Genomic DNA, 144,179 nt, shown 5'->3' with positions numbered 1-144,179 from the left:
CCATATAGTATAATGCACCCTCCATGGTCCTCCGTACAATAAAATGCACCCCCCATGTTCTCCATACAGTATAATGCACTCCCCATAGTCCTCTATACAGTATAATGCACTCCCCATGATCCTCTATACAGTATAGTGCTCCCCCATGGTTTTCTATACAGTATAATGCACCTCCATGGTCCTCCATACAATATAATGCACCCCAAGGTCCTCCATACAGTATAATGCACCCCCCATGGTCCTCCATACAATATAATGCACCCCCATGGTCTTCCATACAGTGTACTGCACCCCCAATGGTCTTCCATACGATATTATGCACCCCCATGGTCTTCCATGCAAGATGATGCACCCCCATGGTCTTCCATACAATATAATGCATCCCCCATGATCCTCCATACAATGTAATGCACTCCCCATGGTCCTCCATACAATATAATGCAACCCTTGTGGTCCTCCATACAATATAATGCACCCCCCTTGGTCCTCCATACTCTTTGGTCACTGATTTAAAAAAATAAATGCAGTACTCAACTCGCTTCGTTCCACACGATGCTCTGATCTGCTGAGCCTTTGGTGTGAAGCGTCGCACATCTCAGAGCAGCAGGCCCCATAATGATATCATCGATGCCGCTGCTCTGACACGTCAGATGCCGAGGAAGAATGATGGGAGTGGAAGCATCTGCTGACACTCACTTCTCCATCATCATTGCTCGCGTTGACGGCTGGAGCCCCCCTCTGGTCGTCAGCACAACCAATGATAATGAAGGAGTAGGCATCAGCAGACGCTTCCACCCCATCATTCTGTGCTGGCAGTGCGGGCGCGGATGGTATCGCGGTGTCAGTGCCAGTTCACGGGCCCATAGTAGTAGCGTGGCCTGCCACTATTGGCAGTACGACGCTGTATGTGAGTGATCACATGATCTGAAAGATCTTCAGTTAATTAGAACCTGCGGCATTTGTGCAGCTTTAGTGATGAGCCGGTCCCAGTATCTTTCTCTCCTGCAGTGCACTAATCAACTAGATCAGTGTAGGGCAGGAGGAGAGAGATCAATTTTCTCAGTGATTAGGAAGGATTCTCTGTCAGTGTTCTTCTCCATTACTGAAAGCTACCATCTGGACTAAAAGACACACACTTTATAGCAAGATTTTTTATTAGTAAAAATGTGTCTTATAGTCCAAAAAATATGGTACTCCTCACACAGCACATAAATGCAATGCTGGAAGTTATTGCACAACTGAGATCAGTGGGTGAGGATTAGTGTTGAGCGAGCAAGCTCGACACTGCTCGGTACTCGCCCGAGCATCTCACTACTCGAGATGTTCGGCGAGCACCGAGCATTTCCGGGTTACTCGGGCAGGAGCTCGGGTCTCCGCCCTGCACGTTTGGCGCGCTTTACAGAGCCAAAGAATATGCAGGGATTGCCAGCCAGTCACTGTAATGTAGCAGCCATGTTGTTTGCGGGCATTACAGTGATTGGCTGGCCGCACAGCGTCACCTCAAGTATTTAAAACAAGGCGCCGCCATCTTGGACGCAGTCGCTCTGGATCAGACAGTGTAGGGTCAGTGCTGCTGAGCTAGGGAGAGATTTATACTGCAAAATAGTTAGTGTAGGGTCTCTAAAGCCTGCCAAATCAAACAAACAGTCCTTCTCCGGACTAATATCCATCCCAGATATCAGGCAGGTAGGCTGTATAGGAGACGCAGTGGTTATACCAGCAAATACTGCATTACAGTCCTGTGTGCTCCTGCTAAATCCTGTTTGTTTGTTTTTTCCTCAGTCAGACTGTACAAATCCCATCTTATTAACCTTTTGGTATTCCACCCCCCCCCCCAAAAAAAAAAATTAAGTGTGTCTGTGAGTGTTCAGACACAAATATATCTGTTTAAAAGATTCTGGTGTAGGCCAGAGTACTAGAACTGTGGTTTTCCTCTTCCACGGTTCAAATCTTGGTGTTATCAACCTGCTTGCGTTTTTTCTATAAGAAAAAACAGTTTGAGTGTGTCGCTGACTGTTCAGACACCAATATATCTCTTTTAAAAAGTCTGGTGTAGGCCAGAGAAATAGAGCTGTGGTTTTCCTCTTTCACGGTTCAAATCTGGGTGTTATCAACCTGCTTGCCTTTTTTCCATAAAAAAAAACAGTTTGAGTGTGTCACTGACTGTCCAGACACCAATATATCTATTTTAACAAGTCTGGTATACACCAAGAAATTATAACTGTGGTTTTGCAGTTCCACGGTTCAAATCTCTGTATTATCCACTTTTTTGTGTTTTTTGCATAAAAAAAAACATTTTCAGTGTCTCGCTGACTGTTCAGACACCAATATATCTGTTTAAAAGAGTCTGGTGTAGGCCAGAGAACTAGAACTGTGGTTTTCCTCTTCCACGGTTCAAATCTCCTTTATATTAACCTTTTGCCATTGATAGTGCAAGTGTAAGCTATTTTACTTCATTTACAATTGGCAAGGCGCGTGGCAAGGGACGTGGAACTGGACGTTCTGGTGATGGTGTGTGCAGAGGATGGGGCCGTGGCCAAGGTGAAAATGTGCCACAACCAACAGCCACATATTCTCGCTCCCAGTTCTTGACCGAATTACTAGGGAAGCACACAACAGCACCACTATTGCGAACTGATCAGTGTGAACAGGTTATTAATTGGATAGCAGATAATACTTCCAGTCACCTGGGCACCACCTCCTCCGGTCTGTCTTCCACACGGTCAAGTGTTAGTAGCTGTGAGTCTCGACTGCATACTCCTCCTCACCCTGATGCTCATTCCTCCCACCATGCCGAGTATCGTCAGACAGCAACTGATCCCACAGTTGGACATTCTGAAGAGCTGTTCACTGGTCCATTTCCATATTTGTGCCCCTCGCCTGCTCCGCTTGAAGTGGTGGAAGAGGAGATCCCATGTAGCGATGGCCAAATATTTGAACAGCCACGGCCACAGGAAGGCGACGCTGGCAATTTGTCACAAGAGGTGGACGATGACAAGACACAATTGCCACGAAGTGAGGAAGAGGACCGTGGTGCGGAAGTGGAAGAGGAGGAGGTGGTGGATGATCTAGTAACTGACCGAACGTGGCAGGAGGACACGCAGAGCGAGGCCAGTAGCACACAGGGGGAGGGAGGCAGAGTACCCCAACAGACAGGAAGAAGCAGTGTAGTGGCCGCAGACAGAAGGCGGGCAACTGTTCCCCATAACACCAACACGAGGGACGTTGCCAGTACAACCGGTAGGTCTTCCAGAGTCTGGAAATTTTTTAAAGACTCTGCTGATAACCCCAAAAAGGCCATTTGTACCACCTGCCAGGCCAGCATCAGTAGGGGTGACAAAACTACCAGCCTGACCACCACCAGCATGATCAGGCACATGTCAGCTAAGCACCCGACTTTGTGGGGCGAACCCCAGGGTCCACGACCAGTGTCAGCGGGTGTCACCACTGCTTCTTCTGCTGTTGTGCGTGTAAGAGAACCCCCTGTTGTGCGTGCAAGGCAATCCCCTGTCCATGCTGCATGCTAAGATGCCCCCTCCTCTCAGTCTTCACTTGTTATGGCAGTTTCTCAAGAAACAGCATCAACGTCCACGTCCACGTCCCACCGCAGTGTTCAATTGTCCATATCCCTGACCTTTGAACGAAAGAACAAATTTGCATCCAACGCCCCACAAGCCACAGTCCTAAATTTGCAAATTTCACGACTGCTTGAGTTGGAAATGCTGCCTTTTAAGCTCGTGGAGACTAAATCCTTCCCCAACCTTATGGTGGTGGCCAACGCTCGGTACTCAGTCCCCAGCCGACACTATTTTTCCCGGTGTGCCATCCCCGCACTAACAAGCACGTGTCCCAAAACATCTGCCGTGTCCTCAACAACGCAGTTACTGGGAGAGTCCACCGACAATGGACACGTGGACAAGTGCTTGTGGCCAGGGACGGTACATCTCCCTGACGGCACACTGGGTAAACATAGTGGAAGCCGGGACCCAGTCGGACCTTGGGACAGAACACATCCTCCCCACACCGAGGATTGCGGACCCTATGTCAGTCAGAGTTGCCCCCACAGTGTGCAGCTCCTGCGCATCATCCTCCTCCTGCTCCTCATGTTCAGCCGCCATCTCAGATATCACCACATCAGTTACAAGCTGGAAGCACTGCAGTACTGCCTCAGCCAAGCGGCAACAGGCTGTGCTGAAACTCTTAAGCTTAGGTGATAAACCTCACACTGCTTGTGAGTTGTGGATAGATGTGAAAGAGCAGGTAGATGTGTGGCTGAGACCGCTAAATCTACATGCAGGCATGGTCGTGTGTCACAATGGCCGTAACCTGGTGGCGGCTCTGAGGCGAGACGAGATCACACACGTACCATGCCTGGCTCATGTGCTTAACCTCGTGGTTCAGCGGTTTCTTAAATCGTACCCCGAGTTGCCAGATCTGCTCGTCAAAGTACGCCGCCTGGCAGCTCATTTTCGGAAGTCGGCTACAGCTTCCGCCGTCCTTGCTGTGTTTCAGCAGCGTTTGCAGCTTCCGGCACACCGACTGGTGTGTGATGTCCCCACACGTTGGAACTCTACCCTCCACATGTTGTAAAGGATTTGTGAGCAGAAGAGAGCAGTTGTGGCGTACCAGCTTCAACAAGGCCGTCGATATTCAGGTCAGACTCCACACATAAGACCTCAGGAGTGGACCTGGATGTCTGACATATGTACAATGCTGACAAACTTTGAGGAGTCCACCAAGATGGTGAGTGGCGATGACGCCATAATTAGCGTCAGCATCCCACTTGTCTGTCTTTTGCAATGTTCTCTGCAGAGAATTAAAGAGGAGGCATTGCAGCCAGAGTATGATGAGATGGATCAAGACCCGTAGCGGGCGATTACACACAGCCCAGCCTCATCTCATCCCAACGTGCATTGGGGGACAATGAGGGAGAGGAGGAGGAGGAAGAACAGGAGCTGGTATCATGCGCTGTAGACGGTAGTACCTGTACAACTGTCATACCGTCGGTTCAGCGTGGGTGGCCTGAGGACAGGGAGGAGGAGGAGGAGAGCATGGTCAGTCGTCATCTTGGTGAGGGCACGGAAGTCTTGCCTGTTACCAGTCTGGCACGCATGGCTGACTTTATGTTACGCTGCCTTAACCGTGCCCCTTGCGTTGTCAAAATGTTGGTGACAGTCATTACTGGTTGGTGACACTTTTAGACCCCCGCTACAAGGAGAACTTTCACTCTCTTATTCCTGAGGTGGAGAGATCTACAAAAATGGGGCAGTACCAAAAGGCCCTTTCTGCAGAACTGTTAAAAAAATTCCCATCTGAACACGCTAGCGGCAGAGGTCACAGTTCGTTGCCCAACCAAGGCGTACAGGTGAGAGAGGCGCAACTCCAATCCAGCAGAGGCAGGGGAACACTGTCAACGTTCTGGGGCAGTTTTCTGAGACCCGCCCAGCTTACAGGCCCTGAGGCGCGGGGTACTCTCACAAGGAGCGGAAAGTTTCAAAAGATGGTGAGGGAGTACCTTACTGACCGTACCAGCATCCTCCGTGATTCCTCTGTGCCTTTTAATTATTGGGTATCCAAGCTGGACACTTGGAATAAACTCGCTCTGTACGCCTTGGAGGTCCTGGCCTGCACTGCTGCTAGCGTGTTTTCGGAGCGTGTTTTTAGTGCCGCTGGGGGAATTATAACTGATAAGGGCACTCGCCTGTCAACTGACAATGCTGACAAGCTGACCCTTATCAAAATGAACAAGGGCTGGATTGGGCCAAACTTCTCATCACCACCAAATGACAGCAGAGTAACATAAAGTCAAATCCACTGTGTTATTTTGGGAGGTGTATTCCCATGCACCGCTTCACACCCACACATGGGTATACGCTTCCTCATTTCGGCTGTTTTTTGCTCATCCTCAGCCTCCACCACCACTATACCACCAGGGTGACCGTGGTCCGTGTTGCCAGCATTGCAAGTTCCCTCGTCCTAATTTTTGGCAGCTTTTTCTTGGAAGGCATAGGCAAAGACTATGGGAGACCCACTCCCCAATAATGGAAATGTGTATTTAATATGCTGTACTGCATGGCTCTTGTAAGGGGCATTAAAATCGTCTTGTTAAGCTACTGCGACCTCCACCACTCTTCCAAGGGGCATTAAAACCGTCTTGTTAAGCTACTGCGACCTCCACCACTCTTCCATGGGGCATTGATATTGTCTTTTTATTCCACTGTGACCACCACATCTCTTCCAAGGGTCATTAAAACCATCTTGTTAAGCTACTGTGACCTCCACGTCTCTTCCAAGGGGCATTAAAACCATCTTGGTAAGCTACTGCGACCTCTACCACTCTTCCAAGGGGCATTGATATTGTCTTTTTATTCCACTGCAACCTCCACCACTCTTCCAAGGGGCATTAAAACCGTTTTGTTAAGCTAATGCGACCTCCACCACTCTTCCAAGGGGCATTAATACCGTCTTGCTAAGCTACTGTGACCTCCACATCTCTTCGAAGGGGCATTAAAACTGTCTTGTTAAGCTACTGTGACCTCCACGTCTCTTCCAAGGGGCATTAAAACCGTCTTGTTAAGCTACTGCGACCTCCACCACTCTTCCAAGGGGAATTAAAAACGTCTTGTTAAAATACTGCGACCTCCACCATTCTTCCAAGGGGCATTGATATTGTCTTTTTATTCCACTGCGACCTCCACGTCTCTTCCAAGGGGCATTAAAACCGTCTTGTTAAGTTACTGTGACCTCCACCACTCTTCCATGGGGCATTAAAACCGTCTTGTTAAGCTACTGCGACCTCCACCACTCTTCCAAGGGCATTGATATTGTCTTTTTATTCCACTGTGACCTCCACGTCTCTTCCAAGGGGGCGTTAAAACCGTCTTGTTAAGCTACTGCGACTTCCACCACTCTTCCAAGGGCATTGATATTGTCTTTTTATTCCACTGTGACCTCCACGTCTCTTCCAAGGGGCATTAAAACCGTCTTGTTAAGCTACTGAGACCTCCACCACAGTTCCAAGGGCATTGATATTGTCTTTTTATTCCACTGTGACCTCCACGTCTCTTCCAAGGGGCATTAAAACCGTTTTGTTAAGCTACTGCGACCTCCACGTCTCTTCCAAGGTGCATTAAAACCATCTTGTTAAGCTACTGCGACCTCCAACACTCTTCCAAGGGGCATTAAAACTGTCTTGTTAAGCTACTGTGACCTCCACGTCTCTTCCACGGGGCATTGATATTGTCTTTTTATTTCACTGCAACCTCCACCACTCTTCCAAGGGGCATTAAAACCGTCTTGTTAAGCTACTGTGACCTCCACGTCTCTTCATAGGGGCATTAAAACCGTCTTGTTAAGCTACTGTGACCTCCACGTCTCTTCCAAGGGGCATTAAAACCATCTTGTTAAACCACTCTGAACTCCACAGCTCTTCCAAGGGGCATTGAAATGTTGTTTTTAATTAACTCTAACCTCCACGACTCTTCCAACGGTCATAGCATTTCCTCCTAATTTTAGTCAGCTTTTGCTTTTCAATGCATAGGTGAACACTAAGGGAGACCCACTCCCCAATAATGGGTAGAAGGCATTTAGTACACTGTAATCGTCGTCTGTTTCAAGGGGCAATGCAGTTCCTCATAATTTTTGGAAAGCCTTCCATTCACTGCTTAGGCCAACAGTGTACAGGAGACCCAGTTGCTATAAATGGAAAAAACGGTTTAGTTAAGGCCCTCTGACCTCCATGTCACTTCCAAGGGGCATTGGAGTGCCTCGAAATTTTTGGTAGGCATTGCACTTACTGTATGCCCTATAACTGTGTAGCTGAACCGCTCCTTTTGGTACAGAAACATATCCTACAAGACATGTGTGGTTGACTGGCCTGATATTGATGTGAATGGTCCCTGTTCCTCTTGCTCTTTCTCCTTTTCCACCACCTCATCCATCATTCATCACCTGAAGCTTTGTTTTAACGGGAGTCATAGAGCTGGGATAGTAGCAGGAATACATCCAGCAATCCTCGGAGGAGGTAGGATATGCGCCAAAACGCTGACCACCTCAGGCCTAGCCGCTACTACATACATGCGCTTGCATTCCAAGGAACAGAAAGCTAAGGAGATGGATGGCCTCATGATCATGAATAATTTACTCATTGTGTAGGAGGTCACTGCTGCTGTCTACCATCTGAACTTTGTGTTGAAGCCTGATTGACCCAGGACCTGCAATCCTCTATGTCTGGAGCACGTGTTGCATCCCAGTGTCCAACTGTGTCCCGGCTTCCACAATATTAACCCAGTGTGAAGGCGTCAGTGAGATGGACCATTCCTGGCCACATTAACTTGTCCACGTGTTTGTGGTTAGGCTGTCCTTCAAATAGGGGCGGCTGGGGACCGTTTATGGACACCCGGCCGCCCCCAGGCGGCTGGGGACCATGTGTGGGCACCCGGCCGCGGGGCGGCTGGGGACCGAGTATGGACACCCGGCCGCCCCCTGGCGGCTGGGGACCAAGCGTGGACACCCGGACGCTGGGCGGCTGGGGACTGAGTATGGATATCAGGCCGCCGACGCAGCCATGATGTGGTAGCCAGATTCCGCCTCCACATGCCTAAAAGGCTCAATTTCAAGTGCAAGCAAGCAGTATGGTATTGCATCCTGGGGGTGGGTGACAGGCTGCATACTTGCGCTTGCATTGCAAGGAATGGGGGAGGTACAATTGAACACTGCCGTGGGACAAGGGCTTGCACGGGGATAGTTGCAAGTATGCATCTTCTGATGCGGCAAGGATCACTTCTGATGGGCACACTTTTAGTCAGTGACCTGGGTGTCAGAGATGCTTCCAAGGGTCTTCCCCATGCTGTTTCCATGTCTTTTCAGCACTGTATGCATGTGTCACACAGCACGTGGCCAGATAAGGTTGTAAAATGTTAAAATGACATTTCCCGGTGAATGCATTTGTGACGGTTGAAAGCAATATAAAAGTGCAAAAACGCATAAAAAATGCTACTTGTGAACATAGCCCAAGGTGTGGAGGAGTATTTTTGCTTTTGGTTATTTATTTTACCTTATACACAAGTCTTTACCCTGGAAAGGATGTTCCTTAACATATTTCACAGGAAACCAGTTTCAGTTTCGTTTTTGAACGTTTTCTTGTGAGCCCGTAAAAGTGGCTTTATACCTCTGACCACGTTGTTGACAGAAGTGACCTGGGGGTCAGAAATGCTTCCTGGGGCGATCCCCATGTCATTTGAGTACTGTCACTATTGTTTTGGGCACTTTTTAGGCTTTCTACAGACTGCTGGGGGTGCCGCCGAAAAAATGCTCGTGTCTCCCATAGACTAACATTGGGCTCGTTGCTTGGGTAGAGCACCCAAGTATCACGGTGAGCTCGGCCCGAGCTTCGAGCACCCGAGCATTTTAGTGCTCGCTCAACACTAGTGAGGATATAAAAGACAGATGTATTTCAGCCATAATGTTATGCTGTTTACATGGAGCATATACTGTTGATTGATGCCCTAGAGACAAGGCCAGAGACAGACCTGATGCTAGAATTTGTAAAGACCAAGCTACTAGTGAAGGGCACTCGAACTTGAATTTTTCTGTAATTCAGCAGCCTGCATACTAATAGGTCACCAAGTATATAGCACTCTATACATGCAAGAGCCATGAGATAAGGATTATTGGCCATGTTTCCTCTTTCTATCTAGCTTTTGCATTCTTGCTAAGTTAGAAAAATTGGTCCCGAAGGGCATGTTGACATCAAGTATTTTTAGGAAAAATTGCTCACAAAACGCTTAAAAGACTCTTCCTATCCAGTCTTTTAAGCATATTTTTAAATTTCAGGATTAAAAAAAAAAAAAATGCGGGCAAAAAATGAAAAAGTGTATATCACTTCTTTCGAAACTAGACACCATCCAATGAAAAGGTTGCAAAAAATCGCTCCAGGAAAAAATCTCTTCCAAAAATGAAAAATAAATCTTCCAAAAACTTCCAACACAAGGATGATTTCCTGCTGCGGTTTCCAGTAGAAATATCATCACTTCCCCGCACGTTTACCACCAGGAGCTTGGCACAGCTACAACCGAGCTCCTGTGGTAACAGTCAGGGACAATGGCCGCACTGCCCCAGGCTGATTAACTGTCTTGTGTTGCTGCCAAAAATTTCACATTTTGACTCATCGGTTAAGAGCACCTGCTGCCATTTTTCTGCACCCTGTCACTATGTTTTCATGCATAGTTAAGTCTTTTGACTTTGTTTCCGTGTCTAATGTATTCGTTTTTGCCTGCAATTCGTCCATGAGAATCAGTTCTGACCAGACTTATCCGAACAGTCCATGGGGGTAGCTGAGTCCCACTGGTTGCTGCCAGTTCTGAGCTGATGGCACTGCTGAACATCTTCTGATTTCAAGTGGAAGTAAGCATGATGTGTCTTTCTTATGCTGCACTAAGTTTCCATGGCAGACCACTGCGTCTATGATCTCCAACGTTGCCCATTTCTTGGAGTCCTCAATGATGAGGAATATAGGTAAATACTTATCCATGAGGAAGAATAATAAGTCCTGGAAGTGATGATATGGACCCACAGAACCCCCATCTTACATCAAACAGTCTGTCTGGGATTACATGAAGAGACAGAAGCATTTGCACAAGCGACATCCACAGAAGATCTGTGGTTACTTCTCCAAGATGTTTGGAACAACCTCCTGCCGAGTTCTGTAAAAAACTATATACAATTGTAGTTAGAAGAATTGATACTTTGAAGCTCTTATTGAAGGCAAGAGTTAGTCAAACCAAATGTTGATGTGATTTAGATTTCTCTTTTGCTTATTAACTTTGCATTTGTTTGCTAAAAATAAATGATTTCCTCTTCTATTTTTTAAAACATTCTTACTTTGTAGCATTTTTTCAACACCTGTCAAAAATTATACAGTAATATATATATAAAGAAATCTCTGTGTGTCTCAATATCTCACTCATGTTCCCCATTCTTCTACTTACTTTTCTGTGTGTTGATGTAAGACAAGTGTCTGCAGCAGGAGCCTCCCCCCTCTGCCCTGTTTGTAGTAGGACAATACATCATACCATCTCCTTGTCCAAGGGTCAGGGCTTCAGCAGCCAAAGATGGAACTGATTGACAAGAGATTGATCCTTGCGTTCTCTGCAGGATTTCTACAAGACAGTTTCATGATCAGGCCGGAAATACTGCAGACTGACAAGCAGAGAGGACAACAATTTTATAATTTTATTTGAGCATTTATTTTTAGGATTAGTGTTAATTTAAAGCAAAGCTATCAGCAGAAAATGACTGATTGTATGTTTCAGAGTTTTGTGTTGCATTATTTTTTTTAAATTGTTGGCAATGTTTTTTTCCATATGATGATCTTTATTAAAAAAGAAAAAAATTCACAATGGCCACTTGTGTTTTTTTTAGACTCATACTTTCTGTCTTTTCAGGAAGAGTTTTCAACAGGCTCCTTATCATCAGAGGCAGGATTACAATGAGAGCTAACATCTCTAAACACAGCTGATAACACAGGATCCAGCAATCACAATAGGCAATGTTATAGCTCTCCCTGCTCCCTCTTCCTTCACAATGACCTTTGCACCGCTCATTAGATGCTTTAATGTAAAAGATAGGATCTTTTCATTGTGGTTAATGGAAACGTGTTTTTTTTCCTGAAACAACAGGAAGTTAGAGTAAAAAAAAGCCCAAGTGGTCAGTTTGAAAATTGCAAGATTTGTGTTTTTTATTTATAGTACACATTGTGAAATGGAAAAAAATGTCCCCAAACAATAGGTTTAACACAAAAACCCTATTTAAACAATAATCCATTTTCTGATAGCTTCACTTTAAGTAAAAGAAGTTGAGTTTCAATACCAGACAATTTCAATACTCAGCCTATATGGGAGAGAAATTATTGCAAATAGTCTGACATACAAGCAGCCTCGGACTAGCCCACCGGGGAATCGGTGAATCCTCCGGTAGGCCCTGATGCAGGGCCAGCTCTGACTGCATTAGAAGGCTCCTCCCCCACATACCCTAGCAAAGGGATGCACTGCCCGACTAATGGCATCCATAGCAGCATGCTCCCTCCTAACATCTGTGCAGGAGAGGTGTCACTGACAGTAACACCTCTCAGGCATAGGTGTCATTCTGACTGGACCCATAGCAGGAGCACAGCAGGGGAAGGAGGGAGCATGCTGCTATGGGAGCAGATTAGCCAAGCAGTAAATAGCTAATTAGTGTGGTAAGTGACAGCTTTCCTGCAGAGGTGCAATCTAACAAGCTTCCATAGCCTCGCCCCCTCCCCCAAGGCACGGATATGGCTGGGGAGATGACTACCACAGCAGCCTGAACGCCTTCACCCCTCTCTTGCAGGAGGAGTTTGATGAAGCTAGGCTGTCATTGGTGCTGTGTCATAGCCCAGCAGGGCGGCAATCAGGGCATTACTGCCCTTACTGCTGTATGGGGCCCTGTGAACAGCAGTACAGAGGGGGGCCAGGGCCCAGTCGGGGCCCCCCTCTTGTGCTTCTGCTCACGGAGCCTCATGCTGCAGTAAGGAGTAGAGCGCCAGGGTGCCGCCGAAGGCAGCGCACACCCACCGCTAAGTGCCTTACTGGAGCTATGCTGGCAGCTCCCTCATATTTCTTCTGACTTCTGGTCAGGTGACATCGCGTACGCGCCATCACATGACCAGAAGTCAGGGGAACCCAGCGCAAGTACCGCTAAAGGCGCAGGGACCTCAAGGAGCGCTCGCAGCCTTCAACACTGAATGTCTGTGCAGCATCTCCAAGGGGGTCCCTCCTCCCCTGTGACGCCCTGGTGAAGGCGCATATGCGATGACTCATCGTATACCCGCCTGTAGAGAGCGGGAGCCATGCCAGGATGCCAGCACAGCTGCAAGGATCGTATGACAGGTAAGTATGAAAACTTTATTTTTTTAAATTAATGGTCTTGGGGATGAGCACTGGAGGGTGGGAAGAGCATATGGGGAATTTGGAGTGAAGGGGGGGGGAGCACGTGGGAAATTGGGAGTGGAGGGAGGGTGGGAAGAGCACATGGGGAATTTGGAGTGGAGGAAGAGTGGGAAGAGCACATGGGGAATTTGGAGTGGACGGAGGGTGGGAAGAGAACATGGGGAATTTGCAGTGGAGGGACAGTGGGAAGAGCACATGGGGAATTTGGAGTGGAGGAAGAGTGGGAAGAGCACATGGGGAATTTGGAGTGGAGGGAGGGTGGGAAGAGCACATGGGGAATTTGCAGTGGAGGGACAGTGGAAAGAGCACATGGGGAATTTAGAGTGGAGGGAGAGAGGGAAGAGCACATGGTGAATTGGGAGTGGAGGGTGGGGAGAGCGCATGGGGAATTGGGAGTGGAGGAGAGTAAATGATGGTGAATAGAGGTTGGAGGTGGGGAGAGCATGGACATGACATAATGAATTGGGGCAGAGGTGCATATAAATATAATGAATAGAAGGAGCAGGAGGTACAGAATGAGGATGACGGAGTGTGACTGGTAGTAAATTGGGGGAAAGAGTACAGTTCTAATTAATTTATATATTTATTAGGTGGGGAAGTGGCTATTTACAGTTAGTGGGGGAGCAGAGATGGATTACAATTTATATTTGGACTGGTGGGTTGCATAATAACTAATTATATATTAATGGTGGGTGCACGTCCGTATTCAGTTGGGGAATGTGCTCTAGATAGCTGTGTGTTATTTTATGCAGAGACAAGTCCTGGCTTGAAGAAGTGATGTTGATCTGTGCTGGATGAAGGAGAAAAGCGAAGATGAAGGACTACACCTAGAGATATCACTGGTGAGTCAGTGTATTACATGAACACTGACACTATACACTGTATACTATATATAGCGCTCCCGTGTATAATGTCACTGCTGATTACTGTATTACCTGTACACTGACACTATATACAGAGCTCCTGTGTATAATGTCACTGGTAATCACTGTATTACCTGTACATTGACACTATATACAGAGCTCCAGTGTATAATGTCACCGGTGGTCACTATATTACCTGTACACTTACATTATACACTGTATACCATGTACTGAGATCCTGTTTATAATGGCATTTATGGTAATATTAGTATTGTGTTTTTTTATTAATAATCAGTATTGTAGTATTCGATCACTATGTGGTGGTAATATTTGGTCTGGTCATGGTGTGGTGGTATTTGTCCCTTGTATATGGTATTATTCAGTGACAAACGTGATGGTAATATGTGGTCTGCTCATGGTGTGGCGGTTTTTGTCCCTTGTATGTGGTATTATTCGGTCACTATGTGGTGGTAATATGTGGTCTGGTCATCGTGTGACGTTTTTTGTCCCTTGTATGTGGTATTATTCGGTCACTATGTGGTGGTAATATGTGGTCTGGTCATGGTGTGGTGGTATTTGATCCTTGTATGTGGTATTATTGGTCATTTTAAAAAATGTATATGATGCATTTCCTTAAAGAAAAATAAATAAAAATATACCTAAAATGAGTATTGGATGTTTTATGAAATTTTTAATAAGTTAGTGACTCGCCCCCAGGGCCGTGGGGTACTCGGTAGCCGGGCCTTATGGCTGCTTTTGGGGGATATCACGGTGGCTGGCCCGGTCCGTGATCCAGGGCAGTCAGTGCAAAAAGGGGATATTTATAGGGGATTTGTCATGACGCCACCTGTGGTGCCTGGTGAGGATCACCAGCACTGCGGCAGTCCTCTGAGGCAGGTGTTAGGGCAGCACATGCTAAGCTCTGACCTGCCTGAAGCTAGGCATGGCTTGACTACTGTCTCTTCCTCTTGTACCTGCTGACCTGGTGGTAGGGCTTTCTCCTTGGAGATCACTCTCCCTGGACGCTGGGGCCTCCGTGACTCCTAGCCCTGGTAATGCAGTCAGCGTTTGGTAACCTGGGACCTGTAGTCCTCCAGGGATTTCGGTGATTCCTACTGGGTATAATGAATCCCTGTAGGCGCGGACCCGGTGTCCGGTTTACAGTTTGGGCTGAGCCTGGTATGCTCCTCTGCCCCCTTCGTTACTCCTTCCTTTCTCTCGCCTTCGGCCACACTCGGGGCCCTCACTAGGATTCAGTGCTGCTGGAGGCCTAGCTTGCCTCACACAGCAGCCTGCGGCTGCTCTCTCTCTGAGCACGCTGCAACACTGACTGAAACTAAAAGACCGAGCTGCCTGGCTCCACCTTCCCTATATATATCCCTATCAGGGCTCCCTCTGCTGGTATGAGGTGGAAGGTGGAGGTGTGTGAATGTAGTGAGGGCCTCTTGTGGAGAAATCCATCCATGCACCTTTCTGGGTTCTGTAGCACCAATGCGCAGCAGGGCACCACATTCCCCCTTAGTAAAACTCAGTACTCCTGGACTGAAGCATTTTTGCAAAAACAGGTTACAACAATAATAACAATTGCAATAATAACAATAACAATATGGTTACAGCAAGTCCCGTAACCTGGTGTCCTTTCCACCGAAAGTAGATGAGTAGCATGAGGGACCCATCCGAAAACCCTCAGCGTAGGCCCTGGGCGTGGCTGCAGGGCTTAAGTGATCCAGGTGATGGACCACGTCTTCGGCCACGCCAAATGGGTTTTTGTTCCGTGGTCTCTTACAAGGCACTCCAGGGAGAGCAACTATTTACAGCACAGTTTTTGGGCTGCTCACAGTCCTCAGCCTCCAAGTCTTTATATATATATATACCCTTATGGGTAACTAAGTGAACACATATTAATTCAGTTTATACAATAAACAATAACAATAAGCAATGCACAACTGGGCAACTATTTATGCTTTCAGTGTTCCTCATTTACTCTCTATACCTGACAGGGGTCTGACCTTGCGTGCTACGTGTTGACCTACGTAGTACTGGGATGCGTGAGGTACTGGTGTTAGTACTACCCCCCAATCTGTCAGTTCTAGGTGTGGAGGGGCTGCAAGACTGCCTTAACCTCTCTACGGGACTGGCAAGTGTACCATTGGCTGGGCCTTCTTGCTCTGCTCCAACCGGGGATCCTTCTTCCGGGGATTCTTCCTGAACAGGCTCTTCTGGGGCACCTACAGGTCCTACTTGCTGTGGAGGGTCTTCTGGCTGTTGGTAGAAGTGGATCACAGGTATTATCACTGCTCCTCCTAGCTGGGGCCAATCTGCCGGGAAATCTCCTAATTCAGTATGTATTACTGCTTCTTTAGGCTCCTCCGGTACGATGAGAGGCACTTATTCCTGGGGCTTTAGCAGACCTGGACACAACTTCAGATGGTCTCTAGATACCGTTGCAGTTGTTCTTCCTCCGTCTTTGCTAATTAAACAGGTCTTCCTGTTATCAAATCTTGAATTTAACACAGTGTAGGGTTCCCTGTCCCACTGGTCATCAAGTTTGTGGTTTTTCTTTTTCTTTTTAGCACTTCTCCAGGTGTAAAGGGTTCTGCTGGTGCACTCTTGTTGTACTGTGCTTCCTGCTTGTCTCTTACCCTATTCAGACTGTCTTCGACACAGGCTTGTACTCTCCTGTACTGCTCTTGTCGGGTCGTATCCCAGTCTTCAGTGGACATATCTGCTTCTGGCTCTACTACACCAAGCTCCAGGTCCATGGGCAACTTTCCGGGTCTTGCTTTCATGAGATATGCTGGAGTACAATTGGTGGAACTCACAGGTATGTGGTTGTACAGATTTACCAGGTCAGGTAGCTTGTCTGGCCACTGGTTTCTTTCTTCTAGCGGTAAGGTCTTCAACAGGTCGATGACGATGTTATTCATCTTTTCACATAACCCATTGGTTTGGGGGTGGTACGGTGTAGTCCGGATCTTCGTACACCCGTACAGATGACAGAACTCCTTGAACAATTCGGCTTCGAAGGCAGTGCCTTGATCTGTCAGCACCTGCTCCAGGTATCCATGGGGCCTGCAGAAGTACGCCTGAAACGTCTTCGCCGTCGTTTCTGCCGTCAGATCCTTGACGGGGGCGCCAACAGAAACCGGGAGTAGTGATCCACCATGGTCAGGGCATAGGAATATCCTGACCTGCTGGCTGACAGCTTGACATGACCCAGGGCCACGATCTCCAAGGGTCGAGTTGTCTTGATGGGTTGCAGGGGTGCCTTCTGGCTGCTGTAGCCTTTTCTTCTGAGGCTACAGGGTCCACAATCCCGGCACCATCTCTCTATGGAACTACGCATTCCAACCCAATAAAACCGACCTTTCAGCAGGGTTTATAGCTTCTTTCAGCCAAAGTGCCCCGCTTGATCGTGGTAGGCCTCCAACACCATCTGGATGTCCGTCCTGGGCACTACGATCTGCCACACCATCTCATGGGTCCTCGGGTAGACGTACCTTCGGCACAGCTTCTCCCTATAGATGAACAGCCGGCTCCTCTCATTCCACAGCTGCTTGGCTTGTGGAGACGCATCCTTCTCCAGGGAGGAACCTTCCTGGGTTATCAGTTCTTTAATATGGCTGACAACCGGGTCGCTGTCCTGGGTCTCCTTCCAGCTGTGGTGAGGCAAAGGGTTTAACGTCTTACCGCGATGCCTCCTGGATGCTCATTGCTCGTGGACCATTCCATTATGGTGAAAGGCAGGTAGCTCAATCTCCTCCAGGTCATCCACTTCTTCTTCAGTGTCCGACTGGTGAGGCATCCTGGACAGGGCATCGGCGTTGGCATTCTTGCGGCCTGCCCGGTACTTAACGGTGAACTGGTAGTTTGACAGCCGAGCCATCCATCATTGTTCCATGGCTCCTAACTTGACTGTTTCCAGATGAGTCAAGGGGTTATTATCAGTGTAGGCAGTGAACTTACTGGAGGCTAGGTAGTGCTTGAACCACTCGGTAATGGCCCAGACCAGGGCCAGGAACTCCAACTTGAAGCTGCTATAGTTCTCTGGGTTCCTCTCGGTCGGGCGGAGCTTCCTGCTTGCATAGGCGATCACCTTCTCCTGGCCATTCTGCTTCTGACTTAACACATCTCCTAATCCCTCGTTGCTGGCAGTGTACAGCAGGAACGGTTGGCTGTAGTCAGGGTAGGCTAGGATCTCTTCGCCGGTCAGGATCTCCTTCATCACCTCAAAGGATTCAGCTTGCTCCTTACCCCACTGGAACGGGGGGTTTCTGCCTCTCCCGGACTGTCCTACCAGGAGATCTTGCGAAGGCGCCGCTTTCTTGGTATAGTCCTTCACAAACCTCCGGTAATTCCCGACTAGCCCCAAGAACTGACGTACCTCCTTGAGGCTCTTCGGCTCCGGCCATTTCTGGATAGCAGTGACCTTCTCCGTGTCCGGTGCTACTCCTTCTGGACTGACGATGTGCCCCAGGTGCTGTACCTTTCGCTTGAGCAGGTGGCACTTGGAGGGCTTCAGCTTCATACCATACCGGGACAGCGACTCAAATACCTCTGCCAGGTGCTTCAGATGGTCCTCGTACGTTTTTGGAGTACACTATCACGTCATCCAAGAATAGCAGTACAGTATCGAAGATGCGGTGTCCCAGGCAGCACTCCATCAATCTCTAGAACGTTCCGGGGGCGTTGCAGAGTCCGAACGGCATACTGTTGAACTCACAGAGTCCCATCGGGGTAGTAAAGGCCGTCTTCTACCGATCCTCCTCAGCAACAGCTTCTTGCCAGTACCCACTAGTGAGGTCAAGGGTGAAGAAGTAATTTGCAGACTTTAATGCAGCCAGGGATTCCTCTATACGGGGCAAAGCGTATGCATCTTTGTGTGTTATGCGATTTACCTGTCTGTAATCTACACACATTCTCATGCTTTCGTCCTTTTTCCTGACTAGGACCAGGGGAGCTGCCCAGAGACTACAGCTATCCCTTACTACCCCTGCCTTCTTCATGTCGTGCAACATTTCCTTCGCCTTCTGGTAGTGTGCTGGTGGTATGGGCCTGTAACGTTCTTGATGGGTGGATGGTCACCTGTGGGTATATGATGTTGTACCCCTTTAATCCTCCCAAAGTCAAGTGGGTGTTTACTAAATACCTGCTCGTATTCCTGAACCACCCGGTGTACACCCTGTTTCTGATGGGCAGGAGTTGTGTCTGTCCCTACATGGAGCTGTTGACACCAATCCTCCACCTGGGTTTCCGGGTCATTATCCTTCACAGTTTGGCAACAATGGCGTAGCGTGGTAATCTAATCTTGTCCTCCCCATAGTTTAGGAGGCGTACGGGCACCCTCCCATTGCGTACATCCACTACCCGTCTGGCAGTCAAGAGTGTAGGTCTATGCTCCGAGCTAAGGGGCTCTACTACCGCCTGGTAGCTCCGTCCTTTGAGACCTATTGCTGCTCTACACCAAATCAGCATCTCACTCATCGGGGGGATCACAATGGGTATCGGGTCTGTCACGCTTACATTACCAATTTCACCACCTGTTAGCTTTACCTGTTGCTGGTACATAAGTGCTTGGATCTCTTTCTGGAGCACCCTCCTCTGCCCTGGTTTGGCGGTGTCAGCCGTCTGTTGGAGCAAGAACAGCACTTCTCCCAAACAGTTGCCAACAATATTTGTGCCAAGTACCATATACAAGTCTGTATCATCAGGATTAGTCTCTACTACAATTAGTCCTTGGTCCTTCAGTTCCACTCTGCCCACCTTTACTGCCACATCCTTAACTCCGACTAGGTTAAGGGGAAGGCCATTAGAGGCATACACGGAAAGATTTGGAGCTGGCGGGTGAAGTTCGTCTATGGACCAGAACCTTTTGTAGAGGACATCAGGCATGATGGTTACCTGAGCCTGAAATCCAGTGTCCAGCAGGGCAGGTGTCGCGATGCCATCCAGCACAATGGACAGGAAAGGTCTTCCTGCCACGAACCGGCGGTACCAGTTTGATGGGCCTGGGGGGTCTACTCCTGGGTGTCGGCCCTCGGCCCCAGGGTTTCCTCGTTTAAAGGACAGGTCCGCGTGGTGTGACCTGCTTTATGGCTGCGGTAACAGATGAAGTCTTCTGGAGGGTGATGTTGGTCATTGGTCCTCCCACGGGGTGGCGTTGTCCTCCTCCGGGGTGGCGTTGTCCTCCTATGGGGCGGCGTTGTCTTCCTTCTTCTTCTCATCCAGGGCACATCCTCAGGGCTGTCGGCTAGCAGGATCCTTCCTTCCGGCTCAGGCTCTGTCTGTAGCTGCAGGGTGCTCATAACAGTGGCCAGGGCTTTACTTAACTGGCGCACTTCAGAGCGTAGGCTGTCCAGCTCACTAGGGGGCACTGTTTGCATCCTTGTTTCAGCCGTCAATAAAGGAGCAGTGGGTGCTGCGGGCACTGGGCTGGCCCCACCCTGGTAACGCTGGATAGCAGTATCTGATGCTTCCAGGGGTTGCAGACCCTTTATAGCCATGTCCTTAACGGTGTCAAAGGTGGTATCTGGATGATCTAAGGCCCACCACCGTACCGTTCTGCTCTCCTCCTGGGACCTCAACCCCCGGATGAACTGTTCGATCAGCATTTTATTTCCATTTTGTATGCTGGCCGGACTAACCGTTTTCAGGGCCCGCAGGGCTTCCTGTAAGCGCTAGGCATAGTCCTGGATACTGTCCTCAGGTTTCTGGACACAGTGGTAGAACCTCATCCGAAGATCTGTCTCAGTGCGGTTTTCAAACGCTGTTTGCAGTCTTTTAAAGATGATGGACACTGATTCTTGGTCTGCGGCTGGCCAGGTTTCAACTTCTCGCTCAGCGGCACCAGTCAATTGTCCTAACACAACAGCGGCTCTCTGCTTGCCAGTCATAGAATACATGTCCAGTATGCCGCATATTTTTCTCTTAAATCCGGCCAGTGTATCCCGTTTGCCATCATACTGGGGGAACCACTTCGCTCCAGGGATATACGGCAGGGCCATAGGTATCAACGGGGTACGACCCCTGCTGGTGGAGCGGCCGCTCCGGCCTGTGCAGCGCCGCGCCCAGGTTGGGCATCACGAGCGCTAACCGGTGCTCTGTCGGCTTGCTGGTCGTCGTCCACGGTTGCGCCCCCCTAGTGAACCGGAGCCTACCTTCTTCACTTTCTTTTTCAGGTAGGCCGCAGCTCCGCGGGCGACGGTCTTCTTTCAGGACCTTGCGTCGCTCGCGTTTGACGTCAGAGCGTCCTCTGGACTCCTTCAAGGGCCTGATGCTTCATGGTTCGTCGTCAGGGTCGGGGCGTGTCCTAGGCTTCGAGCGCTTCCAGCGGTTACGCCCCTCTTCTTCGCGAACAATGGCAGGAAACCTCAGGAATGGCGGGAAAACTTCACCACAGTAAGGATTACAGTCTCTCAAGGCGCACAGTACCCGGTGGCAATGGGCACAGGATCCTGTTCGTGATGCCAAGTTTCTGACTCGCCCCCAGGGCCGTGGGGTACTCGGCAGCCGGGCCTTATGGCTGCTTTTGGGTGATATCACGGTGGCTGGCCCGGTCCGTGACCCAGGGCGGTCAGTGCAAAAAGGGGATATTTATAGGGGATTTGTCGTGACGCCACCTGTGGTGCCTGGTGAGGATCACCAGCGCTGCGGCAGTCCTCTGAGGCAGGTGTTAGGGCAGCTGGAGATGGAACAGCTCCCCACAGGTGGAGCAAGCCTCAGGGCAGTGTAGGGGTAGATGGATGGTGGTGCAGGGGAGAGACGGCAGGACGGTTCCGGAGGAAAGGACAGACACTCACACGGGGGTGCGCTTCAGTACCTTTACTGGTGATGATGCAGGCACGGTCCAGGGTACTCCAGACGAAGGGTGCACTTTTGGACTTCTCCCCAGTGAGCGGGTATAGGGCCTCCTGATCGTCTGCCTCCACTTGCTAAGCTCTGACCTGCCTGAAGCTGGGCCTGGCTTGACTACTGTCTCTTCCTCTTGTACCTGCTGACCTGGTGGTAGGGCTTTCTCCTTGGAGATCACTCTCCCTGGACGCTGGGGCCTCCGTGACTCCTAGCCCTGGTAATGCAGTCAGCGTTTGGTAACCTGGGACCTGTAGTCCTCCAGGGATTCCGGTGATTCGTACTGGGTATAATGAGTCCCTGTAGGCACGGACTCGGTGTCCGGTTTACAGTTTGTGGTGAGCCTGGTATGCTCCTCTGCCCCCTTCATTACTCCTTCCTTTCTCTCGCCTTCGGCCACATTCGGGGCCCTCACTAGGCTTCAGTGCTGCTGGAGGCCTAGCTTGCCTCACACAGCAGCCTGCGTGCTGCTCTCTCTCTGAGCACGCTGCAACACTGACTGAAACTAAAAGACCGAGCTGCCTGGCTCCACCTTCCCTATATATAGCCCTATCAGGGCTCCCTCTGCTGGTATGAGGTGGAAGGTGGAGGTGTGTGAATGTAGTGAAGGCCTCTTGTGGAGAAATCCATCCATGCACCCGTCTTGGTTCTGTGGCACCAATGCGCAGCAGGGCGCCACATTAGAGTAGGGTCCGGCCAGAAGAGTCTCCATATCGTGGTGTCAGCTGTAAAAATCTTTGGCCAAAACAAAAGCTGCTGGCTATGTATGTAATCTTGTCTTCACTGGGTACTGGTAATGTGTGATTGGTGAGAACGTGGTGTAGAAGTGGAGTTTTTCCAAGAGTGGGTGGTGGGACTGTAGAAGGTTCAAGGGATGGAGGCGGAGCTGGGGTGGAGCCTGGCGGAGTCTCAAGGGGGCCCGAAAATTTTGCCAGTATGGGGCCCTGAAATTCCTGGTGGCAGCCCTGTTGCCCAGCATGCAGCAGCTGCCCGGACTTCCTCCATCTTCTGCAGCTAATGCCATCAGACTCTTTACTGGATCTCAGAAGACTGTGAGTGGCAGCAGTTTCATTTTTAAATATTATTTCATATGAAATTGATATGTGTGCAATAGAACAGTGTATATAGAGGTGCATCTCACAAAATTAGAATATCATCAAAAAGTAAATTTATTTCAGTTCTTCAATAAAAAAAGTGAAACTCATATATTATATAGAGTCATTACAAACAGAGTGATCTATTTCACGCGTTTAGTTCTGTTAATGTTGATGATTATGGCTTACAGCTAATGAAAACACAAAAGTCATTATCTCGGTAAATTAGAATACTTTATAACAACAGCTTGAACAATGATTTTAAAATCTGAAATGTTGTCCTACTGAAATGTATGTTCAGTAAATGTACTCATTACTTGGTCGGGCTCCTTTTGTATCAATTACGGCATCAATGCGGCGTGGCATAGAGGCGATCAGCCTGTGGCACTGCTGAGGTGTTATGGAAGCCCAGTTGCTTTGATAGCAGCCTTCAGCTCGTCTGCATTGTTTGGTCTGGTGTCTCTCATCCTCCTCTTGACAATACCCCATAGATTCTCTATAATAGATTCTCTAAGGGGTTAAGGTCAGGCGAGTTTGTTGGCCAATCAAGCACAGCGATACTGTTGTGTGTAAACCAGGTATTGGTACTTTTGGCAGTGTGGACAGGTACCTAGTCCTGCTGGAGAATGAAATTTCCATCTCCAAAAAGCTTGTCGGTAGAGGGAAGCATGAAGTGCTCTAAAATCTCCTGGTAGATGGCTGCGCTGACTTTGGTCTTGATAAAACACAGTAGACCTACACCAGCCGATGACATGGCTCCCCAAACCATCACTGATTGTGGAAACTTCACACTAGACCTCAAGCAGCTTGGATTGTGGCCTCTCCACTCTTCCTCCTGACTCTGGAACCTTGATTTCCAAATGAAAATTGGAACTCTGGGACCTTGTGGGGTGTGTCAATGACTGCCTTCTGAACATCTGTCAAGTCAGCAGTCTTCCCCATGATTGTGGAGCCTACTGAAACAGACCAAGGGACCTTTTTAAATGCTTAGGAAGCCTTTGCAGGTGTTTTTTGTTAATTATTATCTTTTACTGAGATAATGACTTTTGTGTTTTTATTGGCTGTAAGCCATAATCATTAACATTAACAGAAATAAACACTTGAAATAGATCACTCTGTTTGTAATGACTCTATATAATATGAGTTTCACTTTTTGTATTGAAGAACTGAAATAATTTAAGTTTTTGATGATATTTAAATTTTGTGAGATGCACCTCTGTGTAGCGTCGGCGTCTCTGCCTCCTGCCGGGCAGAGACGCCAATCCCCTCACCGCCGCAGTCCTGGTCCGGTGTCCTCTGGCTCGCGCAGTTCTCGTGAGATCCGGTGTCTTCAAGCACCTCGCGCAGTTCTCTGGGCACTGTACTTAGGGCACACCCGTGCGCTCCCTCCCTCTTAAAAGGGCCGCGTGCACCGTCCAAAAGAGTCCCCGGCCAATGGCCGGAGGACCACTCTTATATAAGGCATCTCCTCTAAAATGGAGGTGCCTGTGCAAGATTGCTGTTTGTGTGCTAACACTCTCCTCAGTCCTCAGGTTCCAGTACCCGCCTGCCTGTCTATCAGCTGTGCCCGCCTGCCTGTCTATCCGCCGTGCCCGCCTGCCTGTCTATCGGCCGTGCCCGCCTGCCTATCGACTGTGCCTGTCTACCCGCATCACCTGCCTGTCTACAAGCCGTGCTCATCTGCTGTGCCTGTCGGCCTCGGCCATCAGTCCCATGGGAGTCGCCTGCTCTCAAACAAGGTCGGTCCCAGAGTGGCACCTGGTTCACCTTTCCGGTCCCTCCTTGGTTCATGGAGTCGACTAAGCCGCCATGTGGCATGGGTCGGTCCGGATAGGCACTTAGTTACGCCCCTCTGGTCCCTCCTTGTATCACAGCACAGAGGTTCCACCCCCCAGATCCGTAACACGTTGTAGGCTGATCTCTCACCTTCCTCATGATCAAGGATACCCCACGAGGTGAGATTTTGCATGGTGCCCCAGATTGAAGTCGATTTGGCAGTCATTTTGTATTTCTTCCATTTTCTTACTATTGCGCCAACAGTTGTCTCCTTCTCACCCAGCGTCTTACTTATGGTTTTGTATCCCATTCCAGCTTTGTGCAGGTCTATGATCTTGTCCCTGACATCCTTAGAAAGCTCTTTGGTCTTACCCATGTGTAGCACCCTGAGGATTCGGCTGCTACAGGGGTATTGCACCTCAACCCAGAGGTGTGATATTCCACTCCCGGGTAAGGATGGAGTGTGGATCTGAGCTCGGTAGGCTGCATGCACTACACACATCCCATTTCCGAGGAGCAGACCGACGGTACTCCCACTTGGAAATGTGCAGGTACGACCGAGTCTGTTCCTGGCTGGAGTGGGAGGGGGGTGGTACATCCCAAGTAGTGTAGGGGCAGATAGGGGGAGCAGCCTGGGTAAAGTTAGGAGCTCATTGGGTGCTGGTCACCTGAGCTCACACATAGAGGGTGTATATAAGGTGGGCACCAACTAAGAACAGGGTCAGATGCAGAGAACAAGTCAGGAGCAGAGGAGAAGGAAAGACCCAGAGTGAGAGAGGAGAAGAGAGAGACCCAGAGGCACAGAAGAACAGGACTCTAAGATCCCAAATTAAAACCCCGGGTGAAGAGTCGGCATCAGGGTACCGGAACCCAAGCTGGTGGGGGTAAAAACATTCCCCAGCCAGAGACCGGAGACCGTGGGCAGCGTTTGCCACGGTCACCCACCACATCCACCCCGAAGGCACACCACATGAAGGGTCAGGGAACCCAGGGCCAAGGGTGTCCCAACAGAAGGCCCGAGGGAGCTGGACCTAGGTGGATCACTGGTGGGGACGGCCAGTGAACGGGACAGAAGGAGAGCTCAGGGCCACGCTCCGGACTTGTTTGGGGGTTGGCTGGATCCAGGACCTGGTGGACGCAGCACGGCTCGGGTGGTCACTCGGAGCTGGAGTGACCAGTACAACATCTGCAGTAAGTAAACACCCTTAACTGCACAACCCGACTCTGTCTTCACTGCCGTCTGCACTACACCACCACAACCCCCATCCTCTGCACCTGTTCCCCCTGAGGCTATACCCCACCCGTTGGGGGTTATCCCATCTCAAGCTGCACCTGCACCATCAGCCTCAGCGGACCCTGCTGCAGCGGCGGCCACAGTGACCGCATCACAACGGGTGGCGTAGTCGACACAAAAGGACTCTTAATAACATCTGTAGGACTGCCACATAACACTGAGCTTGACGCCCTGGGCACGGGCCGGGTCACAGCCGCTCGGAGACTACAACCCCCCATCTGATCCGGTGCCGGGTATTCCCCTCAAAAAGGAATATGTCCCAGGGGGCGCGTCACATGTTGTAGAGGTTAGAGTCTGACTGATTAATTGAGTCTGTGGACAGGAGTCTTTTATACAGGTGACTATGTAAGACAGCTGTCTTTAATTCAGGTAACGAGTTCATTAGGAGCGTCTAACTGGTCTGTAGGAGCCAGAACTCATAATGGTTTGTAGGGGATCAAATACTTATTTCTCACTGCAAAATGCAAATAAATTTATCTAATTTATACAATGTGATTTTCTTGATTTTTTTGGGGGGTATATTCTATCTCTCAATGTTAAAATTAATCTACCCTTAAAATTATAGACTGTTCATGTCTTTGTCAGTGGGCAAACTTACAAAAACAGCAAGGGATCAAATACTTATTTCCCCCACTGTATGTTCATTAAAAAATAAAAGTTATGGCTCTTGGAATTGCGGAATGAAGGCTATATATGGTGGGTTAATAATAAACCATGAATCTATATTTCTCGGGAGTTTTATCTCTTGTCACCGACTGCATCATCACCAAATGCATCAGCCAGAGGAAAATGGCATGACCTTGGGCACATCCAGGCGAGCTTCCCAATAATACCTTGCAGCTATTACATAACATGGTATAGAACAACCAATCAGGAGGGACTATCCTAGTCTGTATAAAAGCAGAAGCAGGAAATGCAGCTATTTTGTGGTGACTCTCAATAGTGATGTTACACATCTGCCCCAGCTCGGCAGGGCTTCATCACCTTCTATGGCCTCTGCTCTCTGCTTTGCAAGTGGTTGGCTCCCATGTGATTATCTGCCTAGGCCAATATAAGGCCCACCAAGACACACACCTGCTTTACGGTGCCCTGTCTGCCTGCGACCTCCAGTGCTTCTAGTCCTTCTTTGATCTACCTGCTGCATCAACACCTGGGATTCATGTACCCAACCAGGCCTGGGCTTAGAGGATCCACCTTACCTGGTGAGACTATAACAAGAGAGAAAAATCTCACAGCTCCCAAGCTTAGGCATAGAGTTAGGGAGATAAACCCATAAAGCACTAAAGAAGCATTGAAGAAGATGTGAGAGGGAAAGAGAAGAAAAAAAGATTTAACTGATTGAAGACATAGGAGAGCAGGCAGTTGCTGCTGCTGCTTGCTTGATCACTGTGGTTATAGTGCTTCTGCAATTAAATTACACTTTTCTATGCATTCATGCAGAAGCAAGCCACCAATATTCCTGAAAGAAAAAAACATTTAAAAAGATGATTCTCAAAATTGCATTATTTTTCAAAAGCACAATAAACTGCTACTTATTGGTAATACAAGCTCAGCCCACTTGAGTTTCTTTATTGTTCCTTTGTGTCTTTTTTCATCTGTCTGTCCCTCAGGGCATCCAGCTTCACATAACTGTATGGGTGGTCCTAATCTTGCACTGCTAAAACAACAATGGTGAAGACCCGTCCCCCCTCTCCTGACTATTCCCACCTCTCTGAATTATCATCAACCTAATCTAAGTATAGCATTCACCTTATGCCCCTGTGCACTCTCTGTTCCTGTACAGTACTATGCCTGCCTGGTTTTATCTTTCGCCATCTCATCTACATCAGTATACCTGCCAATGTACTAACATCATTGTTTGATGGTTTCTAGCAGAGTTCAACTTTCCTGCAGTCCTCCACTACAGGGCTTGTAATTAATAGGCAGTGCAGAGCTGAGCTGTTTTTGTTGCCTGCTACTATGAGATCAGTGATGTAAAATCCACCCAACCACAGATGTTCTGTATGATGTAAAAATTTCACATTTATCAAAACTGCGTAACAGTAAAACTGTCTTTGTTGCGGATATCAACCAACAAGAAAACAGTAAATCACGCTGTGATTTGCTCTTTTAGGGCAGATACATCTGCTCCACAAGTGAGTGAATAACCGAAAACGTACTGTACATATTCACAACTAAAAGGTGTGGTAGGTCGACTCACTCGGCTGCTTCTGGAAGTAGACTCAGGAACCGGGTTTTCTCTGCAGGCTTTATTATATGGCATAAAGCCCTGCAACTCCAGAAAAAATAAACACGGCCTTACTGGCAAAACAACAAAACAAAAGATAAATGATAGCACAGTCCATATGTGTGTGTGTGCGGTTCACCCACACAGGTTATGTCCAGCCTCTAGCTCCTTCCTTAACTATGGCTGTCCAGTCTGGAGACCTTGCATTTCCAAACACAACACAGTAAAAAAAAACAGGACTGAACATTTAAAGCCACACCCTGAGGTGGAGGTATGGGAAATGACTTCCCTCCCATTTCTATGTCATTCCCATAAAACCACACCCTTTAAAAGAGTTCACCCCCAGCATGTAACATGCTGGTAGAAATTCAGTAGGTCTCAGTTCACAGGATACTATTCTGAGTGACACATACCACCCGTCGCATATAATACAAGTGACTCTGTCACAAAGGATACATACAGACAATATGGTGGATATATCTATGCGCACAAATTTTAAGCTTGAAGTTCTAAGACTATAGAATACAAGAGCTTATTCAGATTTTATAACTCCTGTGGTGGCAAATTGCTTCCCCAAGGGTTCATAATTTGGGACTGTTGGAAGTTTGACCAAAAAGGGTATTTAATTGATGCTGGAGTCTCTAAGCTGATCAGAAATAAAACGTGACCAATTTAATAAGCGGATTTTCTTTGTTGTAAAAATATTACAGCCCGCCTTTAAATAAATAAATAAAGGCAAAGTGGAAAAAATGTAAAATAAATTAGCAAATTTTTATGCAAAACACCCGTTTCTAAATTTCGACTGTTTTCTTCAACAAATCTGGCACAATTCACTTACTTCTTCCATTTTCTGTGCTCTATACAATATCTGACAGACCATGTGTGATGACGAGCCCAGGAGATGGGGACGACTCGGCGCCCGGGCCGTGTAGTTTGGTCTTGGGGGGATGTCGCAGTGTTCGGCTCCCGGGCCCCTCTTTTAAAAGGGTGGATAATTATGGGAAAGTTTGTGATGCCACCTGTGGTGTCTGGTGAGGATCACCAGCGCTGCGGCAGCCCTCTAAGGCCGGTGTTAAGGCAGCTCGGGTGGTATAGCTCCCCACAGGTGGAGCTAGGCCTCAGGGCAGCGTAAGAGGGGGGATGCAGGACAGGAAGGCCCAGCCGGGCCTGAAGAAGGATAGGCGAAGACACTGTTCACTTCCGTACCTTTTACTGATGGAGGTTCAGGCACATCCCGGAGCACTGTAGGGTGAAGGGTGCATATCAGGATACTCCCCAGTGAGCGGGTATAGGGCCTCCTGTTTCTTGCCTTTGCGTAGTAAGTTTCTGACCTGCCTGGAGCTAGGCCTAACTTTGTCTCTGTCCTGCACCGGCTGACTTTGTGGTAGGGCCTTCTATTGGAGTACACGCTCCCAGCTTGTGGGGCCTCTCTGTCTCCTGGCTCTGATACGTATCAGCTCTTGGGTGATCCTGGGACCTGAAGTCTTCCAGAAGTCTCCGGTTATCTCCACAGGGGGGGATATATGGCTCTGTAGACGCGGACCAAGTGTCCGGTATACGTCTTCTGGGGTGAGTTTGTACAGCTCCTCTGCCCCCCAATGCTACTCACTCCACTAGCCTTCGGCCTCGCTCGAGGCCCTCACTAGGCTATACACACTAGCGGCAGCTTGCCGCGCTTCACCGCTCTTATGGCGTCGGCACACCTTGGGCTCTAACTGAACTCCCTGAGTCTAGTTTGCAGGAGCCTCGTGCTCCACTGCTGAACTATTAGTTATGCTGTCTATACTGAGCTCGACTCTGGAGTCAGAACTGTTCTTGCAGTACTCTCCAGAGGAACCTCTCCTGCCTAGCTCCACCTTCCCTATTTATATTCCTAGCGGGCTACCTCTGGTGGTCTGAGGTGGAAGGTGGAGATGTGTGAATGCTCTGAGGGCCTCTTGTGGAGGAATCCGTCCATTCACCCTTCCAGGATCTGTGGTACCAAGCGCCGCTGGGTGCCACATGTGAGATATAAAAATATCGGTCGCTCTACAGGAAAAGCGTAGCCCCGGCAAAGCCATGGGTGCAGTGACCCATGACTCAGCTATGTAGGGTATAGCAGGGGTTACAATTAGTAGGTGGTTGGGAGTTAACTGTGGCGAAAGTTCAAGAATGAGAAAAAGGGGGTGTGTTTGGGGAAAAGAGCGGTTCTATAAAGTGTTGGGATGGGGTGGTGGCCTCCTAAATTACATGTAGGCACTACTCTGAAAGGTCCCAATCACCCTGTTATTAATTTTGTTGAAGGGTAAGTCAATGGACTTAGTATAATTAGTGTTGATTGTTTTGTGTAATTTCGACAGGCAGTGGGGATGGAGTTCTTGGAGTGGGTGAAAAAAATAGTAAAGGGGGTTGTATATCATGGAGATGGTAACCTCCTATTAATTTTGGAATTATGGTAATTGCCTGGCGGATTTTGGAGCTTTTAAGGGTGGGGTCCCTGGGAGTCAGTAGTATGGAAATGTTTTTTTGACTGTTGAGGTGCCCCTGAGCCTGTGGTCGTGGCTGGGGGTAAGGATAGATGGTTAAATACATTTTGTTTCCGCCCGGTTTGGAGCTCCAAGAACCTCCTTACTCCAAGATATTAATTATCTGTAATTAATTATTATTGTAATAAAGGCCGATTTGGACAATTTACTCCAAAATGGTGTTGTGACTGTTATTTGGGATAAGCCGGAAATAAGGGGTTTGACCAGGTAAAAGGAGAACGGGTGAGTTAAAGGGGAGCCTCTACAATATTATAGTCATGACCCCACTGTAAACATTTATGCTTGAGTTGGCCATGCTTGTTTTTCAATAATGATCCCAGGATATGACGCGCCCCTGGGCCTGTCTCGCGCTGCGTTGCGCATGCGGGAGCCTACCCGGAGCCGGATCAGTGGAGGGTTGTAGTCTCGTGGCGGTGACCCGGTCCGTGCCCAGGGAGTCAAACTAGACGGCAGTCTATTAGTAGTAAATAGTTGATGACTACGCCACCCGTTGAGTGCAGCCAGGGAGCTGCTGCTGCAGGGCAGACCGCTGAGGCCGGTGGTAGGATTGTGCAGCGTGATAGTATAACCCCCAACGGGAGGGGTATGGCCTCAGGGCAGCCGACGTGGATGATGGGGGTAGCAGGAACCACTCAGAGACGGTACGGTGTAGTTCAGGGTCTTTACTGGTAACAACGATAGACCCTCCCGGAGTACTTGCTAGCAAACGGGGCCTGGTCAGTCTTTGAGCAGATGGGATCTCCACTGGCCAGGCGTAGTTGTAGGCCTCACAAACTGACTGTACTCTTCTGGCTACCTTGCTAGAAGCTGATGTAAGTAGCCCACGTCCCTGAGTGTACCGTGTGGTGCTCACCCGTATGGCCGGTGACTCGGGGCCTTCTAATGGCTTCCGCTCCACGATGGCGGTGCTGGTCCCACGCGTGTGACCGTGCCTTCGGGCTTCTGGGCCAGAGGACCTGAAATCCCCTGCCTGATGGATTCTGCTGCTGGGTAGAAGTTAGTCCCCACAGCCTCGGACTCAGGGTCCGGTAAAGAATCTTCTTAGTCAGGGCGAGCGCTGCAGCTGCCAGCCCCTGACTCCTTGGAACTCTCCTGTTTCCTATGCTGCTTCTTGTCTCCACTCTCCTTGTCTGACTCACCCTGCCTCAGCCCCGGGTTTATACAGGGGAAGTTCTTCCCCTCCCAAGACTGGGCAGGAGGTGTGGCATGCACAGGATCCCTGACCAAAGGACCTCCCACCTGCTCTCAGACATAACATTACATTACTGTGGAAAACCAGACCCCTGGGGTGCCACATTCCCCCCTAGTGAAATTTAGTACTCCGGGACTAAACACATTTAGAAAAACATAACAAGGCAAAAACATTAATAATACAATAAGAAAACATATAAAGATGGTTACGGCGTGTCCGCAACCGGGTGCAGTCTCTGAAGAGAGCAAGGCGTCCATTTCACCAACACAGGGAGACGTAACCAGGTAGGGGTCTGTCCTACCCCGAGTCCTTAACAGTCTCTAGTCCATCCTGGGTTACGCTCCAACTATGTACAAGGATTCCCGGTAAATCCACCAAGGATTCCTAAAAATAACTAGAAACACCACATTATACACAAGCAACAAGACACAGAAAAACATAAATAAAACAATTTATACACTTTAAATTCTCCAGCGTGCGGGTAACTGGCCTCTAGTGGCCCGAGTGGACCTACGGAGCTGACTGTCTGGCCCTGAACTACAGGGTGTAGGAGCTGTCAAGGGTAAACTGGGCAGCTGTCTACCGGCTCTTTGTCTCACTAGGGGTACGGCAGGCTCACTATAAGCAGAGGGTTGATTCTCCTGTTCTGCTTGTGTGGAGTCTTCTGCCTCCTGGACCGGCTGTTCTTCCAGCTCTACCCGTTGCTCCGTAGGTTCTTGGAATGATGGTTGGAGGAAGGTGAGTACGGGTACCACAACTGCACCATTGACTTGAGTCCAAGACCGAGGGAAGTCCCCGAGCACGGTACTAACCATATCTTCCCTTTCTCCCACGGGTCGATGGTCTTCTTGTTCCTCTTCAGGGTTCCTCAGTTGTTCGGGACACTTCTTCAGGTGGTCCCGGGATACAATGGCTGTGGTTTCCCCTCCGTCTTTACTGATGGTACAGACCTTCGGGTTCTCGTGGCTTGAGGGCAGTACGGTGTACGGGTCCTCCTCCCACTGGTCATCCAACTTGTGGAGCCGTCTTTTCCTCTTCAAGACCTGCTCTCCGGGTACCAGGGGAACAGCGGGAGCATACTGGTTGTAAGTCTTCTCTTGTCTTTCCCTAGCCTGACAGAGACTTCGCTCCACGCTCTCTTGTACTCTCCGGTACTGCTGCTGCCTCTCTGTGTCCCAGTCTGTTTCTGGTGAAGTGTCCTCGGGGGTCAGGACTCCCATTTCCAGGTCAACAGGTAACTTACCAGGTCTTGCCCTCATTAGGTAAGCCGGGGTACAGTTGGTGGAACCTACCGGGATGTGGTTGTATAGGTCCACCAGATCGGGCAACTTTTCAGGCCACAGACTGCGTTCTTCCAGGGGCAACGTTTTTAGAAGATCCATTACCACCTGGTTCATTTTTTCACAAAGTCCATTAGTCTGCGGATGGTAGGGTGTCGTCCTTATCTTCCGGCAGCCATACAGATTGCAGAATTCCTGAAAGACCTCCGCTTCAAAGGCAGGTCCCTGGTCCGTCAGCACTTGGTCCGGGTACCCGTGTGGACGGCAGAAGTGCTGCTGGAAGGCTCTAGCTGCTGTTTGAGCCGTTAAGTCCTTGATGGGGACGACAACCAAGAACCGGGAGTAATGATCCACGATGGTTAACGCGTAGACGTAGCCACTTCTGCTTGGGGTCAGTTTTACATGATCCAAGGCTACCAGTTCCAACGGTTGCCGGGTGACGATGGACTGCAGGGGAGTCTTCTGGCTGGCCCGGTCCTTCCTTCTCAGATTGCACGGGCCACAGTCTCTGCACCACTTCTCGATGGTTCCCCTCATGCCTACCCAGTGGAACCGCTCGCGCAGCAGGAACTCCAGCTTTTTCCACCCGAAGTGTCCAGCTCCGTCGTGGTATGCCTCCATCACCATGGCTGCGTCTCTTCGTGGCACCACTACTTGCCAGAGTAGTTCATGCGTCCGGGAGTTGACCATTCTGCGGCACAACTTCCCCTTGTAAAGGAATAGTCGACTCTTCTCCGCCCATAGTTGTTTGGCTTCCTCCGGAGCGTCTGGTTCAAGGCGAGCCTCCGGCCGAGTCAGCATCTCCTTCACCAGTCGGACGGCAGGGTCGCTGTCTTGCGTTTCCGCCCAGTTGTAGTGGGGTAAGGGGTTCAACGTAGCAGCCTGCTTACCCCTTACCCGGTGGGAATACTGGATAGTCCCATGACGGTGGAACGCAGGGAGTTCAACTTCTTCCAGTCCCTCCGGATCTTCTCCTTCGTCCGGCAGGTTGGGCATCCTGGACAGGGCATCCGCGTTAGTATTGGAGCGTCCTGCCCGGTATTTGATTGTGAACTCGTAGTTGGACAGACGGGCCATCCACCTCTGCTCCAGGGCACCGAGTCTTGCCGTGTCCAGGTGTGTCAGCGGGTTGTTATCCGTGTACACGGTGAACCGGGAAGAAGCGAGGTAATGCTTAAAGCGCTCAGTGATTGCCCATACTACGGCCAGGAACTCTAACTTAAATGAGCTGTAATTCTCGGGGTTCCTTTCGGTGGGTCGCAGTTTTCGGCTGGCGTAGGCGATTACTCGTTCCTTCCCCTGCTGGATCTGGGACAGTACGGCTCCTAGCCCGATGTTACTGGCGTCGGTGTAGAGGATAAAGGGCTGGCTATAATCCGGGTACGCCAGGATTTCGTCCCCCGTGAGGGCCATCTTCAGCTGGCGGAAGGACTCTTCTTCCAGCTCTTCCCATTTGAAGGGCGGCTTCTGGTTCTTGGCCTTCCGGGACTGGCCTATCAGGAGGTCCTGCATAGGTGCTGCCTTTTTGGTGAAACCGGGAATAAACCTTCGGTAGTAGCCTACCAACCCGAGGAACTGCCGCACTTCTTTTACGCTGGAGGGGCTTGGCCATTCCTTAATTGCGGTGATTTTATCAGGGTCGGGAGCCACTCCGTCAGCGCTCACTACGTGTCCCAGGTACTGCACCTTTGGTTTCAGGAGGTGACACTTGGAGGGTTTCACCTTTAGGCCGTAACTCGCCAGAGCCTCGAACACTTCCGCCAGGTGTTTCAGGTGGTCCTCATACGTATTGGAATATACGATGACATCGTCCAGGTACAACAGGACCGTCTCGAAGTTTCTGTGGCCCAGACAACACTCCATTAGGCGTTGGAAGGTTCCTGGTGCGTTGCAGAGTCCGAACGGCATGCAGGTGAACTCGCTAAGTCCCATCGGGGTGGTGAATGCGGTCTTCTCCCGGTCTGCCTCTGCTACAGGAACCTGCCAGTACCCGCTAGTGAGATCCAAGGTAGAGAAGAAGTTAGCAGATCTTAAAGCAGCCAATGACTCCTCTATCCTTGGTAAGGGGTACGCATCCTTGTGTGTGATACGGTTGATTTTCCGGTAATCTACACACATCCTCATGGTGTTGTCTTTCTTTTTGACTAAAACTAATGGGGCTGCCCAGGGGCTACAACTATCCCGGATTACCCCAGCCTCCTTCATGTCTCTAAGCATCCCCTTGGCGTGTTGGTAATGTGCAGGGGGTACGGGTCGATACCTCTCTTTTATGGGAGGATGATCTCCCGTGGGGATGCGATGTTCTACCCCCTTGACTCGCCCGAAGTCTAACGGGTGTTTACTAAACACTCTCTCATACTCTTGAACCACCCGATAGACTCCTTGTTTCTGATGTGAGGGAGTGGAATCAGTACCCAAATGTAGTTGCTGACACCAGTCCTCCATGTCTTTCTTAGAGCCGTTACCTTCCTCCGGGTGAGATGGAGGCAAGGGTTCCACAGATTGTATAGAATTTTGATTAGTGGTATATAATTTGGCTAGCGTGGCATACCGGGGCAGGTACACTTCCCTCTCCCCGATATTTATTATGCGAATGGGCACCCTCCCATGGCGTACATTGACCACCCCCCGTGCTGTCAAAATGGTGGGCCTACTGTCTGAGTAAACTGGTTCTACCATTGCCTGGTAATCTCTTCCTCTCAGACCAATAGCTGCCCGGCACCAAATCATCATTTCACTTTTTGGGGGCATGGCAATAGGAAAAGGGTCACACATTCTTACGCTACCAATCTCACCGCCGGAGAGTTCCACTTGTTGCCGTTGCATCAGTGCCCGGATCTCTTTCTGGAGCACCCGCTGCTCGCCGGAGCTGGCGTTCTTGGCAACCTGCTGTAAAAGGAAAATCACCTCTGCAAGACAATTTTCAATTACGTTAGTTCCTAGAGTTATTTTTGGGTGACTCTCATGTTTATCAATATCTACAATGATCAGTCCCTGTGCGGCCAGTTCGACTCTACCGATTTTGAGGGCCACCTCCTTAAATCCGATCTGTGGCACGGGCTGGCCATTGCTGGCGATGATACTCAAGTCGTCGTCAGGGTAGTGGGTAATATCCGAGTCATTCCAGTACTGCTTGAAGAGCACGTACGGGATGGTGGTGACCTGTGACCCAGTATCCAGTAGGGCACTCATGGGAATGCCATCCAGTACCACAGGCAAGACTGGACGTCCTCCCACATATCTGTCGCGCCAGTTCGATGGGCCTGGTGATCTTTTTCCTGGGGGTTGGCCCTCTACCCCAGGTTGTGCCCGTTTAAAGAACAGTACCTTTCCATATGTCCGGGTTGATTGCAGCGGCGGCAGATGGGTCGTCCGTCCTCGCTGTATCGGTCACTGGGTCTTCCTCTGGCCGGTGGGGTCCTCCTTGGTCGACGCCACGGGATGTCCTCCGGTCCGGATGCCAGCTGGATCTTCCCTGGGGTGGAAACCTGTAAAGACTGCACAGTTCGGGTTAGCGCAGCAACGCTCTTAGCTAGCTCTTGGACCTGATGGTGTAGGTCTGGAGCCGGGTCATTGTCCAAAGCCTGCGCATCAGCTCCCACAGGCCCTGCTGACAAGGGCGCCGCCTCCTGGTAGTAAGTGGTAGTGGGGCGTCTGTGGGTCACAACGCCACCTGGTGCCGGTTCTCGGAGCACCCGGATGGCTCTGTCCTTGAACTGTGCAAAGTCCAGATGGGGATCCTGTAAGGCCATTGCCCGCAACTGGGTTCGGTGGGCATTGCAATATAAACCCTCTATAAATTGTTCAGTCAACAGCCTGTCCTCGTTTCCCACCCCATCAGGGTCGGTCTGCTTTATGGCCCTCAGGGCCTCTTGTAGGTTTAGTGCATAGTCCCTTATACTCTCATGCGCTCGCTGCTTGCACCCGTAGAATCTAAGCTTAATCTCGGCTGAGGTGCGGGTATTAAAGGTGTCCTTCAGCCGGGTTAGTATCCCTGCGACAGTCTTCCTCCCAGGTGGCCAGGATTTTACTTCCCTTTTGGCTGCCCCGGTTAGTTGGGCCACCAGGATGCTCACTTTTTGCTCTTCTGTGAGGGGGTACACCTGGAAGAGGCTATCCAGCTTTTCTCTAAAGTCATGCAGGGTATGTGACTCCCCTGAGTACTGGGGTAGCCAAGCTGCTCCCGGGATATAGGGCATGGTGAAGGGCATAACTGCAGCAGCGGTAGCGCTGGCGGGGGTTGGGGCAGTGAAGCTCTCCTCCGTATCCGACATCTTCCTCCCCCCTAGTGGACCGTGGCCTACCTTGCGATGATCCTCTTCCGTAGGCCGCGGCTCCGCAGTGGATCGTCAGGGTTGAGGACCTTCCGTCGCGCTCCTGTGACGTCGGCGTCTGCTGGGCTCCTTCCAGGACCTTACGCAACGTCCGGACGTGAGGCGGGGCTTCAGTTCTCGCGCGCTTTCGGAGTCCACGCCCCTCTTCTTCCCGCGCGGCGTCCCCAAGATGGCGTCCAACGGCGGGAAAACTCCACGGATGGCGGGAAGAAGGCCGAAGATGGCGCCGGATGGCGGGAAACTTCACCGATGGCGGGAAGAAGGTAGAAGATGGCGCCGGATGGCGGGAAACCTCCACGGATAGCGGGAATCTTCACCACTGGTAAGTTTGAACAGTCTTTGCTTTTCAGGCACGCAGTACCCGGTGGTTGCGGGCACGAAATCCTGCCGACTACGCCAAATTTGACGCGCCCCTGGGCCTGTCTCGCGCTGCGTTGCGCATGCGGGAGCCTACCCGGAGCCGGATCAGTGGAGGGTTGTAGTCTCGTGGCGGTGACCCGGTCCGTGCCCAGGGAGTCAAACTAGACGGCAGTCTATTAGTAGTAAATAGTTGATGACTACGCCACCCGTTGAGTGCAGCCAGGGAGCTGCTGCTGCAGGGCACACCGCTGAGGCCGGTGGTAGGATTGTGCAGCGTGATAGTATAACCCCCAACGGGAGGGGTATGGCCTCAGGGCAGCCGACGTGGATGATGGGGGTAGCAGGAACCACTCAGAGACGGTACGGTGTAGTTCAGGGTCTTTACTGGTAACAACGATAGACCCTCCCGGAGTACTTGCTAGCAAACGGGGCCTGGTCAGTCTTTGAGCAGATGGGATCTCCCCTGGCCAGGCGTAGTTGTAGGCCTCACAAACTGACTGTACTCTTCTGGCTACCTTGCTAGAAGCTGATGTAAGTAGCCCACGTCCCTGAGTGTACCGTGTGGTGCTCACCCGTATGGCCGGTGACTCGGGGCCTTCTAATGGCTTCCGCTCCACGATGGCGGTGCTGGTCCCACGCGTGTGACCGTGCCTTCGGGCTTCTGGGCCAGAGGACCTGAAATCCCCTGCCTGATGGATTCTGCTGCTGGGTAGAAGTTAATCCCCACAGCCTCGGACTCCGGGTCCGGTAAAGAATCTTCTTAGTCAGGGCGAGCGCTGCAGCTGCCAGCCCCTGACTCCTTGGAACTCTCCTGTTTCCTATGCTGCTTCTTGTCTCCACTCTCCTTGTCTGACTCACCCTGCCTCAGCCCCGGGTTTATACAGGGGAAGTTCTTCCCCTCCCAAGACTGGGCAGGAGGTGTGGCATGCACAGGATCCCTGACCAAAGGACCTCCCACCTGCTCTCAGACATAACATTACATTACTGTGGAAAACCAGACCCCTGGGGTGCCACAGATATATAGTATGTCACTGTCAATTACCTCTATTACTACTTTGGAAAACTAAGGATCAGGCATATTTAAATCCAGATTTTGAGAGATGGTTGGAATGACCGCCTAGATCATTACATTGTCAGCAGAGGTGTAACTTGATGCTCCAATGTAAAGTCTTGGGCCACCATCTACTATATTCCATTAATATTAGTGAAGTGTTCCAATGTAATGAAGGGGTTTTGGGCCCCTTTAGGCGCCAAGACTTTGGTCCAACTACTAAATGTGCATTTACAGTGGGGAAAAAAAGTATTTAGTCAGCCACCAATTTTGCAAGTTCTCCCACTTAAAAAGAAGCGAGAGACCTGTAATTGACATCATAGGTAGACCTCAACTATGAGAGACAAAATGAGAAAACAAATCCTGAAAATCACATTGTCTGATTTGGAAAGAATTATTTTTAAAATTTTGGTGGAAAATAAGTATTTGGTCAATTACAAAAGTTCATCTCAATACTTTATTATATATCCTTTGTTGGCAATGGCAGAGGTCAAACGTTTTCTGTAAGTCTTTACAAGGTTGGCACACACTGTTGCTGGGATGTTGGCCCATTCCTCCATGCAGATCTCCTCTAGAGCAGTGATGTTTTGGGGCTGTCACTGGGCAGCACAGACTTTCATCTCCCTCCAAAGGTTTTCTATAGGGTTTAGATCTGGAGACTGGTTAGGCCACTCCAGGACATTGAAATGCTTCTTACGAAGCCACTACTTCATTGCCCTGGTGGTGTGCTTGGGATCATTGTCATGCTGAAAGACCCAGCCACGTTTCATCTTCAATGCCTTTGCTGATGTAAGGAGGTTTGCACTCAAAATCTCACGATACATAGCCCCATTCATTCTTTCATGTACACGGATCAGTCATCCTGGTCCCTTGGCAGAGAAACAGCCCCAAAGCATGATGTTGCCACCCCCATGCAGGGGGACACGTCTGGCACTGCAGGATCTGAGTCCCTGGCGGTGTAGTGTGTTACTGATGGTAGCCTGTGTAACTTTGGTCCCAGCTCTCTGCAGGTCATTCACTAGGTCCCCCCGTGTGGTTCTGGGATTTTTACTCACCGTTCTTGAGATCATTTTGACCCCACGGGGTGAGATCTTGTGTGGAGTCCCAGATCAAGGGAGATTATCATTGGTCTTGTATGTCTTCGATTTTCTAATTATTGCTCCCACAGTTGATTTCTTCACACCAAGCTGCTTGCCTATTGCAGATTCAGTCTTCCCAGCCTGGTGCAGGGCTACAATTTTGTTTCTGGTGTCCTTCGACAGCTCTTTGGTCTTCATCTTCACCATAGTGGAGTTTGGAGTGTGACTGTTTGAGGTTGAGGACAGGTGTCTTTTATACTGATAATAAGTTCAAACAGGTGCCAGTACTACAGGTAATGAGTGGAGGACAGAGGAGCCTCTTAAAGAAAAAGTTACAGGTCTGTGAGAGCCAGAAATCTTGCTTGTTTTGTAATTGACCAAATACTTATTTTCCACCAAAGTGTAAAAAAAATTTCTTTCCAAATCAGACAATGTGATTTTCTGGATTTGTTTTCTCATTTTGTCTCTCATAGTTGAGGTCTACATATGATGTCAATTACAGGCCTCTCTCATTTTTTAAGTGGGAGCACTTGCACAATTGGTGGCTGACTAAATACTTTTTTCCTCACTGACACTGTACTTTAACTACCGATCCTGATTGTCTATGAACACTTGCGTAGTGTTGCCTACATGGGCACCTTGGACTTGCAAACGTGGCTGTCGTATGAGGGCTTCCTGTGATGACTGCTCTCCATAAAGATCCTGTGTTTGGCTCAATATTGTATTACCTTCCAGCTACACAGCATCATGTAAATTATGTGCGGCATGTGGGTGAGCGTGGCCAGTCTATGTATCACTTTGGTTTTAATAACACATAAAACGTGTATAATTTATATCAGTTAATAATAGGACACAAGTCCTGAGCTGGCAGGTTCTGCAACTTTTTAAAACACTATGTCCCTGATTCATCATTTGTGGTTTCTCCAGTTTCTGAAGTAATTTTCTTTTTGTTAATGGCTTTAGGATTCGTGCCATATTCTTTATACATTTTGTGCTACTTTTTAAATTGTCTTTATTTTTTCCATGTTTTTTTACTTCTCCTTTGCTTGTCCAGATACTTTAGACTAATTCACAAAATGCAACTTTTACCAAATGTCACACTTTTTTGGCACATCTTATATCAGTCCTCCGCTGGAATATGGTTTCTGGGTGATTTTTTTCGTTTTGGCACATTTTTGAAACTTTTTAAAGTATTTGCCACTTTTGGTGCTCAAAAGTCACAAAACTGATTTAAAATGGGGGAAAAAAGAGCATTTTCAAAAGTTTTTGCACCAAATTCATGAATTGCGTGTGTCATATTGAAGAATTTGGCACAAAAAAAAAGAAATCGCAAATGACAAATCGGAGCCTTTGTGTTTGACCTACCATTATGAAGATATGCTGTAGGTCAAACAACAAAAAGGAATCCTCCAGCGATGTAAAAGTAAGTATAAAACATCACATTTATTATGTATCTTTAAAAAACTATGACAAAAAAATAAATAATTGTTGTTTATTAGCCCATCGTGGCAGTGGCAACTTTTCGATTCTGAAGTATGAACCTTTCTCAAGCAGTGATTGGATACAAATGCCACATATTTAAAGGCAAAGTGATTAGGAAGGTGATTATACAATGGTATAAAAATACATAATAAAGGTGAATATACAGATATACAGATATATGACCATGTGCATATACATTAAATAGTATGAAAGGGATGTGAAATGACATCACAGAGTGTAAAGGAAGCCAGAGGCATTGCTACACAGTAGATGGTGTTGAAAATGCCATTTTGCTGAAGGGCAAATATACTGGCAATAAATCCTTTTAAAATGAGCATTAGCTGAAGATCACCCATTATACTGTCCAAGAAATGTAATTTTTGAATAATATAGTTCACTTTTCCAGCATATTTACTGCATACTGAGCTGGAAGCTAAATCCACATACTTTTTATTTGAAAGCTATTGAACTCTACACATGTAGTTTCATTGTCTGACATTTTTTGGTGGGAAAATCGTAGTGTATCCGGTAACAGACCACTTATTTCTTCCAGCTCCTCAGTAACTCATTCCTGATTTTGACACAGAGTTGGTTTCCCTATAGACTTTTAAGCTCTTGTATTATAAGCAGCAGAGTCTTAAAGGAGCACTCTGGTGATTTTTTTTTATTTTCCACTTCTTCCTTTGTTAGCAACAATTCCCTAAGAGAACGACGCCAAAATTATTTAAAGGGATACACCCAAATAAACTGCGGTAAATAACTGATAAGTGATGGAAGCAAAACACCCAAAATAATGTGTGTGTGTGTGTATGTATATATATATATATATATATATATATATATATATATATATATATATATATATATAAATAAATCTTTACTAGTAAAATAGCAACTTATCTAAAAACTAAGTACAATTTGGAGTGTGGAACAAAGAAACCCCGCTTCTTCAGGGAAGAAAATCACATCTGATAAGCAAAAAAATATATTAAAAAGACATACCTTTGCTTTTTGACACAAGTTAACTGTATTACTGTGGAACAAAGTCCTACAAAAAATGGCATACAATAGATACATGCACAAATGTCTCAAGGCAGCAAATGAACAGCTAAAGAAAGAAAATGCAGATACAGAAAAGCTCAGTATGATAAAAATAAAATATACTGTATATACCCATGAAGCATTGGTTCAACCTTGGGGAAGTGGAGTACAGACCCCTAGGGTTTATTTGTAATGAGACAAAGTTCAGCTCTGCTGTACTGTGTTAGTTATAATAACATACAGCTCCGCAGTGAGATCACAAGAGCAGACTGTCAGTCATTACATGTCTCACACTAGTAACGCTCCATTACATCTAAAATAAACTCTGGAGGCTGATTCTCAGGGAGATCTATGTCCGGCCCATAGATTTTTATTAGCTAATTTGCATATTACAAAAAGTGGATTCACTGGAATACCGCGACAGAGTGGGGTTGGACAATCACAGCGGACGGTGATGCAAACACCTGCGGTAGTTAGAACGGCTTCACCAATCTATTAGCAGTTCTTGCTTTCATTGCTCTGTTGCTGCAAGGGTTAAACTGCTTAGTTGGACTCTCTCTGTCTTTATTGTATTAGCTGTTCAGAGTTTGTTACTCCCTGCAGGTTTTAAAACCCACCTCCTGACTTCCTTCCTTGCCAGTGATAGTTTTACCACTTCCTGGTTTGGAATTGAAGGAGAAGTTCAGTGTTAGTAGCAAGTTTTTGGAGTGATTAACAGGAGATTTATCCATAGAGTTGGTTTGCATGTTTTCCCTCTTATTCTCTCCCATTTGGTTTGTCCCTGCTTTACCTTCCCTTTTTAACACTCAGTAGTTTTGTGAGTGTATTTGTATGATTGTAGTTTTCTTTTATCCCTGTCTGTTTACCCCTGTCTGGTTTGTATTATCCTATTAACTTCTCCCGCTTAAGGGGCAGAATAGATCAGTGTTAATATAGGAGTGTGACACCCCAGGGGTCTGGTTGCCACAGTGATAGAGATGTTATGTCTGAGAGCAGGTGGGAGGTCCTTTGGTCAGGGATCCTGTGCATGCCACACCTCCTGCCCAGTCTTGGGAGGGGAAGAACTTCCCCTATATAAACCCGGGGCTGAGGCAGGGTTAGGAGTCAAGGAGAGTAGAGACAAGAGACAGTCATAGGAAGAAACAGCTGGAGCTCAGTGGGAGCAATACTACTACGAGTCAGGGGCTGGCAGCTGCAGAGCTCGCCCTGACTGAGAAGCTTTCTTACCGGACCCGGCGTCCGAGGCTGTGGGGACTAACTCTTACCCAGCAGCAGAAGCCGACCGGCAGGGGATTTCAGGTCCTCAGGCCCAGAAACCCGAAGGCACGGTCACACGTGTGGGACCAGCACCGCCATCGTGGAGCGGAAGCCAATAGAAGGCCCCGAGTCACCGGCCATACGGGTGAGCACCACACGGTACACTCAGGGACGTGGGCTACTTATATCCGCTTCTAGCAAGGTAGCCAGAAGAGTACAGTCAGTTTGGGAGGCCTACAACTCCGCCTGGCCAGGGGAGATCCCATCTGCTCAAGGACTGACCAGGCCCCATTCGCTAGCAAGTACTCCGGGAGGGTCTATCGTTGTTACCAGTAAAGACCCTGAATTACACCGCACCGTCTCTGAGTGGTTCCTGCTACCCCCATCTTCCACGTCGGCTGCCCTGAGGCCATACCCCTCCCGTTGGGGGTTATACTGTCACGCTGCACAATTCTACACCGGCCTCAGCGGTCTGCCCTGCAGCGGCAGCTCCATAGCTGCAAATCAACGGGTGGCGTAGTCGACACTCAAATAACATCTATCAAGACTGCCACACACTGAGTCTGACCCCCTGGGCACGGACCGGGTCCCCGCCACTCGGAGACTACAACCCTCATCTGATCCGGTTCCGGGTAAGCCCCCGTGCGCGAGACGCTGCGCGACACAGCAGGCCCAGGGGCGCGTCAACTTTGGCGTAGTCGGCGGGATTTCGTGCCCGCAACCACCGGGTACTGCGTGCCTGAAAAAGAGACTTTTAAAACTTACCATCCGTGAAGTTTTCCCGCCATCGGTGAAGATTCCCGCCATCCGGCGCCATTTTCAGCCTCCTTCCCGCCATCTGTGAAGATTACCGCCATCCGGCGCCATCTTCAGCCTTCTTCCCGCCATCCGTGGAGTTTTCCCGCCGTTGGACGCCATCTTGAAGACGCCGCGCGGGAAGAAGAGGGGCGTGGACTCCGAAAAGCCCGCGAGAACTGAAGCCCCGCCTCACGTCCGGACGTTGCGTAAGGTCCTGGAAGGAGCCCAGCAGACGCCGACGTCACCGGAGCGCGACGGAAGGTCCTCAACCCTGACGATCCACTGCGGAGCCGCGGCCTACGGAAGAGGATCATCGCAAGGTAGGCCACGGTCCACTAGGGGGGAGAAGGATGTCGGATACGGAGGAGAGCTTCACTGCCTCAACCCCCGCCAGCGCTACCGCTGCTGCAGTTATGCCCTTCACCATGCCCTATATCCCGGGAGCAGCTTGGCTACCCCAGTACTCAGGGGAGTCACATGCCCTGCATGACTTTAGAGAAAAGCTGGATAGCCTCTTCCAGGTGTACCCCCTCACAGAAGAGCAAAAAGTGAGCGTCCTGGTGGCCCAACTAACCGGGGCAGCCAAAAGGGAAGTAAAATCCTGGCCACCTGGGAGGAAGACTGTCGCAGGGATACTAACCCGGCTGAAGGATACCTTTGATACCCGCACCTCAGCCGAGATTAAGCTTAGATTCTACGGGTGCAAGCAGCGAGCGCAGGAGAGTATAAGGGACTATGCACTAAACCTACAAGAGGCCCTGAGGGCCATTAAGCAGACCGACCCTGATGGAGTGGGAAACGAGGACAGGCTGTTGACTGAACAATTTATAGAGGGACTGTATTGTAATGCCCACCGAACCCAGTTGCGGGCGATGGCCTTACAGGATCCCCATCTGGGCTTTGCACAGTTCAAGGACAGAGCCATCCGGGTGCTCCGAGAACCGGCACCGGGTGGCGTTATGACCCACAGGCGCCCAGCTATTACTTACCACCAAGAGGCGGCGCCCTTGTCGGCAGGGCCTGTGGGAGCTGATGCGCAGGCTTTGGACAATGACCCGGCTCCAGACCTACACCATCAGGTCCAAGAGCTAGCTAAGAGCGTTGCTGCGCTAACCCGAACTGTGCAGTCTTTACAGGTTTCCACCCCAGGGAAGATCCAGCTGGCATCCGGACCGGAGGACATCCCGTGGCGTCGACCAAGGAGGACCCCACCGGCCAGAGGAAGACCCAGTGACCGATACAGCGAGGACGGACGACCCATCTGCCGCCGCTGCAATCAACCCGGACATATGGCAAGGTACTGTTCTTTAAACGGGCACAACCTGGGGTAGAGGGCCAACCCCCAGGAAAAAGATCACCAGGCCCATCGAACTGGCGCGACAGATATGTGGGAGGACGTCCAGTCTTGCCGGTGGTACTGGATGGCATTCCCATGAGTGCCCTACTGGACACCGGGTCACAGGTCACCACCATCCCGTACGTGCTCTTTAAGCAGTACTGGAATGACTCGGATATTACCCGCTACCCTGACGACGACTTGAGTATCATCGCCAGCAATGGCCAGCCCGTGCCACAGATCGGATTTAAAGAGGTGACCATCAAAATCGGTAGAGTCGAACTGGCAGCACAGGGACTGATCATTGTAGATATTGACAAACATGAGAGTCACCCAAAAATAACTCTAGGAACTAATGCAATTGAAAATTGTCTTGCAGAGGTGATTTTCCTTTTACAGCAGGTTGCCAAGAACGCCAGCTCCGGCGAGCAGCGGGTGCTCCAGAAAGAGATCCGGGCACTGATGCGACGGCAACAGGTGGAACTCTCCGGCGGTGAGATTGGTAGCGTAAGAATGTGTGACCCTTTTCCTATTGCCATGCCCCCAAAAAGTGAAATGATGATTTGGTGCCGGGCAGCTATTGGTCTGAGAGGTAGGGATTACCAGGCAATGGTAGAACCAGTTTACTCAGACAGTAGGCCCACCATTTTGACAGCACGGGGGGTGGTTGATGTACGCCATGGGAGGGTGCCCGTTCGCATAATAAATATCGGGGAGAGGGAAGTGTACCTGCCCCGGTATGCCACGTTAGCCAAATTATATACCATTAACCAAAATTCTATACAATCTGTGGAACCCTTGCCTCCATCTCACCCGGAGGAAGGTAACGGCTCTAAGAAAAACATGGAGGACTGGTGTCAGCAACTACATCTGGGTACTGACTCCACTCCCTCACACCAGAAACAAGGAGTCTATCGGGTGGTTCAGGAGTACGAGAGAGTGTTCAGTAAACACCCGTTAGACTTCGGGCGAGTCAAGGGGGTAGAACACCACATCCCCACGGGAGACCATCCTCCTATAAAAGAGAGGTATCGACCCGTACCCCCTGCCCACTACCAACACGCCAAGGGGATGCTTAGAGACATGAAGGAGGCTGGGGTGATCAGGGATAGCTGTAGCCCCTGGGCAGCTCCACTAGTCTTAGTCAGAAAAAAAGACAACACCATGAGGATGTGTGTAGATTACCGGAAAATCAACCGTATCACACACAAGGATGCGTACCCCTTACCAAGGATAGAGGAGTCATTGGCTGCTTTAAGATCTGCTAACTTCTTCTCTACCTTGGATCTCACTAGCGGGTACTGGCAGGTTCCTGTAGCAGAGGCGGACCGGGAGAAGACCGCATTCACCACCCCGATGGGACTTAGCGAGTTCACCTGCATGCCGTTCGGACTCTGCAATGCACCAGGAACCTTCCAACGACTAATGGAGTGTTGTCTTGGCCACAGAAACTTCGAGACGGTCTTGTTGTACCTGGACGATGTCATCGTATATTCCAAGACGTATGAGGACCACCTGAAACACCTGGCGGAAGTGTTCGAAGCTCTGGCGAGTTACGGCCTAAAGGTGAAACCCTCCAAGTGTCACCTCTTGAAACCAAAGGTGCAGTACCTGGGACACGTGGTGAGCGCTGACGGAGTGGCTCCCGACCCTGATAAGATCACCGCAATTAAGGAATGGCCAAGCCCCTCCAGCGTAAAAGAAGTGCGGCAGTTCCTCGGGTTGGTAGGCTACTACCGAAGGTTTATTCCCGGTTTCACCAAAAAGGCAGCACCTATGCAGGACCTCCTGATAGGCCAGTCCCGGAAGGCCAAGAACCAGAAGCCGCCCTTCAAATGGGAGGAGTTGGAAGAAGAGTCCTTCCGCCAGCTGAAGATGGCCCTCACGGGGGACGAAATCCTGGCGTACCCGGATTATAGCCAGCCCTTTATCCTCTACACCGACGCCAGTAACATCGGGCTAGGAGCCGTACTGTCCCAGATCCAGCAGGGGAAGGAACGAGTAATCGCCTACGCCAGCCGAAAACTGCGACCCACCGAAAGGAACCCCGAGAATTACAGCTCATTTAAGCTAGAGTTCCTGGCCGTAGTATGGGCAGTCACCGAGCGCTTTAAGCATTACCTCGCTTCTTCCCGGTTCACCGTGTACACGGATAACAACCCGTTGACACACCTGGACACGGCAAGACTCGGTGCCCTGGAGCAGAGGTGGATGGCCCGTCTGTCCAACTACGAGTTCACAATCAAATACCGGGCCGGACGCTCCAATACCAACGCGGATGCCCTGTCCAGGATGCCCAACCTGCCGGACGAAGGAGAAGATCCGGAGGGACTGGAAGAAGTTGAACTCCCTGCGTTCCACCGTCATGGGACTATCCAGTATTCCCACCGGGTAAGGAGTAAGCAGGCTGCTACGTTGAACCCCTTACCTCACTACAACTGGGCGGAAACGCAAGACAGCGACCCTGCCATCCGACTGGTGAAGGAGATGCTGACTCGCCCGGAGGCTTGCCTTGAACCAGACGCTCCGGAGGAAGCCAAACAACTATGGGCAGAGAAGAGTCGACTGTTCCTTTACAAGGGGAAGTTGTGCCGCAGAATGGTTAACTCCCGGACGCATGAACTACTCTGGCAAGTAGTGGTGCCACGAAGAGACGCAGCCATGGTGATGGAGGCATACCACGACGGAGCTGGACACTTCGGGTGGAAGAAGCTGGAGTTCCTGCTGCGCGAGCGATTCCACTGGGTAGGCATGAGGGGAACCATTGAGAAGTGGTGCAGAGACTGTGGCCCGTGCAACCTGAGAAGGAAGGACCGTGCCAGCCAGAAGACTCCCCTGCAGTCCATCGTCACCCGGCAACCGTTGGAACTGGTAGCCTTGGATCATGTAAAACTGACCCCAAGCAGAAGTGGCTACGTCTACGCGTTAACCATCGTGGATCATTACTCCCGGTTTCTGGTTGTCGTCCCCGTCAAGGACTTAACGGCTCAAACAGCAGCTAGAGCCTTCCAGCAGCACTTTTGCCATCCACACGGGTACCCGGACCAAGTGCTGACGGACCAGGGACCTGCCTTTGAAGCGGAGGTCTTCCAGGAATTCTGCAATCTGTATGGCTGCCGGAAGATAAGGACGACACCCTACCATCCGCAAACTAATGGACTTTGTGAGAAAATGAACCAGGTGGTAATGGATCTTCTAAAAACGTTGCCCCTGGAAGAACGCAGTCTGTGGCCTGAGAAGTTGCCCGATCTGGTGGACCTATACAACCACATCCCGGTAGGTTCCACCAACTGTACCCCGGCTTACCTAATGAGGGCAAGACCTGGTAAGTTACCTGTTGACCTGGAAATGGGAGTCCTGACACCCGAGGACACTTCACCAGAAACAGACTGGGACACAGAGAGGCAGCAGCAGTACCGGAGAGTACAGGAGAGCGTGGAGCGAAGTCTCTGTCAGGCTAGGGAAAGACAAGAGAAAACTTACAACCAGTATGCTCCCGCTGTTCCCCTGGTACCCGGAGAGCAGGTCTTGAAGAGGAAGAGACGGCTCCACAAGTTGGATGACCAGTGGGAGAAGGACCCGTACACCGTACTGCCCTCAAGCCACGAGAACCCGAAGGTTTGTACCATCAGTAAAGACGGAGGGGAAACCACAGCCATTGTATCCCGGGACCACCTGAAGAAGTGTCCCGAACAACTGAGGAACCCTGAAGAGGAACAAGAAGACCATCGACCCGTAGAGGAAAGGGAAGATATGGTTAGTACTGTGCTCGGGGACTTCCCTCGGTCTTGGACTCAAGTCAATGGTGCAGTTGTGGTACCCGTACTCACCTTCCTCCAACCAGCATCCCAAGCACCTACGGAGCAACAGGTAGAGCTGGAAGAACAGCCGGTCCAGGAGGCAGAAGACTCCACACAAGCAGAACAGGAGGATCAACCCTCTGCTTATAGTGAGCCTGCCATATCCCTAGTGAGCCAAAGAGCCGGTAGACAGCTGCCCAGTTTACCCTTGACAGCTCCTACACCCTGTAGTTCAGGGCTAGACAGTCAGCTCCGTAGGTCCACTAGGGCCACTAGAGGCCAGTTACCCGCACGCTGGTGGATTTGAAGTGTATAAATTGTTTTATTTATGTTTATCTGTGTATTGTTGCTTGTGTATAATTTTGTGTTTCCAGTTATTTTTAGGAATCCTTGGTGGATTTACCGGGAATCCTTGTACATAGTTGGAGCGTAACCCAGGATGGACTAGAGACTGTTAAGGACTCGGGGTAGGACAGACCCCTACCTGGTTACGTCTCCCTGTTTTGGTGAAATGGACACCTTGCTTTCTTCAAAGACTGCACCCGGTTACGGACATGCCGTAACCATCTTTATATGTTTTTCTTATTGTATTATTATTGTTTTTATCTTGTTATGTTTTTCTAAAATATGTTTAGTCCCGGAGTACTAAATTTCACTAGGGGGGAATGTGACACCCCAGGGGTCTGGTTGCCACAGTGATAGAGATGTTATGTCTGAGAGCAGGTGGGAGGTCCTTTGGTCAGGGATCCTGTGCATGCCACACCTCCTGCCCAGTCTTGGGAGGGGAAGAACTTCCCCTATATAAACCCGGGGCTGAGGCAGGGTTAGGAGTCAAGGAGAGTAGAGACAAGAGACAGTCATAGGAAGAAACAGCTGGAGCTCAGTGGGAGCAATACTACTACGAGTCAGGGGCTGGCAGCTGCAGAGCTCGCCCTGACTGAGAAGCTTTCTTACCGGACCCGGCGTCCGAGGCTGTGGGGACTAACTCTTACCCAGCAGCAGAAGCCGACCGGCAGGGGATTTCAGGTCCTCAGGCCCAGAAACCCGAAGGCACGGTCACACGTGTGGGACCAGCACCGCCATCGTGGAGCGGAAGCCAATAGAAGGCTCCGAGTCACCGGCCATACGGGTGAGCACCACACGGTACACTCAGGGACGTGGGCTACTTATATCCGCTTCTAGCAAGGTAGCCAGAAGAGTACAGTCAGTTTGGGAGGCCTACAACTCCGCCTGGCCAGGGGAGATCCCATCTGCTCAAGGACTGACCAGGCCCCGTTCGCTAGCAAGTACTCCGGGAGGGTCTATCGTTGTTACCAGTAAAGACCCTGAATTACACCGCACCGTCTCTGAGTGGTTCCTGCTACCCCCATCTTCCACGTCGGCTGCCCTGAGGCCATACCCCTCCCGTTGGGGGTTATACTGTCACGCTGCACAATTCTACACCGGCCTCAGCGGTCTGCCCTGCAGCGGCAGCTCCATAGCTGCAAATCAACGGGTGGCGTAGTCGACACTCAAATAACATCTATCAAGACTGCCACACACTGAGTCTGACCCCTGGGCACGGACCGGGTCCCCGCCACTCGGAGACTACAACCCTCATCTGATCCGGTTCCGGGTAAGCCCCCGTGCGCGAGACGCTGCGCGACACAGCAGGCCCAGGGGCGCGTCAGGAGCACAGCAAGGTACGAGACCCTGGCGTCTCTGCCATCAGGAGTAATCCGGGGGACAAGGGATAGACTAGGGTTCCCCTAGCTCGAGGGACAGAGTGGGTGCCCACTGTCCCTGGCAATAACGTGGCAATGGATTTCTCTGGAATAAGACCTCGGATTTGCAGATATTTCGGTATCATTTTATTCAACCTTCTATATTGAATGAGCCATAGAGAATTCTTCAGTGACAACATGAAAGCAACAACCATAGTAGGTAATATCTTTTAATCCCCAGAAGACAAAAAACTTAGAACTTAATTGACAAGTTTGAAAATTCTGTTAGATTACTTTGCACTTTGTATCACAATCATCCAACGTAGAGAGACAGGTTTGTAGATGAGATCAGGTCACGATAGAAGATTCAGGAACGTTAGAAGATAAATAAAGAAAGTAACACTACTCAACATGAAAGTGAAAATCACTATGCAAATAAAATTCTGCTATTCCTTCTGTCACCAATAGTCTAAAGCTTAGATGGCTGCTAGCTGATTATCCGACAACTACCTCTCTGTATCTACTCTAAATCCAATGGGGAGAGAGTGTAAGCCTATGGTGGTGGCTTATCTACCAGGAGAATAAAATGGTTGTAACTTTAAATTTACTGTACATGCACATCAGATGTTTAGCCAGTTCCACCAAGATTTGTGGGCTTGGATGGCTTTATGGGGGCTTTGAAGGTATGTCCACCTGCAGAATGTTTTATTTTATTCATCTCACTTATCTACTTATGGTAAAGGAGAGAAAAAAAAACTCAGGGTATCTTTACTCCCTTTCAGATGAAATTACCTATATGCAGAAGAAAAAAACAACACTCGAATGGAGCTACAGACACAAAATGGTAAGGAAGTTTTAAAGGAGTGCATCTAATCTTGGTGGAATTTTATGTCAGTGTTCTGGGACTCAGAAAAGTGTCAAGATGTTCAATTTGTGTAAAAAAGTTCTAGAACCATAGTCTTCGTGTCCTGGGATTAATGTTCTCAGACCCCCAATGCCATTATTCTAGGAGGACATTGTCATTACAAGTACACCAAGATCCTCCTCTGCAAGTGACTCTCCTAATTTTACTATCCCTAGAATGTATGATGTTCACCTTTTATTAGTGCCCAGGTGCATAACTTTAGATTTCTACACTTTTAACCTCATCTTCCACTTGGATGCTCAAACACTGAGTTTCTCCAAGTCGATTTGTGAATTATAAACATCCTCCGTAAATTGCAGTATACTACATAGCTTGCGATCATCTGCAAAAAATAGAAATACCACTATTTATACCATCTTTTGGATTAATAATAAATAAGTTGAATAATAGCAGATCCAGCATTGAACCTTTGGGTACACAATTTATAACTGGAGAAAATTCAGTATAGGAGTCATACACCACAAATCTATGCTTGGGTCTTTGTACCAATTTTCGATCCAATTACAATCCTTATTTTCTAAACTGATAGACTTTAATTTACTCATTAAGCGTCTGTGTGGGACAGTGTCACATGCATTTACAAAGTCTACAAACACTATATTCACATATACCCCTCTGTCCAGGTTTCTACTCATATCTCCATAAAAGCTAATCATTTTAGTTTGACAACTTTTGTCCTTCATAAAACCATACTGGCTATAACTTATAATACTTACTTTCCATCACATAGTCCTATATATATAATCCCTTTTTAATAATGAGCACCATATTAGCTTTGTGCCAGTTGCTCGGCACAGTACCAGTCACTAGTGAGTCTCTATAAATTATGTACAAGGGCACAGCAGTAATGGGGCTGAGCTTCTTAAGAGCTGTTAGATGCAGCTCCTCTGGGCTGGGGGCTTTGTTCATATTTATTTTACATAGCTTTGCTTAGACCCAGGGGCGTACACAGAAATCTTGGGGCCCCATAACAGAAGTTGTAATTGGGCTCACCCCCCAAAAAACCCTTAATATTTGCCAGGGTCACAGAAGAGCATATCTCACAGCTTTTCAGCCCTTACAAAGTAATTTTCCTCCTATTGAAGCCCCTAGATTGCCCATTCATTACCCTCATAAAGTATGATGCCAACTATAGTGTCTCCCCGAAACACAGTATGATACCCCCACAGTGAATTCTTCCACAGTACCAACCATACACATGGTATGATGACCCTTCTATACCCACCTCCCCCTCAACCCTCCGCCCGGAAAAGTCTAGTGACCCCAACACAAAATGATGCCCCGACTGTGATCGCCACACAGCCCTCTATACAGTATAATGGGCCGCTATACAGTATAATGGACCCCACATCCCTCCACTCAGTATGATGGAACCAACATAACCATCCACACAGTATAATGGCCCCCACTGCTCCGGTCTCTGCAGCACGTCTTCTGACCCTCTGTAGTGACATCATCGTGCCCTCTGCGCTGAGAAGTCACAGAGCTCAAACACAGAGGGAGAATGATGGGAGAGGGAGCGTCATCTGACGGCTTCCTCTCCCATCATTGTTTTAAACTGTAACGTCATCCAGAACCAGGAAGCCGATACAGTTGAAAGTACGATGCAGGAAGGGGCCTGGTGCCGGGCCCCCCTGAATCACGGGCCCCATAGCGGTTGCATGGTCTGCCGCAATTGGCAGTATGCCACTGTTTTGGCCATATCTATGTGCAATGGCATAACTACAGTCCGATGGGCCCAGGTACAAAATTTGGACCTGGGCCCCCACCTAGATTTTGGTCAGATGTATTAGTCCTTGTGCCAATCTAAAGCCTATAAAGGCATATGTGTTCCCCCCCCATAATGTACTAATGTCCACCATTCTGTACTAAGGTCACCCATCCTGGGCTCCTTCCTGGTATAATGTCTTCCATCCTGAGCCCCTTCCAGTAAGAATATTCACCATTCTGGACCCCTTCCAGTAATAGTGTCCAACATCCTGATCACAAAAGAAGGGAATAGTTTATTTAATTTATGTGAGAGCAGAGAGATGCGGCCCCACTCCCCGAGGAGGAGGAACCACAGAGCGATGATGACTTTGGAGATAGGTGAGTATTAGAAGTGGTGGGACTGGGCCCTCAAATCGGGACAGCCCCGCTGAATCTGGGACAGTTGGGAGCTATGACATCTCCCACACTCCCTTCCTGTCTGTGTCTGTGAGAGACGTCTTCAGCTGACATGCGCTGTGGAATTCAGCCAGGAGACAAGATGCAGGGTGGAAAAAGCATCAAGCGGTCGCAAACAGCTGCTAAGGGATCAGATGGGGGTTCAAAAGCTCCTCTGCCCCCCAAAAAACTTGGACTCAAATTCCCCCCCGGTTGCATAAGGTGTTGTTGACCTGCATGTTTGTACATACAGTACAGACCAAAAGTTTGGACACACCTTCTCATTTAATGATTTTTCTGTATTTTCATGACTATGAAAATTGTACATTCACACTGAAGGCATCACAACTATGAATTAACACATGTGGAATTATATACTTAACAAAAAAGTGTGAAACAACTGAAAATATGTCTTATATTCTAGGTTCTTCAAAGTAGCCACCTTTTGCTTTGATGACTGCTTTGCACACTCTTCGCATTCTCTTGATGAGCTTCAAGAGGTAGTCACCGGAAATGGTTTTCACTTCACAGGTGTGCCCTCTCAGGTTTAATAAGTGGGATTTCTTGCCTTATAAATGGCGTTGGGACCATCAGTTGTGTTGTGCAGATGTCTGGTGCGCCTTTTAATAAATTTGTTACAAAACACTCCAGCTTGGCAAAAGATGCATAAAATAAGATATTTTAGTTTTAGTAAATGTTGGCCATGATCTGATAATAGTGGCCATTGCTGAGCAAAGCCTTAGGCCTCATTCAGATATCAGTTTTTCACTTACGAGTTCTATCCATGTTGTTCACAGAGAGAACTCATACCTATTATAGTCTATGGAACTGTTCACATGTCTGTGTTTTTTTTGCTGATCGAGTGGTCTGCACAATCACGGAGATATGTCCAATCTTGATCCACTGTGGTTTGATATGAGAAGCTCGAGAAACCTTCATTGTTTCTTTTTTTTTTTCATCCGAGAAAAATTGTTAAAACTGTGACCAAACACTGATGGCACACGGAGCAAACTCTGATGACATGCTGATAAAAACTACTGATCAAACTCAGACTATTGTTTGCATACAAGAAAAATCATTGATGTCTGAATGAGATATAAAACCTTCCTCTAAGTATTGCCCAGGGCCACTTGTTGCTGACCTCTTTAGTCTGTTTCTTACTTTTATACAAGAACCTTGTGTCTCTTTTTATCGTTGGCTCTGTGTCCCGGTCTTCAGTCTTCTATTAGGTATTTCTTTGTGTAGGACATACCGTATTTTGCGGACTATAAGACGCACCGAACCATAAGATGCACCCAATTTTGAGGAGAGAAAACAAGAAAAAAATATTTTTAATGTGTCAAATGGGGGTCCGTCTTATAGTCTGAATATAGCTTACAGGGGAGAGGGGGCACTGTCCCACTCCTGCCGCAGCACCGCCCCACTCCTGCAGCTGCCGGCTTCCTGCCTGCTGTAACCCTGCTCCACCGCCGCCACCCTCGGTAAGCTACATTCGGAAGATGAGATGCACCCCCATTTTCCGCCGAAATTTTTTGGGAAAAAGGTGCGTCTTATAGTCAGCAAAATATGGTATACTATTTTAGAGCCCTGCCCCATAACAGAGATTGGCCTCCATAACACTTAAAATGTTACTTGGGACAGTAGTTGAGATTATGATACCACTATGGGTGGAGATATACAGTGGGGAAAATAACTATTTGATACACTGCCGATTTTTCAAGCTTTCCCACCTACAAAGAACGGAGAGGTCTGTTATTTTTATCTTAGGTACTCTTCAACTGTGAGAGACCGAATCGAAAAAACAAACCTGAAAATCACATTTTATGATTTTTACATAATTAATTTGCATTTAATTGCATGAAATAAGTATTTGATACAATAGAAAAACAGAACTTGATATTTGGTACAGAAACCATTGTTTGCAATTACAGTGGTCGGACGTTTCCTGTAGTCCTTGACCAAGTTTGCACACACTGCAGCAGGGATTTTGGCCCCTCCTCCAGATCTTTCAGGTTTTGGGGCTGTCGCTGGGCAACATTGAGTTTCAGCTCCCTACAAAGATTTTCTATCGGGTTCAGGTCTGGAGACTGGCTAGGCTACTCCAGGACCTGGAAATGCTTCTTACAGAGCCACTCCTTAGTTGCCCTAGCTGTCTGTTTCGGGTCATTGTCACGCCAGAAGACCCAGCCATGACCCATCTTCAATGCTACTACTGAGGGAAGAAACCAGGCAATGTGAACTGAGGTCTAAGATGGTAGACATGCAAGAAATAGGAGCATGTTCACACTAGCAAAAAAGAAACAAAACCTACAAAAGACAATAATATATCTCATACCCTACCATCATTATATATAAATGTAAAGCAAAGTTGCATAATAAATATAGGGTACTTAGTGAACTATTTTTGATCAAAAAAAAGTATACAAGCCGTCCCACCAGCGGCAAGGTGACCCTAAATTGGGACGGTACCTATACTGCCTATATTAAAAACCTTACTGTATATCAAAGTTGAAGTAATGCATATAAAAGGTAGACAAATAGGACCGGGTCCCAACTCCAGACCACCCAGGCCCGTGGTAAGCTACATATATACCAGTCAGCTCAACAAAGGGGATGCCACACCCTTAAATTGCACAGAATGCAAACAAGACAAAAAAACAGGCAATGTGAACTGAGGTCTAAGATGGTAGACATGCAAGAAATAGGAGCATGTTCACACTAGCAAAAAAGAAACAAAACCTACAAAAGACAAAAGACAAAAATATATCTCATACCCTACCATCATTATATATAAATGTAAAGCAAAGTTGCATAATAAATATAGGGTACTTAGTGAACTATTTTTGATCAAAAAAAGTATACAAGCCGTCCCACCAGCGGCAAGGTGACCCTAAATTGGGACGGTACCTATACTGCCTATATTAAAAACCTTACTGTATATCAAAGTTGAAGTAATGCATATAAAAGGGTAGACAAATAGGACCGGGTCCCAACTCCAGACCACCCAGGCCCGTGGTAAGCTACATATATACCAGTCAGCTCAACAAAGGGGATGCCACACCCTTAAATTGCACAGATTATATATAAATGTAAAGCAAAGTTGCATAATAAATATAGGGTACTTAGTGAACTATTTTTGATCAAAAAAAGTATTTTTTTATATAGGCAGTATAGGTACCGTCCCAATTTAGGGTCACCTTGCCGCTGGTGGGACGGCTTGTATACTTTTTTTGATCAAAAATAGTTCACTAAGTACCCTATATTTATTATGCAACTTTGCTTTACATTTATATATAATGATGGTAGGGTATGAGATATATTTTTGTCTTTTGTCTTTTGTAGGTTTTGTTTCTTTTTTGCTAGTGTGAACATGCTCCTATTTCTTGCATGTCTACCATCTTAGACCTCAGTACACATTGCCTGGTTTTTTGTCTTGTTTGCATTCTGTGCAATTTAAGGGTGTGGCATCCCCTTTGTTGAGCTGACTGGTATATATGTAGCTTACCACGGGCCTGGGTGGTCTGGAGTTGGGACCCGGTCCTATTTGTCTACCCTTTTATATGCATTACTTCAACTTTGATATACAGTAAGGTTTTTAATATAGGCAGTATAGGTACCGTCCCAATTTAGGGTCACCTTGCCGCTGGTGGGACGGCTTGTATACTTTTTTTGATCAAAAATAGTTCACTAAGTACCCTATATTTATTATGCAACTTTGCTTTACATTTATATATAATGATGGTAGGGTATGAGATATATTTTTGTCTTTTGTCTTTTGTAGGTTTTGTTTCTTTTTTGCTAGTGTGAACATGCTCCTATTTCTTGCATGTCTACCATCTTAGACCTCAGTTCACATTGCCTGGTTTTTTGTCTTGTTTGCATTCTGTGCAATTTAAGGGTGTGGCATCCCCTTTGTTGAGCTGACTGGTATATATGTAGCTTACCACGGGCCTGGGTGGTCTGGAGTTGGGACCCGGTCCTATTTGTCTACCCTTTTATATGCATTACTTCAACTTTGATATACTGTAAGGTTTTTAATATAGGCAGTATAGGTACCGTCCCAATTTAGGGTCACCTTGCCGCTGGTGGGACGGCTTGTATACTTTTTTTGATCAAAAATAGTTCACTAAGTACCCTATATTTATTATGCAACTTTGCTTTACATTTATATATAATGATGGTAGGGTATGAGATATATTTTTGTCTTTTGTAGGTTTTGTTTCTTTTTTGCTAGTGTGAACATGCTCCTATTTCTTGCATGTCTACCATCTTAGACCTCAGTTCACATTGCCTGGTTTTTTGTCTTGTTTGCATTCTGTGCAATTTAAGGGTGTGGCATCCCCTTTGTTGAGCTGACTGGTATATATGTAGCTTACCACGGGCCTGGGTGGTCTGGAGTTGGGACCCGGTCCTATTTGTCTACCCTTTTATATGCATTACTTCAACTTTGATATACAGTAAGGTTTTTAATATAGGCAGTATAGGTACCGTCCCAATTTAGGGTCACCTTGCCGCTGGTGGGACGGCTTGTATACTTTTTTTGATCAAAAATAGTTCACTAAGTACCCTATATTTATTATGCAACTTTGCTTTACATTTATATATAATGATGGTAGGGTATGAGATATATTTTTGTCTTTTGTCTTTTGTAGGTTTTGTTTCTTTTTTGCTAGTGTGAACATGCTCCTATTTCTTGCATGTCTACCATCTTAGACCTCAGTTCACATTGCCTGGTTTTTTGTCTTGTTTGCATTCTGTGCAATTTAAGGGTGTGGCATCCCCTTTGTTGAGCTGACTGGTATATATGTAGCTTACCACGGGCCTGGGTGGTCTGGAGTTGGGACCCGGTCCTATTTGTCTACCCTTTTATATGCATTACTTCAACTTTGATATACAGTAAGGTTTTTAATATAGGCAGTATAGGTACCGTCCCAATTTAGGGTCACCTTGCCGCTGGTGGGACGGCTTGTATACTTTTTTTGATCAAAAATAGTTCACTAAGTACCCTATATTTATTATGCAACTTTGCTTTACATTTATATATAATGATGGTAGGGTATGAGATATATTTTTGTCTTTTGTCTTTTGTAGGTTTTGTTACTGAGGGAAGAAGTTGTTGGCCAAAATCCCACGATACATGACCACATCCATCCTCCCTTGAATACAGTGCAGTCGTCCTGTCCCCTTTGCAGAAAAGATCCCCAAAAGTTTGATGTTTCCTCCACCATGCTTCACAGTTGGGACGGTGTTGTTGAGGTTGTACTTATCCTTCTTCTTCCTCCAAACACGGCGAGTGGAGTTGATACCAACAAGTTCTATTTTGGTCTCATCTGACCACATGACCTTCGCCGCTGGATCATCCAGATGGTCATTGGCGAACTTCAAACGATCCAGGACATGTGGTGGTGTGAGCAGGGGGACCTTGCATGTCCTGCAGGATTTTCATCCTTGACGGCGTAGTGTTTTACTGTTTTACTGTGTCCTGTAGCCCATCCCAGCATTATGCCAGTGTACAATTTTGTCAGAGGTGTCCTTAGACAGCTCTTTGGTCTTGGCCATGGGGGAGAGGTTGGAGTGTGATTGATTGAGTGTGTGAACAGGTGTCTTTTATACAGGTAATGAGTTCAAACAGGTGCAATTAATACAAGTAATGAGTGCAGGGTAGGAGGGCTTCTTAAAGAAAAACTAACAGGTCTGTGAGAGCCAGAAGTCTTGCTGGTTGGTAGGTGATCAAATACATATTTCATGCAATAAAATGCAATTTAATTATGTAAAAATCATACAATGGGATTTTCTGGTTTTGATTTTTAGATTCTGTCTCTCACAGGTGTACCTACGATAAAAATTACAGACCTATCCATTCTTTGCAAAATCAGCAGTGTATCAAATGCTTATTTTCCTCACTGCATGTGGTCTGCCGTCTGTAAATGACATCCCCCATAATTCCTGATTGTACTTGTGGAATAGTGAGGGTAGAAATGATCACTCCCATCATTGTAACAGTGTTAACAAAAAAGTCAAGACAAAAAAACTCACATGACACTTTCATTCTCTTTTTTTTTTTATTGAAATAGCAATAAGCAACATTGTAATAAAACTATTACCGGCCCTTTAAGAAATTAAACCATGATCACAATGACTCTCAGGTCAGACCCCATGGAGACCACAGAACTACATGTGGTCATTGAGGACCGGCTGAGAGCCACTGGACCCAAAGATCCAGAGGAAGGCGAAGAAACCCCCCAGAGAGTTCTGCCTCAGGGGGGAAAATAATTCCTTCCTGACCCCAGTTGTGGCGATCGGATATTTCCCTGGATCACGTCTGTCCTGCTGCATATTGCTGTATTTCTGCATGTATTATTAGCTCAGGAGAGCCGACTTGGAAATGAAAAGATAAATACACCCTGCTCAAGAGGAGCTTACAATCTAATATACAATATACATGCTGCTGAGAGCTTACAGAATAATCTACCTCCTGCTCCTAGGAGCTTACAATCTAATATACACTATACATGCTGCCCCTGAGAGCTTATAGACCAAGGCCTCTTTCACACATCCGTGTTTCCAGTCCTTGTGGTGACATTTTCCACACGTACTGGAGACACTGACACACAGACCCATTCAAATCTATGGGTCTGCACACATGTCAGTGTGTTTCCATGGACCATGTGTTCTTGTGCTTCAAACAGAGAAAAGTCAGTTTTTTTGTGTTTCACGATTCAAAAAAGTGTCTCCGTTGAACACATACGGATAACATCTGTGTGTCATCAGTGTGACATGTGCCGGCGCCTGGGAATAAGTGTACAGTTAGCGCTGTTCCCAAGCGCCGAGTGCTGAATGCTGCCCTCATCATGGTTCCTGCTGGCACTGTGATCAGCACCAGCAGGGACAATAATGAGGTTAGTAGTAGTCTTTTCCTACAGTGTCCCTGTGTAAAAATAAGATTAAAAAAATAAAATCCTTATACTCACTTGTTCGAAGTGTCCCACTGACGCCGAGGAGCCGGGGAGAATGAGCCGCTCCAGCAGGGTTGGAGCTGAACTCAGGAGCAGTGTCCTTTCACTCAATGAGCGCAGCTCAGGGGCCCGCTCCCTGATGCCTCGGCGTTTGTGATCAGATGATTACAGCTAGGGACACTTCAGACAGGTGAGTATTAGGATTTTATTTTTTTATTCTTATTTTTACACAAGGACACTGCGGGAGAAGATTACTACTATCCTCATCATTGTCCCTGCTGGTGCTGATCTCAGCGCCCGCAGGAACCATGATGAAGGCAGTGTTCAGCACCTGGCACTTGGGAACAGCGCTAACTGTCCACTGATTCCCATGTGATCATGATGTGGCATACAGGCGGCACAGGGTTGCCACACGTGTGACACACACAGACAAATGGATACACAGGACACGGATATTTACGGTACCGGAAACATACGGATGTGTGAAACCGGCCTAATATACACCCTGCTGCAAGGAGCTTACAATCTAATATACAATAGACAGGCTGCCCCTGAGAGTTTAGATATTATGCTGCACAATTAGCGCACACAAGTTTCCTAGGGACGCTCGCTCACAATAATTGTGGTGTTCAAACAGGCTGACGATCCACCAATCAATGAGGAAAACGCTCATTTGTCAGGTGAAATTATGTTTTGTGTTGCACAAAACGATTATCGTTCTTAACGGAACATTATCCTGTGTAAATAGGACATGTGCTGCAGAGAATATTAGCAGCCTATGCCCCCTGCTTCTGCAGACGTATATATAATATAATATAATGGAGTTGCAGACTCTGATCAGACCTTCATAAGAGTTTGGCCAGAGTGGCATCAGTGTTTCTCGGACATGGAGAAGGAAAAAAAAAAAATTTCAACACCCTCTCCATTCTGTCAGTCTGTGAGAATCAGACCTCATACATATATACACATATACCCCGTATTTTGAGGATTATAAGACGCACCGGACTATAAGACACACACCAAATTTTGGGGTGGAGAATATGAAAACATTTTTTTTTTTATAAAATGGTGGTGTGTGTTATAATCGCCGCTTCAGGAGGCCGACGGCGGCAGCAGAAGTGGGGCGCTGCTGCGATGACTGGATGTACATTAGATGTCGGCACAGGTGAGCGGATTCCCCTTTCCCATTCAATTCCCTAAGGTGGGCTTCGAGAAAATAGAAACTGGAGGAGGCGCAAGCGCAGATTGAGTTCTCAGGAAATTAGATCTCGTTTGCCGAGATCTCAATCTGCGCATATGCCGACTCTGGTGACCATTTTCCTGAAGCCCACCTTAGGGAAAGGAATGGGAAAGGGGGCTCCACTCATCTGCGCCGACATCTAATGAACGTCCAGACATTGCAGCATCGACGCACTCCTTTTGCCGATGGCCCCCTGAAGCACTGACTGTGCCTCCTGTGACCCCGCTCCACCACAGCCGACCCCCCCAGTAAGCTTACGTGAGATTATAAGATGAACCCGCCATTTTCCTCTCAAATTTGGAGGAAAAAGTGTGTGTTATAAATAATCAAAAGAATAAGGTATATATGTGTTTGTGTGTACTTGTGCAAGTCTATAAGCCTGTACACAGAGTGGGATACAGGCTGATAGACTTACTATTGAGCCTGTACACAGAGTGGGATACAGGCTGATAGACTTACTATTGAGCCTGTACACAGAGTGGGATACAGGCTGAGGGACTTACTATTGACCCTGTACACAGAGTGGGATACAGACTGATAGACTTTCTATTGAGCCTGTACACAGAGTGGGATACAGGCTGATAGACTTACTATTGAGCCTGTGCACAGAGTGGGATACAGGCTGATAGACTTTCTATTGAGCCTATACACAGAGTGGGATACAGGCTGAGAGACTTACTATTGAGCCTGTACACAGAGTGGGATACAGGCTGATAGATGTACTATTGAGCCTGTACACAGAGTGGGATACAGGCTGATAGACTTACTATTGAGCCTGTACACAGAGTGGGATACAGGCTGAGAGACTTACTATTGAGCCTGTACACAGAGTGGGATACAGGCTGATAGACTTACTATTGAGCCTGTATACAGAGTGGGATACAGGCTGATAGATGTACTATTGAGCCTGTACACAGAGTGGGATACAGGCTGATAGACTTTCTATTGAGTCTGTACACAGGGGATACAGGCTGATAGACTTTCTATTGAGTCTGTACACAGAGTGAGATACAGGCTGATAGACTTACTATTGAGCCTGTACACGGAGTGGGATACAGGCTGATAGACTTTCTATTGAGCTTGTACACAGAGTGGGATACAGACTCATAGACGTACTATTGAGCCTGTACACAGAGTGGGACACAGTCTGATAGACTTACTATTAAGCCTATACACAGAGTGGGATACAGGCTGATAGACGTACTATTGAGCCTGTACACACTGTGGGATACAGGCTGATAGACTTACTATTGAGCCTGTACACAGAGTGGGATACAGACTGATAGAATTACTATTGAGCCTGTACACAGAGTGGGATACAGGCTAATAGACTTACTATTGAGCCTGTACACAGAGTGGAATACAGTCTGATACACTTACTATTGAGCCTGTACACAGAGTGGGATACAGGCTGATAGACTTACTATTGAGCCACTACACAGAGTAGGATACAGACTGATAGACATTTATTGAGCCTGTACACAGAGTGGGATACAGGCTGATAGACGTACTATTGAGCCTGTACACAGAGTGGGATACAGGCTGATAGACTTACTATTGAGCCTGTACACAGAGTGGGATACAGGCTGATAGACTTACCATTGACCCTGTACACAGAGTGGGATACAGGCTGATAGACTTACTATTGAGCCTGTACACAGAGTGGGATACAGGCTGATAGACTTTCCATTGAGCTTGTACACAGAGTGGGATACAAGCTGATAGACTTTCTATTGAGTCTGTACACAGGGGATACAGGCTGATAGACTTTCTATTGAGTCTGTACACAGAGTGAGATACAGGCTGATAGACTTACTATTGAGCCTGTACACAGAGTGGGATACAGGCTGATAGACTTTCTATTGAGCTTGTACACAGAGTGGGATACAGACTCATAGACTTACTATTGAGCCTGTACACAGAGTGGGATACAGGCTGATAGACTTACTATTGAGACTGTACACAGAGTGGGATACAGGCTGATAGACTTACTATTGAGCCTGTACACAGAGTGGGACACAGTCTGATAGACTTACTATTAAGCCTATACACAGAGTGGGATACAGGCTGATAGACGTACTATTGAGCCTGTACACAGAGTGGGATACAGGCTGATAGACTTACTATTGAGCCTGTACACAGAGTGGGATACAGACTAATAGACTTACTATTGAGCCTGTACACAGAGTGGCATACAGGCTGATAGACTTACTATTGAGCCTGTACACAGAGTGGGATACAGGCTGATAGACTTACTATTGAGCCTATACACAGAGTGGGATACAGACTGATAGACTTTCTATTGAGCCTGTACACAGAGTGGGATACAGGCTGATAGAATTACTATTGAGCCTGTACACAGTGTGGGATACAGACTGATAGACTTACTATTGAGCCTGTACACAGAGTGGGATACAGGCTGATAGACTTACTATTGAGCCTGTACACAGAATGGGATACAGACTGATAGACTTAATATTGAGCCTGTACACAGAGTGGGATACACACTGATAGACCTACGATTGAGTCTGTACACAGAGTGGGATAAAGACTGATAGACTTACTATTGAGCCTGTACACAGAGTTGGATACAGACTGATAGACTTACTATTGAGCCTGTACACAGAGTGGGATACAGGCTGATAGACTTACTATTGAGCCTGTACACAGAGTGGGATACAGGCTGATAGAATTACTATTGAGCCTGTACACAGAGTGGGATACAGACTGATAGACTTACTATTGGGCCTGTACACAGAGTGGGATACAGACTGATAGACTTACTATTGAGCCTGTACAAAGAGTGGGATACAGACTGATAGACTTTCTATTGAGCCTGTACACAGAGTGGGATACAGACTGATAGACTTTCTATTGAGCCTGTACACAGAGTGGGATACAGGCTGATAGAATTACTATTGAGCCTGTACACAGAGTGGGATACAGACTGATAGACTTTCTATTGAGCCTGTACAGAGTGGGATACAGGCTGATAGACTTACTATTGAGCCTGTACACAGAGTGGGATACAGACTGATAGACTTTCTATTGAGCCTGTACACAGAGTGGGATACTGGCTGATAGACTTACTATTGAGCCTGTGCACAGAGTGGGATACAGGCTGATAGACTTTCTATTGAGCCTATACACAGAGTGGGATACAGGCTGATAGACTTACTATTGAGCCTGTATACAGAGTGGGATACAGGCTGATAGATGTACTATTGAGCCTGTACACAGAGTGGGATACAGGCTGATAGACTTTCTATTGAGTCTGTACACAGGGGATACAGGCTGATAGACTTTCTATTGAGTCTGTACACAGAGTGAGATACAGGCTGATAGACTTACTATTGAGCCTGTACACGGAGTGGGATACAGGCTGATAGACTTTCTATTGAGCTTGTACACAGAGTGGGATACAGACTCATAGACGTACTATTGAGCCTGTACACAGAGTGGGACACAGTCTGATAGACTTACTATTAAGCCTATACACAGAGTGGGATACAGGCTGATAGACGTACTATTGAGCCTGTACACACTGTGGGATACAGGCTGATAGACTTACTATTGAGCCTGTACACAGAGTGGGATACAGACTGATAGAATTACTATTGAGCCTGTACACAGAGTGGGATACAGGCTAATAGACTTACTATTGAGCCTGTACACAGAGTGGAATACAGTCTGATAGACTTACTATTGAGCCTGTACACAGAGTGGGATACAGGCTGATAGACTTACTATTGAGCCACTACACAGAGTAGGATACAGACTGATAGACTTTTTATTGAGCCTGTACACAGAGTGGGATACAGGCTGATAGACGTACTATTGAGCCTGTACACAGAGTGGGATACAGGCTGATAGACTTACTATTGAGCCTGTACACAGAGTGGGATACAGGCTGATAGACTTACCATTGACCCTGTACACAGAGTGGGATACAGGCTGATAGACTTACTATTGAGCCTGTACACAGAGTGGGATACAGGCTGATAGACTTTCCATTGAGCTTGTACACAGAGTGGGATACAGGCTGATAGACTTTCTATTGAGTCTGTACACAGGGGATACAGGCTGATAGACTTTCTATTGAGTCTGTACACAGAGTGAGATACAGGCTGATAGACTTACTATTGAGCCTGTACACAGAGTGGGATACAGGCTGATAGACTTTCTATTGAGCTTGTACACAGAGTGGGATACAGACTCATAGACTTACTATTGAGCCTGTACACAGAGTGGGATACAGGCTGATAGACTTACTATTGAGCCTGTACACAGAGTGGGACACAGTCTGATAGACTTACTATTAAGCCTATACACAGAGTGGGATACAGGCTGATAGATGTACTATTGAGCCTGTACACAGAGTGGGATACAGGCTGATAGACTTACTATTGAGCCTGTACACAGAGTGGGATACAGACTGATAGACTTACTATTGAGCCTGTACACAGAGTGGCATACAGGCTGATAGACTTACTATTGAGCCTGTACACAGAGTGGGATACAGGCTGATAGACTTACTATTGAGCCTGTACACAGAGTGGGATACAGACTGATAGACTTTCTATTGAGCCTGTACACAGAGTGGGATACAGGCTGATAGAATTACTATTGAGCCTGTACACAGTGTGGGATACAGACTGATAGACTTACTATTGAGCCTGTACACAGAGTGGGATACAGGCTGATAGACTTACTATTGAGCCTGTACACAGAATGGGATACAGACTGATAGACTTAATATTGAGCCTGTACACAGAGTGGGATACACACTGATAGACCTACGATTGAGTCTGTACACAGAGTGGGATAAAGACTGATAGACTTACTATTGAGCCTGTACACAGAGTTGGATACAGACTGATAGACTTACTATTGAGCCTGTACACAGAGTGGGATACAGGCTGATAGACTTACTATTGAGCCTGTACACAGAGTGGGATACAGGCTGATAGAATTACTATTGAGCCTGTACACAGAGTGGGATACAGACTGATAGACTTACTATTGGGCCTGTACACAGAGTGGGATACAGACTGATAGACTTACTATTGAGCCTGTACACAGAGTGGGATACAGACTGATAGACTTTCTATTGAGCCTGTACACAGAGTGGGATACAGACTGATAGACTTTCTATTGAGCCTGTACACAGAGTGGGATACAGGCTGATAGAATTACTATTGAGCCTGTACACAGAGTGGGATACAGACTGATAGACTTTCTATTGAGCCTGTACAGAGTGGGATACAGGCTGATAGACTTACTATTGAGCCTGTACACAGAGTGGGATACAGACTGATAGACTTTCTATTGAGCCTGTACACAGAGTGGGATACTGGCTGATAGACTTACTATTGAGCCTGTGCACAGAGTGGGATACAGGCTGATAGACTTTCTATTGAGCCTATACACAGAGTGGGATACAGGCTGAGAGACTTACTATTGAGCCTGTACACAGAGTGGGATACAGGCTGATAGATGTACTATTGAGCCTGTACACAGAGTGGGATACAGGCTGATAGACTTTCTATTGAGCCTGTACACGGAGTGGGATACAGGCTGATAGACTTTCTATTGAGCTTGTACACAGAGTGGGATACAGACTCATAGACGTACTATTGAGCCTGTACACAGAGTGGGACACAGTCTGATAGACTTACTATTAAGCCTATACACAGAGTGGGATACAGGCTGATAGACTTACTATTGATCCTGTACACAGAGTGGGATACAGGCTGAGAGACTAACTATTGAACCTGTACACAGAGTGGGATACAGGCTGATAGACTTACTATTGAGCCTGTACACAGAGTGGGATACAGGCTGATAGACTTACTATTGAGCCTGTACACAGAGTGGGATACAGACTGATAGACTTACGATTGAGCCTGTACACAGAGTGGGATACAGACTGATAGACTTACTATTAAGCCTATACACAGAGTGGGATACAGACTGATAGACTTACTATTGAGCCTGTACACAGAGTGGGATACAGACGTATAGACTTACGATTGAGCCTGTACACAGAGTGGGATACAGACTGATAGACTTACTATTGAGCCTGTACACAGAGTGGGATACAGACTGATAGACTTACTATTGAGCCTGTACACAGAGTGGGATACAGACTGATAGACTTTCTATTGAGCCTGTACACAGAGTGCGATACAGACTGATAGACTTTCTATTGAGCCTGTACACAGAGTGGGATACAGGCTGATAGAATTACTATTGAGCCTGTACACAGAGTGGGATACAGACTGATAGACTTTCTATTGAGCCTGTACAGAGTGGGATACAGGCTGATAGACTTACTATTGAGCCTGTACACAGAGTGGGATACAGACTGATAGACTTTCTATTGAGCCTGTACACAGAGTGGGATACAGGCTGATAGACTTACTATTGAGCCTGTGCACAGAGTGGGATACAGGCTGATAGACTTTCTATTGAGCCTATACACAGAGTGGGATACAGGCTGAGAGACTTACTATTGAGCCTGTACACAGAGTGGGATACAGGCTGATAGATGTACTATTGAGCCTGTACACAGAGTGGGATACAGGCTGATAGACTTACTATTGAGCCTGTACACAGAGTGGGATACAGGCTGAGAGACTTACTATTGAGCCTGTACACAGAGTGGGATACAGGCTGATAGACTTACTATTGAGCCTGTACACAGAGTGGGAAACAGGCTGATAGATGTACTATTGAGCCTGTACACAGAGTGGGATACAGGCTGATAGACTTTCTATTGAGTCTGTACACAGGGGATACAGGCTGATAGACTTTCTTTTGAGTCTGTACACAGAGTGAGATACAGGCTGATAGACTTACTATTGAGCCTGTACACGGAGTGGGATACAGGCTGATAGACTTTCTATTGAGCTTGTACACAGAGTGGGATACAGACTCATAGACGTACTATTGAGCCTGTACACAGAGTGGGACACAGTCTGATAGACTTACTATTAAGCCTATACACAGAGTGGGATACAGGCTGATAGACGTACTATTGAGCCTGTACAGACAGTGGGATACAGGCTGATAGACTTACTATTGAGCCTGTACACAGAGTGGGATACAGACTGATAGAATTACTATTGAGCCTGTACACAGAGTGGGATACACGCTGATAGACTTACTATTGAGCCTGTACACAGAGTGGAATACATTCTGATAGACTTACTATTGAGCCTGTACACAGAGTGGGATACAGGCTGATAGACTTTCTATTGAGTCTGTACACAGGGGATACAGGCTGATAGACTTTCTATTGAGTCTGTACACAGAGTGAGATACAGGCTGATAGACTTACTATTGAGCCTGTACACAGAGTGGGATACAGACTGATAGACTTACTATTGAGCCTGTACACAGAGTGGGATACAGGCTGATAGACTTTCTATTGAGCTTGTACACAGAGTGGGATACAGACTCATAGACTTACTATTGAGCCTGTACACAGAGTGGGATACAGGCTGATAGACTTACTATTGAGACTGTACACAGAGTGGGATACAGGCTGATAGACTTACTATTGAGCCTGTACACAGAGTGGGACACAGTCTGATAGACTTACTATTAAGCCTATACACAGAGTGGGATACAGGCTGATAGACGTACTATTGAGCCTGTACACAGAGTGGGATACAGGCTGATAGACTTACTATTGAGCCTGTACACAGAGTGGGATACAGACTGATAGACTTACTATTGAGCCTGTACACAGAGTGGCATACAGGCTGATAGACTTACTATTGAGCCTGTACACAGAGTGGGATACAGGCTGATAGACTTACTATTGAGCCTATACACAGAGTGGGATACAGACTGATAGACTTTCTATTGAGCCTGTACACAGAGTGGGATACAGGCTGATAGAATTACTATTGAGCCTGTACACAGTGTGGGATACAGACTGATAGACTTACTATTGAGCCTGTACACAGAGTGGGATACAGGCTGATAGACTTACTATTGAGCCTGTACACAGAATGGGATACAGACTGATAGACTTAATATTGAGCCTGTACACAGAGTGGGATACACACTGATAGACCTACGATTGAGTCTGTACACAGAGTGGGATAAAGACTGATAGACTTACTATTGAGCCTGTACACAGAGTTGGATACAGACTGATAGACTTACTATTGAGCCTGTACACAGAGTGGGATACAGGCTGATAGACTTACTATTGAGCCTGTACACAGAGTGGGATACAGGCTGATAGAATTACTATTGAGCCTGTACACAGAGTGGGATACAGACTGATAGACTTACTATTGAGCCTGTACACAGAGTGGGATACAGACTGATAGACTTTCTATTGAGCCTGTACACAGAGTGGGTAACAGACTGATAGACTTTCTATTGAGCCTGTACACAGAGTGGGATACAGGCTGATAGACTTTCTATTGAGCCTGTACATGGAGTGGGATACAGGCTGATAGACTTTCTATTGAGCTTGTACACAGAGTGGGATACAGACTCATAGACGTACTATTGAGCCTGTACACAGAGTGGGACACAGTCTGATAGACTTACTATTAAGCCTATACACAGAGTGGGATACAGGCTGATAGACTTACTATTGATCCTGTACACAGAGTGGGATACAGGCTGAGAGACTTACTATTGAACCTGTACACAGAGTGGGATACAGGCTGATAGACTTACTATTGAGCCTGTACACAGAGTGGGATACAGGCTGATAGACTTACTATTGATCCTGTACACAGAGTGGGATACAGGCTGAGAGACTTACTATTGAACCTGTACACAGAGTGGGATACAGACTGATAGACTTACTATTAAGCCTATACACAGAGTGGGATACAGACTGATAGACTTACTATTGAGCCTGTACACAGAGTGGGATACAGACTTATAGACTTACGATTGAGGCTGTACACAGAGTGGGATACAGACTGATAGACTTACTATTGAGCCTGTACACAGAGTGGGATACAGACTGATAGACTTACTATTGAGCCTGTACACAGAGTGGGATACAGACTGATAGACTTTCTATTGAGCCTGTACACAGAGTGCGATACAGACTGATAGACTTTCTATTGAGCCTGTACACAGAGTGGGATACAGGCTGATAGAATTACTATTGAGCCTGTACACAGAGTGGGATACAGACTGATAGACTTTCTATTGAGCCTGTACAGAGTGGGATACAGGCTGATAGACTTACTATTGAGCCTGTACACAGAGTGGAATACAGTCTGATAGACTTACTATTGAGCCTGTACACAGAGTGGGATACAGGCTGATAGACTTTCTATTGAGTCTGTACACAGGGGATACAGGCTGATAGACTTTCTATTGAGTCTGTACACAGAGTGAGATACAGGCTGATAGACTTACTATTGAGCCTGTACACAGAGTGGGATACAGGCTGATAGACTTTCTATTGAGATTGTACACAGAGTGGGATACAGACTCATAGACTTACTATTGAGCCTGTACACAGAGTGGGATACAGGCTGATAGACTTACTATTGAGACTGTACACAGAGTGGAATACAGGCTGATAGACTTACTATTGAGCCTGTACACAGAGTGGGACACAGTCTGATAGACTTACTATTAAGCCTATACACAGAGTGGGATACAGGCTGATAGACGTACTATTGAGCCTGTACACAGAGTGGGATACAGGCTGATAGACTTACTATTGAGCCTGTACACAGAGTGGGATACAGACTGATAGACTTACTATTGAGCCTGTACACAGAGTGGCATACAGGCTGATAGACTTACTATTGAGCCTGTACACAGAGTGGGATACAGGCTGATAGACTTACTATTGAGCCTATACACAGAGTGGGATACAGACTGATAGACTTTCTATTGAGCCTGTACACAGAGTGCGATACAGACTGATAGACTTTCTATTGAGCCTGTACACGGAGTGGGATACAGGCTGATAGAATTACTATTGAGCCTGTACACAGAGTGGGATACAGGCTGATAGATGTACTATTGAGCCTGTACACAGAGTGGGATACAGGCTGATAGACTTTCTATTGAGCCTGTACACGGAGTGGGATACAGGCTGATAGACTTACTATTGAGCTTGTACACAGAGTGGGATACAGACTCATAGACGTACTATTGAGCCTGTACACAGAGTGGGACACAGTCTGATAGACTTACTATTAAGCCTATACACAGAGTGGGATACAGGCTGATAGACTTACTATTGATCCTGTACACAGAGTGGGATACAGGCTGAGAGACTTACTATTGAACCTGTACACAGAGTGGGATACAGGCTGATAGACTTACTATTGAGCCTGTACACAGAGTGGGATACAGGCTGATAGACTTACTATTGAGCCTGTACACAGAGTGGGATACAGACTGATAGACTTACGATTGAGCCTGTACACAGAGTGGGATACAGACTGATAGACTTACTATTAAGCCTATACACAGAGTGGGATACAGACTGATAGACTTACTATTGAGCCTGTACACAGAGTGGGATACAGACGTATAGACTTACGATTGAGCCTGTACACAGAGTGGGATACAGACTGATAGACTTACTATTGAGCCTGTACACAGAGTGGGATACAGACTGATAGACTTACTATTGAGCCTGTACACAGAGTGGGATACAGACTGATAGACTTTCTATTGAGCCTGTACACAGAGTGCGATACAGACTGATAGACTTTCTATTGAGCCTGTACACAGAGTGGGATACAGGCTGATAGAATTACTATTGAGCCTGTACACAGAGTGGGATACAGACTGATAGACTTTCTATTGAGCCTGTACAGAGTGGGATACAGGCTGATAGACTTACTATTGAGCCTGTACACAGAGTGGGATACAGACTGATAGACTTTCTATTGAGCCTGTACACAGAGTGGGATACAGGCTGATAGACTTACTATTGAGCCTGTGCACAGAGTGGGATACAGGCTGATAGACTTTCTATTGAGCCTATACACAGAGTGGGATACAGGCTGAGAGACTTACTATTGAGCCTGTACACAGAGTGGGATACAGGCTGATAGATGTACTATTGAGCCTGTACACAGAGTGGGATACAGGCTGATAGACTTACTATTGAGCCTGTACACAGAGTGGGATACAGGCTGAGAGACTTACTATTGAGCCTGTACACAGAGTGGGATACAGGCTGATAGACTTACTATTGAGCCTGTACACAGAGTGGGAAACAGGCTGATAGATGTACTATTGAGCCTGTACACAGAGTGGGATACAGGCTGATAGACTTTCTATTGAGTCTGTACACAGGGGATACAGGCTGATAGACTTTCTTTTGAGTCTGTACACAGAGTGAGATACAGGCTGATAGACTTACTATTGAGCCTGTACACGGAGTGGGATACAGGCTGATAGACTTTCTATTGAGCTTGTACACAGAGTGGGATACAGACTCATAGACGTACTATTGAGCCTGTACACAGAGTGGGACACAGTCTGATAGACTTACTATTAAGCCTATACACAGAGTGGGATACAGGCTGATAGACGTACTATTGAGCCTGTACAGACAGTGGGATACAGGCTGATAGACTTACTATTGAGCCTGTACACAGAGTGGGATACAGACTGATAGAATTACTATTGAGCCTGTACACAGAGTGGGATACACGCTGAAAGACTTACTATTGAGCCTGTACACAGAGTGGAATACAGTCTGATAGACTTACTATTGAGCCTGTACACAGAGTGGGATACAGGCTGATAGACTTTCTATTGAGTCTGTACACAGGGGATACAGGCTGATAGACTTTCTATTGAGTCTGTACACAGAGTGAGATACAGGCTGATAGACTTACTATTGAGCCTGTACACAGAGTGGGATACAGGCTGATAGACTTTCTATTGAGCTTGTACACAGAGTGGGATACAGACTCATAGACTTACTATTGAGCCTGTACACAGAGTGGGATACAGGCTGATAGACTTACTATTGAGACTGTACACAGAGTGGGATACAGGCTGATAGACTTACTATTGAGCCTGTACACAGAGTGGGACACAGTCTGATAGACTTACTATTAAGCCTATACACAGAGTGGGATACAGGCTGATAGACTTTCTATTGAGTCTGTACACAGGGGATACAGGCTGATAGACTTTCTATTGAGTCTGTACACAGAGTGAGATACAGGCTGATAGACTTACTATTGAGCCTGTACACGGAGTGGGATACAGGCTGATAGACTTTCTATTGAGCTTGTACACAGAGTGGGATACAGACTCATAGACGTACTATTGAGCCTGTACACAGAGTGGGACACAGTCTGATAGACTTACTATTAAGCCTATACACAGAGTGGGATACAGGCTGATAGACGTACTATTGAGCCTGTACACACTGTGGGATACAGGCTGATAGACTTACTATTGAGCCTGTACACAGAGTGGGATACAGACTGATAGAATTACTATTGAGCCTGTACACAGAGTGGGATACAGGCTAATAGACTTACTATTGAGCCTGTACACAGAGTGGAATACAGTCTGATACACTTACTATTGAGCCTGTACACAGAGTGGGATACAGGCTGATAGACTTACTATTGAGCCACTACACAGAGTAGGATACAGACTGATAGACATTTATTGAGCCTGTACACAGAGTGGGATACAGGCTGATAGACGTACTATTGAGCCTGTACACAGAGTGGGATACAGGCTGATAGACTTACTATTGAGCCTGTACACAGAGTGGGATACAGGCTGATAGACTTACCATTGACCCTGTACACAGAGTGGGATACAGGCTGATAGACTTACTATTGAGCCTGTACACAGAGTGGGATACAGGCTGATAGACTTTCCATTGAGCTTGTACACAGAGTGGGATACAAGCTGATAGACTTTCTATTGAGTCTGTACACAGGGGATACAGGCTGATAGACTTTCTATTGAGTCTGTACACAGAGTGAGATACAGGCTGATAGACTTACTATTGAGCCTGTACACAGAGTGGGATACAGGCTGATAGACTTTCTATTGAGCTTGTACACAGAGTGGGATACAGACTCATAGACTTACTATTGAGCCTGTACACAGAGTGGGATACAGGCTGATAGACTTACTATTGAGACTGTACACAGAGTGGGATACAGGCTGATAGACTTACTATTGAGCCTGTACACAGAGTGGGACACAGTCTGATAGACTTACTATTAAGCCTATACACAGAGTGGGATACAGGCTGATAGACGTACTATTGAGCCTGTACACAGAGTGGGATACAGGCTGATAGACTTACTATTGAGCCTGTACACAGAGTGGGATACAGACTAATAGACTTACTATTGAGCCTGTACACAGAGTGGCATACAGGCTGATAGACTTACTATTGAGCCTGTACACAGAGTGGGATACAGGCTGATAGACTTACTATTGAGCCTATACACAGAGTGGGATACAGACTGATAGACTTTCTATTGAGCCTGTACACAGAGTGGGATACAGGCTGATAGAATTACTATTGAGCCTGTACACAGTGTGGGATACAGACTGATAGACTTACTATTGAGCCTGTACACAGAGTGGGATACAGGCTGATAGACTTACTATTGAGCCTGTACACAGAATGGGATACAGACTGATAGACTTAATATTGAGCCTGTACACAGAGTGGGATACACACTGATAGACCTACGATTGAGTCTGTACACAGAGTGGGATAAAGACTGATAGACTTACTATTGAGCCTGTACACAGAGTTGGATACAGACTGATAGACTTACTATTGAGCCTGTACACAGAGTGGGATACAGGCTGATAGACTTACTATTGAGCCTGTACACAGAGTGGGATACAGGCTGATAGAATTACTATTGAGCCTGTACACAGAGTGGGATACAGACTGATAGACTTACTATTGGGCCTGTACACAGAGTGGGATACAGACTGATAGACTTACTATTGAGCCTGTACAAAGAGTGGGATACAGACTGATAGACTTTCTATTGAGCCTGTACACAGAGTGGGATACAGACTGATAGACTTTCTATTTTGCCTGTACACAGAGTGGGATACAGGCTGATAGAATTACTATTGAGCCTGTACACAGAGTGGGATACAGACTGATAGACTTTCTATTGAGCCTGTACAGAGTGGGATACAGGCTGATAGACTTACTATTGAGCCTGTACACAGAGTGGGATACAGACTGATAGACTTTCTATTGAGCCTGTACACAGAGTGGGATACTGGCTGATAGACTTACTATTGAGCCTGTGCACAGAGTGGGATACAGGCTGATAGACTTTCTATTGAGCCTATACACAGAGTGGGATACAGGCTGATAGACTTACTATTGAGCCTGTATACAGAGTGGGATACAGGCTGATAGATGTACTATTGAGCCTGTACACAGAGTGGGATACAGGCTGATAGACTTTCTATTGAGTCTGTACACAGGGGATACAGGCTGATAGACTTTCTATTGAGTCTGTACACAGAGTGAGATACAGGCTGATAGACTTACTATTGAGCCTGTACACGGAGTGGGATACAGGCTGATAGACTTTCTATTGAGCTTGTACACAGAGTGGGATACAGACTCATAGACGTACTATTGAGCCTGTACACAGAGTGGGACACAGTCTGATAGACTTACTATTAAGCCTATACACAGAGTGGGATACAGGCTGATAGACGTACTATTGAGCCTGTACACACTGTGGGATACAGGCTGATAGACTTACTATTGAGCCTGTACACAGAGTGGGATACAGACTGATAGAATTACTATTGAGCCTGTACACAGAGTGGGATACAGGCTAATAGACTTACTATTGAGCCTGTACACAGAGTGGAATACAGTCTGATAGACTTACTATTGAGCCTGTACACAGAGTGGGATACAGGCTGATAGACTTACTATTGAGCCACTACACAGAGTAGGATACAGACTGATAGACTTTTTATTGAGCCTGTACACAGAGTGGGATACAGGCTGATAGACGTACTATTGAGCCTGTACACAGAGTGGGATACAGGCTGATAGACTTACTATTGAGCCTGTACACAGAGTGGGATACAGGCTGATAGACTTACCATTGACCCTGTACACAGAGTGGGATACAGGCTGATAGACTTACTATTGAGCCTGTACACAGAGTGGGATACAGGCTGATAGACTTTCCATTGAGCTTGTACACAGAGTGGGATACAGGCTGATAGACTTTCTATTGAGTCTGTACACAGGGGATACAGGCTGATAGACTTTCTATTGAGTCTGTACACAGAGTGAGATACAGGCTGATAGACTTACTATTGAGCCTGTACACAGAGTGGGATACAGGCTGATAGACTTTCTATTGAGCTTGTACACAGAGTGGGATACAGACTCATAGACTTACTATTGAGCCTGTACACAGAGTGGGATACAGGCTGATAGACTTACTATTGAGCCTGTACACAGAGTGGGACACAGTCTGATAGACTTACTATTAAGCCTATACACAGAGTGGGATACAGGCTGATAGATGTACTATTGAGCCTGTACACAGAGTGGGATACAGGCTGATAGACTTACTATTGAGCCTGTACACAGAGTGGGATACAGACTGATAGACTTACTATTGAGCCTGTACACAGAGTGGCATACAGGCTGATAGACTTACTATTGAGCCTGTACACAGAGTGGGATACAGGCTGATAGACTTACTATTGAGCCTGTACACAGAGTGGGATACAGACTGATAGACTTTCTATTGAGCCTGTACACAGAGTGGGATACAGGCTGATAGAATTACTATTGAGCCTGTACACAGTGTGGGATACAGACTGATAGACTTACTATTGAGCCTGTACACAGAGTGGGATACAGGCTGATAGACTTACTATTGAGCCTGTACACAGAATGGGATACAGACTGATAGACTTAATATTGAGCCTGTACACAGAGTGGGATACACACTGATAGACCTACGATTGAGTCTGTACACAGAGTGGGATAAAGACTGATAGACTTACTATTGAGCCTGTACACAGAGTTGGATACAGACTGATAGACTTACTATTGAGCCTGTACACAGAGTGGGATACAGGCTGATAGACTTACTATTGAGCCTGTACACAGAGTGGGATACAGGCTGATAGAATTACTATTGAGCCTGTACACAGAGTGGGATACAGACTGATAGACTTACTATTGGGCCTGTACACAGAGTGGGATACAGACTGATAGACTTACTATTGAGCCTGTACACAGAGTGGGATACAGACTGATAGACTTTCTATTGAGCCTGTACACAGAGTGGGATACAGACTGATAGACTTTCTATTGAGCCTGTACACAGAGTGGGATACAGGCTGATAGAATTACTATTGAGCCTGTACACAGAGTGGGATACAGACTGATAGACTTTCTATTGAGCCTGTACAGAGTGGGATACAGGCTGATAGACTTACTATTGAGCCTGTACACAGAGTGGGATACAGACTGATAGACTTTCTATTGAGCCTGTACACAGAGTGGGATACTGGCTGATAGACTTACTATTGAGCCTGTGCACAGAGTGGGATACAGGCTGATAGACTTTCTATTGAGCCTATACACAGAGTGGGATACAGGCTGAGAGACTTACTATTGAGCCTGTACACAGAGTGGGATACAGGCTGATAGATGTACTATTGAGCCTGTACACAGAGTGGGATACAGGCTGATAGACTTTCTATTGAGCCTGTACACGGAGTGGGATACAGGCTGATAGACTTTCTATTGAGCTTGTACACAGAGTGGGATACAGACTCATAGACGTACTATTGAGCCTGTACACAGAGTGGGACACAGTCTGATAGACTTACTATTAAGCCTATACACAGAGTGGGATACAGGCTGATAGACTTACTATTGATCCTGTACACAGAGTGGGATACAGGCTGAGAGACTAACTATTGAACCTGTACACAGAGTGGGATACAGGCTGATAGACTTACTATTGAGCCTGTACACAGAGTGGGATACAGGCTGATAGACTTACTATTGAGCCTGTACACAGAGTGGGATACAGACTGATAGACTTACGATTGAGCCTGTACACAGAGTGGGATACAGACTGATAGACTTACTATTAAGCCTATACACAGAGTGGGATACAGACTGATAGACTTACTATTGAGCCTGTACACAGAGTGGGATACAGACGTATAGACTTACGATTGAGCCTGTACACAGAGTGGGATACAGACTGATAGACTTACTATTGAGCCTGTACACAGAGTGGGATACAGACTGATAGACTTACTATTGAGCCTGTACACAGAGTGGGATACAGACTGATAGACTTTCTATTGAGCCTGTACACAGAGTGCGATACAGACTGATAGACTTTCTATTGAGCCTGTACACAGAGTGGGATACAGGCTGATAGAATTACTATTGAGCCTGTACACAGAGTGGGATACAGACTGATAGACTTTCTATTGAGCCTGTACAGAGTGGGATACAGGCTGATAGACTTACTATTGAGCCTGTACACAGAGTGGGATACAGACTGATAGACTTTCTATTGAGCCTGTACACAGAGTGGGATACAGGCTGATAGACTTACTATTGAGCCTGTGCACAGAGTGGGATACAGGCTGATAGACTTTCTATTGAGCCTATACACAGAGTGGGATACAGGCTGAGAGACTTACTATTGAGCCTGTACACAGAGTGGGATACAGGCTGATAGATGTACTATTGAGCCTGTACACAGAGTGGGATACAGGCTGATAGACTTACTATTGAGCCTGTACACAGAGTGGGATACAGGCTGAGAGACTTACTATTGAGCCTGTACACAGAGTGGGATACAGGCTGATAGACTTACTATTGAGCCTGTACACAGAGTGGGAAACAGGCTGATAGATGTACTATTGAGCCTGTACACAGAGTGGGATACAGGCTGATAGACTTTCTATTGAGTCTGTACACAGGGGATACAGGCTGATAGACTTTCTTTTGAGTCTGTACACAGAGTGAGATACAGGCTGATAGACTTACTATTGAGCCTGTACACGGAGTGGGATACAGGCTGATAGACTTTCTATTGAGCTTGTACACAGAGTGGGATACAGACTCATAGACGTACTATTGAGCCTGTACACAGAGTGGGACACAGTCTGATAGACTTACTATTAAGCCTATACACAGAGTGGGATACAGGCTGATAGACGTACTATTGAGCCTGTACAGACAGTGGGATACAGGCTGATAGACTTACTATTGAGCCTGTACACAGAGTGGGATACAGACTGATAGAATTACTATTGAGCCTGTACACAGAGTGGGATACACGCTGATAGACTTACTATTGAGCCTGTACACAGAGTGGAATACATTCTGATAGACTTACTATTGAGCCTGTACACAGAGTGGGATACAGGCTGATAGACTTTCTATTGAGTCTGTACACAGGGGATACAGGCTGATAGACTTTCTATTGAGTCTGTACACAGAGTGAGATACAGGCTGATAGACTTACTATTGAGCCTGTACACAGAGTGGGATACAGACTGATAGACTTACTATTGAGCCTGTACACAGAGTGGGATACAGGCTGATAGACTTTCTATTGAGCTTGTACACAGAGTGGGATACAGACTCATAGACTTACTATTGAGCCTGTACACAGAGTGGGATACAGGCTGATAGACTTACTATTGAGACTGTACACAGAGTGGGATACAGGCTGATAGACTTACTATTGAGCCTGTACACAGAGTGGGACACAGTCTGATAGACTTACTATTAAGCCTATACACAGAGTGGGATACAGGCTGATAGACGTACTATTGAGCCTGTACACAGAGTGGGATACAGGCTGATAGACTTACTATTGAGCCTGTACACAGAGTGGGATACAGACTGATAGACTTACTATTGAGCCTGTACACAGAGTGGCATACAGGCTGATAGACTTACTATTGAGCCTGTACACAGAGTGGGATACAGGCTGATAGACTTACTATTGAGCCTATACACAGAGTGGGATACAGACTGATAGACTTTCTATTGAGCCTGTACACAGAGTGGGATACAGGCTGATAGAATTACTATTGAGCCTGTACACAGTGTGGGATACAGACTGATAGACTTACTATTGAGCCTGTACACAGAGTGGGATACAGGCTGATAGACTTACTATTGAGCCTGTACACAGAATGGGATACAGACTGATAGACTTAATATTGAGCCTGTACACAGAGTGGGATACACACTGATAGACCTACGATTGAGTCTGTACACAGAGTGGGATAAAGACTGATAGACTTACTATTGAGCCTGTACACAGAGTTGGATACAGACTGATAGACTTACTATTGAGCCTGTACACAGAGTGGGATACAGGCTGATAGACTTACTATTGAGCCTGTACACAGAGTGGGATACAGGCTGATAGAATTACTATTGAGCCTGTACACAGAGTGGGATACAGACTGATAGACTTACTATTGAGCCTGTACACAGAGTGGGATACAGACTGATAGACTTTCTATTGAGCCTGTACACAGAGTGGGTAACAGACTGATAGACTTTCTATTGAGCCTGTACACAGAGTGGGATACAGGCTGATAGACTTTCTATTGAGCCTGTACATGGAGTGGGATACAGGCTGATAGACTTTCTATTGAGCTTGTACACAGAGTGGGATACAGACTCATAGACGTACTATTGAGCCTGTACACAGAGTGGGACACAGTCTGATAGACTTACTATTAAGCCTATACACAGAGTGGGATACAGGCTGATAGACTTACTATTGATCCTGTACACAGAGTGGGATACAGGCTGAGAGACTTACTATTGAACCTGTACACAGAGTGGGATACAGGCTGATAGACTTACTATTGAGCCTGTACACAGAGTGGGATACAGGCTGATAGACTTACTATTGATCCTGTACACAGAGTGGGATACAGGCTGAGAGACTTACTATTGAACCTGTACACAGAGTGGGATACAGACTGATAGACTTACTATTAAGCCTATACACAGAGTGGGATACAGACTGATAGACTTACTATTGAGCCTGTACACAGAGTGGGATACAGACTTATAGACTTACGATTGAGGCTGTACACAGAGTGGGATACAGACTGATAGACTTACTATTGAGCCTGTACACAGAGTGGGATACAGACTGATAGACTTACTATTGAGCCTGTACACAGAGTGGGATACAGACTGATAGACTTTCTATTGAGCCTGTACACAGAGTGCGATACAGACTGATAGACTTTCTATTGAGCCTGTACACAGAGTGGGATACAGGCTGATAGAATTACTATTGAGCCTGTACACAGAGTGGGATACAGACTGATAGACTTTCTATTGAGCCTGTACAGAGTGGGATACAGGCTGATAGACTTACTATTGAGCCTGTACACAGAGTGGAATACAGTCTGATAGACTTACTATTGAGCCTGTACACAGAGTGGGATACAGGCTGATAGACTTTCTATTGAGTCTGTACACAGGGGATACAGGCTGATAGACTTTCTATTGAGTCTGTACACAGAGTGAGATACAGGCTGATAGACTTACTATTGAGCCTGTACACAGAGTGGGATACAGGCTGATAGACTTTCTATTGAGATTGTACACAGAGTGGGATACAGACTCATAGACTTACTATTGAGCCTGTACACAGAGTGGGATACAGGCTGATAGACTTACTATTGAGACTGTACACAGAGTGGAATACAGGCTGATAGACTTACTATTGAGCCTGTACACAGAGTGGGACACAGTCTGATAGACTTACTATTAAGCCTATACACAGAGTGGGATACAGGCTGATAGACGTACTATTGAGCCTGTACACAGAGTGGGATACAGGCTGATAGACTTACTATTGAGCCTGTACACAGAGTGGGATACAGACTGATAGACTTACTATTGAGCCTGTACACAGAGTGGCATACAGGCTGATAGACTTACTATTGAGCCTGTACACAGAGTGGGATACAGGCTGATAGACTTACTATTGAGCCTATACACAGAGTGGGATACAGACTGATAGACTTTCTATTGAGCCTGTACACAGAGTGCGATACAGACTGATAGACTTTCTATTGAGCCTGTACACGGAGTGGGATACAGGCTGATAGAATTACTATTGAGCCTGTACACAGAGTGGGATACAGGCTGATAGATGTACTATTGAGCCTGTACACAGAGTGGGATACAGGCTGATAGACTTTCTATTGAGCCTGTACACGGAGTGGGATACAGGCTGATAGACTTACTATTGAGCTTGTACACAGAGTGGGATACAGACTCATAGACGTACTATTGAGCCTGTACACAGAGTGGGACACAGTCTGATAGACTTACTATTAAGCCTATACACAGAGTGGGATACAGGCTGATAGACTTACTATTGATCCTGTACACAGAGTGGGATACAGGCTGAGAGACTTACTATTGAACCTGTACACAGAGTGGGATACAGGCTGATAGACTTACTATTGAGCCTGTACACAGAGTGGGATACAGGCTGATAGACTTACTATTGAGCCTGTACACAGAGTGGGATACAGACTGATAGACTTACGATTGAGCCTGTACACAGAGTGGGATACAGACTGATAGACTTACTATTAAGCCTATACACAGAGTGGGATACAGACTGATAGACTTACTATTGAGCCTGTACACAGAGTGGGATACAGACGTATAGACTTACGATTGAGCCTGTACACAGAGTGGGATACAGACTGATAGACTTACTATTGAGCCTGTACACAGAGTGGGATACAGACTGATAGACTTACTATTGAGCCTGTACACAGAGTGGGATACAGACTGATAGACTTTCTATTGAGCCTGTACACAGAGTGCGATACAGACTGATAGACTTTCTATTGAGCCTGTACACAGAGTGGGATACAGGCTGATAGAATTACTATTGAGCCTGTACACAGAGTGGGATACAGACTGATAGACTTTCTATTGAGCCTGTACAGAGTGGGATACAGGCTGATAGACTTACTATTGAGCCTGTACACAGAGTGGGATACAGACTGATAGACTTTCTATTGAGCCTGTACACAGAGTGGGATACAGGCTGATAGACTTACTATTGAGCCTGTGCACAGAGTGGGATACAGGCTGATAGACTTTCTATTGAGCCTATACACAGAGTGGGATACAGGCTGAGAGACTTACTATTGAGCCTGTACACAGAGTGGGATACAGGCTGATAGATGTACTATTGAGCCTGTACACAGAGTGGGATACAGGCTGATAGACTTACTATTGAGCCTGTACACAGAGTGGGATACAGGCTGAGAGACTTACTATTGAGCCTGTACACAGAGTGGGATACAGGCTGATAGACTTACTATTGAGCCTGTACACAGAGTGGGAAACAGGCTGATAGATGTACTATTGAGCCTGTACACAGAGTGGGATACAGGCTGATAGACTTTCTATTGAGTCTGTACACAGGGGATACAGGCTGATAGACTTTCTTTTGAGTCTGTACACAGAGTGAGATACAGGCTGATAGACTTACTATTGAGCCTGTACACGGAGTGGGATACAGGCTGATAGACTTTCTATTGAGCTTGTACACAGAGTGGGATACAGACTCATAGACGTACTATTGAGCCTGTACACAGAGTGGGACACAGTCTGATAGACTTACTATTAAGCCTATACACAGAGTGGGATACAGGCTGATAGACGTACTATTGAGCCTGTACAGACAGTGGGATACAGGCTGATAGACTTACTATTGAGCCTGTACACAGAGTGGGATACAGACTGATAGAATTACTATTGAGCCTGTACACAGAGTGGGATACACGCTGAAAGACTTACTATTGAGCCTGTACACAGAGTGGAATACAGTCTGATAGACTTACTATTGAGCCTGTACACAGAGTGGGATACAGGCTGATAGACTTTCTATTGAGTCTGTACACAGGGGATACAGGCTGATAGACTTTCTATTGAGTCTGTACACAGAGTGAGATACAGGCTGATAGACTTACTATTGAGCCTGTACACAGAGTGGGATACAGGCTGATAGACTTTCTATTGAGCTTGTACACAGAGTGGGATACAGACTCATAGACTTACTATTGAGCCTGTACACAGAGTGGGATACAGGCTGATAGACTTACTATTGAGACTGTACACAGAGTGGGATACAGGCTGATAGACTTACTATTGAGCCTGTACACAGAGTGGGACACAGTCTGATAGACTTACTATTAAGCCTATACACAGAGTGGGATACAGGCTGATAGACGTACTATTGAGCCTGTACACAGAGTGGGATACAGGCTGATAGACTTACTATTGAGCCTGTACACAGAGTGGGATACAGACTGATAGACTTACTATTGAGCCTGTACACAGAGTGGCATACACGCTGATAGACTTACTATTGAGCCTGTACACAGAGTGGGATACAGGCTGATAGACTTACTATTGAGCCTATACACAGAGTGGGATACAGACTGATAGACTTTCTATTGAGCCTGTACACAGAGTGGGATACAGGCTGATAGAATTACTATTGAGCCTGTACACAGTGTGGGATACAGACTGATAGACTTACTATTGAGCCTGTACACAGAGTGGGATACAGGCTGATAGACTTACTATTGAGCCTGTACACAGAATGGGATACAGACTGATAGACTTAATATTGAGCCTGTACACAGAGTGGGATACACACTGATAGACCTACGATTGAGTCTGTACACAGAGTGGGATAAAGACTGATAGACTTACTATTGAGCCTGTACACAGAGTTGGATACAGACTGATAGACTTACTATTGAGCCTGTACACAGAGTGGGATACAGACTGATAGACTTTCTATTGAGCCTGTACACAGAGTGGGATACAGACTGATAGACTTTCTATTGAGCCTGTACACAGAGTGGGATACAGGCTGATAGAATTACTATTGAGCCTGTACACAGAGTGGGATACAGACTGATAGACTTTCTATTGAGCCTGTACAGAGTGGGATACAGGCTGATAGACTTACTATTGAGCCTGTACACAGAGTGGGATACAGACTGATAGACTTTCTATTGAGCCTGTACACAGAGTGGGATACTGGCTGATAGACTTACTATTGAGCCTGTGCACAGAGTGGGATACAGGCTGATAGACTTTCTATTGAGCCTATACACAGAGTGGGATACAGGCTGAGAGACTTACTATTGAGCCTGTACACAGAGTGGGATACAGGCTGATAGATGTACTATTGAGCCTGTACACAGAGTGGGATACAGGCTGATAGACTTTCTATTGAGCCTGTACACGGAGTGGGATACAGGCTGATAGACTTTCTATTGAGCTTGTACACAGAGTGGGATACAGACTCATAGACGTACTATTGAGCCTGTACACAGAGTGGGACACAGTCTGATAGACTTACTATTAAGCCTATACACAGAGTGGGATACAGGCTGATAGACTTACTATTGATCCTGTACACAGAGTGGGATACAGGCTGAGAGACTTACTATTGAACCTGTACACAGAGTGGGATACAGGCTGATAGACTTACTATTGAGCCTGTACACAGAGTGGGATACAGGCTGATAGACTTACTATTGATCCTGTACACAGAGTGGGATACAGGCTGAGAGACTTACTATTGAACCTGTACACAGAGTGGGATACAGACTGATAGACTTACTATTAAGCCTATACACAGAGTGGGATACAGACTGATAGACTTACTATTGAGCCTGTACACAGAGTGGGATACAGACTTATAGACTTACGATTGAGGCTGTACACAGAGTGGGACACAGACTGATAGACTGACTATTGAGCCTGTACACAGAGTGGGATACAGACTGATAGACTTACTATTGAGCCTGTACACAGAGTGGGATACAGACTGATAGACTTTCTATTGAGCCTGTACACAGAGTGCGATACAGACTGATAGACTTTCTATTGAGCCTGTACACAGAGTGGGATACAGGCTGATAGAATTACTATTGAGCCTGTACACAGAGTGGGATACAGACTGATAGACTTTCTATTGAGCCTGTACAGAGTGGGATACAGGCTGATAGACTTACTATTGAGCCTGTACACAGAGTGGAATACAGTCTGATAGACTTACTATTGAGCCTGTACACAGAGTGGGATACAGGCTGATAGACTTTCTATTGAGTCTGTACACAGGGGATACAGGCTGATAGACTTTCTATTGAGTCTGTACACAGAGTGAGATACAGGCTGATAGACTTACTATTGAGCCTGTACACAGAGTGGGATACAGGCTGATAGACTTTCTATTGAGATTGTACACAGAGTGGGATACAGACTCATAGACTTACTATTGAGCCTGTACACAGAGTGGGATACAGGCTGATAGACTTACTATTGAGACTGTACACAGAGTGGGATACAGGCTGATAGACTTACTATTGAGCCTGTACACAGAGTGGGACACAGTCTGATAGACTTACTATTAAGCCTATACACAGAGTGGGATACAGGCTGATAGACGTACTATTGAGCCTGTACACAGAGTGGGATACAGGCTGATAGACTTACTATTGAGCCTGTACACAGAGTGGCATACAGGCTGATAGACTTACTATTGAGCCTGTACACAGAGTGGGATACAGGCTGATAGACTTACTATTGAGCCTATACACAGAGTGTGATACAGACTGATAGACTTTCTATTGAGTCTGTACACAGAGTGGGATACAGGCTGATAGAATTACTATTGAGCCTGTACACAGTGTGGGATACAGACTGATAGACTTACTATTGAGCCTGTACACAGAGTGGGATATAGACTGATAGACTTAATATTGAGCCTGTACACAGAGTGGGATACACACTGATAGACCTACGATTGAGTCTGTACACAGAGTGGGATAAAGACTGATAGACTTACTATTGAGCCTGTACACAGAGTTGGATACAGACTGATAGACTTACTATTGAGCCTGTACACAGAGTGGGATACAGGCTGATAGACTTACTATTGAGCCTGTACACAGAGTGGGATACAGGCTGATAGAATTACTATTGAGCCTGTACACAGAGTGGGATACAGACTGATAGACTTACTATTGGGCCTGTACACAGAGTGGGATACAGACTGATAGACTTACTATTGAGCCTGTACACAGAGTGGGATACAGACTGATAGTCTTTCTATTGAGCCTGTACACAGAGTGGGATACAGACTGATAGACTTTCTATTGAGCCTGTACACAGAGTGGGATACAGGCTGATAGACTTTCTATTGAGCCTGTACACGGAGTGGGATACAGGCTGATAGACTTTCTATTGAGCTTGTACACAGAGTGGGATACAGACTCATAGACGTACTATTGAGCCTGTACACAGAGTGGGACACAGTCTGATAGACTTACTATTAAGCCTATACACAGAGTGGGATACAGGCTGATAGACTTACTATTGATCCTGTACACAGAGTGGGATACAGGCTGAGAGACTTACTATTGAACCTGTACACAGAGTGGGATACAGGCTGATAGACTTACTATTGAGCCTGTACACAGAGTGGGATACAGGCTGATAGACTTACTATTGATCCTGTACACAGAGTGGGATACAGGCTGAGAGACTTACTATTGAACCTGTACACAGAGTGGGATACAGACTGATAGACTTACTATTAAGCCTATACACAGAGTGGGATACAGACTGATAGACTTACTATTGAGCCTGTACACAGAGTGGGATACAGACTTATAGACTTACGATTGAGGCTGTACACAGAGTGGGATACAGACTGATAGACTTACTATTGAGCCTGTACACAGAGTGGGATACAGACTGAAAGACTTACTATTGAGCCTGTACACAGAGTGGGATACAGACTGATAGACTTTCTATTGAGCCTGTACACAGAGTGCGATACAGACTGATAGACTTTCTATTGAGCCTGTACACAGAGTGGGATACAGGCTGATAGAATTACTATTGAGCCTGTACACAGAGTGGGATACAGACTGATAGACTTTCTATTGAGCCTGTACAGAGTGGGATACAGGCTGATAGACTTACTATTGAGCCTGTACACAGAGTGGGATACAGACTGATAGACTTTCTATTGAGCCTGTACACAGAGTGGGATACAGGCTGATAGACGTACTATTGAGCCTGTACACAGAGTGGGATACAGGCTGATAGACTTACTATTGAGCCTGTACACAGAGTGGGATACAGGCTGATAGACTTTCTATTGAGCTTGTACACAGAGTGGGATACAGGCTGATAGACTTTCTATTGAGAATGTACACAGAGTGGGATACAGGCTGATAGGCTTACTATTGAGCCTGTACACAGAGTGGGATACAGGCTGATAGACTTACTATTGAGCCTGTACACAGGGGATACAGGCTGATAGACTTACTATTGAGCCTGTACACAGAGTGGGATACAGGCTGATAGACTTACTATTGAGCCTGTACACAGAGTGGGATACAGGCGAATAGACTTACTATTGAGCCTGTACACAGAGTGGCATAAAGGCTGATAGACTTACTATTGATCCTGTACACAGAGTAGGATACAGGCTGATAGACTTACTATTGAACCTGTACACAGAGTGAGATACAAAGTGATAGACTTTCTATTGAGCCTTTACACAGAGTGGGATACAGGCTGATAGACTTACTATTGAGCCCGTACACAGAGTGTGATACAGGCTGATAGACTTACTATTGAGCCTGTACACAGCGTGGGATACAGGCTGATAGACTTTCTATTGGTCCTGTACACAGAGTGGGATACAGGCTGATAGACTTACTATTGAGCCTGTATACAGAGTGGGATACTGGCTGATAGACTTACTACTGAGCCTGTACACAGAGTGGGATACAGACTGATAAACTTACTATTTAGCCTGTACACAGAGTGGTATACAGGCTGATAGACTTACTATTGAGCCCGTACACAGAGTGTGGTACAGGCTGATAGACTTTCTATTGGTCCTGTACACAGAGTGGGATACAGGCTGATAGACTTACTATTGAGCCTGTATACAGAGTGGGATACTGGCTGATGGACTTACTACTGAGCCTGTACACAGAGTGGGATACAGACTGATAAACTTACTATTGAGCCTGTACACAGAGTGGGATACAGACTGATAGACTTTCTATTGGTCCTGTACACAGAGTGGGATACAGGCTGATAGACGTACTATTGAGCCTGTATACAGAGTGGGATACTGGCTGATAGACTTACTACTGAGCCTGTACACAGAGTGGGATACAGACTGATAAACTTACTATTGAGCCTGTACACAGAGTGTGATACAGGCTGATAGATGTACTATCGTGCCTATACACAGAGTGGGATACAGACTGATAGACTTACTGCACTATTGAGCCTATACACAGAGTGGGATACAGGCTGATAGACTTACTATTGAGCCTGTACACAGAGTGTGATACAGGCTGATAGATGTACTATTGAGCCTGTACACAGAGTGGGATACAGGCTGATAGACTTTCTATTGAATCCTGTACACAGAGTGGGTTACAGGCTGATAGACTTACTATTGATCCTGTACACAGAGTGGGATACAGACTGATAGACTTACTATTGAGCCTGTACACAGAGTGTGATACAGGCTGATAGATGTACTATCGAGCCTATACACAGAGTAGGATACAGACTGATAGACTTACTGCACTATTGAGTCTGTACACAGAGTGGGATACAGGCTGATAGACTTACTATTGAGCCTGTACACAGAGTGGGATACAGGCTGATAGACTTTCTATTGAGCCTGTACACAGAGTGGGATACAGGCTGATAGACTTACTATTGAGCCTGTACACAGAGTGGGATACAGGCTGATAGACTTACTATTGAGCCTGTACATAGAGTGGGATACAGGCTGATAGACTTTCTATTGAGCCTGTACACAGAGTGGGATACAGGCTGATAGACTTTCTATTGAATCCTGTACACAGAGTGGGTTACAGGCTGATAGACTTACTATTGATCCTGTACACAGAGTGGGATACAGACTGATAGACTTACTATTGAGCCTGTACACAGAGTGTGATACAGGCTGATAGATGTACTATCGAGCCTATACACAGAGTAGGATACAGACTGATAGACTTTCTATTGAGCCTGTACACAGAGTGGGATACAGGCTGAGAGACTTACTATTGAGCCTGTACACAGAGTGGAATACAGGCTGATAGACTTACTATTGAGCCTGTACTCAGAGTGGGATACAGGCTGATAGACTTACTATTGAGCCAATACAAAGAGTAGGATACAGACTGATAGACTTTTTATTGAGCCTGTACACAGAGTGGGATACAGGCTGATAGACGTACTATTGAGCCTGTACACAGAGTGGGATACAGGCTGATAGACTTACTATTGAGCCTGTACACAGAGTGGGATACAGGCTGATAGACTTACTATTGAGCCTGTACACAGAGTGGGATACAGGCTGATAGACTTTCTATTGAGCTTGTACACAGAGTGGGATACAGGCTGATAGACTTTCAATTGAGCCTGTACACAGAGTGGGATACAGGCTGATAGGCTTACTATTGAGCCTGCACACAGAGTGGGATACAGGCTGATAGACTTACTATTGAGCCAGTACACAGGGGATACAGGCTGATAGACTTACTATTGAGCCTGTACACAGAGTGGGATACAGGCTGATAGACTTACTATTGAGCCTGTACACAGAGTGGGATACAGGCTGATAGACTTACTATTGAGCCTGTACACAGAGTGGGATACAGGCTGATAGACTTACTATTGAGCCTGTACACAGAGTGGGATACAGGCTGATAGACTTACTATTGAGCCTGTACACAGAGTGGGATACAGGCTGATAGACTTACTATGGAGCCTGTACACAGAGTGGGATAAAGGCTGATAGACTTACTATTGAGCCTGTACACAGAGTGGGATACAGGCTGATAGACTTACTATTGAGCCTGTACACAGAGTGGGATACAGGCGAATAGACTTACTATTGAGCCTGTACACAGAGTGAGATAAAGGCTGATAGACTTACTATTGATCCTGTACACAGAGTGGGATACAGGCTGATAGACTTACTATTGAACCTGTACACAGAGTGAGATACAAAGTGATAGACTTTCTATTGAGCCTGTACACAGAGTGGGATACAGGAGGATAGACTTACTATTGAGCCCGTACACAGAGTGTGATACAGGCTGATAGACTTACTATTGAGCCTGTACACAGAGTGGGATACAGGCTGATAGACTTTCTATTGGTCCTGTACACAGAGTGGGATACAGGCTGATAGACTTACTATTGAGCCTGTATACAGAGTGGGATACTGGCTGATAGACTTGCTACTGAGCCTGTACACAGAGTGGGATACAGACTGATAAACTTACTATTGAGCCTGTACACAGAGTGGGATACAGGCTGATAGACTTTCTATTGGTCCTGTACACAGAGTGGGATACAGACAGGTAGACTTACTATTGAGCCTGTATACAGAGTGGGATACTGGCTGATAGATTTACTACTGAGCCTGTACACAGAGTGGGATACAGACTGATAAACTTACTATTGAGCCTGTACACAGAGTGGGATACAGACTGATAGACTTACTATTGAGCCTGTACACAGAGTGGGATACAGACTGATAGACTTACTATTGAGCCTGTACACAGAGTGGGATACAGGCTGATAGACTTTCTATTGAGCTTGTACACAGAGTGGGATACAGGCTGATAGACTTTCTATTGAGAATGTACACAGAGTGGGATACAGGCTGATAGGCTTACTATTGAGCCTGTACACAGAGTGGGATACAGGCTGATAGACTTACTATTGAGCCTGTACACAGGGGATACAGGCTGATAGACTTACTATTGAGCCTGTACACAGAGTGGGATACAGGCTGATAGACTTACTATTGAGCCTGTACACAGAGTGGGATACAGGCGAATAGACTTACTATTGAGCCTGTACACAGAGTGGCATAAAGGCTGATAGACTTACTATTGATCCTGTACACAGAGTAGGATACAGGCTGATAGACTTACTATTGAACCTGTACACAGAGTGAGATACAAAGTGATAGACTTTCTATTGAGCCTTTACACAGAGTGGGATACAGGCTGATAGACTTACTATTGAGCCCGTACACAGAGTGTGATACAGGCTGATAGACTTACTATTGAGCCTGTACACAGCGTGGGATACAGGCTGATAGACTTTCTATTGGTCCTGTACACAGAGTGGGATACAGGCTGATAGACTTACTATTGAGCCTTTATACAGAGTGGGATACTGGCTGATAGACTTACTACTGAGCCTGTACACAGAGTGGGATACAGACTGATAAACTTACTATTTAGCCTGTACACAGAGTGGGATACAGGCTGATAGACTTACTATTGAGCCCGTACACAGAGTGTGATACAGGCTGATAGACTTTCTATTGGTCCTGTACACAGAGTGGGATACAGGCTGATAGACTTACTATTGAGCCTGTATACAGAGTGGGATACTGGCTGATGGACTTACTACTGAGCCTGTACACAGAGTGGGATACAGACTGATAAACTTACTATTGAGCCTGTACACAGAGTGGGATACAGACTGATAGACTTTCTATTGGTCCTGTACACAGAGTGGGATACAGGCTGATAGACGTACTATTGAGCCTGTATACAGAGTGGGATACTGGCTGATAGACTTACTACTGAGCCTGTACACAGAGTGGGATACAGACTGATAAACTTACTATTGAGCCTGTACACAGAGTGTGATACAGGCTGATAGATGTACTATCGTGCCTATACACAGAGTGGGATACAGACTGATAGACTTACTGCACTATTGAGCCTATACACAGAGTGGGATACAGGCTGATAGACTTACTATTGAGCCTGTACACAGAGTGTGATACAGGCTGATAGATGTACTATTGAGCCTGTACACAGAGTGGGATACAGGCTGATAGACTTTCTATTGAATCCTGTACACAGAGTGGGTTACAGGCTGATAGACTTACTATTGATCCTGTACACAGAGTGGGATACAGACTGATAGACTTACTATTGAGCCTGTACACAGAGTGTGATACAGGCTGATAGATGTACTATCGAGCCTATACACAGAGTAGGATACAGACTGATAGACTTACTGCACTATTGAGTCTGTACACAGAGTGGGATACAGGCTGATAGACTTACTATTGAGCCTGTACACAGAGTGGGATACAGGCTGATAGACTTTCTATTGAGCCTGTACACAGAGTGGGATACAGGCTGATAGACTTACTATTGAGCCTGTACACAGAGTGGGATACAGGCTGATAGACTTACTATTGAGCCTGTACATAGAGTGGGATACAGGCTGATAGACTTTCTATTGAGCCTGTACACAGAGTGGGATACAGGCTGATAGACTTTCTATTGAATCCTGTACACAGAGTGGGTTACAGGCTGATAGACTTACTATTGATCCTGTACACAGAGTGGGATACAGACTGATAGACTTACTATTGAGCCTGTACACAGAGTGTGATACAGGCTGATAGATGTACTATCGAGCCTATACACAGAGTAGGATACAGACTGATAGACTTTCTATTGAGCCTGTACACAGAGTGGGATACAGGCTGAGAGACTTACTATTGAGCCTGTACACAGAGTGGAATACAGGCTGATAGACTTACTATTGAGCCTGTACTCAGAGTGGGATACAGGCTGATAGACTTACTATTGAGCCAATACAAAGAGTAGGATACAGACTGATAGACTTTTTATTGAGCCTGTACACAGAGTGGGATACAGGCTGATAGACGTACTATTGAGCCTGTACACAGAGTGGGATACAGGCTGATAGACTTACTATTGAGCCTGTACACAGAGTGGGATACAGGCTGATAGACTTACTATTGAGCCTGTACACAGAGTGGGATACAGGCTGATAGACTTTCTATTGAGCTTGTACACAGAGTGGGATACAGGCTGATAGACTTTCAATTGAGCCTGTACACAGAGTGGGATACAGCCTGATAGGCTTACTATTGAGCCTGCACACAGAGTGGGATACAGGCTGATAGACTTACTATTGAGCCAGTACACAGGGGATACAGGCTGATAGACTTACTATTGAGCCTGTACACAGAGTGGGATACAGGCTGATAGACTTACTATTGAGCCTGTACACAGAGTGGGATACAGGCTGATAGACTTACTATTGAGCCTGTACACAGAGTGGGATACAGGCTGATAGACTTACTATTGAGCCTGTACACAGAGTGGGATACAGGCTGATAGACTTACTATTGAGCCTGTACACAGAGTGGGATACAGGCTGATAGACTTACTAGGGAGCCTGTACACAGAGTGGGATAAAGGCTGATAGACTTACTATTGAGCCTGTACACAGAGTGGGATACAGGCTGATAGACTTACTATTGAGCCTGTACACAGAGTGGGATACAGGCGAATAGACTTACTATTGAGCCTGTACACAGAGTGAGATAAAGGCTGATAGACTTACTATTGATCCTGTACACAGAGTGGGATACAGGCTGATAGACTTACTATTGAACCTGTACACAGAGTGAGATACAAAGTGATAGACTTTCTATTGAGCCTGTACACAGAGTGGGATACAGGAGGATAGACTTACTATTGAGCCCGTACACAGAGTGTGATACAGGCTGATAGACTTACTATTGAGCCTGTACACAGAGTGGGATACAGGCTGATAGACTTTCTATTGGTCCTGTACACAGAGTGGGATACAGGCTGATAGACTTACTATTGAGCCTGTATACAGAGTGGGATACTGGCTGATAGACTTGCTACTGAGCCTGTACACAGAGTGGGATACAGACTGATAAACTTAGTATTGAGCCTGTACACAGAGTGGGATACAGGCTGATAGACTTTCTATTGGTCCTGTACACAGAGTGGGATACAGACTGATAGACTTACTATTGAGCCTGTACACAGAGTGGGATACAGGCTGATAGATGTACTATCGAGCCTATACACAGAGTGGGATACAGACTGATAGACTTACTGCACTATTGAGCCTGTACACAGAGTGGGATACAGGCTGATAGACTTTCTATTGAGCCTGTACACAGAGTGGGATACAGGCTGATAGACTTACTATTGAGCCTGTACACAGAGTGGGATACAGGCTGATAGACTTACTATTGAGCCTGGACACAGAGTGGGATACAGGCTGATAGACTTACTATTGAGCCTATACACAGCGTGGGATACAGGCTGATAGACTTACTATTGAGCCTGTACACAGAGTGGGATACAGGCTGATAGACTTACTATTGAGCCTATTCACAGCGTGGGATACAGACTGATAGACTTTCTATTGAGCCTGTACACAGAGTGGGATACAGGCTGATAGACTTACTATTGAGCCTGTACACAGAGTGGGATACAGGCTGATAGACTTACTATTGAGCCTGTACACAGAGTGGGACACAGGCTGATAGACTTACTATTGAGCCAATACAAAGAGTAGGATACAGACTGATAGACTTTTTATGGAGCCTGTACACAGAGTGGGATACAGGCTGATAGACGTACTATTAAGCCTGTACACAGAGTGGGATACAGGCTGATAGACTTACTATTGAGCCTGAACACAGAGTGGGATACAGGCTGATAGACTTACTATTGACCCTGTACACAGAGTGGGATACAGGCTGATAGACTTACTATTGAGCCTGTACACAGAGTGGGATACAGGCTGATAGACTTACTATTGAGCCTGTACACAGAGTGGGATACAGGCTGATAGACTTTCTATTGAGCTTGTACACAGAGTGGGATACAGGCTGATAGACTTTCTATTGAGTCTGTACACAGGGGATACAGGCTGTTAGACTTTCTATTGAGTCTGTACACAGAGTGAGATACAGGCTGATAGACTTACTATTGAGCCTGTACACAGAGTGGGATACAGGCTGATAGACTTACTATTGAGCCTGTACACAGAGTGGGATACAGGCTGATAGACTTTCTATTGAGCTTGTACACAGAGTGGGATACAGGCTGATAGACTTTCTATTGAGTCTGTACACAGGGGATACAGGCTGATAGACTTTCTATTGAGTCTGTACACAGAGTGAGATACAGGCTGATAGACTTACTATTGAGTCTGTACACAGAGTGAGATACAGGCTGATAGACTTACTATTGAGCCTGTACACAGAGTGAGATACAGGCTGATAGACTTTCTGTTGAGCTTGTACACAGAGTGGGATACAGACTCATAGACTTACTATTGAGCCTGTACACAGAGTGGGACACAGTCTGATAGACTTACTATTAAGCCTATACACAGAGTGGGATACAGGCTGATAGAAGTACTATTGAGCCTGTACACACAGTGGGATACAGGCTGATAGACTTACTATTGAGCCTGTACACAGAGTGGGATACAGACAGATAGAATTACTATTGAGCCTGTACACAGAGTAGGTTACAGGCTGATAGACTTACTATTGAGCCTGTACACAGAGTGGGATACAGGCTGATAGACTTACTATTGAACCTGTACACAGAGTGGGATACAGTCTGATAGACTTACTATTGAGCCTGTACACAGAGTGGGATACAGTCTGATAGGCTTACTATTGAGCCAATACACAGAGTGGGATACAGACTGATAGACTTACTATTGAGCCTGTACACAGAGTGGGCTACAGGCTGATAGATTTACTATTGAGCCACTACACAGAGTGGGATACTGGATGATAGACGTACTATTGAGCCTTTACACAGAGTGGGATACAGGCTGATAGACTTACTACTGAGCCTCTACACAGAGTGGGATACAGGCTGATAGACTTACTACTGAGCCTGTACACAGAGTGGGATACAGGTTGATAGACTTACTATTGAGCCTGTAAACAGAGTGGGATACAGGCTGATAGACTTACTACTGAGCCTGTACACAGAGTGGGATACAGGCTGATAGACTTACTATTGAGCCTGTACACAGAGTGGGATACTGGCTGATAGACTTACTATTGAGCCTGTACACAGAGTGGGATACTGGCTGATAGACTTACTACTGAGCCTGTACACAGAGTGGGATACAGGCTGATAGACTTACTATTGAGCCTGTACACAGAGTGGGATACAGGCTGATAGACTTACTATTGAGCCTGTACACAGAGTGTGATACAGGCTGATAGACTTTCTATTGGTCCTGTACACAGAGTGGGATACAGGCTGATAGACTTACTATTGAGCCTGTATACAGAGTGGGATACTGGCTGATAGACTTACTACTGAGCCTGTACACAGAGTGGGATACAGGCTGATAAACTTACTATTGAGCCTGTACACAGAGTGGGATACAGACTGATAGACTTACTATTGAGCCTGTACACAGAGTGTGGTACAGGCTGATAGATGTACTATCGTGCCTATACACAGAGTGGGATACAGACTGATAGACTTACTATTGAACCTGTACACAGAGTGGGATACAGTCTGATAGACTTACTATTGAGCCTGTACACAGAGTGGGATACAGTCTGATAGGCTTACTATTGAGCCAGTACACAGAGTGGGATAAAGACTGATAGACTTACTATTGAGCCTGTACACAGAGTGGGCTACAGGCTGATAGACTTACTATTGAGCCACTACACAGAGTGGGATACTGGATGATAGACGTACTATTGAAACTGTACACAGAGTGGGATACATGCTGATAGACTTACTACTGAGCCTCTACACAAAGTGGGATACAGGCTGATAGACTTACTACTGAGCCTGTACACAGAGTGGGATACAGGTTGATAGACTTACTATTGAGCCTGTACACAGAGTGGGATACAGACTGATAGACTTTCTATTGAGCCTGTACACAGAGTGGGATAGAGGCTGATAGACTTACTACTGAGCCTGTACACAGAGTGGGATACAGGCTGATAGACTTACTATTGAGCCTGTACACAGAGTGGGATACAGGCTGATAGACTTACTATTGAGCCTGTACACAGAGTGGGATACAGGCTGATAGACTTACTACTGAGCCTGTACACAGAGTGTGATACAGGCTGATAGACTTACTATTGAGCCTGTACACAGAGTGGGATACAGGCTGATAGACTTACTATTGAGCCTGTACACAGAGTGGGATACAGGCTGATAGACTTTCTATTGAGCCTGTACACAGAGTGGGATAGAGGCTGATAGACTTACTATTGAGCCTGTACACAGAGTGGGATACAGGCTGATAGACTTACTATTGAGCCTATTCACAGAGTGGGATACAGACTGATAGACTTTCTATTGAGCCTGTACACAGAGTGGGATACAGGCTGATAGACGTACTATTGAGCCTGTACACAGAGTCGGATACAGTCTGATAGACTTACTATTAAGCCTATACACAGAGTGGGATACAGGCTGATAGACGTACTATTGAGCCTTTACACAGAGTGGGATACAGTTCTGATAGATTTACTATTGAGCTTGTACACAGAGTGGGATACAGCCTGATAGACTTACTATTGAGCCTGTACACAGAGTGGGATACAGTCTGATAGACTTACTATTGAGCCTGTACACAGAGTGGGATACAGGCTGATAGACTTACTATTGAGCCTGTACACAGAGTGGGATAAAGGCTGATAGACTTACTATTGAGCCTGTACACAGAGTGGGATACAGGCTGATAGACTTACTATTGAGCCTGTACACAGAGTGGGATGCAGGCTGATAGACTTACTACTGAACCTGTACACAGAGTGAGATACAAAGTGATAGACTTTCTATTGAGCCTGTACACAGAGTGGGATACAGACTGATAGACTTACTATTGAGCCCGTACACAGAGTGTGATACAGGCTGATAGACTTTCTATTGGTCCTGTACACAGAGTGGGATACAGGCTGATAGACTTACTATTGAGCCTGTATACAGAGTGGAATATTGGCTGATAGACTTACTACTGAGCCTGTACACAGAGTGGGATACAGACTGATAAACTTACTATTGAGCCCGTACACAGAGTGTGATACAGGCTGATAGACTTTCTATTGGTCCTGTACACAGAGTGGGATACAGGCTGATAGACTTACTATTGAGCCTGTATACAGAGTGGGATACTGGCTGATAGACTTACTAATGAGCCTGTACACAGAGTGGGATACAGACTGATAAACTTACTATTGAGCCTGTACACAGAGTGGGATACAGGCTGATAGACTTACTACTGAGCCTGTACACAGAGTGGGATACAGGCTGATAGACTTACTATTGAGTCTGTACACAGAGTGCGGTACAGGCTGATAGACTTTCTATTGATCCTGCACACAGAGGGGGTTACAGGCTGATAGACTTACTATTGATCCTGTACACAGAGTGGGATACAGTCTGATAGACTTACTATTGAGCCTGTACACAGAGTGGGATACAGGCTGATAGACTTACTATTGAGCCTGTACACAGAGTGGGATAAAGGCTGATAGACTTACTATTGAGCCTGTACACAGAGTGGGATACAGGCTGATAGACTTACTATTGAGCCTGTACACAGAGTGGGATGCAGGCTGATAGACTTACTACTGAACCTGTACACAGAGTGAGATACAAAGTGATACACTTTCTATTGAGCCTGTACACAGAGTGGGATACAGACTGATAGACTTACTATTGAGCCCGTACACAGAGTGTGATACAGGCTGATAGACTTTCTATTGGTCCTGTACACAGAGTGGGATACAGGCTGATAGACTTACTATTGAGCCTGTATACAGAGTGGGATATTGGCTGATAGACTTACTACTGAGCCTGTACACAGAGTGGGATACAGACTGATAAACTTACTATTGAGCCTGTACACAGAGTGGGATACAGGCTGATAGACTTACTATTGAGCCCGTACACAGAGTGTGATACAGGCTGATAGACTTTCTATTGGTCCTGTACACAGAGTGGGATACAGGCTGATAGACTTACTATTGAGCCTGTACACAGAGTGGGCTACAGGCTGATAGATTTACTATTGAGCCACTACACAGAGTGGGATACTGGATGATAGACGTACTATTGAGCCTTTACACAGAGTGGGATACAGGCTGATAGACTTACTACTGAGCCTCTACACAGAGTGGGATACAGGCTGATAGACTTACTACTGAGCCTGTACACAGAGTGGGATACAGGTTGATAGACTTACTATTGAGTCTGTACACAGAGTGGGATACAGGCTGATAGACTTTCTGTTGAGCTTGTACACAGAGTGGGATACAGACTCATAGACTTACTATTGAGCCTGTACACAGAGTGGGACACAGTCTGATAGACTTACTATTAAGCCTATACACAGAGTGGGATACAGGCTGATAGAAGTACTATTGAGCCTGTACACACAGTGGGATACAGGCTGATAGACTTACTATTGAGCCTGTACACAGAGTGGGATACAGACAGATAGAATTACTATTGAGCCTGTACACAGAGTAGGTTACAGGCTGATAGACTTACTATTGAGCCTGTACACAGAGTGGGATACAGGCTGATAGACTTACTATTGAACCTGTACACAGAGTGGGATACAGTCTGATAGACTTACTATTGAGCCTGTACACAGAGTGGGATACAGTCTGATAGGCTTACTATTGAGCCAATACACAGAGTGGGATACAGACTGATAGACTTACTATTGAGCCTGTACACAGAGTGGGCTACAGGCTGATAGATTTACTATTGAGCCACTACACAGAGTGGGATACTGGATGATAGACGTACTATTGAGCCTTTACACAGAGTGGGATACAGGCTGATAGACTTACTACTGAGCCTCTACACAGAGTGGGATACAGGCTGATAGACTTACTACTGAGCCTGTACACAGAGTGGGATACAGGTTGATAGACTTACTATTGAGCCTGTAAACAGAGTGGGATACAGGCTGATAGACTTACTACTGAGCCTGTACACAGAGTGGGATACAGGCTGATAGACTTACTATTGAGCCTGTACACAGAGTGGGATACTGGCTGATAGACTTACTATTGAGCCTGTACACAGAGTGGGATACTGGCTGATAGACTTACTACTGAGCCTGTACACAGAGTGGGATACAGGCTGATAGACTTACTATTGAGCCTGTACACAGAGTGGGATACAGGCTGATAGACTTACTATTGAGCCTGTACACAGAGTGTGATACAGGCTGATAGACTTTCTATTGGTCCTGTACACAGAGTGGGATACAGGCTGATAGACTTACTATTGAGCCTGTATACAGAGTGGGATACTGGCTGATAGACTTACTACTGAGCCTGTACACAGAGTGGGATACAGGCTGATAAACTTACTATTGAGCCTGTACACAGAGTGGGATACAGACTGATAGACTTACTATTGAGCCTGTACACAGAGTGTGGTACAGGCTGATAGATGTACTATCGTGCCTATACACAGAGTGGGATACAGACTGATAGACTTACTATTGAACCTGTACACAGAGTGGGATACAGTCTGATAGACTTACTATTGAGCCTGTACACAGAGTGGGATACAGTCTGATAGGCTTACTATTGAGCCAGTACACAGAGTGGGATAAAGACTGATAGACTTACTATTGAGCCTGTACACAGAGTGGGCTACAGGCTGATAGACTTACTATTGAGCCACTACACAGAGTGGGATACTGGATGATAGACGTACTATTGAAACTGTACACAGAGTGGGATACATGCTGATAGACTTACTACTGAGCCTCTACACAAAGTGGGATACAGGCTGATAGACTTACTACTGAGCCTGTACACAGAGTGGGATACAGGTTGATAGACTTACTATTGAGCCTGTACACAGAGTGGGATACAGACTGATAGACTTTCTATTGAGCCTGTACACAGAGTGGGATAGAGGCTGATAGACTTACTACTGAGCCTGTACACAGAGTGGGATACAGGCTGATAGACTTACTATTGAGCCTGTACACAGAGTGGGATACAGGCTGATAGACTTACTATTGAGCCTGTACACAGAGTGGGATACAGGCTGATAGACTTACTACTGAGCCTGTACACAGAGTGTGATACAGGCTGATAGACTTACTATTGAGCCTGTACACAGAGTGGGATACAGGCTGATAGACTTACTATTGAGCCTGTACACAGAGTGGGATACAGGCTGATAGACTTTCTATTGAGCCTGTACACAGAGTGGGATAGAGGCTGATAGACTTACTATTGAGCCTGTACACAGAGTGGGATACAGGCTGATAGACTTACTATTGAGCCTATTCACAGAGTGGGATACAGACTGATAGACTTTCTATTGAGCCTGTACACAGAGTGGGATACAGGCTGATAGACGTACTATTGAGCCTGTACACAGAGTCGGATACAGTCTGATAGACTTACTATTAAGCCTATACACAGAGTGGGATACAGGCTGATAGACGTACTATTGAGCCTTTACACAGAGTGGGATACAGTTCTGATAGATTTACTATTGAGCTTGTACACAGAGTGGGATACAGCCTGATAGACTTACTATTGAGCCTGTACACAGAGTGGGATACAGTCTGATAGACTTACTATTGAGCCTGTACACAGAGTGGGATACAGGCTGATAGACTTACTATTGAGCCTGTACACAGAGTGGGATAAAGGCTGATAGACTTACTATTGAGCCTGTACACAGAGTGGGATACAGGCTGATAGACTTACTATTGAGCCTGTACACAGAGTGGGATGCAGGCTGATAGACTTACTACTGAACCTGTACACAGAGTGAGATACAAAGTGATAGACTTTCTATTGAGCCTGTACACAGAGTGGGATACAGACTGATAGACTTACTATTGAGCCCGTACACAGAGTGTGATACAGGCTGATAGACTTTCTATTGGTCCTGTACACAGAGTGGGATACAGGCTGATAGACTTACTATTGAGCCTGTATACAGAGTGGAATATTGGCTGATAGACTTACTACTGAGCCTGTACACAGAGTGGGATACAGACTGATAAACTTACTATTGAGCCCGTACACAGAGTGTGATACAGGCTGATAGACTTTCTATTGGTCCTGTACACAGAGTGGGATACAGGCTGATAGACTTACTATTGAGCCTGTATACAGAGTGGGATACTGGCTGATAGACTTACTAATGAGCCTGTACACAGAGTGGGATACAGACTGATAAACTTACTATTGAGCCTGTACACAGAGTGGGATACAGGCTGATAGACTTACTACTGAGCCTGTACACAGAGTGGGATACAGGCTGATAGACTTACTATTGAGTCTGTACACAGAGTGCGGTACAGGCTGATAGACTTTCTATTGATCCTGCACACAGAGGGGGTTACAGGCTGATAGACTTACTATTGATCCTGTACACAGAGTGGGATACAGTCTGATAGACTTACTATTGAGCCTGTACACAGAGTGGGATACAGGCTGATAGACTTACTATTGAGCCTGTACACAGAGTGGGATAAAGGCTGATAGACTTACTATTGAGCCTGTACACAGAGTGGGATACAGGCTGATAGACTTACTATTGAGCCTGTACACAGAGTGGGATGCAGGCTGATAGACTTACTACTGAACCTGTACACAGAGTGAGATACAAAGTGATACACTTTCTATTGAGCCTGTACACAGAGTGGGATACAGACTGATAGACTTACTATTGAGCCCGTACACAGAGTGTGATACAGGCTGATAGACTTTCTATTGGTCCTGTACACAGAGTGGGATACAGGCTGATAGACTTACTATTGAGCCTGTATACAGAGTGGGATATTGGCTGATAGACTTACTACTGAGCCTGTACACAGAGTGGGATACAGACTGATAAACTTACTATTGAGCCTGTACACAGAGTGGGATACAGGCTGATAGACTTACTATTGAGCCCGTACACAGAGTGTGATACAGGCTGATAGACTTTCTATTGGTCCTGTACACAGAGTGGGATACAGGCTGATAGACTTACTATTGAGCCTGTACACAGAGTGGGCTACAGGCTGATAGATTTACTATTGAGCCACTACACAGAGTGGGATACTGGATGATAGACGTACTATTGAGCCTTTACACAGAGTGGGATACAGGCTGATAGACTTACTACTGAGCCTCTACACAGAGTGGGATACAGGCTGATAGACTTACTACTGAGCCTGTACACAGAGTGGGATACAGGTTGATAGACTTACTATTGAGTCTGTACACAGAGTGGGATACAGGCTGATAGACTTTCTATTGATCCTGTACACAGAGTGGGATACAGACTGATAGACTTACTGTGCTATTGAGCCTGTACACAGAGTGGGATACAGACTGATAGACTTACTATTGAGCCTGTACACAGAGTGGGATACAGGCTGATAGACTTACTATTGAGTCTGTACACAGAGTGGGACACAGGCTGATAAGACTTACTACTGAGCCTGTACACAGACTGGGATACAGGCTGATAGACTTTCTATTGAGCCTGTACACTGTGTGGGATACAGGCTGATAGACTTACTACCGAGCCTGTACACAGAGTGGGATGCAGGCTGATAGACTTACTACTGAGCCTGTACACAGAGTGGGATACAGGCTGATAGACTTACTATTGAGCCTATACACAGAGTGAGATACAGGCTGATAGACTTACTATTGAGCCTGTACACAGAGTGGGATACAGGCTGATAGACTTACTAATGAGCCTGTGCACAGAATGGGATACAGGCTGATAGACTTACTATTGACCCTGTACACAGAGTGGGATGCAGGCTGATAGCCTTACTATTGAGCCTGTACACAGAGTGGGGTACAGGCTGCTAGACTTTCTATTGAGCCTGTACACAGAGTGGGATACAGGCTGATAGACTTACTATTGAGCCTGTAAACAGAGTGGGATACAGGCTGATAGACTTTGTATTGAGCCTGTACACAGAGTGGGATACAGGCTGATAGACTTACTATTGAGCCTGTACACAGAGTGGGATACAGGCTGGTAGACTTACTATTGAGCCTATTCACAGCATGGGATACAGACTGATAGACTTTCTATTGAGCCTGTACACAGAGTGGGATACAGGCTGATAGACTTACTATTGAGCCTGTACACAGAGTGGGATACAGACTGATAGATGACTTACTATTGAGTCTGTACACAGAGTAGGATACAGGCTGATAGACTTTCTATTGATCCTGTACACAGAGTGGGTTACAGGCTGATAGACTTACTATTGATCCTGTACACAGAGGGGGATACAGACTGATTGACTTACTATTGAGCCTGTACACAGAGTGTGATTCAGGCTGATAGATGTACTATCGAACCTATACACAGAGTGGGATACAGACTGATAGACTTACTGTGCTATTGAGCCTGTACACAGAGTGGGATACAGACGGATAGACTTACTATTGAGCCTGTACACAGAGTGGGATACAGGCTGATAGACTTACTACTGAGCCTGTACACAGAGTGGGATACAGGCTGATAGACTTACTATTGAGCCTATACACAGAGTGAGATACAGGCTGATAGACTTACTATTGAGCTTGTACACAGAGTGGGATACAGGCTGATAGACTTACTATTGAGCCTGTACACAGAGTGGGATGCAGGCTGATAGACTTACTATTGAGCCTGTACACAGAGTGGGGTACAGGCTGCTAGACTTTCTATTGAGCCTGTACACAGAGTGGGATACAGGCTGATAGACTTACTATTGAGCCTGTAAACAGAGTGGGATACAGGCTGATAGACTTTGTATTGAGCCTGTACACAGAGTGGGATACAGGCTGATAGACTTACTATTGAGCCTGTACACAGAGTGGGATACAGGCTGATAGACTTACTATTGAGCCTATTCACAGCATGGGATACAGACTGATAGACTTTCTATTGAGCCTGTACACAGAGTGGGATACAGGCTGATAGACTTACTATTGAGCCTATTCACAGCATGGGATACAGACTGATAGACTTACTATTGAGCCTGTACACAGAATGGGATACAGGCTGATAGACTTACTATTGAGCCTGTACACAGAGTGGGATATTGGCTGATAGACTTACTATTGAGCCTGTACACAGAGTGGGATACAGGCTCATAGACTTTCTATTGAGCCTGTACACAGAGTGGGATACAGGCTGATAGACTTACTATTGAGCCTGTTCACAAAGTGGGATACAGGCTGATAGACTTACTATTGAGCCTGTACACAGAGTGGGATACAGGCTGATAGGCTTACTATTGAGCCTGTACACAGAGTGGGATACAAGCTGATAGACTTACTATTGAGCCTATTCACAGCATGGGATACAGACTGATAGACTTTCTATTGAGCCTGTACACAGAGTGGGATACAGGCTGATAGACTTACTATTGATCCTGTACACAGAGTGGGATACAGACTGATAGACTTACTATTGAGCCTGTACACAGAGTGTGATTCAGGCTGATAGATGTACTATCGAGCCAATACACAGAGTGGGATACAGACTGATAGACTTACTGTGCTATTGAGCCTGTACACAGAGTGGGATACAGACGGATAGACTTACTATTGAGCCTGTACACAGAGTGGGATACAGGCTGATAGACTTACTATTGAGTCTGTACACAGAGTGGGATACAGGCTGATAGACTTACTACTGAGCCTGTACACAGACTGGGATACAGGCTGATAGACTTACTACTGAGCCTGTACACAGAGTGGGATACAGGCTGATAGACTTACTATTGAGCCTATACACAGAGTGAGATACAGGCTGATAGACTTACTATTGAGCCTGTACACAGAGTGGGATACAGGCTGATAGACTTACTATTGAGCCTGTACACAGAGTGGGATACAGACTGATAGACTTTCTATTGAGCCTGTACACAGAGTGTGATACAGAGTGATAGACTTTCTATTGAGCCTGTACACAGAGTGGAATACAGTCTGATAGACATACTATTGAGCCTGTACACAGAGTGGGATACAGACTGATAGACTTTCTATTGAGCCTGTACACAGAGTGGGATACAGGCTGATAGACTTACTATTGAGCCTGTACACAGAGTGGGATACAGACTGATAGACTTTCTATTGAGCCTGTACACAGAGTGGGATACAGATTGATAGAATTTCTATTGAGCCTGTACACAGAGTGGAATACAGTCTGATAGACTTACTATTGAGCCTGTACATAGAGTGAGATACAGACTGATAGACTTTCTATTGAGCCTGTACACAGAGTGGGATACAGGCTGATAGACGTACCATTGAGCCTGTACACAGAGTGGGACACAGGCTGATAGACTTAATATTGAGTCTGTACACAGAGAGGGATGCAGGCTGATAGACTTACTATTGAGCCTGTACACAGAGTGGGATACAGACTGATAGACTTTCTATTGAGCCTGTACACAGAGTGGGATATAGGCTGATAGACTTTCTATTGAGCCCGTACACAGAGTGGGATACAGGCTGATAGACTTACTATTGAGCCTGTACACAGAGTGGGATACAGACTGATAGATGACTTACTATTGAGTCTGTACACAGAGTGGGATACAGGCTGATAGACTTTCTATTGATACTGTACACAGAGTGGGTTACAGGCTGATAGACTTACTATTGATCCTGTACACAGAGGGGGATACAGACTGATTGACTTACTATTGAGCCTGTACACAGATTGTGATTCAGGCTGATAGACTTACTATCGAGCCTATACACAGAGTGGGATACAGACTGATAGACTTACTGTGCTATTGAGCCTGTACACAGAGTGGGATACAGACGGATAGACTTACTATTGAGCCTGTACACAGAGTGGGATACAGGCTGATAGACTTACTATTGAGTCTGTACACAGAGTGGGATACAGGCTGATAGACTTACTACTGAGCCTGTACACAGAGTGGGATACAGGCTGATAGACTTACTATTGAGCCTATACACAGAGTGAGATACAGGCTGATAGCCTTACTATTGAGCCTGTACACAGAGTGGGATGCAGGCTGATAGACTTACTATTGAGCCTGTACACAGAGTGGGGTACAGGCTGCTAGACTTTCTATTGAGCCTTTACACAGAGTGGGATACAGGCTGATAGACTTACTATTGAGCCTGTAAACAGAGTGGGATACAGGCTGATAGACTTTGTATTGAGCCTGTACACAGAGTGGGATACAGGCTGATAGACTTACTTTTGAGCCTGTACACAGAGTGGGATACAGGCTGATAGACTTACTATTGAGCCTATTCACAGCATGGGATACAGACTGATAGACTTTCTATTGAGCCTGTACACAGAGTGGGATACAGGCTGATAGACTTACTATTGAGCCTGTACACAGAGTGGGATACAGGCTGATAGACTTACTATTGAGCCTGTACACAGAGTGGGATACAGACTGATAGATGACTTACTATTGAGTCTGTACACAGAGTGGGATACAGGCTGATAGCCTTTCTATTGATCCTGTACACAGAGTGGGATACAGACTGATAGACTTACTGTGCTATTGAGCCTGTACACAGAGTGGGATACAGACTGATAGACTTACTATTGAGCCTGTACACAGAGTGGGATACAGGCTGATAGACTTACTATTGAGTCTGTACACAGAGTGGGACACAGGCTGATAGACTTACTACTGAGCCTGTACACAGACTGGGATACAGGCTGATAGACTTTCTATTGAGCCTGTACACTGAGTGGGATACAGGCTGATAGACTTACTACTGAGCCTGTACACAGAGTGGGATACAGGCTGATAGACTTACTACTGAGCCTGTACACAGAGTGGGATACAGGCTGATAGACTTACTATTGAGCCTATACACAGAGTGAGATACAGGCTGATAGACTTACTATTGAGCCTGTACACAGAATGGGATACAGACTGATAGACTTTCTATTGAGCCTGTACACAGAGTGGGATACCGGCTGATAGACTTACTATTGATCCTGTACACAGAGTGGGATACAGGCTGATAGACTTACTATTGATACTGTACACAGAGAGGGATGCAGGCTGATAGACTTACTATTGAGCCTGTACACAGAGTGGGATACAGGCTGATAGACTTTCTATTGAGCCTGTACACAGAGTGGGATACAGGCTAATAGACTTACTATTGAGCCTGTAAACAGAGTGGGATACAGGCTGATAGACTTACTATTCAGCCTATTCACAGCATGGGATACAGACTGATAGACTTTCTATTGAGCCTGTACACAGAGTGGGATACAGGCTGATAGACTTACTATTGAGCCTGTACACAGAATGGGATACAGGCTGATAGACTTACTATTGAGCCTGTAGACAGAGTGGGATAAAGGCTGATAGACTTACTATTGAGCCTGTACACAGAGTGGGATACAGGCTGATAGACTTTCTATTGAGCCTGTACACAGAGTGGGATACAGGCTGATAGACTTACTATTGAGCCTGTACACAGAGTGGGATACAGGCTGATAGACTTACTATTGAGCCTGTACACAGAGTGGGATACATTCTGATAGACTTACTATTGAGCCTGTACACAGAGTGGGATACAGGCTGATAGACTTACTATTGAGCCTATTCAAAGCGTGGGATACTGACTGATAGACTTACTATTGAGCCTGTACACAGTGGTATACAGGCTGATAGACTTACTATTGAGCTTGTACACAGAGTGGGATACAGGCTGATAGACTTACTATTGAGCCTGTACACAGAGTGGGATACAGGCTGATAGACTTTCTATTGAGCCTGTACACAGAGTGGGATACAGGCTGATAGACTTACTATTGTTCCTGTACACAGAGTGGGATACAGGCTGATAGACTTACTATTGAGCCTGTACACAGAAAGGGATGCAGGCTGATAGACTTACTATTGAGCCTGTACACAGAGTGGGATACAGGCTGATAGACTTTCTATTGAGCCTGTACACAGAGTGGGATACAGGCTAATAGACTTACTATTGAGAATGTAAACAGAGTGGGATACAGGCTGATAGACTTACTATTGAGCCTATTCACAGCATGGGATACAGACTGATAGACTTTCTATTGAGCCTGTACACAGAGTGGGATACAGGCTGATAGCCTTACTATTGAGCCTGTACACAGAATGGGATACAGGCTGATAGACTTACTATTGAGCCTGTACACAGAGTGGGATAAAGGCTGATAGACTTACTATTGAGCCTGTACACAGAGTGGGATACAGGCTGATAGACTTTCTATTGAGCCTGTACACAGAGTGGGATACAGACTGATAGACTTACTATTGAACCTGTACACAGAGTGGGATACAGACTGATAGACTTACTATTTATCCTGTACACAGAGTGGGATACAAACTGATAGACTTACTATTGAACCTGTACACAGAGTGGGATACAGGCTGATAGGAGTACTATTGAGCCTGTACACAGAGTGGGATACAGACTGATAGACTTACTGTACTATTGAGCCTGTACACAGAGTGGGATACAGACTGATAGACTTACTATTGAGCCTGTACACAGAGTGGGATACAGGCTGATAGACTTACTACTGAGACTGTACACAGACTGGGATACAGGCTCATAGACTTACTACTGAGCCTGTACACAGAGTGGGATACAGGCTGATAGACTTACTATTGAGCCTGTACACAGAGTGGGATACAGGCTGATAGACTTACTATTGAGCCTGTACACAGAATGGGATACAGACTGATAGACTTTCTATTGAGCCTGTACACAGAGTGGGATACAGGCTGATAGACTTACTATTGATCCTGTACACAGAGTGGGATACAGGCTGATAGACTTACTATTGATCCTGTACACAGAGAGGGATGCAGGCTGATAGACTTACTATTGAGCCTGTACACAGAGTGGGATACAGGCTGATAGACTTTCTATTGAGCCTGTACACAGAGTGGGATACAGGCTAATAGACTTACTATTGAGCCTGTAAACAGAGTGGGATACAGGCTGATAGACTTACTATTGAGCCTATTCACAGCATGGGATACAGACTGATAGACTTTCTATTGAGCCTGTACACAGAGTGGGATACAGGCTGATAGACTTACTATTGAGCCTGTACACAGAATGGGATACAGGCTGATAGACTTACTATTGAGCCTGTAGACAGAGTGGGATAAAGGCTGATAGACTTACTATTGAGCCTGTACACAGAGTGGGATACAGGCTGATAGACTTTCTATTGAGCCTGTACACAGAGTGGGATACAGGCTGATAGACTTACTATTGAGCCTGTACACAGAGTGGGATACAGGCTGATAGACTTAGTATTGAGCCTGTACACAGAGTGGGATACATTCTCATAGACTTACTATTGAGCCTGTACACAGAGTGGGATACAGGCTGATAGACTTACTATTGAGCCTATTCAAAGCGTGGGATACAGACTGATAGAATTACTATTGAGACTGTACACAGTGGTATACAGGCTGATAGACTTACTATTGAGCTTGTACACAGAGTGGGATACAGGCTGATAGACTTACTATTGAGCCTGTACACAGAGTGGGATACAGGCTGATAGACTTACTATTGAGCCTGTACACAGAGTGGGATACAGGCTGATAGACTTACTATTGAGCCTGTACACAGAGTGGGATACAGACTGATAGACGTACTATTGAGCCTGTACACAGAGTGGGATACAGACTGATAGACTTACTATTGATCCTGTACACAGAGTGGGATACAGGCTGATAGACTTACTATTGAACCTGTACACAGAGTGGGATACAGGCTGATAGGAGTACTATTGAGCCTCTACACAGAGTGGGATACAGACTGATAGACTTACTGTACTATTGAGCCTGTACACAGAGTGGGATACAGACTGATAGACTTACTATTGAGCCTGTACACAGAGTGGGATACAGGCTGATAGACTTACTATTGAATCTGTACACAGACTGGGATACAGGCTGATAGACTTACTACTGAGCCTGTACACAGACTGGGATACAGGCTGATAGACTTACTACTGAGCCTGTACACAGAGTGGGATACAGGCTGATAGACTTACTATTGAGCCTGTACACAGAGTGGGATACAGGCTGATAGACTTACTATTAAGCCTGTACACAGAGTGGGATACAGACTGATAGACTTTCTATTGAGCCTGTACACAGAGTGGGATACAGGCTGATAGACTTACTATTGATCCTGTACACAGAGTGGGATACAGGCTGATAGACTTACTATTGAGCCTGTACACAGAGAGGGATGCAGGCTGATAGACTTACTATTGAGCATGTACACAGAGTGGGATACAGGCTGATAGACTTTCTATTGAGCCTGTACACAGTGGTATACAGGCTGATAGACTTACTATTGAGCCTGTACACAGAGTGGGATACAGGCTGATAGACTTACTATTGAGCCTGTACACAGAGTGGGATACAGACTGATAGACTTACAGTACTACTGAGCCTGTACACAGAGTGGGATACAGACTGATAGACTTACTATTGAGCCTGTACACAGAGTGGGATACAGGCTGATAGACTTCCTATTGAGCCTGTACACAGAGTGGGATACAGACTGATAGACGTACTATTGAGCCTATACACAGAGTGGGATACAGACTGATAGACTTACTATTGATCCTGTACACAGAGTGGGATACAGACTGATAGACTTACTATTGAACCTGTACACAGAGTGGGATACAGGCTGATAGGAGTACTATTGAGCCTGTACACAGAGTGGGATACAGACTGATAGACTTACTGTACTATTGAGCCTGTACACAGAGTGGGATACAGACTGATAGACTTACTATTGAGCCTGTACACAGAGTGGGATACAGGCTGATAGACTTACTATTGAATCTGTACACAGAGTGGAATACAGGCTGATAGACTTACTACTGAGCCTGTACACAGACTGGGATACAGGCTGATAGACTTACTACTGAGCCTGTACACAGAGTGGGATACAGGCTGATAGACTTACTATTAAGCCTGTACACAGAGTGGGATACAGACTGATAGACTTTCTATTGAGCCTGTACACAGAGTGGGATACAGGCTGATAGACTTACTATTGATCCTGTACACAGAGTGGGATACAGGCTGATAGACTTACTATTGAGCCTGTACACAGAGTGGGATACAGGCTGATAGACTTACTATTGAGCCTGTACACAGAGTGGGATACAGACTGATAGACTTACTGTACTATTGAGCCTGTACACAGAGTGGGATACAGGCTGATAGACTTACTATTGAGCCTGTACACAGAGAGGGATGCAGGCTGATAGACTTACTATTGAGCCTGTACACAGAGTGGGATACAGGCTGATAGACTTTCTATTGAGCCTGTACACAGTGGTATACAGGCTCATAGACTTACTATTGAGCTTGTACACAGAGTGGGATACAGGCTGATAGACTTACTATTGAGCCTGTACACAGAGTGGGATACAGGCTGATAGACTTACTATTGAGCCTGTACACAGAGTGGGATACAGGCTGATAGACTTACTATTGAGCCTGTACACAGAGTGGGATACAGACTGATAGACTTACAGTACTACTGAGCCTGTACACAGAGTGGGATACAGACTGATAGACTTACTATTGAGCCTGTACACAGAGTGGGATACAGGCTGATAGACTTACTATTGAGCCTGTACACAGAGTGGGATACAGACTGATAGACGTACTATTGAGCCTGTACACAGAGTGGGAAACAGACTGATAGACTTACTATTGATCCTGTACACAGAGTGGGATACAGACTGATAGACTTACTATTGAACCTGTACACAGAGTGGGATACAGGCTGATAGGAGTACTATTGAGCCTGTACACAGAGTGGGATACAGACTGATAGACGTACTGTACTATTGAGCCTGTACACAGAGTGGGATACAGACTGATAGACTTACTATTGAGCCTGTACACAGAGTGGGATACAGGCTGATAGACTTACTATTGAATCTGTACACAGAGTGGGATACAGGCTGATAGACTTACTACTGAGCCTGTACACAGAGTGGGATACAGGCTGATAGACTTACTATTGAGCCTGTACACAGAGTGGGATACAGACTGATAGACTTACTATTGAGCCTGTACACAGAGTGAGATACAGACTGATAGACTTACTATTGAGCCTGTACACAGAGTGTGATACAGTCTGATAGATGTACTATTGAGCCTGTACACAGAGTGGGATACAGGCTGATAGACTTTCTATTGATCCTGTACACAGAGTGGGATACAGGCTGATAGACTTACTATTGATCCTGTACACAGAGTGGGATACAGGCTGATAGACTTACTATTGAGCCTGTACACAGAATGGGATACAGACTGATAGACTTTCTATTGAGCCTGTACACAGAGTGGGATACAGGCTGATAGACTTACTATTGTTCCTGTACACAGAGTGGGATACAGGCTGATAGACTTACTATTGAGCCTGTACACAGAAAGGGATGCAGGCTGATAGACTTACTATTGAGCCTGTACACAGAGTGGGATACAGGCTGATAGACTTTCTATTGAGCCTGTACACAGAGTGGGATACAGGCTAATAGACTTACTATTGAGAATGTAAACAGAGTGGGATACAGGCTGATAGACTTACTATTGAGCCTATTCACAGCATGGGATACAGACTGATAGACTTTCTATTGAGCCTGTACACAGAGTGGGATACAGGCTGATAGACTTACTATTGAGCCTGTACACAGAATGGGATACAGGCTGATAGACTTACTATTGAGCCTGTACACAGAGTGGGATAAAGGCTGATAGACTTACTATTGAGCCTGTACACAGAGTGGGATACAGGCTGATAGACTTTCTATTGAGCCTGTACACAGAGTGGGATACAGGCTGATAGACTTACTATTGAGCCTGTACACAGAGTGGGATACAGGCTGATAGACTTACTATTGAGCTTATACACAGAGTGGGATACAGGCTTATAGACTTTCTATTGAGCTTATACACAGAGTGGAATACAGGCTGATAGACTTACTATTGAGCTGTACACAGAGTGGGATACATTCTGATAGACTTACTATTGAGCCTGTACACAGAGTGGGATACAGGCTGATAGACTTACTATTGAGCCTATTCACAGCGTGGGATACAGACTGATAGACTTACTATTGAGCCTGTACACAGTGGTATACAGGCTGATAGACTTACTATTGAGCTTGTACACAGAGTGGGTTACAGGCTGATAGACTTACTATTGAGCCTGTACACAGAGTGGGATACAGGCTGATAGACTTACTATTGAGCCTGTGCACAGAGTGGGATACAGGCTGATAGACTTACTATTGAGCCTGTACACAGAGTGGGATACATTCTGATAGACTTACTATTGAGCCTGTACACAGAGTGGGATACAGGCTGATAGACTTACTATTGAGCCTATTCAAAGCGTGGGATACAGACTGATAGACTTACTATTGAGCCTGTACACAGTGGTATACAGGCTGATAGACTTACTATTGAGCTTGTACACAGAGTGGGATACAGGCTGATAGACTTACTATTGAGCCTGTACACAGAGTGGGATTCAGGCTGATAGACTTACTATTGAGCCTGTACACAGAGTGGGATACAGGCTGATAGACTTACTATTGAGCCTGTACACAGAGTGGGATACAGACTGATAGACGTACTATTGAGCCTGTACACAGAGTGGGATACAGACTGATAGACTTACTATTGATCCTGTACACAGAGTGGGATACAGGCTGATAGACTTACTATTGAACCTGTACACAGAGTGGGATACAGGCTGATAGGAGTACTATTGAGCCTGTACACAGAGTGGGATACAGACTGATAGACTTACTGTACTATTGAGCCTGTACACAGAGTGGGATACAGACTGATAGACTTACTATTGAGCCTGTACACAGAGTGGGATACAGGCTGATAGACTTACTATTGAATCTGTACACAGACTGGGATACAGGCTGATAGACTTACTACTGAGCCTGTACACAGACTGGGATACAGGCTGATAGACTTACTACTGAGCCTGTACACAGAGTGGGATACAGGCTGATAGACTTACTATTGAGCCTGTACACAGAGTGGGATACAGGCTGATAGACTTACTATTAAGCCTGTACACAGAGTGGGATACAGACTGATAGACTTTCTATTGAGCCTGTACACAGAGTGGGATACAGGCTGATAGACTTACTATTGATCCTGTACACAGAGTGGGATACAGGCTGATAGACTAACTATTGAGCCTGTACACAGAGAGGGATGCAGGCTGATAGACTTACTATTGAGTATGTACACAGAGTGGGATACAGGCTGATAGACTTTCTATTGAGCCTGTACACAGTGGTATACAGGCTGATAGACTTACTATTGAGCTTGTACACAGAGTGGGATACAGGCTGATAGACTTACTATTGAGCCTGTACACAGAGTGGGATACAGGCTGATAGACTTACTATTGAGCCTGTACACAGAGTGGGATACAGGCTGATAGACTTACTATTGAGCCTGTACACAGAGTGGGATACAGACTGATAGACTTACAGTACTACTGAGCCTGTACACAGAGTGGGATACAGACTGATAGACTTACTATTGAGCCTGTACACAGAGTGGGATACAGGCTGATAGACTTACTATTGAGCCTGTACACAGAGTGGGATACAGACTGATAGACGTACTATTGAGCCTGTACACAGAGTGGGATACAGACTGATAGACTTACTATTGATCCTGTACACAGAGTGGGATACAGGCTGATAGACTTACTATTGAACCTGTACACAGAGTGGGATACAGGCTGATAGGAGTACTATTGAGCCTGTACACAGAGTGGGATACAGGCTGATAGACTTACTATTGAGCCTGTACACAGAGTGTGATACAGGCTGATAGACTTACTATTGAATCTGTACACAGAGTGGAATACAGGCTGATAGACTTACTACTGAGCCTGTACACAGACTGGGATACAGGCTGATAGACTTACTACTGAGCCTGTACACAGAGTGGGATACAGGCTGATAGACTTACTATTAAGCCTGTACACAGAGTGGGATACAGACTGATAGACTTTCTATTGAGCCTGTACACAGAGTGGGATACAGGCTGATAGACTTACTATTGATCCTGTACACAGAGTGGCATACAGGCTGATAGACTTACTATTGAGCCTGTACACAGAGTGGGATACAGGCTGATAGACTTACTATTGAGCCTGTACACAGAGTGGGATACAGACTGATAGACTTACTGTACTATTGAGCCTGTACACAGAGTGGGATACAGGCTGATAGACTTACTATTGAGCCTGTACACAGAGAGGGATGCAGGCTGATAGACTTACTATTGAGCCTGTACACAGAGTGGGATACAGGCTGATAGACTTTCTATTGAGCCTGTACACAGAGTGGGATACAGACTGATAGACTTACTATTGAGCCTGTACACAGAGTGGGATACAGACTGATAGACTTACAGTACTACTGAGCCTGTACACAGAGTGGGATACAGACTGATAGACTTACTATTGAGCCTGTACACAGAGTGGGATACAGGCTGATAGACTTACTATTGAGCCTGTACACAGAGTGGGATACAGACTGATAGACGTACTATTGAGCCTGTACACAGAGTGGGAAACAGACTGATAGACTTACTATTGATCCTGTACACAGAGTGGGATACAGACTGATAGACTTACTATTGAACCTGTACACAGAGTGGGATACAGGCTGATAGGAGTACTATTGAGCCTGTACACAGAGTGGGATACAGACTGATAGACGTACTGTACTATTGAGCCTGTACACAGAGTGGGATACAGACTGATAGACTTACTATTGAGCCTGTACACAGAGTGGGATACAGGCTGATAGACTTACTATTGAATCTGTACACAGAGTGGGATACAGGCTGATAGACTTACTACTGAGCCTGTACACAGAGTGGGATACAGGCTGATAGACTTACTATTGAGCCTGTACACAGAGTGGGATACAGACTGATAGACTTACTATTGAGCCTGTACACAGAGTGAGATACAGACTGATAGACTTACTATTGAGCCTGTACACAGAGTGTGATACAGTCTGATAGATGTACTATTGAGCCTGTACACAGAGTGGGATACAGGCTGATAGACTTTCTATTGATCCTGTACACAGAGTGGGATACAGGCTGATAGACTTACTATTGATCCTGTACACAGAGTGGGATACAGGCTGATAGACTTACTATTGAGCCTGTACACAGAATGGGATACAGACTGATAGACTTTCTATTGAGCCTGTACACAGAGTGGGATACAGGCTGATAGACTTACTATTGTTCCTGTACACAGAGTGGGATACAGGCTGATAGACTTACTATTGAGCCTGTACACAGAAAGGGATGCAGGCTGATAGACTTACTATTGAGCCTGTACACAGAGTGGGATACAGGCTGATAGACTTTCTATTGAGCCTGTACACAGAGTGGGATACAGGCTAATAGACTTACTATTGAGAATGTAAACAGAGTGGGATACAGGCTGATAGACTTACTATTGAGCCTATTCACAGCATGGGATACAGACTGATAGACTTTCTATTGAGCCTGTACACAGAGTGGGATACAGGCTGATAGACTTACTATTGAGCCTGTACACAGAATGGGATACAGGCTGATAGACTTACTATTGAGCCTGTACACAGAGTGGGATAAAGGCTGATAGACTTACTATTGAGCCTGTACACAGAGTGGGATACAGGCTGATAGACTTTCTATTGAGCCTGTACACAGAGTGGGATACAGGCTGATAGACTTACTATTGAGCCTGTACACAGAGTGGGATACAGGCTGATAGACTTACTATTGAGCTTATACACAGAGTGGGATACAGGCTTATAGACTTTCTATTGAGCTTATACACAGAGTGGAATACAGGCTGATAGACTTACTATTGAGCTGTACACAGAGTGGGATACATTCTGATAGACTTACTATTGAGCCTGTACACAGAGTGGGATACAGGCTGATAGACTTACTATTGAGCCTATTCACAGCGTGGGATACAGACTGATAGACTTACTATTGATCCTGTACACAGTGGTATACAGGCTGATAGACTTACTATTGAGCTTGTACACAGAGTGGGTTACAGGCTGATAGACTTACTATTGAGCCTGTACACAGAGTGGGATACAGGCTGATAGACTTACTATTGAGCCTGTGCACAGAGTGGGATACAGGCTGATAGACTTACTATTGAGCCTGTACACAGAGTGGGATACATTCTGATAGACTTACTATTGAGCCTGTACACAGAGTGGGATACAGGCTGATAGACTTACTATTGAGCCTATTCAAAGCGTGGGATACAGACTGATAGACTTACTATTGAGCCTGTACACAGTGGTATACAGGCTGATAGACTTACTATTGAGCTTGTACACAGAGTGGGATACAGGCTGATAGACTTACTATTGAGCCTGTACACAGAGTGGGATTCAGGCTGATAGACTTACTATTGAGCCTGTACACAGAGTGGGATACAGGCTGATAGACTTACTATTGAGCCTGTACACAGAGTGGGATACAGACTGATAGACGTACTATTGAGCCTGTACACAGAGTGGGATACAGACTGATAGACTTACTATTGATCCTGTACACAGAGTGGGATACAGGCTGATAGGAGTACTATTGAGCCTGTACACAGAGTGGGATACAGGCTGATAGACTTACTACTGAGCCTGTACACAGAGTGGGATACAGGCTGATAGACTTACTATTGAGCCTGTACACAGAGTGGGATACAGGCTGATAGACTTACTATTAAGCCTGTACACAGAGTGGGATACAGACTAATAGACTTTCTATTGAGCCTGTACACAGAGTGGGATACAGGCTGATAGACTTACTATTGATCCTGTACACAGAGTGGGATACAGGCTGATAGACTAACTATTGAGCCTGTACACAGAGAGGGATGCAGGCTGATAGACTTACTATTGAGCATGTACACAGAGTGGGATACAGGCTGATAGACTTTCTATTGAGCCTGTACACAGTGGTATACAGGCTGATAGACTTACTATTGAGCTTGTACACAGAGTGGGATACAGGCTGATAGACTTACTATTGAGCCTGTACACAGAGTGGGATACAGGCTGATAGACTTACTATTGAGCCTGTACACAGAGTGGGATACAGGCTGATAGACTTACTATTGAGCCTGTACACAGAGTGGGATACAGACTGATAGACTTACAGGACTACTGAGCCTGTACACAGAGTGGGATACAGACTGATAGACTTACTATTGAGCCTGTACACAGAGTGGGATACAGGCTGATAGACTTACTATTGAGCCTGTACACAGAGTGGGATACAGACTGATAGACGTACTATTGAGCCTGTACACAGAGTGGGATACAGACTGATAGACTTACTATTGATCCTGTACACAGAGTGGGATACAGGCTGATAGACTTACTATTGAACCTGTACACAGAGTGGGATACAGGCTGCTAGGAGTACTATTGAGCCTGTACACAGAGTGGGATACAGACTGATAGACTTACTGTACTATTGAGCCTGTACACAGAGTGGGATACAGACTGATAGACTTACTATTGAGCCTGTACACAGAGTGGGATACAGGCTGATAGACTTACTATTGAATCTGTACACAGAGTGGAATACAGGCTGATAGACTTACTACTGAGCCTGTACACAGACTGGGATACAGGCTTATAGACTTACTACTGAGCCTGTACACAGAGTGGGATACAGGCTGATAGACTTACTATTAAGCCTGTACACAGAGTGGGATACAGACTGATAGACTTTCTATTGAGCCTGTACACAGAGTGGGATACAGGCTGATAGACTTACTATTGATCCTGTACACAGAGTGGGATACAGGCTGATAGACTTACTATTGAGCCTGTACACAGAGTGGGATACAGGCTGATAGACTTACTATTGAGCCTGTACACAGAGTGGGATACAGACTGATAGACTTACTGTACTATTGAGCCTGTACACAGAGTGGGATACAGGCTGATAGACTTACTATTGAGCCTGTACACAGAGAGGGATGCAGGCTGATAGACTTACTATTGAGCCTGTACACAGAGTGGGATACAGGCTGATAGACTTTCTATTGAGCCTGTACACAGTGGTATACAGGCTGATAGACTTACTATTGAGCTTGTACACAGAGTGGGATACAGGCTGATAGACTTACTATTGAGCCTGTACACAGAGTGGGATACAGGCTGATAGACTTACTAATGAGCCTGTACACAGAGTGGGATAAAGGCTGATAGACTTACTATTGAGCCTGTACACAGAGTGGGATACAGACTGATAGACTTACAGTACTACTGAGCCTGTACACAGAGTGGGATACAGACTGATAGACTTACTATTGAGCCTGTACACAGAGTGGGATACAGGCTGATAGACTTACTATTGAGCCTGTACACAGAGTGGGATACAGACTGATAGACGTACTATTGAGCCTGTACACAGAGTGGGAAACAGACTGATAGACTTACTATTGATCCTGTACACAGAGTGGGATACAGACTGATAGACTTACTATTGAACCTGTACACAGAGTGGGATACAGGCTGATAGGAGTACTATTGAGCCTGTACACAGAGTGGGATACAGACTGATAGACTTACTGTACTATTGAGCCTGTACACAGAGTGGGATACAGACTGATAGACTTACTATTGAGCCTGTACACAGAGTGGGATACAGGCTGATAGACTTACTATTGAATCTGTACACAGAGTGGGATACAGGCTGATAGACTTACTACTGAGCCTGTACACAGACTGGGATACAGGCTGATAGACTTACTACTGAGCCTGTACACAGAGTGGGATACAGGCTGATAGACTTACTATTGAGCCTGTACACAGAGTGGGATACCGACTGATAGACTTACTATTGAGCCTGTACACAGAGTGAGATACAGACTGATAGACTTACTATTGAGCCTGTACACAGAGTGGGATACAGGCTGATAGACTTTCTATTGATCCTGTACACAGAGTGGGATACAGGCTGATAGACTTACTATTGATCCTGTACACACAGTGGGATACAGGCTGATAGACTTACTATTGAGCCTGTACACAGAATGGGATACAGACTGATAGACTTTCTATTGAGCCTGTACACAGAGTGGGATACAGGCTGATAGACTTACTATTGTTCCTGTACACAGAGTGGGATACAGGCTGATAGACTTACTATTGAGCCTGTACACAGAAAGGGATGCAGGCTGATAGACTTACTATTGAGCCTGTACACAGAGTGGGATACAGGCTGATAGACTTTCTATTGAGCCTGTACACAGAGTGGGATACAGGCTAATAGACTTACTATTGAGAATATAAACAGAGTGGGATACAGGCTGATAGACTTACTATTGAGCCTATTCACTGCATGGGATACAGACTGATAGACTTTCTATTGAGCCTGTACACAGAGTGGGATACAGGCTGATAGACTTACTATTGAGCCTGTACACAGAATGGGATACAGGCTGATAGACTTACTATTGAGCCTGTACACAGAGTGGGATAAAGGCTGATAGACTTACTATTGAGCCTGTACACAGAGTGGGATACAGGCTGATAGACTTTCTATTGAGCCTGTACACAGAGTGGGATACAGGCTGATAGACTTACTATTGAGCCTGTACACAGAGTGGGATACAGGCTGATAGACTTACTATTGAGCTTATACACAGAGTGGGATACAGGCTGATAGACTTTCTATTGAGCTTATACACAGAGTGGAATACAGGCTGATAGACTTACAATTGAGCCTGTACACAGAGTGGGATACATTCTGATAGACTTACTATTGAGCCTGTACACAGAGTGGGATACAGGCTGATAGACTTACTATTGAGCCTATTCACAGCGTGGGATACAGACTGATAGACTTACTATTGAGCCTGTACACAGTGGTATACAGGCTGATAGACTTACTATTGAGCTTGTACACAGAGTGGGATACAGGCTGATAGACTTACTATTGAGCCTGTACACAGAGTGGGATACAGGCTGATAGACTTACTATTGAGCCTGTGCACAGAGTGGGATACAGGCTGATAGACTTACTATTGAGCCTGTACACAGAGTGGGATACAGACTGATAGACGTACTATTGAGCCTGTACACAGAGTGGGATACAGACTGATAGACTTACTATTGATCCTGTACACAGAGTGGGATACAGACTGATATACTTACTATTGAACCTGTACACAGAGTGGGATACAGGCTGATAGGAGTACTATTGAGCCTGTACACAGAGTGGGATACAGACTGATAGACTTACTGTACTATTGAGCTTGTACACAGAGTGGGATACAGGCTGACAGACTTACTATTGAATCTGTACACAGAGTGGGATACAGGCTGATAGACTTACTACTGAGCCTGTACACAGACTGGGATACAGGCTGATAGACTTACTACTGAGCCTGTACACAGAGTGGGATACAGGCTGATAGACTTACTATTGAGCCTGTACACAGAGTGGGATACAGGCTGATAGACTTACTATTGAGCCTGTACACAGAGTGGGATACAGACTGATAGACTTTCTATTGAGCCTGTACACAGAGTGGGATACAGGCTGATAGACTTACTATTGATCCTGTACACAGAGTGGGATACAGGCTGATAGACTTACTATTGAGCCTGTACACAGAGAGGGATGCAGGCTGATAGACTTACTATTGAGCCTGTACACAGAGTGGGATACAGGCTGATAGACTTTCTATTGAGCCTGTACACAGAGTGGGATACAGGCTAATAGACTTACTATTGAGCCTGTAAACAGAGAGGGATGCAGGCTGATAGACTTTCTATTGAGCCTGTACACAGAGTGGGATACAGGCTGATAGACTTACTATTGAGCCTGTACACAGAATGGGATACAGGCTCATAGACTTACTATTGAGCATGTACACAGAGTGGGATACAGGCTGATAGACTTACTATTGAGCCTGAACACAGAGTGGGATACAGGCTGATAGACTTTCTATTGAGCCTGTACACAGAGTGGGATACAGGCTGATAGACTTACTATTGAGCTTGTACACAGAGTGAGATACAGGCTGATAGACTTACTATTGAACCTGTACACAGAGTGGGATACAGGCTGATAGACTTACTATTGAGCCTGTACACCGAGTGGGATACAGGCTGATAGACTTACTATTGAGCCTATTCACAGCGTGGGATACAGACTGATAGACTTACTATTGAGCCTGTACACAGTGGTATACAGGCTGATAGACTTACTATTGAGCTTGTACACAGAGTGGGATACAGGCTGATAGACTTACTATTGAGCCTGTACACAGAGTGGGATACAGGCTGATAGACTTACTATTGAGCCTGTACACAGAGTGGTATACAGGCTGATAGACTTACTATTGAGCCTGTACACAGAGTGGGATACAGGCTGATAGACTTACTATTGAGCCTGTACACAGAGTGGGATACAGGCTGATAGACTTACTATTGAGCCTGTACACAGAGTGGGATACAGGCTGATAGACTTACTATTGAGCCTGTACACAGAGTGGGATACAGGCTGATAGAATTTCTATTGAGCCTGTACACAGAGTGGGATACAGGCTGATAGACTTACTATTGAGCCTGTACACAGAGTGGGATACAGGCTGATAGACTTACTATTGAGCCTGTACACAGAGTGGGATACATTCTGATAGACTTACTATTGAGCCTGTACACAGAGTGGGATACAGGCTGATAGACTTACTATTGAGCCTATTCAAAGCGTGGGATACAGACTGATAGACTTACCATTGAGCCTGTACACAGTGGTATACAGGCTGATAGACTTACTATTGAGCTTGTACACAGAGTGGGATACAGGCTGATAGACTTACTATTGAGCCTGTACACAGAGTGGGATACAGGCTGATAGACTTACTATTGAGCCTGTACACAGAGTGGGATACAGGCTGATAGACTTACTATTGAGCCTGTACACAGAGTGGGATACAGACTGATAGACGTACTATTGAGCCTGTACACAGAGTGGGATACAGACTGATAGACTTACTATTGATCCTGTACACAGAGTGGGATACAGGCTGATAGACTTACTATTGAACCTGTACACAGAGTGGGATACAGGCTGATAGGAGTACTATTGAGCCTGTACACAGAGTGGGATACAGACTGATAGACTTACTGTACTATTGAGCCTGTACATAGAGTGGGATACAGACTGATAGACTTACTATTGAGCCTGTACACAGAGTGGGATACAGGCTGATAGACTTACTATTGAATCTGTACACAGACTGGGATACAGGCTGATAGACTTACTACTGTGCCTGTACACAGACTGGGATACAGGCTGATAGACTTACTACTGAGCCTGTACACAGAGTGGGATACAGGCTGATAGACTTACTATTGAGCCTGTACACAGAGTGGGATACAGGCTGATAGACTTACTATTAAGCCTGTACACAGAGTGGGATACAGACTGATAGACTTTCTATTGAGCCTGTACACAGAGTGGGATACAGGCTGATAGACTTACTATTGATCCTGTACACAGAGTGGGATACAGGCTGATAGACTTACTATTGAGCCTGTACACAGAGAGGGATGCAGGCTGATAGACTTACTATTGAGCCTGTACACAGAGTGGGATACAGGCTGATAGACTTTCTATTGAGCCTGTACACAGTGGTATACAGGCTGATAGACTTACTATTGAGCTTGTACACAGAGTGGGATACAGGCTGATAGACTTACTATTGAGCCTGTACACAGAGTGGGATACAGGCTGATAGACTTACTATTGAGCCTGTACACAGAGTGGGATACAGTCTGATAGACTTACTATTGAGCCTGTACACAGAGTGGGATACAGACTGATAGACTTACAGTACTACTGAGCCTGTACATAGAGTGGGATACAGACTGATAGACTTACTATTGAGCCTGTGCACAGAGTGGGATACAGGCTGATAGACTTACTATTGAGCCTGTACACAGAGTGGGATACAGACTGATAGACGTACTATTGTGCCTGTACACAGAGTGGGATACAGACTGATAGACTTACTATTGATCCTGTACACAGAGTGGGATACAGACTGATAGACTTACTATTGAACCTGTACACAGAGTGGGATACAGGCTGATAGGAGTACTATTGAGCCTGTACACAGAGTGGGATACAGACTGATAGACTTACTGTACTATTGAGCCTGTACACAGAGTGGGATACAGACTGATAGACGTACTATTGAGCCTGTACACAGAGTGGGATACAGGCTGATAGACTTACTATTGAATCTGTACACAGAGTGGGATACAGGCTGATAGACTTACTACTGAGCCTGTACACAGACTGGGATACAGGCTGATAGACTTACTACTGAGCCTGTACACAGAGTGGGATACAGGCTGATAGGAGTACTATTGAGCCTGTACACAGAGTGGGATACAGACTGATAGACTTACTGTACTATTGAGCTTGTACACAGAGTGGGATACAGGCTGATAGACTTACTATTGAATCTGTACACAGAGTGGGATACAGGCGGATAGACTTACTACTGAGCCTGTACACAGACTGGGATACAGGCTGATAGACTTACTACTGAGCCTGTACACAGAGTGGGATACAGGCTGATAGACTTACTATTGAGCCTGTACACAGAGTGGGATACAGACTGATAGACTTACTATTGAGCCTGTACACAGAGTGGGATACAGACTGATAGACTTTCTATTGAGCCTGTACACAGAGTGGGATACAGGCTGATAGACTTACTATTGATCCTGTACACAGAGTGGGATACAGGCTGATAGACTTACTATTGAGCCTGTACACAGAGAGGGATGCAGGCTGATAGACTTACTATTGAGCCTGTACACAGAGTGGGATACAGGCTGATAGACTTTCTATTGAGCCTGCACACAGAGTGGGATACAGGCTAATAGACTTACTATTGAGCCTGTAAACAGAGAGGGATGCAGGCTGATAGACTTTCTATAGAGCCTGTACACAGAGTGGGATACAGGCTGATAGACTTACTATTGAGCCTGTACACAGAATGGGATACAGGCTCATAGACTTACTATTGAGCATGTACACAGAGTGGGATACAGGCTGATAGACTTACTATTGAGCCTGAACACAGAGTGGGATACAGGCTGATAGACTTTCTATTGAGCCTGTACACAGAGTGGGATACAGGCTGATAGACTTACTATTGAGCTTGTACACAGAGTGAGATACAGGCTGATAGACTTACTATTGAGCCTGTACACAGAGTGGGATACAGGCTGATAGACTTACTATTGAGCCTGTACACCGAGTGGGATACAGGCTGATAGACTTACTATTGAGCCTATTCACAGCGTGGGATACAGACTGATAGACTTACTATTGAGCCTGTACACAGTGGTATACAGGCTGATAGACTTACTATTGAGCTTGTACACAGAGTGGGATACAGGCTGATAGACTTACTATTGAGCCTGTACACAGAGTGGGATACAGGCTGATAGACTTACTATTGAGCCTGTACACAGAGTGGTATACAGGCTGATAGACTTACTATTGAGCCTGTACACAGAGTGGGATACAGGCTGATAGACTTACTATTGAGCCTGTACACAGAGTGGGATACAGGCTGATAGACTTACTATTGAGCCTGTACACAGAGTGGGATACAGGCTGATAGACTTACTATTGAGCCTGTACACAGAGTGGGATACAGGCTGATAGACTTTCTATTGAGCCTGTACACAGAGTGGGATACAGGCTGATAGACTTACTATTGAGCCTGCACACAGAGTGGGATACAGGCTGATAGACTTACTATTGAGCCTGTACACAGAGTGGGATACATTCTGATAGACTTACTATTGAGCCTGTACACAGAGTGGGAAACAGGCTGATAGACTTACTATTGAGCCTATTCAAAGCGTGGGATACAGACTGATAGACTTACCATTGAGCCTGTACACAGTGGTATACAGGCTGATAGACTTACTATTGAGCTTGTACACAGAGTGGGATACAGGCTGATAGACTTACTATTGAGCCTGTACACAGAGTGGGATACAGGCTGATAGACTTACTATTGAGCCTGTACACAGAGTGGGATACAGGCTGATAGACTTACTATTGAGCCTGTACACAGAGTGGGATGCAGGCTGATAGACTTACTATTGAGCTCGTACACAGAGTGGGATACAGGCTGATAGACTTACTATTGAACCTGTACACAGAGTGGGATACAGGCTGATAGGAGTACTATTGAGCCTGTACACAGAGTGGGATACAGACTGATAGACTTACTGTACTATTGAGCCTGTACATAGAGTGGGATACAGACTGATAGACTTACTATTGAGCCTGTACACAGAGTGGGATACAGGCTGATAGACTTACTATTGAATCTGTACACAGACTGGGATACAGGCTGATAGACTTACTACTGTGCCTGTACACAGACTGGGATACAGGCTGATAGACTTACTACTGAGCCTGTACACAGAGTGGGATACAGGCTGATAGACTTACTATTGAGCCTGTACACAGAGTGGGATACAGGCTGATAGACTTACTATTAAGCCTGTACACAGAGTGGGATACAGACTGATAGACTTTCTATTGAGCCTGTACACAGAGTGGGATACAGGCTGATAGACTTACTATTGATCCTGTACACAGAGTGGGATACAGGCTGATAGACTTACTATTGAGCCTGTACACAGAGAGGGATGCAGGCTGATAGACTTACTATTGAGCCTGTACACAGAGTGGGATACAGGCTGATAGACTTTCTATTGAGCCTGTACACAGTGGTATACAGGCTGATAGACTTACTATTGAGCTTGTACACAGAGTGGGATACAGGCTGATAGACTTACTATTGAGCCTGTACACAGAGTGGGATACAGGCTGATAGACTTACTATTGAGCCTGTACACAGAGTGGGATACAGGCTGATAGACTTACTATTGAGCCTGTACACAGAGTGGGATACAGACTGATAGACTTACAGTACTACTGAGCCTGTACACAGAGTGGGATACAGACTGATAGACTTACTATTGAGCCTGTACACAGAGTGGGATACAGGCTGATAGACTTACTATTGAGCCTGTACACAGAGTGGGATACAGACTGATAGACGTACTATTGAGCCTGTACACAGAGTGGGATACAGACTGATAGACGTACTATTGAGCCTGTACACAGAGTGGGATACAGACTGATAGACTTACTAATGATCCTGTACACAGAGTGGGATACAGGCTGATAGACTTACTATTGAACCTGTACACAGAGTGGGATACAGGCTGATAGGAGTACTATTGAGCCTGTACACAGAGTGGGATACAGACTGATAGACTTACTGTACTATTGAGCCTGTACATAGAGTGGGATACAGACTGATAGACTTACTATTGAGCCTGTACACAGAGTGGGATACAGGCTGATAGACTTACTATTGAATCTGTACACAGACTGGGATACAGGCTGATAGACTTACTACTGTGCCTGTACACAGACTGGGATACAGGCTGATAGACTTACTACTGAGCCTGTACACAGAGTGGGATACAGGCTGATAGACTTACTATTGAGCCTGTACACAGAGTGGGATACAGGCTGATAGACTTACTATTAAGCCTGTACACAGAGTGGGATACAGACTGATAGACTTTCTATTGAGCCTGTACACAGAGTGGGATACAGGCTGATAGACTTACTATTGATCATGTACACAGAGTGGGATACAGGCTGATAGACTTACTATTGAGCCTGTACACAGAGAGGGATGCAGGCTGATAGACTTACTATTGAGCCTGTACACAGAGTGGGATACAGGCTGATAGACTTTCTATTGAGCCTGTACACAGTGGTATACAGGCTGATAGACTTACTATTGAGCTTGTACACAGAGTGGGATACAGGCTGATAGACTTACTATTGAGCCTGTACACAGAGTGGGATACAGGCTGATAGACTTACTATTGAGCCTGTACACAGAGTGGGATACAGGCTGATAGACTTACTATTGAGCCTGTACACAGAGTGGGATACAGACTGATAGACTTACAGTACTACTGAGCCTGTACACAGAGTGGGATACAGACTGATAGACTTACTATTGAGCCTGTACACAGAGTGGGATACAGGCTGATAGACTTACTATTGAGCCTGTACACAGAGTGGGATACAGACTGATAGACGTACTATTGAGCCTGTACACAGAGTGGGATACAGACTGATAGACTTACTATTGATCCTGTACACAGAGTGGGATACAGACTGATAGACTTACTATTGAACCTGTACACAGAGTGGGATACAGGCTGATAGGAGTACTATTGAGACTGTACACAGAGTGGGATACAGACTGATAGACTTACTGTACTATTGAGCCTGTACATAGAGTGGGATACAGACTGATAGACTTACTATTGAGCCTGTACACAGAGTGGGATACAGGCTGATAGACTTACTATTGAATCTGTACACAGACTGGGATACAGGCTGATAGACTTACTACTGTGCCTGTACACAGACTGGGATACAGGCTGATAGACTTACTACTGAGCCTGTACACAGAGTGGGATACAGGCTGATAGACTTACTATTGAGCCTGTACACAGAGTGGGATACAGGCTGATAGACTTACTATTAAGCCTGTACACAGAGTGGGATACAGACTGATAGACTTTCTATTGAGCCTGTACACAGAGTGGGATACAGGCTGATAGACTTACTATTGATCCTGTACACAGAGTGGGATACAGGCTGATAGACTTACTATTGAGCCTGTACACAGAGAGGGATGCAGGCTGATAGACTTACTATTGAGCCTGTACACAGAGTGGGATACAGGCTGATAGACTTTCTATTGAGCCTGTACACAGTGGTATACAGGCTGATAGACTTACTATTGAGCTTGTACACAGAGTGGGATACAGGCTGATAGACTTACTATTGAGCCTGTACACAGAGTGGGATACAGGCTGATAGACTTACTATTGAGCCTGTACACAGAGTGGGATACAGGCTGATAGACTTACTATTGAGCCTGTACACAGAGTGGGATACAGACTGATAGACTTACAGTACTACTGAGCCTGTACACAGAGTGGGATACAGACTGATAGACTTACTATTGAGCCTGTACACAGAGTGGGATACAGGCTGATAGACTTACTATTGAGCCTGTACACAGAGTGGGATACAGACTGATAGACGTACTATTGAGCCTGTACACAGAGTGGGATACAGACTGATAGACGTACTATTGAGCCTGTACACAGAGTGGGATACAGACTGATAGACTTACTAATGATCCTGTACACAGTGTGGGATACAGGCTGATAGACTTACTATTGAACCTGTACACAGAGTGGGATACAGGCTGATAGGAGTACTATTGAGCCTGTACACAGAGTGGGATACAGACTGATAGACTTACTGTACTATTGAGCCTGTACATAGAGTGGGATACAGACTGATAGACTTACTATTGAGCCTGTACACAGAGTGGGATACAGGCTGATAGACTTACTATTGAACCTGTACACAGAGTGGGATACAGGCTGATAGGAGTACTATTGAGCCTGTACACAGAGTGGGATACAGACTGATAGACTTACTGTACTATTGAGCCTGTACATAGAGTGGGATACAGACTGATAGACTTACTATTGAGCCTGTACACAGAGTGGGATACAGGCTGATAGACTTACTATTGAATCTGTACACAGACTGGGATACAGGCTGATAGACTTACTACTGTGCCTGTACACAGACTGGGATACAGGCTGATAGACTTACTACTGAGCCTGTACACAGAGTGGGATACAGGCTGATAGACTTACTATTGAGCCTGTACACAGAGTGGGATACAGGCTGATAGACTTACTATTAAGCCTGTACACAGAGTGGGATACAGACTGATAGACTTTCTATTGAGCCTGTACACAGAGTGGGATACAGGCTGATAGACTTACTATTGATCATGTACACAGAGTGGGATACAGGCTGATAGACTTACTATTGAGCCTGTACACAGAGAGGGATGCAGGCTGATAGACTTACTATTGAGCCTGTACACAGAGTGGGATACAGGCTGATAGACTTTCTATTGAGCCTGTACACAGTGGTATACAGGCTGATAGACTTACTATTGAGCTTGTACACAGAGTGGGATACAGGCTGATAGACTTACTATTGAGCCTGTACACAGAGTGGGATACAGGCTGATAGACTTACTATTGAGCCTGTACACAGAGTGGGATACAGGCTGATAGACTTACTATTGAGCCTGTACACAGAGTGTGATACAGACTGATAGACTTACAGTACTACTGAGCCTGTACACAGAGTGGGATACAGACTGATAGACTTACTATTGAGCCTGTACACAGAGTGGGATACAGGCTGATAGACTTACTATTGAGCCTGTACACAGAGTGGGATACAGACTGATAGACGTACTATTGAGCCTGTACACAGAGTGGGATACAGACTGATAGACTTACTATTGATCCTGTACACAGAGTGGGATACAGACTGATAGACTTACTATTGAACCTGTACACAGAGTGGGATACAGGCTGATAGGAGTACTATTGAGCCTGTACACAGAGTGGGATACAGACTGATAGACTTACTGTACTATTGAGCCTGTACATAGAGTGGGATACAGACTGATAGACTTACTATTGAGCCTGTACACAGAGTGGGATACAGGCTGATAGACTTACTATTGAATCTGTACACAGACTGGGATACAGGCTGATAGACTTACTACTGTGCCTGTACACAGACTGGGATACAGGCTGATAGACTTACTACTGAGCCTGTACACAGAGTGGGATACAGGCTGATAGACTTACTATTGAGCCTGTACACAGAGTGGGATACAGGCTGATAGACTTACTATTAAGCCTGTACACAGAGTGGGATACAGACTGATAGACTTTCTATTGAGCCTGTACACAGAGTGGGATACAGGCTGATAGACTTACTATTGATCCTGTACACAGAGTGGGATACAGGCTGATAGACTTACTATTGAGCCTGTACACAGAGAGGGATGCAGGCTGATAGACTTACTATTGAGCCTGTACACAGAGTGGGATACAGGCTGATAGACTTTCTATTGAGCCTGTACACAGTGGTATACAGGCTGATAGACTTACTATTGAGCTTGTACACAGAGTGGGATACAGGCTGATAGACTTACTATTGAGCCTGTACACAGAGTGGGATACAGGCTGATAGACTTACTATTGAGCCTGTACACAGAGTGGGATACAGGCTGATAGACTTACTATTGAGCCTGTACACAGAGTGGGATACAGACTGATAGACTTACAGTACTACTGAGCCTGTACACAGAGTGGGATACAGACTGATAGACTTACTATTGAGCCTGTACACAGAGTGGGATACAGGCTGATAGACTTACTATTGAGCCTGTACACAGAGTGGGATACAGACTGATAGACGTACTATTGAGCCTGTACACAGAGTGGGATACAGACTGATAGACGTACTATTGAGCCTGTACACAGAGTGGGATACAGACTGATAGACTTACTAATGATCCTGTACACAGTGTGGGATACAGGCTGATAGACTTACTATTGAACCTGTACACAGAGTGGGATACAGGCTGATAGGAGTACTATTGAGCCTGTACACAGAGTGGGATACAGACTGATAGACTTACTGTACTATTGAGCCTGTACATAGAGTGGGATACAGACTGATAGACTTACTATTGAGCCTGTACACAGAGTGGGATACAGGCTGATAGACTTACTATTGAATCTGTACACAGACTGGGATACAGGCTGATAGACTTACTACTGTGCCTGTACACAGACTGGGATACAGGCTGATAGACTTACTACTGAGCCTGTACACAGAGTGGGATACAGGCTGATAGACTTACTATTGAGCCTGTACACAGAGTGGGATACAGGCTGATAGACTTACTATTAAGCCTGTACACAGAGTGGGATACAGACTGATAGACTTTCTATTGAGCCTGTACACAGAGTGGGATACAGGCTGATAGACTTACTATTGATCATGTACACAGAGTGGGATACAGGCTGATAGACTTACTATTGAGCCTGTACACAGAGAGGGATGCAGGCTGATAGACTTACTATTGAGCCTGTACACAGAGTGGGATACAGGCTGATAGACTTTCTATTGAGCCTGTACACAGTGGTATACAGGCTGATAGACTTACTATTGAGCTTGTACACAGAGTGGGATACAGGCTGATAGACTTACTATTGAGCCTGTACACAGAGTGGGATACAGGCTGATAGACTTACTATTGAGCCTGTACACAGAGTGGGATACAGACTGATAGACTTACAGTACTACTGAGCCTGTACACAGAGTGGGATACAGGCTGATAGACTTACTATTGATCCTGTACACAGAGTGGGATACAGACTGATAGACTTAGTATTGAACCTGTACACAGAGTGGGATACAGGCTGATAGGAGTACTATTGAGCCTGTACACAGAGTGGGATACAGACTGATAGACTTACTGTACTATTGAGCCTGTACACAGAGTGGGATACAGACTGATAGACGTACTATTGAGCCTGTACACAGAGTGGGATACAGGCTGATAGACTTACTATTGAATCTGTACACAGAGTGGGATACAGGCTGATAGACTTACTACTGAGCCTGTACACAGACTGGGATACAGGCTGATAGACTTACTACTGAGCCTGTACACAGAGTGGGATACAGGCTGATAGGAGTACTATTGAGCCTGTACACAGAGTGGGATACAGACTGATAGACTTACTGTACTATTGAGCCTGTACACAGAGTGGGATACAGACTGATAGACTTACTATTGAGCCTGTACACAGAGTGGGATACAGGTTGATAGACTTACTATTGAATCTGTACACAGACTGCGATGCAGGCTGATAGACTTACTACTGAGCCTTTACACAGACTGGGATACAGGCTGATAGACTTAATACTGAGCCTGTACACAGAGTGGGATACAGGCTGATAGACTTATTATTGAGCCTGTACACAGAGTGGGATACAGGCTGATAGACTTACTATTAAGCCTGTACACAGAGTGGGATACAGACTGATAGACTTTCTATTGAGCCTGTACACAGAGTGGGATACAGGCTGATAGACTTACTATTGATCCTGTACACAGAGTGGGATACAGGCTGATGGACTTACTATTGAGCCTGTACACAGAGAGGGATACAGGCTGATCGACTTACTATTGAGCCTGTACACAGAGTGGGATACAGACTGATAGACTTACTGTACTATTGAGCCTGTACACAGAGTGGGATACAGGCTGATAGACTTACTATTGAGCCTGTACACAGAGAGGGATGCAGGCTGATAGACTTACTATTGAGCCTGTACACAGAGTGGGATACAGGCTGATAGACTTTCTATTGAGCCTGTACACAGTGGTATACAGGCTGATAGACTTACTATTGAGCTTGTACACAGAGTGGGATACAGGCTGATAGACTTACTATTGAGCCTGTACACAGAGTGGGATACAGGCTGATAGACTTACTATTGAGCCTGTACACAGAGTGGGATACAGGCTGATAGACTTACTATTGAGCCTGTACACAGAGTGGGATACAGACTGATAGACTTACAGTACTACTGAGCCTGTACACAGAGTGGGATACAGACTGATAGACTTACTATTGAGCCTGTACACAGAGTGGGATACAGGCTGATAGACTTACTATTGAGCCTGTACACAGAGTGGGATACAGACTGATAGACGTACTATTGAGCCTGTACACAGAGTGGGATACAGACTGATAGACTTACTATTGATCCTGTACACAGAGTGGGATACAGACTGATAGACTTACTATTGAACCTGTACACAGAGTGGGATACAGGCTGATAGGAGTACTATTGAGCCTGTACACAGGGTGGGATACAGACTGATAGACTTACTGTACTATTGAGCCTGTACACAGAGTGGGATACAGACTGATAGACTTACTATTGAGCCTGTACACAGAGTGGGATACAGGCTGATAGATTTACTATTGAATCTGTACACAGAGTGGGATACAGGCTGATAGACTTACTACTGAGCCTGTACACAGACTGGGATACAGGCTGATAGACTTACTACTGAGCCTGTACACAGAGTGGGATACAGGCTGATAGACTTACTATTGAGCCTGTACACAGAGTGGGATACAGACTGATAGATTTACTATTGAGCCTGTACACAGAGTGAGATACAGACTGATAGACTTACTATTGAGCCTGTACACAGAGTGTGATACAGGCTGATAGATGTACTATTGAGCCTGTACACAGAGTGGGATACAGGCTGATAGACTTTCTATTGATCCTGTACACAGAGTGGGTTACAGGCTGATAGACTTACTATTGATCCTGTACACACAGTGGGATACAGGCTGATAGACTTACCATTGAGCCTGTACACAGAATGGGATACAGACTGATAGACTTTCTATTGAGCCTGTACACAGAGTGGGATACAGGCTGATAGACTTACTATTGATCCTGTACACAGAGTGGGATACAGGCTGATAGACTTACTATTGAGCCTGTACACAGAAAGGGATGCAGGCTGATAGACTTACTATTGAGCCTGTACACAGAGTGGGATACAGATTGATAGACTTTCTATTGAGCCTGTACACAGAGTGTGATACAGGCTAATAGACTTACTATTGAGAATGTAAACAGAGTGGGATACAGGCTGATAGACTTACTATTGAGCCTATTCACAGCATGGGATACAGACTGATAGACTTTCTATTGAGCCTGTACACAGAGTGGGATACAGGCTGATAGACGTACTATTGAGCCTGTACACAGAGTGGGATACAGGCTGATAGACTTTCTATTGAGCCTGTAGACAGAGTGGGATACAGGCTGATAGACTTACTATTGAGCCTGTACACAGAGTGGGATACAGGCTGATAGACTTACTATTGAGCTTATACACAGAGTGGGATACAGGCTGATAGACTTTCTATTGAGCTTATACACAGAGTGGAATACAGGCTGATAGACTTACTATTGAGCCTGTACACAGAGTGGGATACATTCTGATAGACTTACTATTGAGCCTGTACACAGAGTGGGATACAGGCTGATAGACTTACTATTGAGCCTATTCACAGCGTGGGATACAGACTGATAGACTTACTATTGAGCCTGTACACAGTGGTATACAGGCTGATAGACTTACTATTGAGCTTGTACACAGAGTGGGATACAGGCTGATAGACTTACTATTGAGCCTGTACACAGAATGGGATACAGGCTGATAGACTTACTATTGAGCCTGTGCACAGAGTGGGATACAGGCTGATAGACTTACTATTGAGCCTGTACACAGAGTGGGATAAAGACTGATAGACGTCCTATTGAGCCTGTACACAGAGTGGGATACAGACTGATAGACTTACTATTGATCCTGTACACAGAGTGGGATACAGACTGATATACTTACTATTGAACCTGTACACAGAGTGGGATACAGGCTGATAGGAGTACTATTGAGCCTGTACACAGAGTGGGATACAGACTGATAGACTTACTGTACTATTGAGCCTGTACACAGAGTGGGATACAGACTGCTAGACTTACTATTGAGCCTGTACACAGAGTGGGATACAGGCTGATAGACTTACCATTGAATCTGTACACAGAGTGGGATACAGGCTGATAGACTTACTACTGAGCCTGTACACAGACTGGGATACAGACTTGTAGACGTACTATTGAGCCTGTACACAGAGTGGGATATAGGCTGATAGACTTACTATTTAGCCTGTACACAGAGTGGGATACAGGCTGATAGACTTACTACTGAGCCTGTACACAGAGTGGGATACAGGCTGATAGACTTACTATTGAGCCTGTACACAGAGTGGGATACAGGCTGAGAGACTTACTATTGAGCCTGTACACAGAGTGGGATACAGGCTGATAAACTTTCAATTGAGCCTGTACACAGAGTGGGATACAGGCTGATAGACTTACTATTGAGCCTGTACACAGAGTGGGATACAGGCTGATAGACTTACTATTGAGCCTGTACACAGTGGGATACAGGCTGATAGACTTACTATTGAGCCTGTACACAGAGTGGGATACAGGCTGATAGACTTACTATTGAGTCTGTACACAGAGTGGGATACAGGCTGAGAGACTTACAGTACTATTGAGCCTGTACACAGAGTGGGATACAGGCTGATAGGCTTACTATTGAGCCTGTACACAGAGTGGGATACAATCTTATAGACTTTCTATTGAGCCTGTACACAGAGTGGGATACAAGCTGAGAGACTTACTATTGAGCCTGTACACAGAGTGGGATACAGGCTGACAGACTTTCAATTGAGCCTGTACACAGAGTGGGATACAGGCTGATAGACTTACTATTGAGCCTGTACACAGAATGGGATACAGGCTGATAGACTTACTATTGAGCCTGTACACAGAGTGGGATACAGGCTGATAGACTTACTATTGAGCCTGAACACAGAGTGGGATACAGGCTGATAGACGTTCTATTGAGCCTGTACACAGAGTGGGATACAGGCTGATAGACTTACTATTGAGCCTGTACACAGAGTGAGATACAGGCTGATAGACTTACTATTGAGCCTGTACACAGAGTGGGATACAGGCTGATAGACTTACTATTGAGCCTGTACACAGAGTGAGATACAGGCTGATAGACTTACTATTGAGCCTGTACACAGAGTGGGATACAGACTGATAGACTTACTATTGAGCCTGTACACAGAGTGGGATACAGGCTGATAGACTTACTATTGAGCCTATTCACAGCGTGGGATACAGACTGATAGACTTACTATTGAGCCTGTACACAGTGGTATACAGGCTGATAGACTTACTATTGAGCTTGTACACAGAGTGGAATACAGGCTGATAGACTTACTATTGAGCCTGTACACAGAGTGGGATACAGGCTGATAGACTTACTATTGAGCCTGTACACAGAGTGGGATACAGGCTGATATACTTACTATTTAGCCTGTACACAGAGTGGGATACAGACTTGTAGACGTACTATTGAGCCTGTACACAGAGTGAGATACAGGCTGATAGACTTACTATTGAGCCTGTACACAGAGTGGGATACAGGCTGATAGACTTACTACTGAGCCTGTACACAGAGTGGGATACAGGCTGATAGACTTACTATTGAGCCTGTACACAGAGTGGGATACAGGCTGAGAGACTTACTATTGAGCCTGTACACAGAGTGGGATACAGGCTGATAAACTTTCAATTGAGCCTGTACACAGAGTGGGATACAGGCTGATAGACTTACTATTGAGCCTGTACACAGAGTGGGATACAGGCTGATAGACTTACTATTGAGCCTGTACACAGTGGGATACAGGCTGATAGACTTACTATTGAGCCTGTACACAGAGTGGGATACAGGCTGATAGACTTACTATTGAGCCTGTACACAGAGTGGGATACAGGCTGAGAGACTTACAGTACTATTGAGCCTGTACACAGAGTGGGATACAGGCTGATAGGCTTACTATTGAGCCTGTACACAGAGTGGGATACAATCTTATAGACTTTCTATTGAGCCTGTACACAGAGTGGGATACAAGCTGAGAGACTTACTATTGAGCCTGTACACAGAGTGGGATACAGGCTGATAGACTTTCAATTGAGCCTGTACACAGAGTGGGATACAGGCTGATAGACTTACTATTGAGCCTGTACACAGTGGGATAGAGGCTGATAGACTTATTATTGAGACTGTCCACAGAGTGGGATACAGACTTATAGACTTACTACTGAGCCTGTGCACAGAGAGGGATACAGGCTGATAGACTTTCTATTGAGCCTGTACACAGAGTGGGATACAGGCTGATAGACTTACTATTGATCCTGTACACAGAGTGGGATACAGGCTGATAGACTTACTATTGAGCCTGTACACAGAGAGGGATGCAGGCTGATAGACTTACTATTGAGCCTGTACACAGAGTGGGATACAGGCTGATAGACTTTCTATTGAGCCTGTACACAGAGTGGGATACAGGCTAATAGACTTACTATTGAGCCTGTAAACAGAGTGGGATACAGGCTGATAGACTTACTATTGAGCCTATTCACAGCATGGGATACAGACTGATAGACTTTCTATTGAGCCTGTACACAGAGTGCGAAACAGGCTGATAGACTTACTATTGAGCCTGTACACAGAATGGGATACAGGCTGATAGACTTACTATTGAGCCTGTACACAGAGTGGGATACAGGCTGATAGACTTACTATTGAGCCTGAACACAGAGTGGGATACAGGCTGATAGACTTTCTATTGAGCCTGTACACAGAGTGGGATACAGGCTGATAGACTTACTATTGAGCCTGTACACAGAGTGAGATACAGGCTGATAGACTTACTATTGAGCCTGTACACAGAGTGGGATACAGGCTGATAGACTTACTATTGAGCCTGTACACCGAGTGGGATACAGGCTGATAGACTTACTATTGAGCCTATTCACAGCGTGGGATACAGACTGATAGACTTACTATTGAGCCTGTACACAGTGGTATACAGGCTGATAGACTTACTATTGAGCTTGTACACAGAGTGGGATACAGGCTGATAGACTTACTATTGAGCCTGTACACAGAGTGGGATACAGGCTGATAGACTTACTATTGAGCCTGTACACAGAGTGGGATACAGGCTGATAGACTTACTATTTAGCCTGTACACAGAGTGGGATACAGACTTGTAGACGTACTATTGAGCCTGTACACAGAGTGGGATATAGGCTGATAGACTTACTATTGAGCCTGTACACAGAGTGGGATACAGGCTGATAGACTTACTACTGAGCCTGTACACAGAGTGGGATACAGGCTGATAGACTTACTATTGAGCCTGTACACAGAGTGGGATACAGGCTGAGAGACTTACTATTGAGCCTGTACACAGAGTGGGATACAGGCTGATAAACTTTCAATTGAGCCTGTACACAGAGTGGGATACAGGCTGATAGACTTACTATTGAGCCTGTACACAGAGTGGGATACAGGCTGATAGACTTACTATTGAGCCTGTACACAGTGGGATACAGGCTGATAGACTTACTATTGAGCCTGTACACAGAGTGGGATACAGGCTGATAGACTTACTATTGAGCCTGTACACAGAGTGGGATACAGGCTGAGAGACTTACAGTACTATTGAGCCTGTACACAGAGTGGGATACAGGCTGATAGGCTTACTATTGAGCCTGTACACAGAGTGGGATACAATCTTATAGACTTTCTATTGAGCCTGTACACAGAGTGGGATACAAGCTGAGAGACTTACTATTGAGCCTGTACACAGAGTGGGATACAGGCTGATAGACTTTCAATTGAGCCTGTACACAGAGTGGGATACAGGCTGATAGACTTACTATTGAGCCTGTACACAGTGGGATACAGGCTGATAGACTTATTATTGAGACTGTCCACAGAGTGGGATACAGACTTATAGACTTACTACTGAGCCTGTGCACAGAGAGGGATACAGGCTGATAGACTTTCTATTGAGCCTGTACACAGAGTGGGATACAGGCTGATAGACTTACTATTGATCCTGTACACAGAGTGGGATACAGGCTGATAGACTTACTATTGAGCCTGTACACAGAGAGGGATGCAGGCTGATAGACTTACTATTGAGCCTGTACACAGAGTGGGATACAGGCTGATAGACTTTCTATTGAGCCTGTACACAGAGTGGGATACAGGCTAATAGACTTACTATTGAGCCTGTAAACAGAGTGGGATACAGGCTGATAGACTTACTATTGAGCCTATTCACAGCATGGGATACAGACTGATAGACTTTCTATTGAGCCTGTACACAGAGTGCGAAACAGGCTGATAGACTTACTATTGAGCCTGTACACAGAATGGGATACAGGCTGATAGACTTACTATTGAGCCTGTACACAGAGTGGGATACAGGCTGATAGACTTACTATTGAGCCTGAACACAGAGTGGGATACAGGCTGATAGACTTTCTATTGAGCCTGTACACAGAGTGGGATACAGGCTGATAGACTTACTATTGAGCCTGTACACAGAGTGAGATACAGGCTGATAGACTTACTATTGAGCCTGTACACAGAGTGGGATACAGGCTGATAGACTTACTATTGAGCCTGTACACCGAGTGGGATACAGGCTGATAGACTTACTATTGAGCCTATTCACAGCGTGGGATACAGACTGATAGACTTACTATTGAGCCTGTACACAGTGGTATACAGGCTGATAGACTTACTATTGAGCTTGTACACAGAGTGGGATACAGGCTGATAGACTTACTATTGAGCCTGTACACAGAGTGGGATACAGGCTGATAGACTTACTATTGAGCCTGTACACAGAGTGGGATA

The sequence above is a fragment of the Phyllobates terribilis genome, unplaced genomic scaffold (assembly GCF_046119375.1).
Source record: "Phyllobates terribilis strain yellow unplaced genomic scaffold, ASM4611937v1 Scaffold_13__5_contigs__length_258822181, whole genome shotgun sequence".
Lineage (NCBI taxonomy): Eukaryota > Metazoa > Chordata > Amphibia > Anura > Dendrobatidae > Phyllobates > Phyllobates terribilis.
The sequence above is the reverse complement of the archived record's forward strand: the minus strand, read 5'-3'. Positions refer to the sequence as shown.